The sequence below is a fragment of the Bos mutus genome, chromosome 17 (genome assembly GCF_027580195.1).
Source record: "Bos mutus isolate GX-2022 chromosome 17, NWIPB_WYAK_1.1, whole genome shotgun sequence".
Lineage (NCBI taxonomy): Eukaryota > Metazoa > Chordata > Mammalia > Artiodactyla > Bovidae > Bos > Bos mutus.
In genome coordinates, this window is record NC_091633.1 from 54,326,643 (window position 1) to 54,470,821 (window position 144,179).

At 43.2% G+C, this 144,179-nt stretch overlaps 2 protein-coding genes and 1 pseudogene across 4 annotated transcripts; 2 read left to right on the forward strand and 1 right to left on the reverse strand.

Moving 5' to 3' along the window:
• The first annotated feature begins 4,540 nt into the window (after window positions 1–4,540).
• Window positions 4,541–24,676, forward strand: RAB33B (RAB33B, member RAS oncogene family). 2 transcript variants are annotated; one of them, XM_070386555.1, is made up of 3 exons: window positions 4,541–4,673; window positions 4,919–5,186; window positions 21,880–24,676. In XM_070386555.1, the coding sequence occupies exons 2-3, from the start codon at window positions 4,938–4,940 to the stop codon at window positions 22,318–22,320; spliced, it is 690 nt and encodes a 229-aa protein (XP_070242656.1). In that variant the 5' UTR covers window positions 4,541–4,673; window positions 4,919–4,937; the 3' UTR covers window positions 22,321–24,676. The 2 variants fall into 2 exon arrangements, with proteins under 2 accessions (XP_070242656.1, XP_005895884.1); XM_005895822.3 differs by having other exon boundaries at window positions 4,550–5,186.
• On the forward strand, window positions 13,346–13,976 carry LOC102276913 (large ribosomal subunit protein eL33 pseudogene; annotated as a pseudogene).
• Window positions 24,677–57,306: 32,630 nt separating the features above from the next.
• On the reverse strand, window positions 57,307–114,583 carry SETD7 (SET domain containing 7, histone lysine methyltransferase). 2 transcript variants are annotated; one of them, XM_070386556.1, is made up of 9 exons: window positions 114,446–114,583; window positions 113,608–113,740; window positions 104,146–104,275; window positions 85,005–85,206; window positions 79,967–80,156; window positions 73,708–73,789; window positions 70,866–70,983; window positions 69,221–69,378; window positions 57,307–62,937 (listed from the first exon to the last, which is right to left on the reverse strand). In XM_070386556.1, the coding sequence occupies exons 1-9, from the start codon at window positions 114,473–114,475 to the stop codon at window positions 62,757–62,759; spliced, it is 1,224 nt and encodes a 407-aa protein (XP_070242657.1). In that variant the 5' UTR covers window positions 114,476–114,583; the 3' UTR covers window positions 57,307–62,756. The 2 variants fall into 2 exon arrangements, with proteins under 2 accessions (XP_070242657.1, XP_070242658.1); XM_070386557.1 differs by lacking the exon at window positions 114,446–114,583 and adding an exon at window positions 113,882–114,390.
• Window positions 114,584–144,179: the final 29,596 nt, after the last annotated feature.

Consider the following 144,179-nt stretch of genomic DNA (forward strand, 5'->3'; position numbering starts at 1 on the left):
TCAGGAAAACAGTAAACTCTCCGAGCCTCAGATTCTTTATTGATAAAAAAGGGAGAATGTTACTTGCTTCATATGAGTTAATTTTTATAGAACACAACAGTGTCTGACACATTAAGTACTATATAAGTGATAGGTAAACCATATTTTTACTATGATTTTTACTAATATTTACTAATATGATTTACTAATATTTTTCTATATTGGTTAGTATTAAAACATTGATCTGTGATTTTCCTTTATGTACTACTTCAGCTGAGTCCTTATGTTGTTTTATTGTTCTCATTGTTATTACTTTCTAAATAGTTTGTAAATCAGTGATTGTGATTTTTCTCCTGAACCAGAATTAGAGATTTTCCTCTTAGCTTCCATACTGTATAGTAGATAAATTTTCTTTTTTCCTTCTACTTAAAGAAAAAAGAAAAAGAATAGCCTGTTTTTATCGCTTTGGTATCAGACAGTATAACTTAAAATTGAGATTTTTCTGTGTTATTTAGAAATAAATGTTTATAAATATGGACATTAAAAAAGTACATCATCTTCAAGGTGGAAAGTTTAATTTTAAATCTCCTAGTTACTTAGATCATCTTCAGAATTATCAGTTGCCTTTGTTATATCAAATACAGGGAATGCTATATAATCAAACATTCTAAAGGTGAGGAGGGAGAAAGGGAATGAAATAAAGGAAACAGCAAAGACCACCATGACTGCATTTTGCACATATCAAATATTTGTAAGTCTTGCTTACTCATAATTTGAGTTTATTATAGAGAATGGCACTACCACAGGCACACTCACCTTTAACTTATTGTCCACTACAAGAAGGCCTTCCATCCTAGCTCCTTGACCACCTCCACACTTGAACACATCTAGAATTTCTACAGTCTTTGCCCCTGCCCCAACCACAAGAACAGTGGAGATACACAGAATAGTTAAATTTCATAAATCCTCAATGATCCAGCTTATAAAGATGTAACTTGAAGAACTCTGAAACGTAGAATTCTGAAATTTACCTATAAAATGTTGATGGTAATTTGCTACTTAGATGCTAAAACTAAAGCCCTTGTTATTTATAATGTAGTATCTCATAAAATATTTGGGGTTACTATTAACCAGTGATTTGGTAATCTGGTGGAGGCCAACAAGACCAAAGCTATACTTCTCTGGGGAACTGGAATTCTGTCTTTAAGGGAGAGATGATTCCTGCTGTCAAATGGGATGGACAGGAAACCAGAATTAGCAGAAAATCCCATATATAGGCCAGTAATTCTCAGTGAAAGTGAGAAAGGGACATAACACCCCTCAGGGGCATTTGGCCATGTCTAGAGTTGATTTGGGTTGTTCCAAGTAGGGGTGGGGTACTCCTGGCAGATAGTGGGTAGAAGCCATGTATGCCAGTAAACGTCTTATAATGCACAGGACAGCTGCCCACAACAAGGAATTGTCTGGCTTACTGACAAATACTGCTTGATATCACTTACATGTGGAATCTAACAAATAATACAACTGACTGTATATCCAAAACAGAAACAGACTCACAGATATAGGAAACAAACCTGTGGTCACCAAAAGATAGAGGGACAAGTTAGGGACAAACTACTATGTTCATAAAATAAACAGTAAGGATATACTGTACAGCACAGTGAATTATAGCCATTATCTTGTAATAACCTATAATGGAGTTTAATCTGCCAAAGTACTGAATCACTATGCTGTATACTTGAAACTAACATAAGTCAACCATACTTCAGATATTTACAAAAAAAGAATTATCTGGTGCAAAATGTCAGTAGTGCCAATAAAGGCAAGCAGGTAAACTCTATTTTGTCCTTTGTACTCAGGCCTGAACTTAAACAGTGAAGTTTTCTAGGAGCTACTCCTTGGTTAAGACCAGTTAAAAAATGGCTTCTGCCACAGGGTGGTGGCATCTCTTAATAAATAAAAGTTGACCGTAAGTAGTTGTATTTTGTACATAAGAGTACCCTTATTTTGTTAATATCCAGTTTCTATCTCCTATTAGAAAAATATTTTTTTTTTTAATTTCTAAACATTTTTATTTCAAATCTCTTTTCACCCCTTCCTCAAAAAGACATGGGTCAGTACAGCAATCATAAAAAGGAGATACAAACACAAGAGTCAAATGTCTCCCACACTGACACTTTACAAAAAACCGGGAATTGTGCATGAGTTTTCCAAACAGGACCTGCAGCAGCTACTAATGTCCCTTTTCAAGAGTCAAGATGCCTGTTAATACAGTATATACAGACACCCCATTCTGGAACTAATCTACAGGGACATCCCAACACCCCCCATCTTAGAAAAATACTTTTAAATAAGCCATCTTACTCTAAACTATGTAACATTCCAGTTGTACCACTAAAGGATCCAAATTCAGTCTCTTCTCAGCTGTGCAGTAAAATATGAAGGAAAGGAAGGGTTACATGCTTGTCTTTTGAGGCCAAGTGGTAGTGGCGGCAAGCAGTGAAAAACTCCAAGAACAAATGAATTCTCAGAAAACAGGGCTGCATAATCCATCCACTCTTCCCAACAGTAGCATCTTCTTCAAGAGTCAAACCCGGAGGTTCTGGGATTATTCAATAAAAAGTAACATACACTTTACTCACATTAGGAATCTCTCAAACTGCAGACTGAAAATACAAAACTCTTCGTAACAATGTCAGGGTCTTTTCCATCTAAGCGGTGCTGAACTGTGTATAACTGGTAAAGGGTGCAACCTGACAATGCTTACACAAGAAATTTCTCACTAAACTCACTTATTCATCATTTGTTGAGTAACAATGAGCTCTCCGTCAGTAGCCAAGAGCTGACATTCTAGTTGGAAGGCACAAGACATAACCATGAAACAAACAGCGAAGACAGTACTGCTGAGACCAAAGAGCTATACCCCAAAAGTGTACTAGATTTAGAATAAGTCAAGAACATTTTGAGCTGAAGCAATCAGGAGTAGCTTCTCAGAGATGAGACTTTTGAACAAGGATATGAAATGTGAATAGGATCTAAATAAACAGACAAGAAAAAGACTAAACCAAAAAAAAAAAAAATACAAAAAATAGAGCAAGGGTTTTGTGGTGTAGAAACAATGATGCTTTTTCACGATCCTTTAAAATTACCTGATTATCCAGCTTTGAATTCTTCAACTGTTTTTTGTTATTAAATCTTCAGATGCTATCCTTTAAATGGGATAAGTAGAGTAGATTAGAGGAATATTTCCAAGGCTCTCTAAAAGTCTCTGGGATGATTTATCTTTATGGAAATAAAGTCACAGGTAAACCATTAGGATTTTCCAGGCCATGTTCTGGTTTCTATAACAGGAAACTGACTAAATGTATTTTACTCACCTGGAACACACATTCAACCAGGTGCATAACCTTCTTTCCCCTGGCTAACATAACTTGGTATATCAGTAACTGTATAAAGTTTTTCTACCGCAACAGAAATGATTGTCTATTAAAGGCTTTTGCAAATTGCTGCAGCTCGGCATACTCAGCTTTTACTACTAATTTGCTCTGACCACATTTTCATTTTATGGACTGAAATGAGCAGTTTATTTCCTTTCCTAGGGCTTTTGGTTCTCTGTTGTTCCCCTCATACTATTTAAGGCATGCCATGTCTTCCTCGCCATAGTCCTTGAATTTGCAAACTATGCGCTCAAACAGAAAACAAAACACCCCCAAACTCCAGTCTTGTTATCAGAAAACAAAACTCCTCACAAAAAGCAATATTTTTGGACATTTTGGAACCATTCTATGACTCAGTGTATGGTAGGTTTCCTCGGAAAACTCTCAGTGATCCGGAGAATCCTCTTTAAGGCTGGGTGATCTCGTCTATTAATATTTTCCTGAGATATATGGCTAAAGACAAGTCTGTGTGCTCCGTAATATTCAACGGCTACATCATCGTCACCCAGACACGAGGACGTAACTTGGGCACAGTAGGTTATATACTCTCATGAGAGAGGCCATCTAGTACCAGCTCCTGGGTTCAATGCCACCAGGCGGCCCTCCTGTGATCTTCTGGACGCGGGCCTTGGGCACCTGAATCCCGCGGATATCGGAACATTGCTTCGGCGCCTAATGAAATTCTCCGCGCGAAGGCGGCAGGCGGCCTCGAACTCCCGCCTGCTCACTGACAGCCCTGCTCCTGCCAAGACCCAAGTTCCGCGCGGCCCGAGCTCGCCTCTAAGAGTTTCCCGCTCCCAAGGCGCGGGCTTCTGGCGGCGCCTAGCGCCCCTCAGCCCCGGTCGCTGTCTCATCTCCCGCGATCCCGAGAGTCCGGAGGGAGCAGGGAACGCGGAATCGGCCCCCAGCTGCAAGCCGAGGGGACCCGCCTCCACTTCCAAGTCCAGGGAGCCCAAACGGGAAGCCAAGGCCAGCGCCGGACCTTCCGGAGACCTCACACGTCCCCGTCGGGCCCACGCCAGCGTCGAAGCGGCTCTCCCGCCCTCTCGCGAGAGAGTGCCTGGTGGTACCTCCTTCCTTTCAGCTTTCTCTCCCCGCCCCCAGAGTGCTCGCGCGGCTTCCTCCCGGGGGCGGGAGCCTTGGACGTGGCGGGGCCGGGACAGCCAGGGTGCCGGGCCCGAGGCGGTCTGCTCGGCTTCTCAGCAGCCGGCCTTCCGCGCCACCGACAAGCCCCTGACAGGCCCAGTGCCTTCGCAGGTAGACGGGCCCCGGCCTGACGGACGCTGCGGTGGAGCCGTAGGCCGGGCGGAAGGGTCAGCGAGCCTGGGCTGGTGGGCACCACACCTGCGCGGGCGGAGGCCGGCAGGAAGGTGCGCACGCGCGCTGCCTGCGGGAGGGCGGTGGCTCCGGGGACGCCGAGCAGCGAAACCCACGGGCTGGGCGCGCTGGGTGGCGGTGGCGTAATCTCGCAGCCTCTTAGCGTCTCCTTCCCTCCGCCTCAGTTTGGGGCGGGTCAGGAGAATGGCTTCGGACATAGAGTCGTCGCTCGAGGCGAGCTTCTCATCCAGCGGTGTAGTGTCAGGGGGCTCAGGGTTTCTGCCACCGGCTCGCTCCCGCATCTTCAAGATAATCGTGATTGGCGACTCCAATGTGGGCAAGACGTGCCTGACCTACCGCTTCTGCGCCGGCCGCTTCCCCGACCGCACCGAGGCTACGATCGGGGTGGATTTCCGAGAACGAGCGGTGGAGATTGATGGGGAGCGAATCAAGGTGAGCGGATGGGAGACTGTCGGGAGGAAGGTTATCCCGGGATGACACGTGTGCCAACCCCTTCGTGGGTTAATTGCTGGGGCCCGGTATAGGGCGTGCGCTTCATCTTTTCTCACGCTGATGTGAAGATGGGAGTTGGAGATTGGAAGGATTTGTATATAGCAAACTTCTAAGGCAATGTTTCTCAAACTTTATTGTGCATGAGATTTACCTGGGTTTGTTTGTTTGTTTTTCCCCAAGTAAAGATTCTGATTTGGTCAGGTCTCCGGTGTTGCACATCCGCTAGTCAGTGGAGCACACACCGAGTAGCAAGCGTGTAGGACTGACTTATGGGCCGGGTTCTCACGTGTTGGGAGTTAGTGAAGTAAGGCCAGAGGAAATATAGTGAAATTTCTCAGGCATGGGAATTTCATTTAGTAAATATTATTTGTTAAACATTCATTTGAACACTGCCCTAGGTTTTGTGGAAGTAAAACCCCCGTTGTCTTTGAGGAAGTACCTAGGTATTCTCTTGCATGCAGTTTTGTTACAGTAGTTTCCAGATGACACTGAGTTGTTTAGAAAATTATGTTTTCTTGTTGAAACATTCTGTAGTTTGTACTTGGTTCCTCAGTGGGTTGCCACATTCTTGGTGCCACCCTCTTTTGAGTCTTAAGTCTTACTGGCGGCTCCTGAGACTGGAGAACACAGTAAAAGTGGAGAAGGTAGTAAGCTCAGAGCCAAGCCTGGGATTCTCAGGGATTGAAATGGAAACATTGGAGAATAAGGCATCAGTGACCAGACTGAGGCACCTTAGACACACTTCTTCACTCTGACTGATGTTCAGCCACCTGCTGATACAATCCCTTAAAACAGGTGGACTCGAGGAACTACTCTGCCTTCCTTATACTGTGTTTTTTAATTTATTTATTTTTTGCTTTAAATTAGGATGTTCATCTTTACCTCAGTCCACTGTGGGGGGAAAAATAGGCTCACTTCATTCCCACACCCACATTCTTCAGACATGAACAATTTAGTTTTTGGTTCTCCAATCTAGGGGCTTCCCTGGTGGTGCTAGTGGTAAAGAACCCACCTGCCAATGAAGGAGACATAATGAGAGTTGGGATCGATCCCTGTGTCAGGAAGAGCCCCTAGAGAAGGACATGGCAACCGACTCCAGTATTCATGCCTAGAGAATCCCATGGACTGAGCAGCCTGGTGGGCTACAGTCCATGGGGTCACAAAGAGTCTGACACGACTGAAGCGGTGTAGCATAGCATAGCAGAATCTCTGGCCCATCTCCCCACCCCCAAAGGGGTTTTACTGCCAATGATAGTAAAGGAGAAATAGGGCTGAAAAGGCATCAGTCCTCTGTAGGCCCTTTTGCCTTTTAATCTTAGCTTTAATTTTTCATTGTCCCATTCAAGCTGGGAATGGTGGTCTTTTGGATGCACTGTATTAGGGAGTTAAGAAAGATCTGCATACATTGCAAAGAAAAGGGTAGAATAAAAGGCTGACTATTTTCCATCAGAATTAAGTTAGGCCCAGGAACCTCTGGGGGAGGAAAATAATAGGATTTCTGAGGTTAGAGGGGGAGTTTGTTTGGCAGAAGGAGTTCTGAGAGAAATTGCCTGGGTTTTGAAGCCCAGCTGGCCTGGCTCAAATCTGAACCTATGAAAGGGCTAAGTGTCCTTCGTAGGGAAATCAGCATTACCTAGTTTTCAGTATAAAGTCTCACATTCCAGGAACCGTCTCAGTCTTAGGCGAATTGGTGTGGTTGGCTAGTCTGGTGGTTAGGCAGTTTCTTTAATCTTTCAGAGTCTGTTTTTCTCATCTGAAAAATTGGGACCATAGTACCCCATCAGGCTCACATGAGGGTTAGATGAGAACAGATAGAAGGTACTTGGCTCAGAGTCAGTGATCTTGAGAAGATTCTTCTCCCCTGGTGGTTTAACATCATGATTTCTCTTTGGCACCATCAATTCTATGATTGCACAACCAGAGTGAAGCAGAGATCAAGTAGGGCATAGGCAGACAGCTGAAGGGAAGGTGAAAGTGAAAGAAAGTGAAAATGAAGTCACTCAGTTGTGTCTGACTCTTTGCAATCCGTGGACTGTAGCCAACCAGGCTCCTCCATCCATGGTATTCTCCAGGCAAGAATACTGGAGTGGGTTGCCATTTCCTTCTCCAGGGGATCTTCCCAACCCAGGGATTGAACCCAGGTCTCCCACATTGCAGGCAGACGCTTTAACCTCTGAGCCACCAGGGAAGCCCAATGGAAGCAGGATAGTAACAAAGTAGAGGGACTGGAGGCAGGCGAGGAGTTGGGGTTCAGTGACCCTTTACCTGCCTCCAGGTTGCCATTTACACCTTAGATCACAGATGAATCAGGTGCAAATTTAAGAGAGACTTATAGCATATTAAACATATGAACTATGTCCAGTGTGTGACATCGAAGGCTTAGCTTTCAAGATTGGTGCTGGCGGTGATAAGTGAAGCAGAACCTCAGATGGGATGAATCTGGGAGCACAGAGTTGATCCTTCTGGTTGAGAGGAGCAAGGAGAAAACACTTTTCTCTGTGATTGTCCTTCCTGAGCTTTAGCCTGACCTCATATGTTGATAGGGCCCCTGAGTTGGTATCCTAGTTGGTAGAGAGGCTGGATTTCTTTTTCTTCTCTCTAAGGCCTTATCTGTTGACTTGTACTTCCAACTGTAAGACTTGAGAGGTTTTTATTGTGGTCAAAAAGATTACAGAGATTTCTGTAATAGAAAAAGATATGAGTATTTTGGTGGGGGAAAAGTTTAAGGTGTTTTTTTGGTGTCTTAAAAAAAATGAAGTGATATAGAATAGCTTTATTCCATATACTGCTGCTGCTTTTTTGTTAACCTATATTATGTTTTAAGTGCTGCTGAGATGTTCATATTATCTCTTTGGAGCATTGTAAGCCTAACCTGAAACGACATTTCTTCTAACTTTTCATCTTGAAGTGAAAGCTGGAAAGCTCTGTTACTTTATTATTTATTAGTAAGTAGACATTATTTTTACGTGTTTGGTAAAAGTGAGAGGTTGTGTTAAATGTTTTGTGGACTGTAAATTTTTCAGAAAGCGTATCTTATAGCAGTGCTGTTTCAGAATCACTTAAAATGTTTTATAAAATGTGATAAAGTCTGTTTGCTATTCTGTTCCTGAGTACTATATATGTATAATGGAAAGTGTAAAATCTTGTTTGGAGAATTTGGAAAGTTGGATAAAATTATATAGTTAATTCCTTAAATAAAAATACATTTGGTATTTAAATCAAGGTATTTAATCCTTATGCTCCTTCTGTCTCTGTGTATCCTCACCATGGAAGCTATTTTCCTTTCATATCAGCACGTGACAATGTCAGACACCAACAGAATCATTCTCTGTCTCTCACTAGGGATCCTCAGTTCCTATTTGAATATTGGGATAGCTTACCTGTCATTTGTAGTGAATGAGATTTTACATGTTAAATGCAAGATGTTAATATTAACTAGATAAAAATAATCAGGGCCTCTCTCTCCATAGGTAAAGCAAACATTTAATGAGTAAACGTTTAATGGAAAGAAGACATTTTGTTAGACAAAAATAATTATGATACAGTGCAGGAATCAGCAAACCATGCTTGAGGGCTAACTATGGCCTGCTGCCTGGTTTTTTAATTTATTTTTTTTTTTTTTTTTTTTAAGTGAAATATGGTTGATATACAATATTATGTTAGTTTCAAGGGTCCTACATTGTCATTTGCTATTTGCATACATTATGAAATGATCGCCACTGTAAGTCCAGAAACCGTCTGTGCCCTGCTGTCTGTTTCTCTGTGGCCTGCAAGCTGAGTTTTACATTTGCAGATGACTGGGGAAAAAAGAACCACAAGAATAAGATTTCATGACAAGTGAAAGTTACATGAAATTTAAATTTCAGTGTCCATAAATAATAAAGTTGTATTGAAACACAGCCTGGCTCATTTGTTTATATATTGTGCTTGCTTTTGCACCACAGTGGCTGAGTTGAGTAGTTGTGACAGAGACCGTTAGGACTGTGAAGCCTTAGATACTTAGTACTCTGACCCTTTACAGGAAAAGTTTGCTGACCCTGATACACTGCATAGATGATTTGCTGTCCTACACAGGAATAAAATTTATATACCTAAAAAGATGATTGAGGGCAGGAGGAGAAGGGGGCAACAGAGGATGAGATGATTGGATAGCATCATTGACTCACTGGACATGAGCAAACTCTGGGAGATAGCAAAGGACAGGGAAGCCTAGTGTGCTGCAGTCCATGGGGTCCCAAAGAGTTGGACACGACTGAGCGACTGAACAACAACCACAACAGAAAGATGACTAGCAAAACCAGGCAGTAGGTGACTGCCAAGTTATTTTTGGATGTTAGTGGAGGGCTCATTCTCACTGGAGGGATATTTTGATGAGTAACATTAGCAGGATGCTCCAGCAGGATTAAAGTTTCCTGTGGAAAAGTGGCAAGTGAGAAGAATTGCATAGGTGTTGGTAGCAACATTTCTGAAGAGTTTCTGAACAGCTAGAATCTAGATTTCATTTTGTATGTGTGCTAAAAAGTCCAAGTGTTTTAGGAAGATAAATGGGGCAGCGATTGAGGATGAATCCTGAGTGAGCCTGATTCTTCCCCTTGATGAACTGGTTTTCTGTCTGCATTCTCTCCTTTAGTAGACTCTTGACTTTGGGTATCACTTCTATGAAGGTAACTTCCAAAGCTTTGTTTGGCCCAGCCCTCACTCCTCATCTGTCCCTCTGTGTTCCCTATTGTTTTGTCTGCTAAGTCTGCTAGGTCGCTTCAGTCGTGTCAGACTCTGTGTGACCAGATAGACGGCAGCCTACCTGGGACTCTCCAGGCAAGAACACTGGAGTGGGTTGCCATTTCCTTCTCCAATGCATGAAAGTGAAAAGTCAAAGTGAAGTTGCTCAGTCGTGTCTGACCCTCAGCGACCCCATGGACTGCAGCCTTCCAGGCTCCTCCATCCATGGGATTTTCCAGGCAAGAGTACTGAAGTGGGGTGCCATCGCCTTCTCCGCTATTGTTTTGTAGACATGGCTATTTGGATAAGCCCTCCCTCACCTCAAAATTCTGGGGTGGGTTCGTCTTTCCTCTCAAATCTGCCTCTTCTGTTGCTCCTCTACGTGACCTACATGGTCCAGATGTTGTCCTCCTCATCCTGGAGGCCTCACCATTCTTTGCTCCCTAAATCCAGTTAGTTTTCTACATGGATGATTTCTCTCATCCATTCTTCTTTCAAAATCTTAGTTCATTTTTTTCACTCCCTATACAATGGGAGCCATAAAAAGGAACAAAATTGTGCCATTTGCTGAGACGTGGATGGACCTGAAGACTCTCATACAGTATGAAGTAAGTCAGAAAGAGAAAAACCAATAACATAAATTAACACATATATGTGGAATCCAGAAAAATGGTACAGATGAACCTATGTGCAAAGCAGATGGGGATTTATTATGCTCTGCTCTATTGTAGCAGTTCAGCTCATCTCCCAACCCTAGCCGTCAATTAATTTGTTGTATACATTGTTGCCAAAATGCCAGATTAATGTTGCTCTTTAGGGAGAGTAATCTCCCCTGCCTCAGATGCCCAGAGTAGTTCTCCATTGTATTGTAAAAAGTTCCAACTTTTAAAATTAACATAAGACCTTCCTTCTCTTGCTCCAGACTGCTTTTCTAACTTAACTCCCCCCACCATTAATTCCCTTTGGTTACTCTATAGTCCAGCCAGTTATTTGCTTATCCCTGTTTTCCTGTTGCATTTCCCACTCTTTGCCTGGAATAACCTCCCTTTCCATATTTCACCACGTGTAATTCTTCCTGATTCACCTCAGTGTGTCTCTGCCAGGAATCTCCCTACCTCTCATTCTCTTTTCTATTTCTTCTTTCTCTCAGCTTCCTTTAGCACCTTACCTGAGTCTTTAAATCTCTGCTGTTTGTACTATATGTGTGTCTGCCTCCTTTATTAGGTCTTACTCAGTTTTATTCAGGACAGAGTCCATGTCTGATAATTCCATAGACATCTTCCGGAGTCCAGCTCAGTTCTAAACTATATAGGGCTCAGATAAGTGTTGCATATATTGGAAACGGGAGATCAGTTGGTAGCCTGCTCTGGAAATCCAGAATTGGGGTGATGAGGGAAGCTAATGGAAGGAAACAGATGACATGAGATATTTTGATGATAAAGCCAAAAGGCTTCAGTAACTGGCTTTTTGTGAAGAGGAGGAGGAGGACTCAGATGGCTGAGGTTGTGGATCTGATTGACTGAAGGTAGATCGCACAGAGTCGGACACGACTGACGCGACTTAGCAGCAGCAGCAGCAGGTAGTATCTTTAGTAGGGATAAGGAGTATAGACTTCCCTGGTGGCTCAGATGGTAAAGCGTCTGCCTACAATGCGGGAGACCTGGGTTCAATCCCTGGGTCAGGAAGATCTCCTGGGGAAGGAAATGGCAACCCTCTCCAGTATTCTTGCCTGGAAAACCCCATGGACGGAGGAGCCTCATAGGCTACAGTCCATGGGGTCACAGAGTCGGACATGACTGAGTGACTTCACCTTCATGGAAGATTGATTTTTGAGAGGCTCTGTAAAAAAAATTTTGTGTTAATCATTTCTTTGTTGAGATGGTGTTATATTCAAATGGAAATGTTGGATTGGCAGCTAGAAGTGTGGAACTGGAGGAAATAATCATGACTATGACGGTGAAGTTGGGGAGCATAGGTAGATAAAGACAAAATGCCCAGTGTAGTTAACATGCTTAGAGAGTGGACTAGAACTTGGCTTCAGAGTGTAATGAAGAGGATATACCATGAATGCTGAACCCAAATAGAAATCAGATTATTTACCCTTCTCCATTGTTTTGTCTTAATCTTTATTAAAAGTAATCCAGTGTTTATAAGTCAAAGAGTATTTTATTTTATAAGACATCTTACACCTTACCTAACTAGAATTAAATTGAGAATTCTAAGAATTCATCTTAGAAGTGGTGATGGTGCAGTATTGTAATTAGCCTCCAATTAAAATTTAAAACAATTAAAAAAGTGGTGATGGTGGTTAGCAAGATACCAAATTGGTCCTCTTGATTTGATTTGCACTGGAATTCAGTGAATGGGAGTATTGACAGTTGGGGTACCCTAAAAAGGAATCTTAATCTATGACTCCTTAGCTCAGAAAACTGGGATATTTGAGTCTGGAGTGGTTTGGTCTTGAGTCCTGTATGGTATAAGCAGTCTCCATTTTCACAGACCCAAGCCATTCCACTATCTGAAGGATCCCTGGAACCAGGCCAGAGCTCCCATTGTTCTTCCAGCCTGATCAGAAGCCTGTGATTCTTATAGCTCTTCTTTGAAAAGTAGCAACATTGGTGTTTGTACTCAGATGTGAGATGTGATGGAATTATTAATTTTCCAGGGATCTTTCATCAGTAGTTAAGATCTTTTGTTTTAGAGTCTGTGTCAGATTTCTGTACTTAAATTAGCTTAAGCAAAATGAGATTTTTTTTTTCCCCCACATAGCTGAAAACTCAGAAGAAAGTACTTCTTTTTCTGTCAGTTCTAACACCAGTACTAAAATGGAGACTCAGAGATTCTGCTTGGGGACTGTGACATATGCCCATCCCCAAACTGTGGTGGTGACATAGGTGTGGGGATGGGTCACGTGCCTGGCTGGGGGTTCACGTGAGTTGAAGGCAGGGGAGGGGTGGTTCCCCAAGGAAAATGAGGTGCTATTAACAGTACCCGGTGAAGAGCCAACTCACTGGAAAAGACCCTGATGGTGGGAAAGGTTGAGGGCAGGAGGAGAAGAAGGCGAAGCAGGATGAGGTGGTTGGATGGCATCGCTGACTCAACAGACATGAGTTTGAGTAAAGATGGTGAAGAACAGGGAAGCCTGGTATACTACAGTCTACGGGTCGCAGAGAGTTGGACATAAAGACTGAAAAGCAAACAACAATAAACAGAATTGGGATTGTATGCTAGACTGGGAAAACCAACACTCATCTGTAATAGAGTCACTCAGCCCAGATTTAAATCCTGGCTGTAAGACCGTGGTAGTACAGCTCTTTCAACCGTCTTGGAACCTGTGGAGGCCTGCTGGGAACAGGACTTCTAGCACAGCTCTTAATAATATGTCTGGAAGACTATGATCCAAAGCCAGATTTGCCGGCTGTAAGCAGGGTCTCCGGACCCAGAGGGATCATACAGCCCTTTGTAAAATTGAAGATGTTTGTGCTCAAGATGAAACTGAAGTCTGTCTAGGCAAGAGATGTACTTATGTGTATAAAGCAAAAACAACATAACTTCTGGTGGAAAACCTAAGAAAAGCAGAGTTATGTGGGGAAAGGTAAGTGGCTCTTGTGGAAACAATGGCGTGGCTTGTATCAAATTCTGAAGCAACCTTCCTGTTAAGGTCATTGGATGCAGAATCCCTGTGATGCCATCAAGGATTTAAATTTATCGAACAGAAAGTAAAAGTGTGGATTTGTTTAAAAACAAAAAAAAAGGCTTTGTAGCATAACCGAATCACTGTGGTGTACACCTGAAACTAATTAAACTGTAAACTGTACTTCAATTAAAAAAAAAGGCTTCATAGTCTCTTTGTGTCCTCAGGTGAGTTACACAGCCTTAGTAAACCTCAAATTGCTCATCTGCAAGGTTGAGTAATTGTTACATTCAGTTCAGTTCAGTTCAGTTCAGTTGCTCAGTCGTGTCCGACTCTTTGCGACCCCATGAATCGAAGCACGCCAGGCCTCCCTGTCCATCACCATCTCCCGGAGTTCACTCAGACTCATGTCCATCGAGTCAGTGATGCCATCCAGCCATCTCATCCTCTGTCGTCCCCTTCTCCTCCTGCCCCCAATCCCTCCCAGCATCAGAGTCTTTTCCAATGAGTCAACTCTTTGCATGAGGTGGCCAAAGTACTGGAGTTTCAGCTTCAGGATCATTCCCTCCAAAGAAATCCCAGGACTGATCTCCTTCAGAATGGACTGGTTGACTCTCCTTGCAGTCCAAGGGACTCTCAAGAGTCTTCTTCAACAACAATTCAAAAGCATCAATTCTTCGGTGCTCAGCTTTCTTCACAGTACAACTCTTACATCCATACATGACCACAGGAAAAACCATAGCCTTGACTAGACGGACCTTTGTTGGCAAAGTAATGTCTCTGCTTGATTAAATAAGATAGTGCTTGTAAAGGACTTAGCATAGTACCTGGAACATGCTTGGGCTGTGCAAACCTCAAGTAAATATGAGTAGTTTAAGTTCAGTTCAGCTGCTCAGTCGTGTCTGACTCTTTGCAACCTCATGGACTCCAGCACGCCAGGCTTCCCTGTCAATCACCAACTGACGGCGCTTGCTCAGAATCATGTCTATTGAGTTGGTGATGCCATCCAACCATCCCATCCTCTGTTGTTCCCTTCTTCTCCTGCCTTCAGTCTTTCGCAGCATCAGGGTCTTTTCCAGTAAGTCAGTTCTTCGCATCAGGTGGCTAAAGTATTGGAGCTTCAGCTTCAGCATCAGTCCTTCCAGTGAATATTCAGGACTGATTTCCTTTAGGATTGACTGGTTTAATCTCATTGCGGTCCAAGGGACTCCCAAGAGTCTTCTCCAACACCACAGTTCAAAAGCATCAATTCTTTGAGTGAACACTAATACCTTCGGGAGAGATGGTAATAATGGAAAATGCATAAATAAGCAGAGAAAGAATAGGGAGGGAAGACAGCTAAGATTGCTGTTTCCAAATTATGTGTATTCTTTACTCTTAAGACCACAGCTAATGAAAAGAAGATGAGCTCATTATGTTATGTAAATTAGCCCTGATTTTAAGGTTAAAGCAGGCTTTTGAAAAGGTGAATGACTGGATCAAGGTCCCACAAATTGGTGGCTGGGCTGGAATTTACAGCCCAGCTCTTGCTTCCTTTCTCTCCTTGCTGACTTCCTATCTCTTGCATTATGCTATAATTAAATTCTTCCTTTAAAGTATTTCTAGTCACACAAAATGTGTCACTTCTCCTTGTTAGGGAAGCTAAAATTTATTTTTAAAATTTGCCATGTGGATCTATATGTCAGATGTACATATTACTACTCTGTACAGTGTGCTAAAAGGAAAAAGAGTTCTGTTACAGTGTTACTAATACTAGTTATGATGTTGATTTACATCATCAAGCTATTAATAGAAGCTTTTATGTAATCATCAGATGATCTCTCATATAGGCTGCTTAGAAGCAAAAATAATAAAAATGTGTTCTTTGAAAGAACAGTGCCATGCTTAGTCACTCAGTTGTGTCCTACTCTTTGCGACCCCATGGACTGTATAGCCTGCCAGGCTCCACTGTCCTTGGGGATTCTCCAGGCAAGAATACTGGAGAGGGTTGCCATGCCCTCCTCTGGGGGAATCTTCCTGCATTGCAGGCAGATTCTTTATCATCTGAGCCAAGACTGGGTAGCCTATCCCTTCTGCAGGGGATCTTCCTGACCCAGGAATCAAACTGGGGTCTCTTGCATTGCAGGCAGATTCTTTACTAGCTGAAAGTGAAAGTCACTCGGTCGTGTCCGATTTTGCGACCCCATGGACTATATAGTGCATGGAATCCCCCAGGCTAGAATACGGGAGCGGGTAGCCTTTCCCTTCTCCAGGGGATCTTCCCAACCCAGGTATCGAACCCAGGTCTCCCGCATTGTGGGCAGATTCTTTACCAGTTGAGCCCCAAGGGAAGCCCAAGAATACTGGAGTGGATAGCCTATCCCTTCTCCAGCAGATCTTCCCAAGTCAGGAATCAAACTGGGGTCTCCTGCATTGCAGGCGGATTCTTTACCAACCGAGCTGTTACCAGCTGAGCTACAATAAAAATGTGGTCTTTGAAAGAATAGGGGAAGAGGAAATTTGATAGCTGATCAAAGAAAGAAAGATCATTTGGGCTAATACTGTATCTTCTTTAGTCAAGCAAAAAAGTATTAAATCAGTTTGCCAGATCATTTCTCATTTTGGTAATAAAACTACTAAAAAGAGCTTTCACAAATAGTAAGAAACTTCTCTTAAGATTTAGCAAACAGATTTGTATTGGAACTTGATACTTGGATTTAAAGTAGGGATTCATGAAATATTTTTAAAGTATATTTTATGTTGTCTTTATAGTGTCTCAAACGGGAGAATATCGTGTAAAAGCACCTTTGAGCCATTCTCTTTCCTAAGATATTAAGTATTAAATTGGGAAAAATTGCTCTGAAAACACTTCCTAACTTAACATCTGCCAGACAAAAGCATGTCACTTGCTTAGTTTCCAAAGTGTCATTTTCTCTTCTTTTCTAAGCATTGTGAACCACTGCACTCAGAGCTAAACCTAGAGATTTTTCTAGGTTATCATAGGTTTGTTCCCCATTGGCCCACTGGGGAGCTGTATCTGCCTCTCTTTCAGTGATAGTTCTCTCTACCTTCGTGGCTGACGGTTTTTATCAGTTGTGCTGTCCTCTCTTTGCTGAGGCTCTTGGCCCTCACCTCAGTGCAGACCTGAGAGGCAGCAGACAGCGTAACAGTGTGTCCTAGGCTTTCACTTGTTCTAGTAATTCAGTGAGTGAAATTTTGAAGCTTCCTTTTAAATTCAGTTCACTCTCTGTATCTATGGGAGAATATTTGGGGAAAAAAAATTCCCCAAAGCAAAACTTGAATTTGCCCACTGCTGGCAACTGTTTACATAGCATTTACATTGCATTAGGTATTGTAAGTAATTTAGCGATGACTTAAAGTATACAGATGTAAGTTAAATGCAAATACGATGCCATTTTATATAAAGGACTTGAGCATCCGTGGATTTTGGTGTTAGATTTTGGTGGGGGTTCCTGGAACCAGTCCCCCATGGATACTGAGAAACAGTGGTATTTCTTTGTAAGTGACTCACGAACATAGTATATACTTTTAAGGCTCTCCGGTAAAGTGTGAGATGTTATCCCATACTTCTTGTTTCCTGGAAGTCTTGATATGGTCAGAATGTTTTGAGTAAGATTGATGGGAGGAGGCTTATTGTTGAGTCAATCCTAGCTTAAACAAACAGTTTTCTTAAGGCTGAATATCCTCATCATCACCACTTGCATTTATTGAGGATTTTCACAGGTCTAAATTTGAGACAGGTCTAAATTCTGCATGATTTTTTTTTTTTACTTTAGTTTGTTAAAACAAATGTATGTTTGTTACAGAAAACAGAAAAGTAGAAATAAAGGGGGAAATTTGCCTTAAATGCAACCATTTAAAAAATTACTTTTAATTGGAGGATAATTGTTTTACAGTATTGTGTTTTTTTCTGCCTTTTATCAGTATGAAACAGCCATAGGTAATATATATGCCCACTTCCTCTTGAACCTCCCTCCCACCACCCACCCCATCCCCCTCTCTAGGTTGTCACAGTGTACTGGGCTGAGCTCCCTGCACTGTACAGCGACTTCCCACCAGCTCTCTGTCTCACAGGTGGTAATGTGTATATTTCAGTATATTTCAGTCCTGCTCTCTCCATTCGTCCCACCCTGTCCTTCCCCTGCATGGTCTATTCTCTATGAAAGACAACCATTGTTCCTGTTTTGGTCTGTTACCTTCTTGTGTACTTTTAATTTTTTTAACTTAAATATGTCCTCTGCTTAAAACGTTATAAATCATTATTCTTCATCGATGAAATGAATTTTGAATACTTGAGCTGGGAAAACGTTATTAAAAGAGGAAGACGTCAGTTCCAGTTCTTTGGACGGCTTTTATGTAGACCATCCAAATTATTCCCAAAATATCTTTCTGAATGTTAAAGATACAGTTTGAAGTGGGATTTTTTTTTCATTCTAAAAAACTGAGATATTTAAGATTTGTGCTTTGAAAATAAACCATTCAGTGGTTTTTAGTGTATTCACAAGCCTATGTCACATCATCACTTATGAATTCCAGAACATCTCACCAGAAAGAAACCACTTACCTATTATCAGTCACTCCTCATTCTTCCCGTTCCCTCAGACCCTGGCAACCACGAATCTGTTTACTCTCTCTGGAGACTTGCCTTATAGTGGACGTTTCATACACATGGAATCTTATGACGTGTGGTCTTTTGTGTCTGGCTTCTTCATCCATGTTGTAGCATGTGTCAATATTTCACTCCTTTTTATGGCTGAATAATGTTCCATTATATGGATATATATTTTATTTACCCATTCATAAGTTGGTGGGTATTTGGATTGCTTCCACCTTTTGAAAGTTCAACATGTTGGTCGCTAAGAGTTGTGTCCGACTCTTAGCAACCCCATGGACTGAAACCTGCCAGGTTTCTCTGTCCATGGAATTCTCTAGGCAGGAATACTGGAGCAGGTTGCCATTCCCTTCTCCAGGGGATTTTTCCAACCCAGGGATTGAGCCAGGATCTCCTGCATTGCAGGTGGATTCTTTACCAGTATAGTGTAAACATAACTTTTATACGTGTAGGAATAAAAAATTCAGTAGGAAACCAAAAAATTAATGTGACTTGCTTTATTGTGATATTTGCTTTATTGCAGTGGTCTGGAACTGAATCTGCAATATCTCCAGGATATGCCTTGTATTATATTTCTACCTTGAACAAACTTAGACTTAGGAAGAAAGGGAGACTATTTCAAAAATGGATACATTTGGACTAAGAAGAGCTACCATAAAAAAAAAAAAGATGAAAAAAAATCAGAACTGAAAAATTAAGATAGCCTGGGAGTGGTGATCAATATTTCCATCTCTAACTACATGTTTAAAGTGTATTCATTAATTCATTACATTTTAATTAAGCAGTTACTGCCATGTTTCAGCACTTCCTCTTTTATATACTACTTACTTTGGGGGCCATCTACAGTATCCCCTCAGTTTTCCTCTCCTTTGGTATTGCTTTCAGTTCACTTACTCAATCATGTCTGACTCTTTGCCATTCCATGGACTGCAGAATGCTGGGCTTCCCTATCCATCACCAACTCCTGGAGCTTTCTCAAACTCATATCCATCGAGTCGGTGATGCCATCCAACCAGCTCATCCTCTGTCGTCCCCTTCTCCTTCTGCCCTCAATCTTTCCCAACATCAGGGTCTTTTCTAATGAGTCGGTTCTTCGCATCAGGTAGCCAAAGTATTGGAGTTTCGGCTTCAACATCAGTCCTTCCAATGAATATTCAGGACTGATTTCCTTTAGGATGGACTGGTTGGATCTCCTTGCAGTCCAAGGGACTCTCAAGAGTCTTCTCCGACACCACAGTTCAAAAGCATCAATTCTTCGGCCCTCAGCTTTCTTCACAGTCCAACTCTCACATCCATAGATGACCACTGGAAAAACCATAGCTTTGATTAGATGGAGCTTTGTTAATCTGCTTTTTAATCTTCTGTCTAGGTTGATCATACCTTTTCTTCTAAGGAGCAAGCATCTTTTAATTTCATGACTGCAGTCCCCATCTGCAGTGATTTTGGAGCCCGAGAAAATAAAGTCTGCCCATTTCCATTGTTTTCCCTATCTATTTCCCATGAAGTGATGGGACCAGATGCCATGATCTTAGTTTTTTGAATGTTGAGTTTTAAGCCAGCTTTTTCACTCTTTTCTTTCACTTTCATCAAGAGGCTCTTTAGTTCCGCTTTGCTTTCTGCCCTGAGGGTGGTGTCATCTGCATATCTGAGGTTATTGATATTCTCTACAGAAGTCATCTATTTAGGCTTCCATACTCAGAGTATCTATAAATAATACAAGTCTTTCAGTTAAAAATTATCTAGGGGACTTCTCTGGTGGCAGAGTGGATAAGAATCCTCCAGCCGATGCTGGAGACACAGGTTCGATCCCTGGTGCTGGAAGATCCTATGTGGGTCAGAGCAGCTAAGCCCATGTGCCACAATTACTGAAGCCCGCTTACCTAGAGCCCATGCTCCGCAACAAGAAGCCCCCACTTGCTGAAACTAGAGAAAGCCCATGTGTAATGATAACCCAGCACAACCAAAAATTAAAAAAAAAAAAAGCTATCTGAGCATCTCTGTCCCTGGTCTTTTCCATTGTGATTAGTACTCTCATCATTTAATGTTTCTCAGGAACTAAGCAGGGACACAATAAATTCCATGTTTTAAGAGAATCATAACACATGACTTGTATTTAGCTTTAGATATCATTCCCCCCCGCCACCCCGTATTTCCATTGGGAGGTATTGGAATATTTTTATTGGTAGAGATGTTTAGGTAGATGGTAGAGATGTTTAGAATAGATAAGTGATTTCCTAGTCATTTAAATTTTTTTAAAGGGGCCTGGATTTTGTCAGATGTATATATATGTTAGACAAGGCTGTGGTCCTAGTATGATCAGATTGGCTAGTTTTCTGTGATTATGGTTTCAGTGTGTCTGCCCTCTGATGCCCTCTTGCAACACCTACCGTCTTACTTGGGTTTCTCTTACCTTGGACGTGGAGTATCTCTTCACGGCTGCTCCAGCAAAGTGCAGCCGCTGCTCCTTACCTTGGACGAGGGGTATCTCCTCACCGCCACCCCTTCTGACCTTGAATGTGGAATAGCTGCTCTAGGCCCTTCTGCGCCCGCGAAGCCACCGCTCCTCGGGCGGGGGGTAGCTCCTCTCGGCTGCTCCTGCGCTGTCGAAGCCTGGTACTCTCGGCTGCCGACCCTGACCTCGGACGTGGGGTAACTCCTCTTGACCGCCGCCCCTCGGGCATGGGGTCCTCCCGGCTTCTGCCCCTGACCTCGGACATGGGGCAGCTCCTCTAGGCTGCGCTGTGTGCGCTGTCGCAGCCACCCACGCTATGTCTAGTCAAGGCTATGGTTTTTCCTGTGGTCATGTATGGATGTGAGAGTTGGACTGTGAAGAAAGCTGAGCACCGAAGAATTGATGCTTTTGAACTGTGGTGTTGGAGATGACTCTTGAGAGTCCCTTGGACTGCAAGGAGAGTCAACCAGTCCATTTTGAAGTTCAGCCCTGGGATTTCTTTGGAAGGAATGATGCTAAAGCTGAAACTCCAGTACTTTGGCCACCTCATGCGAAGAGTTGACTCATTGGAAAAGACTCTGATGCTGGGAGGGATTGGGGGCAGGAGGAGAAGGGGATGACAGAGGATGAGATGGCTGGATGCCATCACCGACTCGATGGACGTGAGTCTGAGTGAACTCCGGGAGTTGGTGATGGACAGGGAGGCCTGGCGTGCTACGATTCATAGGGTCGCAAAGAGTCAGACACGACTGAGCGACTGAACTGCACTGAACTGATATATATGTTCATGTGGGGGCTAGACCTCATGACTTTTCACATCTATCCTAATTCTACTATTTTAAATTACATGAATGAAAGGCAGGGAAGGGCATATTGAATTTGTGGAAATTAGACACTTAACATGTTTTTAAAATCTGATATCTGTTTCTTTTAGCATTTAAAATCAATTTTTGAGGTATAATTTTTCCAAACAAACTTGACTTACTGAATTAAAGTGCTAAATTGAAGTACTTGTTCTGCCACTTGTGTTAATCATGAAGTGACTGGACTAGTATCATGACATTTAAATCACATAAATAACACCAAAAGGGCACTTTAGAAGGGAGCAAAGTAGTATAAGTGAAGCAGCACAAAGGGCCGTGCGAAGGTAGTGAAATTTTCTGTGTGTGTAACTGGATGAAATTGTCAGTTTTTCTCTTCTTTTTCCCACTTCCAGATCCAGTTATGGGACACGGCGGGACAAGAGCGATTCAGAAAAAGCATGATCCAGCACTATTACAGAAACGTGCACGCCGTGGTCTTCGTGTATGACATGACCAACATGGCGAGCTTTCACAGCCTGCCGTCTTGGATAGAAGAATGCAAACAGCATTTGCTAGCCACCGATATACCACGGATTCTTGTTGGAAATAAATGTGACTTGAGAAGTGCCATTCAGGTACCCACAGACTTGGCACAAAAATTTGCTGACACACACAGTATGCCTTTGTTTGAAACCTCTGCTAAAAACCCCAATGATAATGACCATGTGGAAGCTATATTCATGACCTTGGCTCATAAGCTTAAGAGCCACAAACCCTTAATGCTTAGTCAACCCCCCGATAACGGAATTACCCTGAAGCCTGAACCAAAGCCTGCAATGACATGCTGGTGCTAAATCACAGTCTTTATTACAGTATCTAATATTGACTAAAGAAATACTTCTGAAGTATGACAGTGATAAGTCATAGAATTTAATCTCAGATACAATGGATCATCCTGACACGTTACTGTTTATCATTGTTATGCTTATTTTTGTATTTTGTGTCTACTTAATCAAGTTTGTCGCTGTGACACCACAAGGAAAAAGTTTTCAGGTGAGGTTGAAATGAAGCAATATTAGGATGAATCAGAACATCTTTGCGTTGAGAGCTCAAGGAGGAGGCTTCATATGAGAGCATAATGGGATTTTTAAGAGTCAGTGGTTGTTTGATCCTGTGTTCCTGAAATTGAAAAAAATATATTAAGGGTTTAGGACACTTACTGGTATGTCCTTTGAATAGGAAGTATTCTCAATAGGATAAAAACTGGTATTTGCCTCTCCATAGAGTTCTTTCTTTGTATTGTTAGTATATTAACTGCATTTTTATTGGTACATTTTAAGAGCCAAGACTTCAGATCTGGTGGCAGAAGACCTAGAATGTTTTCTGGTTCTCAGCCCAGAAAGAATGACTTTCCCAACAGTCCTAGATGTTTGATCTTTATAATCAGTGTCAGTCAGGCCTATAAAAATATCATTATTATTTTTAAAAAGAGTAATTCTAGAAAATATGCAGAAGTAAATCAGATTATAATGCAAATGAAATGACATCATAAGGTGCTTTATACTTTACTTTGATATATTTAAATAGTAAAAACTAACTGAAAGATTTGAGGTGTTATAGTTTAGGGGAAGTAAGTGGACATGGCTCCTGGCTGCCACCAGAGACTTTCCAATCCCTGGCTGTCAGTCATTTCAAGCTGTGTGTCTGACATAGGATCTCATGCTCCCCCCATCCCTAGTCAACTCAATGCCTAAATGCATTCATCCTCTCTTCCATTTGGATTGTAACTCTGAGGGCATACCTATAATTGCTGTGAGTCTACATTTATTTCTGTAATAGAATTGTGTCATAATCTATAATCTTTAAATTTTATGGTCACAACAAACTACTCCTCCTCAGTATGAAAAATAAATTAGGTATTAAAAAATATCTAGCCAATCCCTCAGTGATGGAAGGAATATTTTAGAAAGTATTTTACCCTAAATACTTTTGTTTTGAATGTAAGACTTTGCACGTAGGAAATAATAAGCTTGCATATGAAGCTATTATATGAATGGAATGTAAGCCATGAACTCTAACTGAAGTGTGCACATTCACTAATTCTAAAAGATTGCTGAATTTACCATTTTAGAGGAAATTAAGCTGAAAGGTGATTATACTTAAAATATTTTCAGAATGTGGGAAACCAATGAAATATGTGATCTAATCTAGAGTTTTTTCCTTAATCATCATGGTGGTCCTGGCTGAGTAATTTAGTTATAAAAACAAGATAATTCTATTACATAAACTAACTGAAGATAATAATTAGAGGAAATAGTTACTCTATTTTAAACACGAGACCTTAAGGAAAGAGAAATTGTCTTTGTTTTTAATGAGATTAATCCATTTTTCTTATCATGCTAGAATTAAAAGTGGTTTGACTTTATCTAAATTGATATTAATTTGTAACTATTTTTATAGCAAAACAATGACAGCTGTTACAATTGTTGTGGGTGTTAACAGTTTTTTAAAGAAGGGAATCTGTTTATTGCTTATCAAAACATTTTCTAAAGTGGGGGAAGAAAGTTTACAGACTTTCCAAGCACATTTATGTTTTTTCAGTGCTGTTTATTAATAATTTTTTAAAAAGTAATTTAACTTTATTTCTTTTTGTAAGGAGTTAGTAGTAAGTATCCTTTAAAGTTCTCTAAAAGGACCTATTTTTTCCACTTTAATATTTATTAATTTAAAAATATTTGTATCCCATTTGTGGTGATTTGTTGTTTTAATTTTCTCGATACATGTTTTCATTTTTAAAAAGAACATACTTACCAGTTGAATGGGGATGAAGCTTTTAGATATTTTCCAAAATATTTATAAAACACCAACTATTGACAAATCACTTCCAAAATGGTGGCTGTTATTAATTTTTAAAGCACAAGTCACAAGTTTTATAACTTCTGTGCGAGTTTATTTTAACTGTGTCCTTTAGTTGAAAACCTCAGATATGTTTTGGAAAAGTCATAGTTTGGGAGAACACCAAAGGAAGCTAATCCAGGCTGTAATATAGTTCTTAATGACAGTGCTTTATTGACAGTATGTTGCTAATACATTTCTTCATGAAATCTAAACCAGAGTTAAATAATTTTGTTGTGAAATAGCGTCACTGTAATTTTGCCCTCATGAAGTTCAATAAACCAGCTTTGACATAAGGAAATTGTAGCTTATTTTCTTTCTTTGGCTGAGTAGAAAATGAAACCAAAAAAAAGTTTCTTTTTTTCCCTTGGCTTCTAGGTAATGTGTAATATACTAAACAAACAAAAACACTCATTTGAAAATTTATTTGGAATACATTCGAGGTTAAAGAAGGTTTCAGGTAAAAACCCTAAATTTTAAAATGAGCTGATAGGGTAGCTTTTTTATTTGTGAGGTTGAGTAGTCCCCCTTGTTTAAGAACAAACACTTCAGTGCAATTGGCAGATACCACAAGAGTAATTGACATTTCTATTCTAGATTTAGAGGTCAAAGGATTTAGAAAAATGAATAACTATAAAATGTGTGAGAAAGAAGATGTGGCAAATGTAAAATTATAGTCTCTGTATTCAGATGACTGGTTTAGGAGAATGTGGACTGGGGCCTGGGGCCTCTGAAGTTCATACTGCTTTCCAGTTTATCTCGTATACGTTCCTCTTCTGTTCAAACACAAAATTGCGTTATTCATGAAAGACGGCTTTTTTAGTTGAATAATAAGACAATAGGTTGATCTTTTGGGGACAAACTTACTAGAGCCTGTGTATGTGCATGTCAGTCGCTCAGTCGTGTCCGACTCTTTGCGACCCGCTGGACTGTAGCCTGCCAAGCACCTCTGTCCATGGAATTTTCCAGGCAAGAATACTGGAGTGGGGTGCCATTTCCTCTTCTAGGGGATCAGTCTTCCCGACCAGGGATCAAACCTGAGTCTCCTGCCTCTCCTGCATTTCCAAGCGGATTCTTTACCACTGCGCCACCTGGGAAGCCTCTGTGGCAAATGCTAATTCACTGCGTTTGCTGAAATAACCTGATTTATCAAACATTTGTCAAGTACCTGCTATGCACTTTCCAGTTGTGTTGGGCGGTGAGCTGCAGAGATGAACAAGATTGTCCTTGAAGAACTTAGAAAATAGTACATAAACCAGTAGGAATTCTACAATGTCATGTGGTAGATGTAATTAAAGAGGCAGATACAAAGGACGATGAGCACACAAATGGCATGACCTTGTGGCTCTGATGCAGAGGAGTGAGTGTGTGGTGAAATGAAGGGGTGGTCAGAACACTGGGAAATGAAACCAGCAAGGCAGGGTGTGGTTGAACCTCCAGGTTGCCATATGTAGTGGAATTAGGACTGACTTGGTTTAGGTATCAGAAGCTCAGTTCACGTCAGCCTACAAGGGGGCATTTATTGCCAGAGTCTGACTTGTCTGACTTTGGATCAAGCTGCATCCTTGTCCTGGAGTCTAAAGAAGAGCTGGGATGGAGCAGTTTCCTACCTGTGGGCTCAACTCACTGCACACCTTCATTTTCTTTCTCTACACCTTCATTCATTCTCCTTTATTACTGGATTTCTCCACTTTTCTGGTTCACTTGGCAGAAAACATGGCCACTGACCGCTTCTGAGCATTTTTGCATGCTGCAGAAATCCAAAGAGAAACTGTCAGTCCCAGGTCAAAATGTCTAGGATGACTTGGCTAGATTAAGGTGCCCAGCGTAAGACCAATAGCTAAGAAAAGATTAGTTACCAAATATCCATGTTTGGGGAAGAAGGAATTTTGGGGAATGGAAGGGAAAAAGCCACACAAAATCATTTGAGCTTTACTATTTAGACAATGGGTTGTTCAGTTGCTAAGTCATGTCTGACTCCTTGTGACCCCATGGACTGTAGCATGCCAGGCTTCCCTGTCCTTCACTATCTCCCAGAGTTTGCTCAAACTCACGTCCATTGAGTTGGCAATGCTATGGCTAGAAAAAGCATTTAAACATGAAATGCTTAAGAAAGCATGCAAACATTTTAGCAAGGAAGTAAGTAAAATAGTCAGATTTATGCCTAAAGTTCCATTGGCAAGGGGAAGGTTGAGAATGGAGACATGGGGGCCAGTTTACTGTAATAGCCTAGAAGAAAGAACTTCCAACTGAGGTGTTGACAGAACAATATGCCATACAGCACTTGTCTTCCTCTGGCTGGCTTATCTCACTTAGCACGAGGCCCTCCAGATTTATCCATGTTGTCTCAAATGTCGGGATTTCCATCTTTCTAAGACAATAATATTCCTGCGTGGGGGGTATTTCCATACCTTGGCTATTGTGAATTAAGGATCCAATGAATATGGTAGTACAGATCCTTTTGAGATAGTGATTTTTTTGCTTTGTATACCCAGAAGTGGGATTGTTGGATCATATGGTAGGTCCATGTTTAATTTCTTGAGATAGCTCCATACTGTTGTCCATAGTAGCTGTACCAGTTTACATTCCCAGCAGCAGTACACAAAGGCTCTCTTTTCTCCACATCCTTCTTTTTGATGATAGTCATCCTAAGAGATGTGAGGTGATATCTCATTGTGGCTTTGGTTTGCATTTCCCTGATGATTAGCGATATTGAGCACCTTCTCAGGTACCTGCCAGCCTCTGGTATTTCTTCTTGGAAGCATGTTCAGGCTCTTCTACTTTTACACTATTTACTTACTTTTGCTATTGAGTTGCACGAGGTTCTTGTGTATTTTGGATATTAACTCCTTATGGGATATGTGATGTGTCAAGTTTCTGCCATTCCACAAGTTATCTTTTAATTTGTTGATGGTTTCCTTTGCTGTACAGAAGCTGTTTAGTTTCACGGAGTCCCACTTGCTTATTTTTGCATTTGTTGTCATGTAGTCATTTTGTTAAAGAAAAGGTCGACCAAAGTAAAATCCACCAAAAAGAAATCAGGTCTCCCCAAACCCGGATATTCATCTGAAGTGGTGTCTTCACTCTGCGGGGTGCTTGAGAACACACGAGTGGTTCATCAGTGTCCTGGCATTTATGTCTGCCAGTCCCTGTGCCTTCACCCGTGCTCTAGGCTTGGCTTACTGCCAGAGAGCCTCCAGTTGCTCAGGCCCGCAATTCACAAACTTCTTAAGCAAATAGAAAATTAGTAAATGGTATCTGCTTTGTGGAGTCTATTAGTTCGTTGTATATCCACAGACGCTGTATAGCACACATTTAAATGTTCTGAAAACTCTGGGAAATTAATCCCAGAAGGTCATGTGTATCATAAACTGGACAAGGAGGCACTCCCTAAGCCTTTGTCCTTCCACTTCTCTTCTAGCTGAACACCCTTTCCCTTTATGAGCTCATCTTCAGAAGGCTCTTGATTCCCCAACCCACTTCCAGGGCCTTGACTTGGCCCCTGAATTCCTGTGGGCCATCTTCCTTTTAGGGTACCAGTGACACACACAACTAGATATGTCAAAATCCAAACTTATAATTCTTTGCCCTAAACTTTTTTCCCCCCTATGTTTCCTCAAAACCCCTAGACTCTGTTTGAGGCTTCCCTTCCTGCACCTCCCATATCTGGTCTCCCATCAGGATCCATTGCTTCCACTGCTTCTGATCCTTGCATCTGTCCTCTTTCTGAGAGGCCGTGGACACTGCACATAGTCTCTGAGGTCTAGCTACAGGCGGACCGAATCTAACGCTAAAATCTCTCAGGGCTTCAATATCCTCTCATTTTGTTAAAGTCTTTATTGAATTTGTTATAGTATTGCTTCCATTTTATATTTTAGTTTTTTGACTGGGAGGCATGTGGGATCTTAGTTCCCTGATCCTGCTTTGGAAGGTGAAGTCTCAACCACTGGACCGCCGGGGACCTCTCCTTTTTAAAGGGGACTGACAATAATTCATAGGGTTATTGTGAGAATTAAATGAGTTAATATGCATGTTCTCCAGTGTTGCATAACAAATATTTCCACAACTTAATAGATAAAACCACACTCGTGTGTTACCTCTCACTGTTGCAGTGAGTTAGGAGTTGGGGAGCTGTCCAGCAAGGCAGTTCTGGCTTGGGTCTCTCATGAGGCTGTAGTCATCTAACAGCTGGGCCTGGAACAGCTGGCACTCCCCAGGCATCTCCTTCTGTCTGGTGTCCCCACATGGTGGCCTCGAGGTAGCCAGACTTCTGCTAGGATGGCTGGAGGTACCCTGAGCAACAGCCGCAGATACACCTGCAGATGCCCCAGGGTCTTTCCTCACTTAGCTCAGAAGTCCTGCTCTATTGTCTTGATCGAGGAAAACCTGCTGGGGAAAGAAGATCTAAAGAAAGAGAAAGAATGAAGATGGATTAGAATAAGCGCTGACTCATTGGAAGGGACCTTGATGCCAGGAAAGATTGAGGGCAAGAGGATGAGATGGCTGGATGGCATCACTGACTCTGTGAACATGAGTTTGAGCAAACTCCGGGAGACAGCGAAGGACAGGGAAGCCTGGCGTGCTACAGTCCATGGGGTCACAAAGAGTTGGACACGACTTAGTAACTGAACAACAACAAAGAGAATAAAAGGGGGGCTGGGAAGGGAATAATAGGAATCCTAAAGGACAAATATAGAGGATAAAATGATGAATCAAAGAAACAAAAACCCCACAAAAAACCTGCCAGGATTGAAAGTGGGGAGACATAAACTCTGCATGGAGGCCTGTCAGAACACTTGTGGATCTTTCTTAAAGCCATCACAGAGAGTCACCATGAGAATGTTTTGTACCAGTCAGCTGACTCACAGCTTATCTCACGGCGGTTTTATTGAAAGACTGGAACTAAGACGTGCTGCACGTTTTTCTTTCACAAAAAGATATGATTCAAATTACTGGCCATTTCTATAATGATGCATGTCTGGAGTGTGTGTCATACTAAAGAATATGCTACCTTAATAGTTATTTTTAGAAAAGCACTATTGCTTCCTGGTGGGCGTCTGAAAATGTTTTTATCTGACATGCTTTTATTTCTAAAGTCTGTGTCACCTATAAAAATTCTATCTGAGCATTCTGAAAGTTAGAATTTTCCATTCTGTTTAAAGTTCTTCCAAACTAAGACTTAACACTAGACTTTGGATCTGTTTGTTAAAATGAAACAATTAAAAAAAAATGAAACAGTTAGTTTGCAAGAATGAACTGGGGAGATGGAGCTCTAGCAAATGGTTTCCAGTAAAAACCTTTGCATATCTGGTAGGTGGAATTGAGAACTCAGCATCAAGGTTTAATTAGGCCTGTGAATGATGTTCTTCTATTTGGACCTAAGGATCTTTTTATTTTTTTCTTAACTTTGGTAGTAATTAAATGCTAGTATCAATGTAAACAGTTTATAAATAGACTTTTGCCATGCTTTATGTTGAAGTATTAAAGATTTTCAAAATAATGAAGCATATTTAATCCTACCACTTTCACTGAAAATTAATTTCAGCTAAATAGGGCTGTGTGAGAGAGAGAATAAAAAGGCTCTTTAAGACTATGTGAAAAATATAATAATTATTTAAAACTATACTTCATCTCATCTCTTAAATTTCTATTTTGTGTATGTTTCTTAATCTACTTAAGGTTGTCAGTAATATAATAATACTTATTTAAAACTATACTTCATCTCATCTCTTAAATTTCTATTTTGTGTATGTTTCTTAATCTACTTAAGGTTGTCAGTACAGATTGTAGTTATAGTTTTTTTATTAAATAGTTGCAAATTCCTTTTTTAAAATTTTTAACATTATTATTTATTATTTTTTGACCATGTGGTGTGAAGGATCTTTGTTCCCTGACCAGGAATTGAACCTGTACCCACAGCAGTGGGAGCATGGAGTTGTAACCGGCTGGACTGCCAGGGAAGTCTCTTGATCGTGGCTGTAGTTTTAGATGAACCAATGGATAGTCACTGGAAGTGTTACCAAACCAATCTTGAGTCTGCTTGCCCAAGTGCACAGTAAAGCCAATTTATCAATACAAGGCTGTGGTGAAGAAAATGCAGTGTTTAGTGCAGGGCACCAAGCGTGGAGTTCAGGGCAGCTAGTATTTGAAAGACTCAAACTCCCCAAAGGCTTTCAAGATTTTTAAAGACAGAGTGAGAGGGGATTGTGGGGTTTTGATCAACTTATGGACATCCTTCTGATTGGTGGTGAGAGAGACAATGTCATCAACCTTCTGGTTCCAACTGGTCTGGGATCTGTGTTCTTTTTCTGGGCTCAGTTGACTTCTTCCCCCTGGTGGGGGTTTCAGTATCTGCAAAACACCCCAAAGGACATGACTCAGAATATTGTTTATAACCCTTGAGGAGGAACTAAAAGTCCTTTGGCTTGGCTTATGGCTAAAAAAAATTTTTTTTTGCCTTCCTTGACTATTTTCCTTTTTTCCTCCCTGCATTTTCTTACTTCTCTGATGAAGTTTTCCTTTGACTAAAGTTTTTTTATACAGACAGAAGGTCAGCGGAGGACATGGAGGGGGATCTATTTTGGGAAGACCTATTTTCAGAGGGTCCTGCTTAGTTACAGAAGTGCTGGTCACACACTTTTTCTGATAAGAGTGTCTGGTCTGAAGAGTTTGAAGACCACTGAGGTGCACACTTCCATCAACGTCTGTGAAACACCCTGAGCTGTTGGCATGCATGTCCTCCTGCACTTTGTGGATTTGGGCTGTGTCTCTACGAAAGAAAGCTGAACACCGAGGAATTGAGGCTTTTGAATTGTGATGTGGAGAAAACTCTTGAAAGTCCCTTGGATAGCCAAGAGATCAAACCAGTCAATCCTAAAGGAAATCAACGCTGAATATTCATTGGATGGACTGATGCTGAAGCTCCGATCCTTTTTGGCCACCTGATGCAAAGAGATAATCATTGGGAAAAACCCTAATGCTGGGAAAGATCAGAGAAAGCAATGGCACCCCACTCCAGTACTCTTGCCTGGAAAATCCCATGGACGGAGGAGCCTGGTAGGCTGCAGTCCATGGGGTTACTAAGAGTCGGACATGACTGAGTGACTTCATTTTCACTTTTCACTTTCATGCATTGGAGAAGGAAATGGCAAACCACTCCAGTGTTCTTGCCTGGAGAATCCCATGGACAGGGGAAGCCAGATAGGCTGCTGTCTATGGGGTCACACAGAGTCAGACACGACTGAAGCAACTTAGCAGCAGCAGCAGCTGGGAAAGATTGAGGGCAGGGAGAGAAGGGGGCAACAGAGGATGAGATGTTTGGATGGCATCACGACTCAATGGACAAGAATTTGAGCAAACTCTGGAAGATAGTGGAGGACAGAGAAGCCTGGTGTGCTGCAGTTCATGGAGTCACAGAGTTGGACATGACTTAGTGACTGAACAACAGAAACTCTTAATGACGTGGGAAGAGGCAGGAGCCACTGCTTGGGGATTTGTGCTAGACATACTCCCCTTAATTGATCCCTCCCTAGGATATCACGGGGGAACGAGAAGGAACCACTTGCCTTAATTCTGCTGATGGTAGCCTTGATTATCTATAATAATCTCCATATTTTCACAGTCAGCATCTAGTCTTTGAATGTCATTTGTTTCCTCCACAGTCACCCACTTTCCCAAAGTGTTTGCCATTTGAAAATCACTCGTATTTAAGCAATTCTTGATTCGTTAATGATTTGACTCCAAGGGCTTTCAAAAGGAAAAAATATTCCTGATATGATAGTTGAGTCATGCTTGGTGAAATGAGCAGTTCAAGCCCTTCACGATGCTAGAGCAATACTGCATTCAGATTTTGGCGAGAACATGTGTCTTCTGGGAATTCTGTTACATGAAAGTAAAAATGAAGTCACTCTGCTTTTAACTCCTTTGCCAAGCTTAAAAAAAAATAAATAAATAAAATCAAAGCAGGCTTTCTTAATATTAATAAACTTAAAACACTGAGGTCATGTTTTTCTCTTGTATCGTGATGGCAAGTGAGATCAGGTTCTGCCAGCTGAACCTGGGCAAGACCCTACAAGCCGTGTTACATGTCCCTCAGCCTCAGTTTCCCCATCTGTAAAATGGGGCCAGTAACAGTCTGTAATAATACCTGCTCCCTTTTATGCCTTAACATAGTTATTATTAAATCAATTTATGCTAATGAAATCCTCTTAGAAGCGTAAGACTTCTTTCTTCTGCTGTTGACAAAGTTGTTTCTAATACAAACTTCTCTGCTTTGTATTGTATTTTGTCTGGTGGGAGCCATTGTCCCCACATTTCCTACAGCCAGAGTCTCTTTTAGCCTTATGAATTGAATTTAGATCAGATCCTCTTGATTTCTGCAATGGATATCCTCCACTGCAGAAATGAAATGAAACAAACAAAAAGCCATCAGACTCTTCCAAACTGGTTATGCCAGTCTGGAGTTCCTGACCAGCACAGAGCCTTGCTCAGATTATATCTGGTTACCGTTTTTTTTTTTTTTTTTTTAGTGTATATGGCATTTATTTTTTAATTAAAAAATTATTTATTTTTAATTGGAGGATAATTGCTTTACAATATTGTGTTGGTTTCTGCCACACATCATCATGAATCAGCCATAGATAATATATATGTCCCTTCCCTCTTGAACCTCCCTCCCACTTCCCACCCATCCCATCCCTCTAGGTTGTCACAGAGCACCAGATTTGAGCTTCCTGTGGCATACAGCAAACCACCACTGAAACACACATTACCACATGTGAAACTAGATAGCCAATGGGAATTTGCTCTATGGCTACTGTCTTACAGGCTGTTTTCCTCGGAGGTGGCCTGTTAACAAGGGACTGCATAGGCAGGAATCACTCACCCTTGCTGCCCTTGGAAACTCAGGGCTTCTTACTTCAGCCCAAGTTTTGGAACTTGTGCAATGGCAGCTGTCTCAGAAAGAGGGACTTCCCAGGGAGGCTTAAATGGATCTCTGTTTTGGAGGCCCTTCACTGAGTCACCCATTTCTAACTCCTGCCTCCTCAGGCTCTTTACTCTTTAGGCAGCCACTAAATGGAGCCTAGGACAAAGAGCTTTCTGAAGACCGATGACAATTTTTGAGACCTAGAAAAAAAAGGAATTGACCCCAAAATATGAAAATAAGACACAACTAAGAATCATTTAATTAAATGTCTACAAACTAATAATTAGGCTATTATTAGCAAAATGTTAATATTCAAAAACCATAATAATTTTTTAAAAAAGGAGGTTAAATTATTCCCCTTCAAAAGGATCATGTACCATGCTTGCTGAGAAATTGATTGCAAATGAAATGGCTGACTTGTAGCTAAATTGTTAAAACTTTTTTATTTCAGGAAAACAGTACTGTAGGTGCATTTTAATATATTTGATATGATGTAGAGGGCTTGGGAATTTGAATGAAGACTGTATATATATATACTAGATGGCATTACAGAATGATTGTTAATTTTCTTAGTTGTGATAATGATATTGAGATTAAGTGGAAGAATCTTAGGAGCTACTTATGGAAGTATATTTAGGGGTAAAGTACCTTGATCTTAGCAACTTGTCATCAAAGTGTACTGAAAAATAATAACTATAAGATGGAAAGAAGGAAGCACTAATTCCATTTCTTCTGCTTATGTCATTTGTTTCCTACACAGTCATCCTTTTCTCTTAAGTGTTTGTCATTTGAAAATTACTCAGCATGTCAGCCACCCGCTTTCAAAAGTTTCTGCAAATGATAATAGCAAGTATATGTGTGTTCATATACACACACATGTACAGGATAAATGCGGTGAAATGTTAACAAGTGTTCTGAAGACTAGTAAAGCAGGTTAGAGGAGTAAGAATGATGGAAGCCAAGGGGCATTGTTTGGATAGCATAATCAGGAAGCCTTTGGGAGGAGTAACATCTGAACTGGATCTGAGTCAGATATGAATGAGCAAGATATACGAAGATTTGAAGGAAGTATTTGTTGCTGCTGCTGCTGCTGCTGCTAAGTCACTTCAGTCATGTCCAACTCTGTGCGACCCCACAGACGGCAGCCCACCAGGCTCCCCCGTCCCTGGGATTCTCCAGGCAAGAACACTGGAGTGGGTTGCCATTTCCTTCTCCAATGCATGCAAGTGAAAAGTCAAAGTGAAGTTGCTCAGTCGTGTCTGACTCTTAGCAACCTCATGGACTGCAGCCTACCAGGCTCCTCCGTCCATGGGATTTCCCAGGCAAGAGTACTGGAGTGGGGTGCCATTGCCTCCTCCAGAAGTATTTGTTAGGCATATGCAAAGGCCCTGAGGCAGGACTTCAAAACACCTGATACTGTCCAACAAATTTTTTGCTGTTGTTAATCTAATGACAGTAAAACAGACTTTAATTATTTTAAATTTGTATTTCCCTGTTTACTAATATGAAATTTTTAGTATATTTATTTTTTATGTGTGCTTCATTTTTTGTGAAATTCTTATCTTTGTTTATTGTTCTATTGGCTTGTCTTTTTTTTATTGATCTATAGTCCTTATATTCTGGATAATGACTCCTTTGCCCATTATATGTTTGGCAATTATCTTCTTCCTATTTATGGATCCTCTTTTCTGTCTTTTTAGGGTGTCTTTCAAGGAATAGGTGCTATTAATTTTAATTCCATTGAGTTTATCAGTCATTTTATTTATGGTGTGCATTTTTGTGTCTTAAGACCATTTTTCTTACCCTGAAGTGAAAAAAGATGTCCCATTAAGCTACTCTAAATGTTTTATGATTGTTTTTCACACTGATGTCTTTAATCCGCCTAAAATTGATTTTTATGCAGTACAAGGTGAGAACCCACTTTTGTATTTTTTTTGAGATATATTGAGTATCTACTTTTTCTGGCACCATGTATCAAGTAGCCACTCTCTCCCTAATGATCTGTAGTGGTCACTCTTTGTCAATAAGGGCTCCATATATTCTTGGATCTGTTTCTGGGCTAATTTTATTCCATTCATCTATTTGGCTGTTACTGGACCAATACTTGGAGAAGGAAATGGAAACCCACTCCTGTGTTCTTGCCTGGAGAATCCCAGGGACGGGGGAGCCTGGTGGGCTGCCTTCTATGGGGTCGCACAGAGTCGGACACGACTGAAGCGACTTAGCAGCAGCAGCAGCAGCAGGACCAGTACTACCTGTCTTAATTTCTAGAGCTTTATGTCTTGATATTTGGTGAGGCAAGTCCCTCGCCTTTATGCAGAGTCTTGGTTATTTTTTGACCTTTGTTCTTCTACCTAAAATTTCCGTTCAACTTGCCAAGTTCTATGAAAAGCTCCGTTTGGGATTTTGATTGGAATACTCTGAACTTAAGGGAATTGACATCTTAACAGTGCTGAGTCTTCAGTATGGTACATCTTTCTATTTATTTAGGTTTTTGTTTTTTTTTTTAATTTATTCACTTATTTGGCTGCATTGAATCTGTGGTTGCTGCGTGGGGGCCCTTCCTTGCGGCTGGCAGGCTTCTCTCCAAGTGGTGGCCTGTGGGCTTAGTGTTGTGGCACGCCGGCATAGCTGCTCCAAGGCACGTGGGGTCTTAGTTCCCCGACCAGGGATTGAACTTGTGCCCCCTGCATTAGAAGGCAGATTCTTAACCACTGAACCACCAGGGAAGTCCCCAGATTTTTCTTTAGTCTTTCAATAATTTATAATTTTTTTCTTAAAGGACTTGACAGTTCTAAGAACTTCATTTTTTTGTTCTTTTTTGAAGGTTATCTTTACACAGCTTCTAATTGTTTTTTGCTATTGTATGAAAACGCAACTGATATCTGTGTATTGATTTTATCTAGGAACCAGGTAAAACAATAATTCTAATTATTGTAGATTCTTTTTGGTGTTTTACATAAATAATAACTTGCAAATGAGAACAATCTTTATCATTATTTCCAATTCTTATACATGTTTTGGAGAAGGCAATGGCACCCCACTCCAGTACTCTTGCCTGGAAAATCCTATGGATGGAGGAGCCTGGTGGGGTGCAGTCCATGGGGTCGCTAAGAGTCAAACACAATTGAATGACTTCACTTTCACTTTTCACTTTCATGCACTGGAGAAGGAAATGGCAACCCACTCCTGTGTTCTTGCCTGGAGAATCCCAGGGACGGGGGAGCCTGGTGGGCTGCCGTCTATGGGGTCTCACAGAGTCGGACACGACTGAAGCAACTTAGCAGTAGCAGCAGCATACATGTTTTACCTTTATCTTTTTTTATTGCACTGACCGAGATGTCCAACACAATATTAAAGAGGGAGGTGACAGCTGACATATATGTCTTATTCCTGATCTGAAAGAAAACGCTTCAGGCATTTCACAGAATATGAGGTCTGCTGTAGATTTTTCACGGAAACCTTTTCTAACGTGTGTTTTCCAACACAACCAAGCAATTCTCCAATTCTCGGCAGATACTGACAAGTTGTCCTACAAATTTAACTAAATTCTGACACTCTCAACCTGGAGATAGGTCTCACAGGTTAGGAGCTCAATCTCTGAAGACAGCCCCACTTCACATGCCAATCAGAAACAGGTCCAGGTTGTTATCTGTGCTTCTGACCAACTGGCGATAAGCTGGACGTCCCCGTGACCCTCCTCAGCTTCAATTAATTTGCTAGAGACACTCATAGAACTCAGGAAAACCATTTTACCTTCTAGATTACTTTCTAGTTTATGCCAGGATCTTAAAGGAATGAAGAGATACATGGGGTGAGGTCTGGAGTGTTCTTGAACACAGGAGCTTCTGTCCTGCGGAGTTTGAGATGGGCCACCCTCTGGTCACATGGATCCATTCTGATTCGCCAACCCTGAAGCTCCCTGAACCCCATAGTTTAGGAAATTTTAGGAAGGCCTAATTACATAAGCACGATTGATTAAATCGTGGATCATGGGTGATTGATGATGAATCAATCAGCCCCTGTCTCCTCCCTGGAGGTGAGGGAATGGGCCCGAAAGTTCCAACCCTCTAATCACCTGGCTGTTTCCACTGGGAACCAGCCTCCATCCTTAGATGACCTCCAGGTATCCAGAAGTCACCTTGCATTGATGTAAATATACATGTGGTTAAAAGAGACTTGTTATTAATAACAAGACACCAACTTTACCTTTGTTGTTTAGGAACTGAGGGCAAAAGATCAAATATTATAACAAAAGATGCTCCCTCTGTTTTTATCACTTAAGAAATCCCAAGAGTTTGGGGATCTGTGAGCCAGGAACTGGGAATGAAGACCGGATATACATTCCTTGTTATAAGTCAAACATCACACGTTTTCCCCCTTCTTTTCCTCATTAAATTGCCTCCAAACTCACCTGTTTATTTTCAGTTTATAACTTTATTACTCTGGTCCATCCTGGGCCAGGTGCTTTAAGTATTATTTCTTTCAATCTTGACAATAACCCTTATGAGGTAGGCATTATTGCTTCTCTTAGAGAAGTAACTTTCCTAAAACTATATGCTACAAGGGGATTGATCGAAGCTTGTCTAACTTTGCAGGCTCTTTTCGTCCTAGAAATCTTTGCTACCTTATTCTTGGGTTGAAATTTATTCAGTACAGGGAATCCTAAGGAGATGAATCAGAGCAGTTGGTTTGAACAAAGGAGGCCTATTAGGAGGGGAAGTAAAGAGGAATGGAAATTTAAACAGACAGTGAAAGACACCTCACAGGCATGTGATGCTGAGTTTGCCAGAAGCAGGCATTTCATTTTGACTGGCTGGGTCACCTTCACTTCCAAATGTCTCCTCCCAAGAACCCCTGCGGTGCTCAGAGCTGTGGCAATCCACACAGCTATTGGGCAACACTGTAAATCATCCATACTTCAATTTTTTACGAAAGTGAAAAACCAAAATCAAACAGCAATCAAAAAGCCCAAACAGCTACTGGGCAATGAGAGTAACACAGTGTTTTTTTTACTACATTCCATTCTTGGCCAATCACAGTTGTTCCCTTACAGTTTTGGGGTTTTTTGCTACCAAATTGGCTTCCCTGATTATCCGTTCCTGGAGTTCATCCAGTGGTTATACATGTTCTGTGTTAGGCACTTGTTATTCCCACTACGAATTGTTAATCCCACGACTCAATGGACATGAGTTTGAGCAAACACTGGAAGACAGTGAAAGTTAGGGAAGCCTGGCGTGCTGCAGTCCATGGGGTCACAAAGAGTCAGACACGACTTAGTGACTGAACACCAACAACAAATGAACAGAAGATGGAGATGTGTAGGCAAAACCCATTCACTTATTCAGCAAGTACTGAAGGAGTGTTTGCTATATTTCATGTACCAGGCTAGGAGCTAAAGACACAGCAATAAATGAGACAAAAGGCTGTACCTCAGGAATGCCTTTATTCTAGTGATAGAAGACAGACAACTAACCTAAGCAAAGAAACAACATAACTGGGTTGAGATACTAGTTAACAATGAAACAAATTGGGTCCAGAGATAGAGACGGTGAGTCGGGAGATAGGCTGAGTGGAGGACGGTCAGGAAGGTATCTCAAAGGCGGACTCATGAGTGAAGGGCTGACAGGTGACACCAGCCGCACAGAGACCTGGAGCAGAGCAACGGGCAGAGGAATCAGCAGGTGTCAAGGCCTCAAGCCAGGGCTACACTTGGCAAGTCTGAAGGACAGAAGGTCCGACTGGAGGATGGGGGCGGGGAATGGGCTGACTGATACTGGGGATGCAGAGGGAGCCAGGCCAGTGTGCATAGTTCAGATTTTATTCTAAATGCAATGGAAAGGGATTCAATAAGGCAATGGAATGACCCACATCACTACATGAAAAGCTCGTCTCTGGTTGCTGGGTGAAAAGTGGAGAATGTTGGGATTCCCTGGTGGCTCAGAGGGTAAAGAGTCTGCCTGCAATGTTGGAGGGCTGAGTTCAATCCCTGGGTCAGGATGATCCCCTGGAGAAGAAAATGGCAACCCACTCCAGTACTCTTGGCTGGAAAATCCCATGGACGGAGGAGCCTGGAGGGCTACAGTCCATGGGGTTGCAAAGAGTCAGACACAGTGAGCGACTTCACTTTCACCTTCAGGAGATGAAGGCAGCATGCCTGCTGGAGTCTCTCTCTTTCATATAGTTTCCCAGAGGCTTGACTCACTGACTCACCACTCGCCACCAGCATCTCTTGGGCCAGAACTGGGTCTTCTGGCCAGCCCTAGCTTCGAGGGATTCTTTTTTTTTTTTTAATTTATTTTAATTGAAATGTAGTTGATTTACAATATTGTGTTGGTTTCTGGTGTGCAGCAAAGTGAATTGTATATATATCTGCTGTATTCTAAGTATTGTTTAGTCACTAAGTTGTATCCAACTCTCTTGTGATCCCATGGGCTACAGCCCTCCAGGCTCCTCTGTTCATGGGATTTCCCAGGCAAGAATACTGGAGTGGGTTGCCATTCCCTTCTCCAGGGGATCTTCCTGACCCTGGGATCCAACCTGCATCTCCTGCATTAGCCCGTGGATTCTTTACCACTGAGCCACCTGGGAAACCCATATACATATCTATCTATCTATGTATTTTGTATTATTTTCCATCATGGTTTATTAGAGAATATTGAATACAGGTCCCTGTGCTACATAATAGGACCTTGTTGCTTTTCCATTTTATATATAATAGCTTACATCTGCTAATTCCAAACTCCCATTCCATTCCTCCCCGTTAGCAACCGTAAATCTGTTCTCTATGTCTTTGAAGGATTATTTCCTTTTTTCTTTTGGAATTGCCATAATAGAGCATTCTAATTTTTTAATTTTTGTTTTATTGAGGTATAGTTGATGTACAATATTATATGTTTCAAGTGTACAGCATAATAATGTTTAAAGGTTATGATAGCTTATGGTGAAAGGTGTCGGATTTGTGATCTCCAAAGAAGAAGATTTAGCTTCGGGACCAGGGACCAGTCTTGATCACTCAAGAGCTTTTGTGTAGCAGAGTTTTATCAAAGTATGAAAAGAGACAGAGAAAGCTTCTGACACCGACATCAGAAGGAGGACAGAGAGTGCCCCCCTTGCTGGTCTTAGAAAGGGAGCTATATACTTTTTCAATTGGTTATTACAGTAAATCAAAAGAATGCCTCAAGGTTGTAAAGGTCTTACCACACCCACTTCTACAATTTACATTTTAAGGTAATGGGATTAAAAATAACAATAGAAAGATCTTGGGCTTCCCTGGTGGCTCAGATGGTAAAGTATCTGCTGGCAATGTGGGAGACCCGGGTTTGATTCCTGGGTAGGGAAGATCCCCTGGAGAAGGAAATGGCAATCCACTCCATTACTCTTGCCTGGAAAATCCCATGGATAGAGGAACCTGATAGGCTACAGCCTATGGGGTCGAAAAGAGTCGGACACGACTGAGCGACTTCACTTTCACTTTCACCAGACCCACTCACGTAATATACATTTTAAGATGACAGGATTAGTCAGAAAGTTCTCAAGAAGGAGAAACATGTCCTCAAGCAGGATACATTGTTGTTATATAATCATTGGTACAGAGTTTAAGGAAAAACATATCTTTGAGCAAGATGAGTTGTTTTGTTGTGCAATCGTCAGCTCTGGGCTTTAAAAAAAAAAAAAAAATGTTTATCCTTTTCTCCTCCTTGAGACCTCCAGACCCCTGTGTCCCCCTTGAGAGCCCCAGAGCACTTTCTCCTCTTTGGGGACCCCCAGACTTCTTATCAATCTACCTAAGAATTGACTCAGTTACAAACATTTGAAGGTTATATTCCAACAAAATATTGGCTGTATTTTCTGTGCTGCATAGTATATCCTTATTATTTATTTTATACACAAGAGTTCCTACCTCTTAGGCCTCCTACCCCTGTTTTACCCCTCCCTCCTTCCTTCTCCCCACTGGTAACCACCTTTGTTCTCTGTATCTGTAAGTCTGTGTCTGTATTGTTATGATTGAGTGTTTTACTTTTAAGGTTCCAAATATAATTGATATTATACAGTATTTGTTTTTCTCTGACTTATTTCACTTAGCATAATACCCTCCAAGTTCATCCATGTTGTTGCAAATGGCAAACTTTCATTCTCTTTTTATGACTGAGTTGTATCCCATTGTTTATACATATACTACAAGTTCTTTATCCATTCATTGGCTTATGGACATTTAGCTTGCTTCCACATCTTGGCAATTGTAAATAGGGCTACTGTAAACATTAAGGTGCAAAGGAATTCTTAAAATATGAATATTTTAGGCACAGGAAGGCAAGAGGGAAATGGCTTGTAAATTACTTTTTTGGTAGCCATTCTAGTCTGTCACTAGGGTCATCTGTATTATTCCTAAAAAGAGCCTGAGAAATAGGTGGGGCAAATTTTTTTTTAATAAATGTGGTAGACATTCTTTCTTTATTTATCACACCACACCACACTCGGGATCTTAGTTCCCCAACCAGGGGCGGAACCTGTGTCTTCTGCTTCAAGACTCTTAGCCCCTGGGCCACCAGGGAAGTCTCTGCTGCTGCTGCTACGTCGCTTCAGTCATGTCCGACTCTGTGCGACCCCATAGATGGCAGCCCACCAGGCTCCCCCGTCCCTGGGATTCTCCAGGCAAGAACACTGGAGTGGGTTGCCATTTCCTTCTCCAATGCATGAAAGTGAAAAGTGAAAGTGAAGTCGCTCAGCCATGTCCGACTCTTAGCGACCCCATGGACTGCAGCCTACCAGGCTCCTCCGTCCATGGGATTTTCCAGGCAAGAGTACTGGAGTGGGATGCCATCGCCTTCTCTGAGGGAAGTCCCTAGGTAGGCCAATTTTTATTGGACTCATTTATAAAGGAAGACAGCATTAAAAAGCACAAAGTTCAAAAGGCTTGGATCTCGATCTTTTGACCTCAAATTGAATGTGTTGTTTTCACTACTTTTCATTTTTCTCATCCCCATAAATGACTGAACCTAGTCACCACATGTCCTGTTGCATCTCAATGTCCATTGTCCCTGAGCAATTATCATAGCTGAATGGACACTGGAGGGAGATCAGTTCAGCAAAACAAATTTTTGAAATGGAAAGAAGCCTTCTAAAAAAGAAGAAAGAAAAATAAAACAATAAATAATGTCTTCTGTTATAGTAGGAAAAATTGTCCCACCAAACAGAATGATCAGGTGGAAAGAGCACACACCCCGGGAGATGTGGGAGACAGTCCCCTGGAGTGTGGGACGGACACTGAGAATTTTGTGTTTGCATGGATGTAGACGATACAGCTATAGACATGGAAGCTCAGCATTGCTAATGTTTGTTTATTTTTATCAGGCTGCACTGGCTCTTACTTGCAACATGTGGCTCTAGCTCAGGGATTGAACCTGGGGCCCCTGCATTGGGAGCACAGAGTCTTAACCACTGGACTATCAGGGAAGTCCCAGCATCGCTAACATTTAATACATGGATTGACACTGGGTATCACACAGGCACATGCCCTACATATGTGGGATTCAAATCATATCCTTATCCTACAGTCTATACCATGGTGAGGTTAGCAGTACTCTCACTGTTTATTTATTCCCTCTCAATGGATTGTGGCAATAGGGGTTGCCAAGTGCCTGATTATGTGGATTTCCTAGTAACGTTATCTTAAATGGTAAACTCTTTATAATTTTTTTTATAATGAGATGGAGAGTTTCAGTGAAATTATACTTAGAAGAACAATGCTTAACAATCATTACATATATATACATATATATATATATAGTCATATATATGTATGTAGTCACATATAGCCAAACAATCATTATGGATTATATGCAGTAAGAATTCAACATAGGTATGTTATATACATAGATATGAATGTAATTACATACCACAGTGTTTTCTACTATGAAAATTAAGACAGCTAACAGAAAGCACCTAGTACAATGCCTGCTGTATGTATTTTCATAAACATTCAATTAATCAAGAAAAACAACCACAAACTGGCTAGAGTGTTATTCACTTGGCTGGCCTCTGAGTGGTTACATCAGAAGATATTCCTTGGGAAGTTTTCCTTGGCTTAATGCTTTTCCTGGGTTCAGACCCTGGATATTTTGTCAGCACATTATTAATAGCTTCACCTTTCAGGACAGATTCATTAATCAAACTTACAAGACCAGAATCAAACCCAGAATCTGAGTTTGCTTACATGCTCAGTCGCTAAGTCATGTCCAACTTTTTGCAACCCCATGAACTGTAGCCCTCCAGGCTCCTCTGTCCATGGGATTCTCGAGGCAAAGAATACTGGAGTGGTTTGCTATGACCTCCTCCAGGGGATCTCCCTGACCCAGGGATCGAACCTTGTGTTTCTTGCATCTCTTGAATCCGAGTTTAGTGATGGATAATATGACTGTCATACGGTTTGTGAAGTGATGCTAGCATGATCAGAATATGTTCTCCCTGAAGGTGGACTGGCAATCAGACAGTGCTTGGTGAAGAACAAGGGGAGCTTTCACTTATACACATGTCCTGTTTAATGCCCTCTGATAGATCCGTTTCACAATAGGGATTAATTTGCCAATACACTCAGGAAATTCAAGGCAGGCAATTCCTTGGACAGAATCAGGGCAGGTAATGTGTTTGCCTCTGTGGCACTTGATTTTGAAATTGTAGGAGAACAGGACATGCCACCCCCAAACGTGTCTCTTTGGTATATTCATTATATTAAATTGGTTATTTTCTAGGAAACATCAGACATAGGAAAAACTCTGAAAACCAAGTAGAAGTTACCCTTTGGTAAGAAACACTCTGATTTATAAGAGAAACCTCCATGTGTAAGGGTGTCTCCCTGGCTGTACCAGGAAGAGAATGACCAGATCTCTAGACACTTTGATGAATGGAGAAAACAACGACTTAAATCTGTGTAAGAACCTTACACTCGCTTACTGTGCTTTTCCAGTTAACTCTCCATAACCGACTCTTTCCACCCTCTAGTCTTTAGCAAGGATGATATTTAAGGTGAGGGGTTCAGCCACTTCTTTTGGTAAGTCACTCAGTCCCCCTGGGTCTCTCCCATGTACATGCCTGCTCAGTCATTCAGTTGTGTCTGACTCTTTGTGATCCCCTGAACTGTAGCCCACCAGGCACCTCTGCCCATGGAATTCTCCAGGCAAGAATACTGGAGTGGGTTGCCATGCCCTCCTCCAGGGGATCTTCCAGAGCCAGGGACGGAACCTGTGTCTCTTAACTCTCCTGCATTGGCAGGAGACACCTGGGAAGTCCCTGTGTATACATGCTATTAAACTTGTTTGATTGATTTTTCTCCTGTTACTGTCTCATGTCAATTTTATTCTTTAGACCAGCCAGAAGAACCTAGAAGGATAGAGGAAGATTTCTTCCTCCTTGACAATTTGTTTATGATTAATAACATTCTCTTTTTCAGTTCCTTTTTTCTCCTTTAACTCTTTATTATGGAGATTCTGAAACATACACAGTGTAAGTTAATGAGCCCCATGTACCCACCACCTGACTATAATCCCCATTCACACATGCTCAGTCAGTCTGGTTTTATTTACGTCCTCACCCACATCTCCTACCCTTCTGTACTGGAATTTGTAAACATCCTGATTAGTTTTAAAGATATGTTATTGAATCAAGTCCTGCTGGTTTGAGCACCATTTTTATTTTTTTTCTTTTTCTGGTGACTTTAGCTATCTCTGCTCCGATCTTAAAGTGCTTCCCAGAGAGTAAGTGTTTAGTTCTCAAGGGAAGCCTATGGTTCTGAAAATAATTACCATTATCATTAGGCAGGGTACATTCCACTTACTTTTATCTTTCCTTAATTACCCAGGGATATCACTCTGAGCATCATCTTTTAGGATCTGAAATAGCTCAACTGGAATTCCATCACCTCCACTAGCTTTGTTCCTTGTGATGCTTCCTAAGGCCCACTTGGCTTTGCACTCCAAGATGTCTGGCTCATGAAATTAAAAGACGCTTACTCCTTGGGAGGAAAGTAATGACCAACCTAGATAGCATGTTGAAAAGCAGAGACGTTACTTTGCCAGCAAAGGTCTGTCTAGTCAAGGCTATGGTTTTTCCTGTGGTCATGTATGGATGTGAGAGTTGGACTGTGAAGAAGGCTGAGCACTGAAGAATTGATGCTTTTGAACTGTGGTGTTGGAGAAGACTCTTGAGAGTCCCTTGGACTGCAAGGAGATCCAACCAGTCCATTCTAAAGGAGATCAGTCCTGGGTGTTCTTTGGAAGGAATGATGCTGAAGCTGAAACTCCAGTACTTTTGGCCACCTCATACGAAGAGTTGACTCATTGGAAAAGACTCTGATGCTGGGAGGGATTGGGGCAGGAGGAGAAGGGGATGACAGAGGATGAGATGGCTGGATGGCATCACTGACTCGATGGACGTGAGTCTGAGTGAACTCTGGGAGTTGGTGATGGACAGGGAGGCCTGGCGTGCTGCAATTCATGGGGTTGCAAAGAGTCGGACACGACTGAGCGACTGAACTGAAATGAACTGAACTGATGTCTGGCTCTAGGTGAGTGATCACACCATTGTGGTTATCTGGGTCATGAAGCTCTTTTTTATACAGTTCTTCTGTGTATTCTTGCCACCTCTTCTTAATATCTTCTGCTTCTGTTAGGTCCATACCATTTCTATCCTTTATTGTGCCCTTCTTTGCATGAAATGTTCCCGTGGTATCTCTAACTTTCTTGAAGCGATCCCTAGTCTTTCCCATTCTATTGTTTTCCTCTATTTCTTTGCATTGATCACTTAGGAATGCTTTCTTTTCTCTCCTTGCTATTCTTTGGAATTCTGCATTCAAATGGATTTATCTTTCCTTTTCTCCTTTGCCATTATCTTCTCTTCTTTTCTCAGCTATTTGTAAGGCCTTCTCAGACAACCATTCACCTTTTTGCATTTCTTTTTCTTAGGGATGGTCTTGATCACTGCCTCCTGTACAATGTCACGAACCTCTGTCCATAGTTCTTCAGGCACTGTCTATCAGATCTAATCCCTTGAATCTATTTGTCACTTCCGCTGTATAATCATAAGGGGTTTGATTTATATATACCTGAATGGCCTAGTGGTTTTCCCTACTTTCTTCAATTTAAGTCTGAATTTTGCAATAAGGAGTTCATGATCTGAACCACAGTCAGCTCCCGGTCTTGTTTTTGCTGATTGTATAGAGCTTCTCCATCGTTGGCTGGAAAGAATATAATCAATCTGATTTCAGCATTGACCATCTGGTGATGTCCATGTGTAGAGTCGTCTCTTGTGTAGTTGGAAGAGGGTGTTGGTGTTTGCTATGACTAGTACGTTCTCTTGGCAAAACTCTGTTAACCTTTTCCCTGCTTCGTTTTGTACTCCAAGGCCAAACTTGCCTGTTACTCCAGCTAGCTCTTGACTTCCTACTTTTGCATTCCAGTCCCCTATAATGAAAAGTGCATCTTTTCTTGGTATTAGTTCTAGAAGGTCTTGTAGGTCATCACAGAACTGTTCAACTTCAGCTTCTTTGGCATTAGTGGTTGGGGCATAGACTAGGATTACTGTGACATGGAATGGTTTGCCTTGGAAATGAACAGAGATCATTCTGTCGTTTTTGAGATTGCATCCAAGTACTGCATTTCAGAATCTTTTGTTGATTCTGAGGGCTACTCCATGTCTTCTAAAGGGTTCTTGCCCACAGTAGTAGATGTAATGGTCATCTGATTTAAATTTCCCCATTCTGGTCCATTTTAGTTCACTGATTCCTAAAATGTCTATGTTCACTCTTGCCGTCTCCTGTTTGACCATTTCCAATTTACCTTGATTCATGGACCTAACATTCCAGGATCTTATGCAAATCCTAAAAGATGATGCTGTTAAAGTGCTGCTTTCAATATGCCAGCAAATCTGGAAAACTCAGCAGTGGCCACAGGACTGGAAAAGGTAAATTTTCATTCCAATCCCAAAGAAAGGCAATGCCAAAGAATGTTCAAACTATCTCACAATTGTACTCGTCTCACGCGCTAGCAAAGTAATGCTCAAAATTCTCCAAGCTGGGCTTCAACAGTACGTGAACCATGAACTTCCAGATGTTCAAGCTGGATTTAGAAAAGGCAGAGGTACCAGAGATCAAATTGCCAACATCTGCTGGATTATAGAAAAAGCAAGACAGTTCCAGAAAAATGTCTACTTCTGCTTTATCGACTACACCGAAGTCTTTGTGTGGATCACAACAAGCTGTGGAAAATTCTTAAAGAGAAGGAAAAACCAGACCACTTTACCTGCCTCTTGAGAAATCTGTATGCAGGTCAAGAAGCAACAGTTAGAACCGGACATGGAAAAATGGACCGGTTCCAAATTGGGAAAGGAGTATGACAAGGCTGTATATTGTCACCCTGCTTATTTAACTTATATGCAGAGTACATTAGGTGAAATGCCGGGCTGGATGAAGCACAAGATGGAATCAAGATTTCAGGGAGAAATATCAATAACCTTAGATATGCACATGACAACACCCTTATGGCAGAAAGTGAAGAAGAAGTAAAGAGTCTCTTGATGAAAATGAAAGAGGAGAGTGAAAAAACCAGCTTAAAACTCAGCATTCAAAAAACTAAGATCATGGTGCCTGATCCCATCACTTTGTGGCAAATAGATGGGGAAACAATGGAAACAGTGACAGATTTTATTTTCTTGGGTTCCAAGATCACTGCAGATGGTGACTGCAGCCATGAAATTAAATGATGCTTGCTCCTTGGAAGAAAAGCTATGACCAACCTAGATAGCATATTAAACAGCAGAGACATTACTTTGCCGGCAAAGGTCCATTTAGTCAAAGCTATTGTTTTTTCCAGTAGTCATGTATGGATGTGAGAATTGGACCATAAAGAAAGCTGAAAGCAGAAGAATTGATGCTTTTGAACTGCGGTGCTGGAGAAGACTCTTGAGAGTTCCTTCAATTGCAAGGAGATCAAACCAGTCAATCCTAAAGGAAATCAGTCCTAAATATTAATTGAAAGGACTGATGCTGAAGCCGAAGCTCTGATCCTTTGGCCACCTGATGCAAAGAACTGACTCGTTGGAAAGATTTCCCAGACCCTGATGCTGGGAAAGATTAAAGGCAGAGGAGAAGGGGATGACAGAGGATGAGGTGGTTGGATGGCATCACCGACTCAATGGACATGAATTTGAGCAAGCTCTGGGAGTTGGTGATGGACAGGGAGGCCTGGCCTGCTGCAGTCCATGGGGTCACAAAGAGTTGGACATGACTGAGTGACTGAAGTGAACTGAACTGATCACTCTGAGCATCACTTACTGGACTGCATGGCAAAGCAGACATGCCAGACGTCTGTGCTCTGCCCAGGGGGACTTGATCCACATGCAGGGTCTCCGAGAGCTGGGTCCAAGAAACTGCATCAGTAACGAATTCCCAGGTGACTCTGCCCCTGAGGTTGGAGAATGTTGTCAGAGTTTGCTAGGGTTTCAAAGTACTTAGGTTTCCAGCCATGGTGCTGAAAAACTGAAAGAGACTTTTAGAAAACCAGCTGCATTTTTCTGGTGCTTCCTTCTTCCGTTTCACACCTCTTGGGTCAGAGGCCCTGAGTCTGGAACCTATTCCTTGGTGGCTGTGCCAAGGTAGTTCAGAGCAAAGTTCATGAACTTCGAAATAGCGATTGGCTGCTTAGAAGTCCGTTGATTTCAAGTTCCTGGCTGTGTCCTACATAGCTGTGGGTGCTGTAGGTCTTACCTAGGTAAATGGTGTTATTATGGACTTCACAGGTGGCAGTGGTGGTAAAGTATTGCCTGCCAATGCAAGAGACCCGGGTTCGATTCCTGGGTTGGGAAGATCTCCTGGAGGGGAAGCCCGTGGACAGAGGAACCTGGCACTCTACAGTCCATGGGGTCGCAAAGAGTCGGACATGACTGAGCAACTGAATACACACACAAACACACACAGGCTGAGTACTAGATTTGCTTTAAAAAAAATTGAAGTATTGTTGATTTAAAATGTTGAGTTAGTTTCAGGTGTACAGCAAAGTGATTCAGCTATATTCTTTTCCCTTTATTTTCCATTATAGTTTACTATAAGACATTGAAAGACACAAATCTATCTCCCTGTGCTATAGGTCCTTGTCGTTTATCTATTTTATATTTAGTAGTGTGTATCAGCTAATCCCACACTCCTAATTTATCTCTCCCTTCAGCCCCTCACCTTTCCCCTTTGATAATCCTAGGTTTGTTTTCTATGTCTGTGAGGCTGTTTGCATTTTGTAAATAAGTTCACGTGTATCATTTCTTAAGATCCCACCTAGAAGTGATATCATATGATATTTGCCTGTCTCTGTCTGATGTGCCTCACTGAGTATGAGAATCTCTAGCTCTATCCATGTTGCTGCAAGTGGAATCATCTTATTCTTTCTTATGGCTAAGTAACATTCTACTATACATGTACCATATCTTCTTATCCAGTCCTCTGTCAATGGACATCTTGGCTATTGTAAATAGTGTCACTATGAACATGGGGGTGCATTTATCTTTTCAAATTCAAGTCTTGCCCAGGAGTGGGATTTCTGGATCTTATGCTACTAGAGCATTATATTTTGAATGGTTCTCCTATATAGCACCATTTTGAGAAATTTCTTTAATATTTCAGATCTCCTGGGATAAATTTTCCTTTGAGTGACCAGGTTCAGTAGCATGGGATGAACACTCATACTCCCCGCAGTGTTCATCCCAGTCCTGACTCTGTTTTTTATTTCAAGCTGCTTAAGATTTCCTTGTTTTGGAGAAAATATATTCCTCTGAGGACTCCCTGGTGGCTCAGTGGTAAAGAATCTGCCTGAGTTGGAAAGATCCCCTTGAGGAGGAAATGACAACTCACTTCAGTAATCTTACCTGGGAAATCACATGGACAGAGGAGCCTGGTGGGCTACAGTCCATGGGATCTCAAAAACAGTGTAGTTTGTGCATATGGATGGCTGGGAGATAACTTCCCCTGCTGATCCATGACCCTCTCGTGACACCATGGGGTGACTCATTAAAAAAAATAAAGAGATATGTCAGGGAAGTACAAGATAAGATTGGTTTAGGACTAGAACTCACAACCCATATTTTGCAGAAAACGGTGCTTTTAAAGAGCTACCTGACCTTAAAATGCTTTTTAGATTTTGTTTTAGTTTGAAAGGAAAACAAGCTTTGTTCAACATAGTTTATTGCAAGTTCCAAAAGTGCTCTTCTGTGCTTAGTCCCTCAGTCACGTCCGACTCTTTGTGACCCCAAGGACTGTAGCTCGCCAGGCTCCTCTGTCCATGCGGATTTTCCAGGCAAGAATACTGGAGTGGGTTTCCATGATCAAACCCAAGACTCCAGCATTGCAGGAAGATTCTTTACCATCTGAGCCACCAGGGAAGCCCTTTTTTGTAATTTGGGTGTATTTAAAAAATAAAAAAAGCCCTGGAAATTGTGTCTTCATTTGTCTGTTCAAAGTTCAACCTGATAATGGGAATAAGTATCAGCTCAGTTTTCATGTTTGTTTTCAAAACGTATTAAATCATCTTCTTGCTTAAGTTCTTTTTGTTCTACAGCCTCATGTCAGAAACTGTATGAAAATAAATCCTTACCACAAGAGGGAGCTGGATCATGAAGAAACTAACGGGTTGTTTTGGAAATAGAAATAAAAACTGGGAGAGTGCTGGTGTTTCACGGCAAGACGGTCAGCATCAGCAGTGGTGACAGAAGCGATTTTCACAAGCGATTCTTTCTTTCTTGTAGTGGTTCAGACCAAGAGCAGAGTTGTCCTTGATTCCTTACTTCCCAAAGAGTTAAGCGTGTCTTTCTCTTCTGATGCGTTGACATCTGAGGCCTTGCTGAGCTGGGCCACCAATTTCTTTAGCAAACGATTTGTCCTTTCATATGCAAACCAACCCGTCCAGAGCCCATCCTGCAACCCGCTTCTTTGTCTTCTTTTTTAATCCATAAAGATGCTCATTGCAGTGTTATTTATGATTCCATAGTGCTAAGCAACTTGAATATTCAATAGGGGATAGGTTAAAGAAATCATGGTACTGTCATATAATATAGTACAGTGTAGCTTTTAAAAATTATGCCTGCGTGCTAAGCCACTTCAGTCGTATCTGACTCTTTGTGATCCCATGGACTGTAGCCCACCAGGCTCCTCTATCCATGGGATTCTCCACGCAAGAATACTGGAGTGGGTAGCCATGCCCTCCTCCAGGGGTTCTTCCCCACCCAGGGATCAAACCTGGGTCTCTTAAGTTTCTTGCACTGGGAGGTGTGTTGTTTAACTAGCACCATCTGGGAAGCCTAGAACCCAAATTTTTCAATGGAAATATATTTATGGTATATGTTATTTAAAAAATTTATTTAAATTAGTTTTTATTGGAGTATAGTTGCTTTACAAACCAGCTTTCTTTTTGGCTCTTACACTCCAGGCCTCCATCACCCCAGGGCCAGGTACTGAATAACTAAAAGCACCCCCTACACTCCAGAGCCTGTTGAAATTATTCAGACTTGTTTAGTTGCTAAGTTGTGTCTGACTGTTTGTGACCCCATGGACTGCGGCCCGCCAGGCTCCTCTGTCTGTGGGATTCTCCAGGCAAGAATACTGGAGTAGGTTGCCATTTCCTTCTCCAGGGGATCTTCCTGACCCAAGGATCGAACCCGGGTGTCCTGCATTGCAGGCAGATTCTTTATCAACTGAACCACCAGGGAAGCCCCGTTTATGGAATACTCTGTGACAGACACTATTCTAAGAGCTAAATCTCACAACCGTATAAGATAGGAAGCAGCCTTTTTTCAATGTCTCCACCTTTCTTACTCTGCTTCTCAGACTTTGAATATGCCATTCCCTGTCTAAAATACTCTCTCTTCTCTTGCTTTTTGTCCCCTCTCCCCATAATTCACTCTTATATGTAAAGTCTCAGCTTATTCAGCACTTCCTCCACGAAGCAGTCCTTGATCTTCTTAAATCTGGGTTACTTGTCCCACCCCATGTGTCTCTCGCATTGGCAGGCAGATTCTTTACTGCTGAGCCACACCCCAGAGCCCACTGAAATTATTCAAAATAATTAATTCTAAACCTTCCGTGCCTGTTCCTTCCCCCAGAAACCACAGTCCAGCCTCTAGTCTCCATTTCCCCCGTCCTCTCTGCCTCCTGATCCACCCCGGGTCCCCCAGCCACACACACACACCATGGCTTGGTACCCCTCCCCTTGGGAACTGTGAGTAATGAACTGCCTGGTTGACAGCACTGATCTGTTGGCCTTATCCCCTGAGTGATAATAAAACCAACACCTTAAAATCTCGAACCCACATCTCAGCAAGACCTACTGTCGCCGCCTTTACGGCATACCCCCAGGTCAACCCCTCCTCATCGCCAGCGCCCCTTCTGTGTCTTGTTCTTCCAGCTTCCACCTGGGTTCCCCGCCCCAGTCTGTTCCCCCCGCTGTGTGCAGTCAAGGTGAACCTGTTACACAGGTAAGGCCAGTCTTATCACTCTTCTCTTCGGAGCCCTCCAACTGAAGGGCTAACAGCAATTACAGTTTCAACAGCATTTTTGGAACTGTCAGCTACAAATGGGTGCGTGCCAAGATTGTTGCCAGAGGCTGAACAACAACAAGGGCACTTCCATCTGCCTCTGCAGAGACTGAGTCCTGTGCTGCTTTGCTTGCTGACCTTTGACCCCCTGGGGGATTCAGAGCGGAGAGCGAGGCACTCTGTGCTCGGGAAACGGATAGTTAGATACTTTCGGGAACTGATTTCATGATCCCAATCCTTGCATCTCCTCATATCTAGAAAATCAACGAAATCCCTTCTTGGTGACATCAGCTCCTTGTGACTAGCAGAAAACCTTTTGTAAAGTAAGCACTTGACTGCTTTGAACTCCTCTTTCTCAAAAACCTTATATATTGACCTTCCCCCACTGCCTCTTTGGAGCAGTCTCTCAGAGTCATCTGAAGTGCTGTCTCCCAGGCTGCAGTCCTCATCTTGCCCGGAGGAAAACTTAACTTGCAACTCTCAAGTTGCGAATTCTTTAACTGATAGAACATTCAGAAAACTAAGATTGGATAAAGCTGGTTTGTTTTTCTTAAAAAAACACACAGAAGTAGTTTATGTCATTGGTTGACTTTTCATGCATTCTGAGTTAAAAACCAAGTCCTTAAAATGGCTTTGGGGGCCCCTATAGAACTGGAAGACAGTGAGGGTGGCTGGAGAGGAAGCAAGAGGGTCAGAGAAAGAAGAGGGCTTGCAAAGGTTCAGTCTTCACAGCCCCCGAGCAACCCTGTGCCACAGGTGTTATCCACTTTTGCTAGACAGCAATCTAAAGTCCACTGTCCTATGGGCAGAGCTGATACAAACGAGTCTGACTCCAGAGCCAGGTCCCCCCCAACCTCATAACTCTCCCCGGTGCCAACACAGAGAGGCGGGAATAGTGAAATATCCCTAAGGGAGCTTCAGGTAGTGAAGGTGAGGAATGAGAAATAGGCTGGGGTGGAGAAGCTACGACTGGAATCCAGGCAGAGGATGTGGAAGTTCTGGATCAGGGCAGAAGGTGATGTGCGCAAAACTATGGGAAGTTGGTCCGGGTATTGATGCCAAAAGCTCAGCTTCTCTGCACACCAGTGCTGAATCAAATCAGAGACAAGAGTTTTAGGTGAAGCAAAAAAAGGATAGTTTTATTGCTTTGCCAGGTGAAGGGGGATACAGTGGATTCCTGTCTTTGAAAATCACATGTCCCAATCCAGGATGATATGTTGAGGAGTTTTACAGCAATAGTTCAAGGGTGGGGTTGCTGACAAGATTAGGGTGTGTGCAGGGTCTCAGGTGGTTGGTCTCCTAGTCTTGATGAGCTTCTCAGAGTCCTTTAATCTCTCCTCAAGTGGCAGCTTCTTCCTTGATTAGTAATGGTTCGAATCTGCCCTTTGGAACACAGGGGAGGTCATGGAGGCTGGAGTACTGCCTAAAAAAAAAGGCCACCATGCCTGGGAGCCCCATAGGGCCCCAACTTGGTTTCACTATTACATGAATTGGACCAAGTAGGGCCTGGGGCCTGGGACATCATTTCATCGGTGGGCTAAGTAAGTGATCAAGGGGATAGAAGCTGGCTTTACCCTGTGGAGAGCATGAAGTGAAGGGCAGATGGAGAGAGGAGCTCCCGTAAGTATGGTCTGGAAAGCAGCCTGGAGCCCAACCCTCTGGCTTCATGCTTTGCCTCTGCTTCTTTCTTGTTAGATCTGTGACTGGTTACTTAACTGCAGTTAAGTAATATCTCTTAACATAGAGATGTTAAGGTAACATCTCTTAACATAGAGATGTTAAGGTAACATCTCTATGCCTTGGTCTTTCCTTCTCTAAAATGGGGTGATGGCAGTACCTATACACATGGCTGTGTGAGAAATAAATGAATAACCTAAACATTAAAACTGCCTTATAAGCTTGACCTACATGTATCTTTGTAGAACCTCTCCAACACCAGTCACTGGAAAATTCTGAGTTGATTAGATTAATTAGAAAATCCATTTGGGGATTTCCCTACTGGTCCAGTGGCTAAGAAAACATGCTCCTAATGCAGGCAGCGTGGGTTTGATTTCTGGTCAGAGAACTAGTTCCCACATTCAAGTAAAGATCCCATGTGCTGCAACTAAGACCAGGTGCAGCCAAATAATTAAAAAAAAAAAAAAAAAGCAAAGAAAACCCATTTATTTATTTGAAGAGACTAACCTCTTTTCTTTTCAGAAGAAAATAAGACAAAATCTATGTTGCAAAAGAGACAGACACTGTGGGTGGTCAGCCCAACCCTTATTTCTCTTTCCTTCCTTGCTGGGAGAATCTCAGCTTTGTTCAGGCCCTGCTATCCTTCCCCTCACAGCTATATGCTTCCCTCAGATACTAATGGTGCTCCCAGGGTCCTCCCATGGAGGACCAAGGTTTCCTCCGTGGTAGAGACCGTACAAGAGACTTACCTTTTCACCCACTGTATATTGCAAAATCTGGCTGTGATGTCTGGAACTGTGACAGCCACTTTGTGACTGTGGGGTGAACTGGCCCCTAAAGGCAAACCTGACCTGCTAAGAATTGCAAAGCAGAAAGATAGAAAGAAATTTTGTTAGAATTAACCAACTCCAGGGTCACTCAACACTTCTTGTTATGTGAAAGAGTAAATCTTAGTTGCTTCAGCTATATTGAGGCAGGTTTTTATGTTTCTTGAAGCTAGAAACATTCTGATATTTGCAAAAGGAAAAATTTGGGAGCAATGTAGATGGAGCCATTCATCCTTTTGTATGTATAGTGTAAGAAGTGAAGCTCTAAATAAAAAGTCATGGCTTTTGGTTTCACACCAATACGCCGCAGGGGAGTTTGCATCATCTTTTTATATGGAAGGCAACTGTTGCTTTCTAAAACACTTGGGGCAAAACTTTCTAGTTGAACAACCCCAACCCCCAATCTTCTGAATGACTATTATCTAATTCTAATTCTAGAGATGACCCCTGAAATCATTTCAAATTGAGTATGAATTATCAGCCTAAGTGATCTGGAACATTAAAGCCCAAAGGCAGATATTTTATAAGCAGTATATGTGGGGCGATTACTGAGCATAAAACAATTTGGTCTCGATCTTCCTCACAATCCCATATTCTACAACCCTTTAGCCCACTCCATCTTAACCCACAAAAAATTGCCTGATCCTTCACTTTTGAGAGTTTAGCTTCTTAGATTTATTCCAGTTTTATTCATTTTAATCTCATACTCCTCTTCCTCACAAGCAGGAAGAATACTGTGCGTTGGTGAGTGAAACTCTTAAGGATCCAGGGTATGGATGTGTCTTCATCCGAGTGGTAAAGCTGGTCCACGGCTGGTTTGGACTGAGTCATCTCACTTGCTTCAATGGAAGGAAGTGTGATAAGAGCTAGGAATGGGCAGCCAAGGGGGCTAAGAGAAAGCAGGCGTGCTCATGGATTGCTCTAGTTTGACACCCAGCTGACTCACAGCTTGGCCCAACTCCCTGGAATTCACTGCTTCGGGACCCTGGGCAGATGGTGCAGTCGATAGCGAAGTACTATTTTTATCCCCTTTGTCACTGGCTTTTGTGCTTTGGAAATGTTGTAGGGGAGAATTTGGGGAAGTTGATTGTGATTAGGCAAAAATAAGGGGTTCCAACTGAGTGAAATAAGTCAGAGAGAAGGAGAACTATTGTATGACATCCCTCATATGCAGAATCTGAAAAGATATGATACAAATTTACAATATGTTCCTTATTTACAAACAGGAACAGATTCACAGATGCAGAAAATGATTTATGGTTGTTTCGGGGGGTGGGCAGGGAGAACAGTTAGGGAGCCTGAGATGGACATGTATACACTACATTTAAAATGGACAACCAGCAAGGGCCTGTGGTATAGCACAGGGAACTCTGCTCAATGTTACGTGGCAGCCTGGATGGGAGGGGAGTTTTGATACTTGTATATGTATGGCTGAATCCCTTTGCTGGTCACATGAAATTATCACAACAACATTGTTAATTGGCTATACTCCAATTTAAAATAAAACTTTTTTTTTTTTTAAAGCAATAAGGGGCTCCTGGCTTCCTTGGCTCAAAGCTATCCTAAGATCACCAATATCTATCATGACATCTAACAACGTTCCTGTATCTTAACCATGAGTTTCCCATTCTTCTTACCTTTTCCCTGATTTTTCTCTTTTCCGTTCAATACTCTTAACATTTATGGAGTCGATCAGATATATTTGGCTGATGTTGCTAATTTTTCTGGATTCATGGGTGTATGTGGTATTATGCCAAATATACAGGATGCTTCTAATCTTTCCATAGCCCTCTCTCAGTTCTTACTATAATGCTTTGAAAATGGTAAAAGGTGAATACCATTTTGAAACTAGTTCAAATGTAAAGTTTGCATAGTAATTTAAATATATAGATAGACATGGCATGAGAAATGTTACTGCTTTTCTGCAACCAAAGGAAGACAATGACAGGTGATTGTATATTTTGTTTAATACTTGCATTGTTTCTATAGCGCAATTATAGCAATCTTTAAATTGACTTCTCATTACAAATATTTGTCAAGTTTTGTTTCAGAAACATTTTTCCTACTCTCTTGCACATGCACCCAGACACACTACAAAAAACTCATTCATAACACAGTAAGGGCGAACATTATTCATGTAAACATCTTTCATTAATTTCCCATAATTTAAAAAAACCATAGAATTATAGATATTGAATAAGGCTCATAGATTTAGTTCAAATTCCACAAAAGACCAATCAAAGATGCTCATTAACTGTGATGAGGTTAACTTTTGGTTGCAATAAATGCTGAAAGCATTCCCTTGGCTTCCAATCCTTAAACATACCTCACAACCTAATTGATTTGTTTCAGGATAAAAAGAGAACACAGAAAACGCAGGAGAAAAAACTCTTGAAGTAGGGAGCTCGGAACCATGAACCCAACTTTCTTCTATGATAAGCAGACACGACGTAGTCCCTGTAGCTTCCCAATGCATGAATCGAGATGAGTGACAGTCATCCAAAATGTAACCAAGTCGTATATTAAGATACATCAGTACATGTGTACATATTGCTAGTATACACAGTGAAAATCTGTCATCATATTTATCATTTCATTTCATCCAGGACCAAAGTGGAAAAAAACAAAACCCACTCAAGTTGACTATCATTATAAAGGAGTGTTCTAGTAAGAGTCAGGGCAGTTGGGAGGTATGTCCTAGGGAGGTGACTGGTCTTGATGTTAAAACGACTTCTAACAACGGTGTGTCAAGTCACAGACAGAGGAAGCAATGATCTGCGTTATCCAAGGATGTCTCTCTCTGGTGGAAAGTTCGGTGCTTGGGTGCATAGTTGCCCAGAGCTGAGACAGGAAGTGGACTGTGCTGAGAAATGGGCCCTGCCTTGCCAGCAGGACCCTCCTCCATCCTCTCTCGAGGTGAAGGCCCGGAGGCAGGGACTGCTGGCAAAACCGAAGAAGCCCCACCCGGGGGATCTGAACCCCAACTCCACTCAGGGCAGCCTCCCTGACGTGTGTGACTAGGCAGTAAGGGTGACGGTGGATGGCGGCCAGAAAACCCGTTCCAAGGTTCCCATGGCCACGTCTGGCTTCTGATTCTGCTGCCCTGCAAAGAAATTGTGCTCCAGATAACTGCACCGGTGTCTCTAATGCCTCTGAGTCACTCCCGGCCCCTGAAGGCCTGGAGTGATGTCACTGAAGGGTGGACACAACTCCACGAGCACCTAACTTCCACCAGGAAGCGGCTGAGGCACTGGGAAGCCTACAAGCTGTCTCCACGTCGGGGGCAACAACGCGGGGAAGTTGCCACGCGGCAGAGTTATTTGTAGGCTTTTGATTCTTTAAAAATCAAAATTGATCTGCATTATATCTCAATAGACTCAGAGAATTCTCACCAAAAATTTTTGCAATTTGTTTAAATAGCACTGGAATAATTCAACTTCATTTAAATATATTCATTCTACCATGAAAATAGTTCATACAAACATCTATTTACATACAAACACATTAAAATTTGTGAAAAGGGTTTCCATCCCTGTGGTTGTATGGCTTGAAATAGTTTTCATTGCTTTGAATATGTCTGCACACATTTGGCAAAATAAAACCTTAACAATTTAGTATTTTTTAAATAAAAATAGACACCGAAGTTCCAAATTCCTGAAAAAACAGAAAAAAAAAAAAAAAACTATCAAGGTACCTCAAGTAGATGTAAAAATTTCATATATTTTGTGAACCTTTGATCTGCGGCAAATAAACATTACCACTATCAGTCTTGCAACATAGTTTTGCTTGTTTTTCTAAAACAGAAGATGTCTGGATTCTAAATCACTACTCTTAAGACAGAAACTTGAGGCAACTGTTTTAAAACAAAGCACAACAGAAAAACGATACCTTCCTGGAAGATCTTAAATGCAGTTTGCAGTGAGTGATTTAGAATTTCATAGATTAAAGGAAAGTTACTAAAGTGCCACATACGACTCACGGAGAAGACAACCCTTGAACTCACTGTTCACAGTTACTGCAATTTTATGGTTACAACTAAATATCGTCAATGGTTACACTTGGCCTTCAGGCTGGCCTTTTTCAGGTTGTTGGTGATGAGGAAACTGTTTTTCAAGTGTGAAGAACCCCCAGAGGGCAGATAAGTTTAAAGACAGCCTCAGACAGGTTCAAAGGGCTCTTCAACAACAAATTTTCTTCTCAGTGTCTCAGGCAGACCAGGGATGAAGCAGGTTAAAATAAGAATAGGTACTGCAAAACTCAAGTCTTCCATGCCAGTTGCTTTTTAATCTCATCATTCCTTTTTCAGAAATTCAATCCTTACGTTTGTTTTTTTCTGAGTCCATTCAAATGCCCGTTTGGGGACATACTCCTACAGATTAGTTCCTATTCCTAACTCTAACACAAGATAATATTTTGTCATAGAAAAGCTGCTAAGGAAAAAGCTAGTCATGCAGGGGTTGGACTGAGATGGCTCTGATTGAATCTCCTGGGGACCATGGCATCACATACCCATCTCAGCACTGGCCTTTTCTGGGGAGCCAGAAAGTTACTCCTGTATCCCCACTACACGGATTCTTCCACACTTCTGTGCCGTTGCTCATGAAACTACCTGCTTCCTGACACAGCTCCTTCCACAGCGGATATCAAGACTCAGTAGAAAAATACATCCCTCAGCTTTGGCTCAAACAGGGAAAAAACACCCTTATTCCCTCAGCAGTTCATTCCTCAGGGGACCCCGACCCCCTTGGCGGTTTTGTCTACCTACAGAACACAGTGAATCTTAAGGCGCCCTCTAACCCCACCCTGTGATGAAGTCTTACATTTAGGAGTGTCAGGAGGGCAGGGGATAGGACGAGCGGTAGATTCAGACATGGATGCAGAGTGATGGAGAGAGGTACTCCCAGAGGGAAAGACAGACAGGGCCCCAGGGGAGCACACAGAGGGAGTGGGAGCGGGGGATCAGCTGGTGGGAGGGGGGGATCAGCTGGTGGGAGGCGGGATCAGCTGGTAGGTTGCTATGTAGGCACACTGGGGCATTCTCACAGATGACAGAGAGAGAGAAGAAAGCGGAGGGCATGAGAAAGAAGAGCCCGGAGATGCAGAGAGGCTCGGGTTGCAGGCACTGCCTCCTCTGATGTGTCTGACTGTCACAGACACACTGCCGGGCTCTGAACTCAAAGTGTTGTCATTCACGATGTCATCTGAAAAATGGATTTGTGCTGGTTAATCACTACTATTTAATTCACTTCGATCGCTTTTATCAAAAGAAAAGAGAAATTCCATTTGAACGGGGTAGCCCATTGGTATAGAAATGACACCCCAGGGCAGCCTGAAGTCCTTGCTGTGGGGTTCTGTGCCAGTCTTCCCCCTGACCTCACTCCCAACGCCACCGACCAGGGTTAGTTCAAGCCATCTTTCTCTGGAGACAGTCACTCACTTTGGGACACGTTTGAAGGAAAGCACCTGTCGGAATACAAGTCCCAAGACTCCGTCGTCTGTCACAGTTCACTGAACGGTCTCTTTCTACAGAATAGAAGCGATCCTATCCTGGTGCCTTTTAATCTGAAAACTTCTCAGTTCCCTTCCTGGAAGATCTTTCTGGCAGCCCTCAGAACTTCTCACAAGCGAACCAGCAGCATATCTCCCTGAAACCAAGGCCACTTAGCCGCTCTGCCGGGGGGACACAGGGGCTCTGGGAAAGTCTAACCAAGGGAAAGGCTGAATCCTGTGCCTGGAGCCAATTGCCAGAACTGAAAGCTGTGAGCAGCCCTGGATCAAGCACTTCTGTGAAGTTCTTCCCACAGCACGTGTAACTGACACAAAATAGCCAACTTCCCCCTGCCTGTTTCTTTTCTCCTTTCTGAGCCTCCCCTAGTTACAGGAGCTACAGTGTGGAAGGCTTCAGCTTTCAAGACCAGACTGACTTGGTGACAGGTGCTCTGCTGACAGCTGCGACTTGGAACAAATGTTAATCTCTAGATGCCCAGCTCCAAGCGAGGCATCTAGGGAAGGCGTAGCTGTGGCATGTGGCAAGGGCACTTGCCATGACCCCCAAACTCTCAGAATTCATTCAGAGCAATCCCAGTTAAATTACATACCTAATTAGCTAAACTAAAAAACAGGGGGGTTTCTCTTTATTTCTGCAGTTGTGATTACACATGGCTAGCAAAATGACTGAAATGCTATCGATACGGTTGCTTTTAAACTATACAGGTGTTAATCTTAATTCACAAGGCTTTGAAGCAGGTAAATGATTTGAAATTACAATGATGAAGAGTTAGTTTTAGCAGTTAAGGTTTGATTTGTACCTAGTGATCAGTACATCTCTCTTAATAGTAGCGATTTAAAAAGAAACAAAACAAAGGACTTTCAAATTCTGGATTAGAATTCAAGTTTGCTATTTGACTTTTGAATTCAATGTACTGCGCCACAAGCCAGACTGCTCTATGTTATGTACATTTAATGTGTATCTAAGGAGAAAAAAAATGACTAGCACTATTGAAGATACTGCAAAATTGCCACAGTTACTGCTTAGAAATACTAATTTCCCTCTCTTCTTTCTTAAAGTATATATTACAACTCTTCCATAACTTAATGCAAACAAAGTAAATTCATCTCTTCTCACATCTTAAAGCAAAGATATCTTTGTTTACATGCGAGAATAATAATTCTATAATAATAGCCTGGCACTAGGAGCCAGGTCTTTATATTAGGACATAATAATGAAACAATGACAGATCGATAGAAAGAGCCAGAGAGACCTACACGCTGGCGAGGACACGAAATCTGTTTGGAAGTTTTCTCTTGTGAAAGATACCTAAGAGAGAGAAGAGGACTAAGGGGTGAACTGACTCAAAAAGTGGGGTTCTGTTCGCTAGGGGGCAAAAAACAAAGCCATTCTATTGCAAGAGACAGATCAAAGGTTAAAAGGCAAATTATACTACATTTACAGAATAAAAATGTAGTAATTCTCCCCTTCGTATGGCGCATATGCAAGTGTGACACCACAATTTGCATTGGCCATAGAAATAAATCTCATGGAAAAACCACTGACTAAAAATGACTGAAAAACCCCCTTATTTTCCCTTTTTTCAGTCTAATCATTTGGCATCTCTAAAGCGGTACAGATTTAGACTTGAACCACCCAAGAACATCATGCTGTCTTCTGTCAAGTGCTCGACAGTACCTCTCAGGAGGGCGTTGTTGCGAGGCTAGCTAATTTTAAATCTGGTATGAGTAATACAGTCAGACCTAGTTAGTATTCGAGAAAGTCGTAGCGAACGCAGAGAGGGTGTGATGTCACAGCATGAGCAGTCCCTGGTTGTCCCGTTGTCAGATAAACGTAGTGCATAGATCCAAGTTTCTATTCCAGGTCCCCTGAAGCCCGGAGCCAGGCCTTTCACTTCTGCTGGGTGGCCTGGAAGGCCTTCAGCTCCACCTGGTACCACTCGGGGGCTTCTGGCCCGCTCTTCCCTGGGGGGCTGTGGTCGTAGCCATAGGCAACGGTGAGTTCCTCGTTGGCCTCCACGGCTCGGAGGGTGCGGATGCATTTGATGGGCCCGAACCGGGGGTGGACAAACCTAGACATCAAGAGGCACACAGTCATTCCCAGGTGGACCAGAAGGTCAGATGCAAAGGCTAGAAGGGCTGAGACAGGGATCACCCACATGCTGTGGCCTAGACACCAGGGGCAGGTCCTCAGGGTGACGGTCACAGAGGAGCCAGCATCAGTGTTCCCTGGGAGCCTGGTGCTCACGGTGACACTTAGGCTACCCCACCCAGACGTGGCAGTAGAGTCTGCATTTGAACACCACTTCCCCTCCCCCAGGGGACTCATGTGTACACGCTCAGTCGCTCAGTCATGTCTGACTCTCTGTGGCCCCATGAACCATAGCCCGCCAGTGTCCTCTGTCCTTGGGCTTCTCCAGGCAAGAATACTGGAGTGGGTTGACATTTCTTCCTCCAGGGGATCTTCCTGATCCAGGGATCGAACCCTCATCTCCTGCCTCCTGCACTGCAGGCAGATTCTTTACCACTGCATTGCGGCTTAAAAAGCATGGCCCTGGGACTTCCCTGGTGGTCCAGTTGTTAAGACTCTCTGCTTCCAATGCAAGAGGCTGGACTGGACCCCTGGTTCCAGCTAAGAGCCCACCTGCCATTTGGGATGGCCAAAATAAGTAAGTAAGTAAATAAAAAGTATGGCCCTATCTTTCTTTTTGAGCATATTTGGCCCTCTGTATTTATAAATCAATAGCCAGATCTACCCCAAAAATCTGTCTTTAATGAGAAATCAGATTCAGTGTAGTCTGTCAGCATTTCAGCTCATCCGGCCTGTAGCATCAGATTACCTGACTGTGTCTCAGGGCAAGGGCACTTCTGGAGTTTTAAGAGAGAGCCCTGTGGATTTTCAAAAGCAAAAAATGCTGTATTCCATCCTGTACTTCTTGAGGAAGTGTTATTTTCTAGTTTTGAAAGTAAATGAAGATTTCTTTGCAAGAGGGAAGCCCTGCCACCCTGCTTCTTTCAGATTTCCCGCTGACCCACGCTGTGAAGGGAGAGGCTGGGCTCATGCTAGGATTGTGCTCATCTACTGAAGGCTCCCAGCCCGGCTCACCTGCACAGCTCCCTGCAGGAGAGCAGGGGCTAAATAAGTATTAATAGATTTGTCTCCTCTAACAAGGGATTCCCAAGTGGTGCTAGTGGTAAAGAACCTGCCTGCCAATGCAGGAGATGTAAGAGACCTGGGTTTGATTCCTGTGTTGGGAAGATCCCCTGGAGGAGGGCATGGCAGTCCAGTCCAGTATTCTTGCCTGGAGAATCCCATGGACAGACGAGCCTGGAGGGCTGCACATACGTGGAAGGCATGGCCAGAGAAAATCTTATATTTTTGTATGCATATGATTGAATCTGTCTGGTTCATTTACATTTTGAACAAAGGGCACTGAAACATTACAGAAGGTCCTAGATCCTAAGTTAGACGGCACATGGTGCGTGATGGCAAGCACTTGGGGGAAGAGGTGTGTCTGCGGCGTACAGACATACTTTGTGTGGGATGAAGAGGAACAGCCGCATCCTCACGTCAAGGGGCCTCAGTGTCTGCCCGTCCTGGGTGTCCTGCGCCCTGGCAAGCACACTTAATTTGGGGTTGAAGACTCTGGTGTGAGTCCTGGTTCCGCACGTTGTTACTGCCTCCTTCTGGAAACTCACCTGTGCAGCTCTGAATCTCACTTTCCTCCTCTGCAATCATGAGACTAGTGATTTTTATCCTCCAAGAGTTCCTGCGGTGACAAAGTGCTGTGCTGTGCTCAGTCACTTCAGTCATAGCTGTCTCTTTTCGACCCTATGTAACCCGCCAGGCTCCTCTGTCCATGGGATTCTCCAGGCAAGAACACTGGAGTGGGTTGCCATTTCCTTCTCCAGGGGATCTTCCTGACCCAGGGATTGAGCCTGCATCTCTTGTGTTTCTTGCACTGGCAGGCAGGTAGGTTCCTTACCACCACCGTGTCCCTGGGACAACTGAAGACTCTCATCAGTGACTAAGCATGTAAGCAAGCCTGTGGATGTGTGAGATTGTGCACATGCACAGAATTCTCAAATGCGCTCTGGCACAAAAGATATTCCTGGACCAGGGATTTGGGAATTACTTATGAAAATCACAACTCGTGGTCTCTAAAATATTTCACTAAAAAACAATACTCCTTACAGTAGAATATTACTCAGCCATAAAAAAGGAAGAAATATTGCCATTTGCAGCATGTAGACAGACCTAGAGATTATCATACTAAGTGAAGTAAGTCAGACAAAGATAAATATCATATGATATCGCTTATACATAGAATTGAAAAAAATGATACAAATGAACTTAATTTACAAAACACAGACTCACAGACATAAGAAAAACAAACTTATGGCCGCCAAAGGGAAAGGTGGGGAGGGAGGAGGGATAAATTAGGAGTATGGGATTAGTATTAATAGATACACAATACTATGTAGAAAATAAACAATAAGAACCTACTGTACACTACAGGGAACTATATTTAATATCTTATAACAACCTACAAAAGAAAAGCATCTGAAAAAGAAGATATATATATATATATATCTGAATCATTTTGTTGTACATCTGAATCTAACACAATATTATAAATCAGATACTTCAAAAAAAAAATCTTGAAATGGAGCTCTAGTTAACCTTGTGGTACACCACAAAAAACAAAAAAAAAAATCCCACAAGAAGCCTAAGATTTCTCTTATTATCCTCTTGCATTTTCATTTTCCTACTCATTTTCATTATTTTCAGAGGAGAAAATAGACAGACTGAAAAGAAAGAACTCAGTCTCAGGTGCCGATTCTTCAAGGCAGCCCTAAAGCACAGAGGTTTAGAGCACTTCACTTTGACAAGAGCCCTGTGTTTCCTGTCCCTGATCTAGGATACTGGTAATAATCACCAGTAATACTGGTGGCCCCACGAAGTTACTGGGAAGATTGAATGACATCGTGCACAGAAGCCTGTACCACAGTACTGGCCTGGAGAAAGCGCTCAGGAAACACTGGGCAAGATCAGCCCTCAGACCACACCTCTGAGCACGCAGTTCGGCTCCTTGTTGATGAGTAGCCTATATCTATAGCAAAGGAAGCAGTTCCTGTCTGTCATTTGGCACACTGTACTGGACTACAGTTAAAACAGCTTGCAGACGTTGTTGTTCTGTGTTAAAGTGTGCATAACAGTACCAATGATTTTAGAAACAAATGAATCCCATGGAATGGTATCTGAATGTTCTATCTGATTATTATTCAGATAGTCTCTCCTGGGGCTTCTCTGGTGCTTGTGGTAAAGAACCCACCTGCTAAGGCAGGAGACATAAGAGATGTGGGTTTGATCCCTGGGTCAGATCCCCTGCAGGAGGGCATGGCAACCCACTCCAGTGTTCTTGCCTGGAGAAGCCCATGGACAGAGGAGCCTGGCGGGCTATAGTCCATAGGGTCGCAGAGTTGGACACACCTGAAGTGACTTGGCACAGTCTCTCCATGACCCCAAGTAATTAATCATTCACACTGGGCTTGAAAAAAAAATTTCTGAGGAGGGACTTGATTTTGCACAAATGGTTTCTTCTCTTTTCCCCTGTGCTCTCTTACTTTTGATGAGAAAAATCATATCCTTGCCATTAAATCACAAAACTCATTCGTTTTAAGGGGCAGCCTAAGTAGCATTTATCGGAGAAGGCAATGGCAACCCACTCCAGTACTCTTGCCTGGAAAATCCCATGGACGGAGGAGCCTGGTGCGCTGAAGTCCATGGGGTTGTGAAGAATCGGACACGACTGAGTGACTTCACTTTCACTTTTCACTTTCATGCATTGGAGAAGGAAATGGCAACACACTCCAGTATTCTTGCCTGGAGAATCCCAGAGACTGGGGAGCCTGGTGGGCTGCCATCTATGGGGTCCCACAGACTCGGACATGACTGAAGCGACTTAGCAGCAGCAAGTAGCATTTATAATCCTTTGTTACCATGGGTTTAAATGGTTGTTGTTCAGCTGTGTGCAGCCTGGAACGATGCTTTGGCCTAATTTACATTGGCCACAAAAGCCTTGGAGTTAATAACAGTGTCAGTTTCATTTCACATGACACATGTCCTCTGCCATTTCTGCTCGCCCTTTAAACAGAAGTTGTAGCTTCAGTACTTGGTACTGGCTGCCAAGGAGAACAAGCGACTGCCAGAACAATTTTAAAGCCATCTCAGGGATGCAAGAAGGGACACGCGAATCCTGGCACTTCTCCTACAGATTAAACGCACACGATCTGATCCCGCTTATGTTCACAAGCAAGAGAACCAAGCAACAGCAAACTACAGCTGAGCAGAAAAGACTGCACCCGGCTCCTGGCTGCTAGGAGGAACTGTCATCCTCAGGCTGAGCTAAGGACAGCAGTGACATGGAATCTCAGCTATCCCTTTAAGGAACAGTCAGAGATGCTTGACTTTGGGAAGACAGTTTGGGAGTGCATGAAAACTACTATGATAGTGTAGGACTACTATGTGGAAGAGAGATTGACGTTGTACACAAGAAGAAAAGGGATAATTAGGGCCAAGGGCTGGAGAGTACAGGGAAACCTACTGGGGCTCAATAGAAAGAACTTTCTAGTCACCAGAGCCCAACAGCTAACTCCATAATATGTATTTGTTTGTCCAGACAGCTGCCTTTGTGGATAATGGTAAGGTTCTCATCCATGGATGTTTCCAAGAGGTTCAGTGTGCCATTGGAAGGGGAGGCTCAAACTGAAAGGGATTATTTGATTTTTTAAAACTAATGACTGTGCTGCTGCTGCTAAGTCGCTTCAGTTGTGTCCGACTCTGTGCGACCCCATAGACGGCAGCCCACCAGTCTCCCCCGTCCCTGGGATTCTCCAGGCAAGAACACTGGAGTGGGTTGCCATTTCCTTCTCCAATGCATGAAAGTGAAAAGGGAAAGTGAAGTCGCTCAGCTGTGTCTGACTCCCAGCAACCCCATGGACTGTAGCCCACCAGGCTCCTCCGTCCATGGGATTTTCCAGGCAAGAGTACTGGAGTGGGGTGCCACTGTCCTCTCCCAATGACTGGTGAGATGTAATTCAGGCTTCATAAAATGCACCCATTTAATGTGTACAATTCAGTGGTTTTCAGTTGTGCAACCACAGCCACTAACTTTGGAAGCCTCAAAAGGAACTTCCCACAACCTAAATATCTATCAACAGAGGGATGAATAAAGAAGATGCGGTACATATATACAATGGGCTGTTGAAAAAGAATAAGGTCATTTGTAGCAACATGGGTGGCCTAGAGATTGTCATAGTGAGTGAAGTAAGTCAGAGGAAGAGGAATATAATATGATATCACGTACACATGAAATCTAAACAGGTGATACAAACGAAAACTTATTTACAAAACAGAAATGGACTCCCAGACTTAGAGAATGAACTTACGGTTACCAGAGGGGAAAGGTGAGGGGAAGGGATAGTTAGGGAGGTGGAGATGGCCATGTACACACTGCTGTATTTTAAATGGATAACCAACAAGGACCTGCTGTATAGCACATGGAACTCTGCTCAAGGTTATGTGGCAGCCTGGATGGAGGGGACTTTGGGGGAGAATGGATACATGTGTATGTATGGCTGAGTCCCTTTGCTGCCCAATTGAAACTACCGCAACCTGTTCATCAGCGATACTCCAATATAAAATTATAAAAAGGAACTCCCACGCTCATTAGCCATCAACTTTCGCTCCCCCAAGCCCGGCCCCCAGCTCTAGGCAAGCACTGATGGGCATTCTGTGTCTGGGGCGATAGAGGACTGTTCATAGAAATGGAATCACACACCACACGGTCTTTAGTGACTGGCTCCTTGCGTGTTTTCACAGGCTCATCCGTGTTGTTGCCTGTGTCAGCATTTCGTTCCTCTTGGCTGTCAAATGATAGGGACTCTGACTTTATAGGTTGGTTTTTTTCTAATACCCAGACCTCACGCCCTAGGTGTAGGATTTTACAGTCCTCCTTCCTTTCACATCATAAAAGGATTCCCTAATCTCTGCAGTGCAGTTTCAATTTGTACTATTACTTCCAATGACACTAGCCTTAATTTTCCAGAATGAGAGTGCTGAAGAACAGAAAAAGCCACAATAAAACAGCAACCACAAAGCATAGTATTTCCACAGCATGTCTACTCTTTGAAGCCCTTTTCTGAGTTTCAAGTAATAAGCATGAGTAGTCCCCTGGCAGAGGACCCTCTGATATTCTAAGGGAGCCACCTTCCTGGGGGCAGGATATGCCTCTGAGGTGCCCTCTTCATTCCCGGGGCCCCGCGGCTCTGGCAGCTTGGTGTCCTACTCACATGTCATAGACACAGTTTGGAGTGAAGGAGTGATTTGCCTTGTGTCCCAAGGAGGCACAGTACTTGGATACATGGTTGTAGGGCTCAGGCACGTCAATGACCGTTTCCTCGTCAAGGGAGAGGGTGTTCCCATTGAGAGCCCAGTCCCTGCTGTCAACCTGCAGAAAACAAGAAAGTGAGTGTTGGAAATGAGCTTCCTCCCAGGAACTCAAAGGACACTGAAGATATTAACTCATTTATCCCTAACCTCATGGTTTGAGTGTCACATATACGGCAAAAGCCTAAGGCAGCGGTCCCCAACCTTTCTGGCAATGGGGACCAGTTTTGTGGAAGACAATCCTTCCATGGGTCACAGTGGGGGATGGTTTCAGGATGATTCAAGTGTATTGTGCACTTTATTTCTGTCATTGTTACATCAGCTCCACCGCAGATCATCAGGCAATAGACCCTGGAAGTTGGGGACTCCTGGCCTAAGGCATCCCTTGCACTTTGATGGTGCATACTCCACACACTGATGGTGGGAAGGGCATACATGAGCAGTGCAGGGCAGCTCAACTTACTATTTATTTTTCAAGTAATTTAATTGATTGATTGATTGATTGATTGATTTTTGGCTGTGCTGGGTCTTTGTTGCTGCATGGGCTTTTCTCTAGCTGCAGTGAGCAGGGGCTACTCTCCAGCTGTGGTGTGCAGGCTTCTCGTTGCGGTGGCTCCTCTTTTTGCTGAGCATAGGCTCTAAGGCAAGCGGACTTCAGCAGGTAGGCATATGGGCTCAGTAGTTGCGGCTCCTGCACTCTGGAGCACAGGCTCAGTGGTCGTGGCACCCAGGCTTAGTTATTCTGTGGCAAGTGGGATCTTCCCAGATCAGGGATAAAACTTATGTCTCCTGCATTGGCAGGTGGGTTCTTTACCCCTGAGCCACCAGAAAGTGAAAAGTGAAAGTGTTAGTTTCTCAGTTGTGTCTGACTCTTTGTGACTCCATGGACTGTAGCCCACCAGGCTCCTCTGTCCATGTGAATTTCCCAGGCCAGAATGCTGGAATGGGTTGCCAATCCCTTCTCCAGGGGATCTTCCCCACCCAGGGATCAAACCTGGATCTCCTGCATTGCAGGCAGATTCTTTACCATCTGAGCTACAGGGAAGCCCACGAGCCATCAGAGAAGCCTTCAACTTACTAATTAACTTTCCCCTACCTTATATAAAAAAAGAATTTGAAAGGTGTTTAGGCCATGGGGGCAGGTAGAGCCCTTATGAATAAGACCAGAGTTCTTATAAGAGACCCCTGAGACTCCCTCATCCCTCCTGCATTGTGTAGTTACAGCAAAAAAAGGGACATGAGTGAAGCAGGAAGCAGGCTCTCACCAGACACTGAATCTGTTGGCACCTTGATCTTTGACTTCCTGGCTTCTAGAACTGTGAGAAAGAAGTTTCTGTTGTTCATAAGCTATCTAATCTATATCTTTACTATAGCAGTCTGAGGTTGGCTGTAGAACGATATCTGAGCAATTCTGTAAAAAAGCCTAGTCTTTTGTTTCTTTATATTCTTAGTGAGCATTAAAGTAAAAGGACCAATGAGAAAATCAAGGGTGTCTGAAACAAAGCCCTTTCACCAATCAAACTGAGTTCCCACTTCTGCCCCACTCACCTCTTGATGTGTAATTCGGACTCCGTTGTAAAAAGACATAACAGTGTCGGGTCCCGCAGCTACCTTTGAAAACAGCCCTTCTCCAGCACTGGAAATGAGAGATTCAGCAACATAAACCCTAAAAAGAAAAAAAAAGGCAAATGCTTTGTTTTAGTTTGATATATCATCCCTTACTAACCACCCAAATACCGTCATGGCTACAGAATCCAAAATGTGAGTTCACAGTAATCCAATGACGAAGAAAGAAAAAGTGAAATACAGATTTTGGTCTTGAAAACTGGAGAACGGTGTATACTTACGATTCTCACTGCTCTCTAATAAAGAGACTATTGGTATATATTCACAAAGTAACTCAGTGCTTGATATGAGGTTTTTAAAAATTTGTATGTTTTAATTAATGACAATTTCCACTGTCTTCTTGGACTAGGCAAACACTTCCCAAAGCTAATTAAAGCTATACCCAAGGTTCTCAACCCTGAGATGAATCTTCTACATAAAAGAGTGACAAATAATTAATAAAAGATACTCAATAAGTACTTCCCAACAAAGGAGTTTATAACAAATTAGCTAACTCTGGCCCAAGGATCAAATCTGGTTGTTGTCTGTTTTTGTAAATAAAGTTTTATTGGGACACACCCACACCTATTTGTTCAGTATTATCTAATGACTGCTTTGGGGTTACAAAGGCTGACTTGAGTAGCTGCTGTAGAAACTCACAAAGCCTAAAATATTGACCACGTGGTCCTTTACAGAACAAGTTTGCCAAGTGCTGGTTTTAAGAAGATAGAACTCATGATTATAGAACAAGATTTATTAAGAGAGTGAGGGCGTGCACGTTAAGTCGCTCAGTTGTGTCTGACTCTTCATGACCCCAAGGACTGTAGCCTGCCAGGCTTCCCTGTCCACAGGATTTCCCAGGTAAGAATAGTGGACTGGGTTGCCATTTCCTTCTCTAGGGGATCTTCCCGATCCAGGAATCGAACTCACATCTCCTATGGCTCCTGCACTGGCAGGCAGATTCTCTACCCCTGTACTACCTGAAGTGAAGTGAAGAGGCTCAGTCGTGTCCAACTCTTTGCGACCCCATGGACTGTAGCCTACAGGCTCCTCTTTGCGACCCCATGGACTGTAGCCTACAGGCTCCTCTTTGCGACCCCATGGACTGTAGCCTACAGGCTCCTCCGTCCATGGGATTTTCCAAGCAAGAATACTGGAGTGGGTTGCCATTTCCTTCTCCAGGAGATCTTCCCAACCCAAGGATTGAACCTGGGTCTCCCGCATTGTAGGCAGATGCTTTAACCATCTGAGCCACCAGGGAAGTCCCTATTAGGAGAGTACATGCCCCAATCACATAATTTCAGTTATTCCAGCCCCTGTGGTGGATAAAAAGTCTGGTGGAAATGGTCATTTGGGATTTCTGTTATGTAGATCTTCTGCTTATTTGATGGGCTGGAAGGCTGAATTACTGCTTCCACCTCCTGACTCTCTCCCTGGGACAGAGTCATTCTGATTCTTGGTCATGTGACTGCCCTTCAGCTTGCATGGAGGATAACGTCCCTGCCCAACTGACTTGGTCCTGGCTGTGTGATCTGCTTTGCCACTAGGCAGAAGTGACTGCACAGCTAGGTTTCGGGTGTTAAGAAGCATGGCAAGTTTCTTTCAGCTTCCTTGAACTTCTATTCATCTCCACAAGGAGAATATGCCCCAGGGGGCTGTTGTTTGCTTAGCCTGAGTCTTGGAATGAAGGCATGTGAGACAGACCGGAACCCAACTTGAAACCTGGAGCACAGCCTAGTCCAGCTGGGCCGAGTGGAACCCAGTTGAAAGTGGCTGAGCCTCAGCCAATCTACAGACGTATGAGTGCAAAAGAAAATATTTGCTTTCATAAATCGCTGGTAGTCTGAGGCTACTGTTATGTGGCATTATCACAATGACAGTAACAAAAAAAAAGACAGATACATATGGTTAGGGGACTGTTGTGTTTGCGGGGCTAACAAAGACCAAATTTTTCTCTCTGCAAACAGGCCAAAGCCTCATCTCAAGAAAGGGGCCATTCGTTCATTGTGACATTGTAGTGTCAGCCCTGTCGGTTAAACCAGGGAAGAGGCCTTTTCTCAGATGCAGACAGAAAAGAAATGGAAGCCATGATTATAGAGTGAGGCCAAGAGAAAGTCAACTGCAGATGGCACTCTTACCCACAAACAGGCCAGTCGCTGGGGGATACGAACCCCAGTCAAGAGACCAGAGAAAGCCATTCCAGGAATCCAGAGCTAGAGTTTAGATAGCATGTCAAATGGAATGGGGCTTGACACTCTGGGATGGAGCTTATAGAATCAGGAAACTGTAATTTGTAAGCTGGAATGTTTTTATGCTTCTTACATTTTATTTACTTCTGTCTTCCCTTAGTGAATAAAGAAATTATCTTGTGCTCCAGACCCTCTCAGCTGGGCTAAGTAAAGCAGCAGACATCTGGTCCTGCCTCGACTAGAGGTTTCAAGAGTGTGAAATGCTCCCAAGGGGCTAATAGAGGCTGCCAGGACAAGAGCCCCAAGAAAGCGGACACCTGGGCAGGGCATAACGGGCTGCTGGACCCAACTGCTGTCCCTTTGTAGAAGCTTCACTCTGGGACCGACACACAGGCTATTCTGTGCTTTATGGGCGGAGAAACTCTCTTACAGGGACAGATGTATGACCATAAAAACGCTCTTTCTCAGAATATACATTTTTTTTCTGCTAGGGAACTCAGCCTGAGTAGAGGGCCACCAAGGAGCAATAATTCCCACCACAAGAGTTATTTAATCTTACATAAATGACGTCATTAAAACCACAAGGGAACAATTACCTCTCTGATTCATATGGGTCTGGAAGAAGAGCATTGGTAGAAATGCAAGATGAAGTTGACTTATCAAAGTGGTACACCGAATCTAAAAAGCAAACAAAAATTTCAGTACAGGCCCAGAGTTAGGGAAGTGCATCAAGAACATTTCTCTCATCAATGGGACAAGCATAAGTTAAATAATGCAAAATGTTACTCAAGTTAGACCAACTAGAATGAAATTCTTCAGTATAAATGGAGAGCTTTTTTTAATAATACTTTTTCATGATAAGAAAGTTTACTTATTCTGAGTGTGCAAACACAATAAAATTTTTAGCTTCATTCTCCATCATATTCATTATGCGTCTCTTGGTGACTATAATAACATTCATTATTTTTAAGAGAATTTATTAGTGAATACATAAATCCCAACCCATTTTGTCACCTAGTAAAAGATACACATATGGGGTTTCTTTCTTTTGCTGAATATCCAAGTGGAAAAAATACAGAGAGACACTTAAGAAAAAGTTAATCTAAAGTAACAATTTTTTATTACTCCTGAGATGCTTTCACTATGTTCAGGAATATAATAATGAAGTTGGATATCATGTTGCAAAGCATAATTTACTTTCACTCTTTCATTCTTTAAATATCTGGAATTACATGAGTGACCTACATCTAAGCATCATCCAACCCATTGGTAGAACTCACGTTATACTTCTAAGATCATTCCTGATTTGAGAATCGTTAAGTATAACAAATATCGTCATAACATCAAATATTCTTATACTAGGGGATTAAAATCTGATGGTTCATTTGTTGAACTTTGTGATGCTGAATTGAGTTGCTAAAAGATATTTTTAGGTTATTATTGAATACAGCAATTGGGTGCTTAGTAGAGGGCATGGGTACCAGGTGATAATGTTAATTTAATTAAACTACGTGATAGCATGAAATAGTTGCTGGTTGCCTAGATAACATGCTTCTTACAAGCAGGTTTACACCGGTAATTACAGACTGCTGTGCAAAATATAAATGGTTAGTTTTCTGATTTGCTCTGGAGTTTTGTTATCAGGTCTTCACAGCCATCAGGAATATCTCCTAAAATTCCATTTTTGCTTTTGATTCACATTTTTCTTTACTCACATGATTTAAAAGCTGCTTGTGTAACTAAAAATTTTAATCGAGAAAAGGCTTTGTCATGAAAACTTGAGATCTCTCTCTGGTTGGATAAGACTGGATAATAGTTTTAAATTTTCCTTGTGGTTTTTTTTCACACTAGACACAGTCTGTAGAATCCAACCACCCACCCTTGGCAATTGTCTTCTTCACTAAAAATAAACATTCAGCCTCACTAGAATTAAGGAGAACAGACTGCTTTTGATAAAGCATTAACAAAGTCATCTTATTTCTATTAAAGTGGTTCAGAAACCAGTTAGTAATTTATTTCAGAAATGAAGGCACACAGCCACTCTAGAATTAACATTGCTGCTAAGCTGCTAAGTTGCTTCAGTCGCGTCCGACTCTGTGCGACCCCATAGACGGCAGCCCACCAGGCTCCCCCGTCCCTGGGATTCTCCAGGCAAGAACACTGGAGTGGGTTGCCATTTCCTTCTCCAATGTATGAAAGTGAAAAGGGAAAGTGAAGTCGCTCAGTTGTGTCTGACCCTTAGCGACCCCATGGACTGCAGCCTACCAGGCTCCTCCGTCCATGGGATTTTCCAGGCAAGAGTACTGGAGTGGGGTCCCATTGCCTTCTTTGAGGATTAACATTACTTCTCTGCAAAAAATTAGCCTCCAAGAACCCTCACAGAGCAGGAGGAAGACATAAGGTGTTCCAAAGGCTAATAAGTAAAGAAACAAGTTTACTCCTGAAAAGTCAACATTTTAGGCACTAAGGCGTCATAAATTATCCATTAAGCAGTTCCTAAGCAGTTACCAATGGTTACCAGGTCCTCTTTCTTTCTTTCTTTTTAATACAATCAAAACCCAAATTAATGTTTCAGACTAAAAGTCTGAGATCAGTCCATGTCACAGGCCATTTGAGTATTTTCAAGAGAGAGAATTTAATACAGGGAATTGGTTACACAGAAGACAGAAGAGCTGAGAAGCCAAAGGCGGAAATGAAGAGCCCAGAAACTGTCAAGAGCAGAAAGCCATAACCCTGAGTCATAGGAGCAGTGTTAGTCACTCAGTCATGTTCGACACTTTGTGACCCCAGGGACTGTAGCCTGGCAGGCTCCTCTGTCCATGGAATTCTCCAGGCAAGAATACTGGAGTGGGTTGCCATGTCCTTCTTCAGGGGATCTTCCCCACCCAGGGATCGAACCCAGGTCTCCTGCATTGGCAGGCAGATTCTTCACCGTCTGAGCCACAGAGACATTCCTGGACCTCTGGAGCTGGGGGAGCCCAGGGAAGCTGGATCTGAGGGGAAGTGACCTGCTAGATAATGGAATCGGGAGACAAGCCCCTGCTGGGGACTCTACGGGACACACCGAGGGCTTCTCCCTGCTCCTGTCCCTGGTCTGTGGCCAAACGCAGACAGAAGCTGGAGGCACGGAGTCTGGGAAATGTAGGCAAGGGGCAGACACCCCCACCTGCAGTAAAGCAGGGCAGGGAAGGCTGAGAACCAGCTCACAAGCAATTAAAGGAAGTTCAAATAAGAAAAAAAAAACAAATCCCAGAAACCCCACATTCCCAAACCAAACATTTCTGTGGAATAGACATCCTATTGTGCACAAATTCTCCTAAGAGCTCCCATCTCCTTTCCTTAGACTAAAACTTTCCTCACAAATGTGCTAAGTGCCAACTACACATAAAACACCACGTTGGGGACTGTGCAGATACAAGCAGGAGTCATGTCATATCTCTTCCTGCTTTCAAGGAGTCAATGTGTCTTCTCCAACACTGACCGTCCCTCCCTCCACTCCCTTAGACAGGCTGAAGGCACCCTCTCCTCCCTCTATTCCTCTGTCATTGGTACTATGACCTGGGACTGCAATTCATCCATTCAGTTGACAAATGTTACTTCTAAGAGGAGAGCCAAGCCATAAGGATGGAACAGGCAAGGATTTCCCTTGCAGTCCAGTGGTTGGGACTCTGCACTTCCACTGCCGAGGGCCCAGGTTCAACCCCTGGTTGGGGATCTAAGATCCTGCAAGCTGCATGGCACAGCCAAAAAAATACTAATAAGGACCTATTGCATATCGCAGGGAACTCTACTCAATACTCGAATGGCCTATATGGCAAAACCATCTAAAAACGCGTGGATATGTGTGTGGGCATAACTGATTCGCTTTATCATACACCTGAAACTAACACAACATTGTAAATCAACTATACTCTGATAAACATTTAAAGAATTAAATTTAAAAAATGCAACTTCAATCTAATAGTCCTGAAGGGGGCCTGATAACCTGCATTTCTAGGAAACATTCAAGTGATGCTGATAATTGCACTAAAAAAGAGACGGAATAGGCATTAGCCGGGAATGGAATTGCTATGTAAAGAGGCGAAGAAGAAATGAGGAGAGAAGAAATTCCAGGCAGAGGCACAAGGAATCTCCGCAAGAAGCGTTTGTTGATCCAAGAGCACAGTCAGGAGAAGGCAGTCAGGAGGGTTTTAGGTGAGACCCGTGCGTTCTGTTTGCTCCTCCCCCAACCACTGGGCCAGAAGCCACATGACCCTGAAAGCCCTCACCTCTCAGCCAGTCAGTGGCTTGGTACTTGTAAATGGAAGAGGAAGGAGACAGAAACAAGAGGGGCGGAACACAGAGCAAAGACTGGGCCTGGTTCCTCCCACCCACCCAGAGCAACTATGCCTTCTGACCCCTTTGAGACCCAAATTGTTCAACCCAGCTTTAAAAGAACTGAGGCCTGCTGGAATCTTGCCAATAAACCCACCCCTCCTTTTCTGGTCTTAAGTGAGTTTGAAGAGGGTGCTTGCTATTTGCATCCAGGAGTTCTAAGAAAAACCATAATTCCCCTGAGACTGATTACTCTCACTTTCCAAAATGCGTTTCAGACTTATACCAAGAAGAGTGTAATAACCACAGTAACTTCCCTGATGGGGCTTTATGGTAGGTGCCAATATCTGTATTTTATAAGGAAGAAACAGGTTCTAAAAGGATAAGTAACCTGCCCCAAGCCACAATACAGTAAATGCTAGAGCCAAGACTCCAACGAGGTGACTCTCAAGTTCAAGACTCTTGCCACTAGAAGTGTTGCCACTTCTGAAGTTTTAAACTCTGCATCACCAACTGGGATCTCCCCCTGGCTGGAATCTCCTCGTTTCTAAACATTGTAACACTGTCTGCTATTGAAATGGACATGAAGAGTGCAGATATTAGAGTTTAAAGTTCAAAGATTACCTTTACACTTAAAAAAAAAATAAACACTTCATTGTGGAATGACTTTAAATTTACAGAAAAGTTGCAAACACGGTACAGAGAGCTCCTGATGCCCCTCACTGTTCTCCTGTTAATTTCTTATGTTACATGGTACATTTGTCCAAATTAAGAAACCAACATAGCGTTACTATTGAGTGAACTCCAGACTTTATTCAGACTTCACCAGTTTTTCCACGAATGTCCTTTTTCTGTTCCAGGATCCAATCCAGATTCCCATACTGCATTTAAAATGCCTCAGTTTTTAACTTAAAAAAACAAAAACGGAGACATTTATAACAACCCAAGTTGGAGCTAAATGTAAAGCGCTAGGTTTCCTATTTTTGGACAACCACCCTTTGGAGAATCTCCTTCCAATCCACAGAGCTAAATATTATCTAGGCCTAGCAGTGCCTAGATGCACTATCTTTTCTACTTTATTCTTCTTATACCTTAACTTAGATTAGAAATACATATATGTCGGGAACATCCCCTGGAGAAGGAAATAGCAACCCACTCCAGTATTCTTGCCTGGAAAACCCCATGGACAGAGGAGTCCAGTGGGCTACAGTCCATGGGGTCGCAGCGAATCAGACACGACTGAGCACTTGACTTTCACGTTCATACATTGTTTTCTCAGGAATCAGACCAATTTAGCTTTCTTAATATTGTGCCACTCAGAATATAAAAGCTTGATTTTTTCTTTGTAGGTTTTCCAGATTTTCTATAGTAAACAATTTCGTAATAAGAAAAAAGTTTGGTGCCATCCTGTACTTCTAAAAGGAAACGGGACTTTTTCTAACATGGAGACCAACAGGCTCATTTGTGTGTGGAGTATGTCTTCCAAGAAGATGCTAGACTTTCCCCTCCCACCACTTGCATAGTTCAGCATGTGAGATCTTAGCCAATCAGGGGCTGAACCCATGCTCGCTGCAGTGGAGGCACAGCGTCTTAACCACAGATCACCGGGAAAGTCTCAATGTTAGACTGTGAAGAGAGCCCAGGTGCCAACGTGCATTTATCTTCCCCAATCGGAACTCAGGTTGAGTCAGCGTTACAACTTGGAGATCTACCTAATTTGATTCTTTATCAATTAAATCATTAAACTGTAGGGTTTCTTTTTCCCCCTGAGATATATTTTAAACTGATTAAATTACTGCTGTCATTTCTTCACTCCTGTGCATTAGAATTATACAGCTATGCCCTTGCCAGGTGAGTCTCAGTATCTGCTACTAAAGTGCCTTTGCTTGGCCTGGCCGTGTGACTTGCTTTGACCAATGACAAGTGGGTGAAAGGGGCTTTGTGTCAGTTACACACCGAGGCTTCAAGAGGCATCGCAGGTGTCTGCTCATGCTCTGGCTTCCTGTGGACACCTGAGAAAACCAACTGACAGGGCCCAGAATTAAGACACAGCACAGGCTCTGAGCTGACCAGGGCTTCCCTAGCGTTAGAGAACGGTGGTTCCGTGTTAAAGAATCTGCCTGCCAATCAGTAGGAGACGCTGGTTTGATCCCTGGGTTGGGAAGATCCCCTGGAGAAGGGAATGGCTACTGACTCCAGTATTCTTGCCTGGGAAATCCCATGGACAGAAGGGCCTGGTTGGACTTCAGTCCATGGGGTCGCAAAGAGTCGGACATGCCTTAGCGACTAAACCACCATCGCCACCACCGAACTGACTAGAAGCCTCGAGTCCCACCTGGCCTGGCCATGCCCCACCCGGACCAGTGAATACAGCTGCTTATCAGACCTGTGTTTGCTGTTGTAAACCACTGAAGTGCTGAGGTGTCTCATAAGTGGCCAAGCTGATACACCAGACAAGACAAGGAAATTAACTTCTCCCCAATAAGCCCTGACAACCTGTTTTGGAATTAAAGCAACCCATCCGAAGAAGATTCAACTTACTTCCAGGCATCAGTTCAAAGTGAGGCCTGCCTTCTTCAGTGGACAGAAGAGTAGCCAGCTTCCCTTCTATCATCTCTCCATCGATGAATTTTCCATACAGGGCCGTCCTTTCATCAGGGTACACGTAGGCTATCTTCTCTCCTGTCATCTCCCCATCTTCATTTACTTCTCCTACAAGGCTGCCTCCATCCTGATGGGAGAAACCCAAAACCAGAAAATATTATATTATAGTATTTATCTATATGACACGACCAGTATTCTTGGGCTTCCCTGGTAGCTTAGCTGGTAAAGAATCTGCCTGCAATGCGGGAGACCTGAGTTTGATCCCTGGGTTAGGAAGGTCCCCTGGAGAGTGGCTACCCACTCCAGTATTCTGGCCTGGAGAATCCCAAGGACTGTATAAGCCATGGGGTCCCAAAGAGTCAGACACGACTGAGCGGCTCTTACTCACTCACTCATATGACACGAGTTCAAGGTATTTCTCTTGTGCACGCCCACTGTTAGTAGCACTAATATGGATCATAACAGTTTAAGAACTCAGCTTTTCACATGAGCATGAACAGCATGAGGCATATCATCCCTCCCCACCCAGTCTCCTATAGGCTATATGCACAGGGAGCGTATAAGCCTGATTTACAGAGTCAGAGATGGAGCTGTACTTTATAATCCTGGACAAGTTACTGATTCTAACTTGGTTTCTTACCTAAGAAACAAACATGCTGTATTTGTGTGAGCACGTGTATTCAGTCCCTTCAGTCGTGTCTGACTCTTTGCGACCCCATGGACTGTCGCCCACCAGGCTCCTCTGTCCCTGGGATTCTCCAGGCAAGAATACTGGACTGGGTTGCCATGCCCTCCTCCAGCTCTTTCCTGCCCAGGGACGGAACCTATGTCTCCTGCGTTGCAGGCGGATTCTTTACTCACTGAGCCACCCATTTGTAACATGTCATAAACACTGAAAGGAAATGTAACAAGGGTTACTATGGGCCAATATCAAATGTGATGAGGATCTGTAGCAAAACAGTCTTACTCACTATGCTTAGAAATTCGTTTTTCAAATATTGAATTCTGAATTTCTGGTCTATTAAGAAAATCTTTAGTCCAAAGATACTTAAGAATTAGTTCAGTGTACATGAGTAGAGAGTTGTGTTTTCTAAGGAATAAACAAAAGAACTTTGAGATACTGTCTTTCTGAGAGTCCTATACCATGGCTTTTTATTTTTTTGAGCTAGAATGCAAAGTGAAAAAAGAACAACTAAATTCTGCTCCTTTGCCCATCACTTCCCTCTTCCCACTCTTCTTTATTTACTGCTCCCTTCTGCCTCCTTCCAGGAGAGGAGCCAGCTGTGCTTCCTGTTTTACTGTCACTTGCTTCATTCCCAAGGGTCCTTAAATGCTTTAGGGCAGAGGCTATCGTAGAATTCTCTATCCTGGTACCAGTGCTAGGGACACAGGAGGTGATATAAATACTTTGTAAATTGCATTGGGACACTAAAAATAAACCAGTAGTTAATTATTATTAAATATTATTAAATTATATAAATAAATATTATTATATATTATTAAATAAAAAGAATTAATTTAAAAAATCGAATCTAGGGTATAAGATATGTTTCCTTTTTTTCCTTCCCATCTAGGAGGTCCTCATGGTATAAATAGAAATCTAGGACCTTTGTGGGTTTGACCTAAGACTAGTAAGGCCATGACATCTTCTAAAAGCTTGGCTATTTCCTCAACTGAAAGGTTCTAGAAGTAGCTACTCAGAGTCAGTGATGTGGGACGACTTCTGAGTGATTTCAAATGCTGTTTACTGAGAGAGAGCAGGAAGAAATAACCACCAGGTATAGGATCTCCACAGTTCACTGTAGTCTAATTGCTCTTTGGAGAAAAAAGAAGTTATAAATTTAAAAATGAATCACAGAACTTCCATAGAAAGCAAAACACTTGGAAGCATTTTTCCCAGATAGAGAGGACATTGCTACTGCTGCTAAGTCGCTTCAGTCACGTCCGACTCTGTGTGACCCCATAGACAGCAGCCCAACCAGGCTCCTCCGTCCATGGGATTTTCCAGGCAAGAGTACTGGAGTGGGGTGCCATTGCCTTCTCCGAGAGAGGACATTAGGGATGTATTACTGCTCTTCCTCCTCCCTGAGTTAATTCTTAATAACCCAGCCTGAACAGAGATGTATTTTCTGCAAGATCTGCCTTCAGACTTGCAGTGATGAAGACAGCTGAGTGGTGTTAGAGCACATGAGCTCCTCACACACTGTAACTAATTAAGCCATCAAGATTACTATTTATTCAGCATTCTGTCTTTCTAGGGTCTCAGGTTTTCTCCCCCCTTACGTGCTTTAAACTTCGTTTTGGGGGCAAGTGATTTTATTTGTCCAGAACAATAAAGCAGAGATTCTTTTATTTCAGAAAGGAGTTGGTGGTTTTAGTTGCTAAGTCGTGTCCGACTTCATGACCCCATGGACTGTAGCCCTCCAGGCTCCTCTGTCCATGGGATTCTCCAGGATACTGGAGTGGAATGCCATTTCCTTCTCCAGGGGATCTTCCTCACCCATGGATTGAACTCGGGTCTCCTGCATTGCTGCAGGCAGATTCTTTACCGACTGAGCTACCAGGGAAAGAAAAATGAGTTTTTAATGAAAACTCTCCATCACTGTACCAAGGTAAACTTTCAAAAGAAATAAACTACCCTTGGCAGCAGCAGCAGCACCCTTAGAATGAGATTACAAATCCTGTATGGAGGATCATTATTTTTTGCCTCGCTTTGTTCCTACTTTGACCTCAAGTCACAAAACACTTCCTTGTTGGCTGGGCCGGGGGAGCAGAGGGAAAGCTGCTCCCCTCTCTCCTCTGCTCAGTGGCTCCCCCTATGGGAAGAGGAATCCTTCACTTGATCGGTGAGAAGGCAGGATCTGACACCCATCTCTGCCAGGTTGGGGTTAACAGGATAAAGACTGCTGTCACATGTTCTGCATTTTTGCTCACCTGTTCTGAGAACTGGCAGCACCCATGGGCTGCACCTGCTCTCCTCTCACCCTCTCTTCTCCTTGGGGAAGCTCCCCCAGGCAGCCCTACTCCCCAAGGGAAACCTGCAGCTTTCTAGCTGCTCTGTGGGCACCTGGCCCATCTGTTTAGTTCAGAGGGGTAGAAGTAGAAACCCATGACACCTCTGCATTCTAACTCTGCCATAATGAAGTCCTGATCCCTGACACCTATGTCCATTTCTTAATTGCTCAGTTGAGTCTGACTCTTTGTGACCTTATGGACTGTAGCCCTTTGGGCTCCTCTGTCCATGGAATTCTCCAGGTAAGAATATTGCAGTGGGTTGCCATATCCAGGGACCGAATCCAGATCTCCTGCATTTCGGGCAGACCCTTTACTGTCTGACCCATCAGGGAGGCCCACTTCTTAATTGATTCTCAACCTGGAGATCAGAGCAGTGGGATGTGATCACCAGCCTCACGCCTGGCCCCAATGCCAACAGATACTATACACAAAATGTCATCAACCAAGTTAATTTTGACAGCTTGTAACTCCCCAGTGCTTCTTCCTTTCTAAGGTGGAGTCCTCTCTTGGTGTTTAAAAGGACACTAATTCAAGCTGAAAGCTAAAATGCAGCTGCACATTTTAGGTTTCAAACTGCAACTACATTGAGTGAGTCAGGTCCATTCACCTCAGTGCATCTTTGATCTCCTCTAGGGACTTAAATTGATCATAGTTACAAGTAAAATTACAAGTAGTGGGAGAATCTTGTAATCAACTGCATTTCCCTCATTTCAACCCCCAGGAGGAATGCCACTTTCCCTGACTTCAAGATTCACTGTGCTATGGGCAGCTCCCTAGCACGGGGCGGTAGGAAGCTTATTCTGCCTAGTGACGAACCAACAGAAGTTTCAGGCTTCCTAATCTGGTAAGTACCTCCACCTCTTCTCCCTCTGTAACAGAAACTTCTGAGCTACTGCAGATCCTACCAAGAGAATGTATAAATGCTTTAATAATTATTAAAAAGAATGTTTCACAATTTTTTTCTTTGGCTAGAGTATAACTTATTTTTCAGCAACAATAATGTGTAAGTAGATTTTCCTGGTATTACTTTTCCTGTTATACATATAATAGAGACTTTGTTTTTATTGATACTTTTAAATCATAAAAGGAAAGGATTAAGACTAAGAAAAAACATATTTTGACTTAAGCTCCGGACAAAATAAAATATTAGATAAAATATTTTTGCAGGTCTATTTTCTGAAACATTTTCTGGAAACTCACTAAGAACAGATGGGGTATTTGAAATGCAAACAAAAATTACAGCATTAATTCCCAGCCATGGGTTTTTGCTGCTTCTTTCTGCTCTAGTCAACTCCAGAAAGATCATAAAATGTTATCAAATATTCAAAGGCTAGTTAATTTTAATCACCTTGATTTAAGCAATATAAACCAAAAAATGGGGAGGGGGATTGGAAAGCCAAGTACCAATAGTGTAATAAGTCCAAAAAGATGTGAAATTGTTGGAATCATTCTTACATATGAGAGAGAATAAAATTAATTACAACAATGAAACATTCCAACATTCTTTCTATATCCCAAAGAAATATTTTTTAAAATCAATGTATTTTTGTTTTTATTGGTGATATAATCAAGCCAGTTTGTCTCAGTTTGGTTTTCTTTTAATTTTTTAAAAGATATTTACCGTAGGATCAAACCCAGGCCCCCTGAATTGGGAGCATGGAGTCTTGGCCACTTGACCACCAGGGAAGTCTCCTCCATTTTGTTTTAATTGTGACTAATCATTTCTTTCCAAAGCCACCCTGAAGAGGAATTTACAGCAGATCGGAGGACAATTTAAGTCAACTGTTTCACAGTGAGAGGACAACCCCCCTAAGTTGTTGGCTTCAGCTACTGGCTCTCAAGTTTTCACAGTCTCACGTTTTCTAACACAGAGAATACATTTTATTCTTCATTGGGAAGACTCAAAGCCTTGTCTTAAAACATGCTATTTTTCAGCAAAATGAGCAGTGACAAGACTTACTGGGTAGTATATCCAGCACACTCCATGCCGAATGTTATCTTTGTATTGTCCCTTGAAGATCAGCCTCCCGTCTGTGTCGTACTCCTGGGCCGGTCCATTCAGCTCTCCGTCTACATATGTGCCCTGGAGAACTCCTCCATCCTCGTAAGTGTAAACTCCCTGGCCCTGCAGGGCATCGTCCACATAATATCCCTCCAGGGTGCTGTGAGACAAGGGAGAACAAAAGAGGAGAGTGAGACCTCGACTCAACTCTCCTAAAAGAAAGGACCGTATCATGCCCACCTCTGTTCCAATGACCACCTGTACTCAGTACATCCTCCTGAGTTCTCTGAGACTGCTAGGGAAAAATACTCCAGAGATATGGGTAGGATTAGAAACAGAGGAAGATCTAATTCCTAATCTCCTAGCTCCTATTAAATCCAGTTTTTCTACTGAAAGAAGTACAAGAGAAAGAAACCACAAGTGGAAATAGAATAAGCCTCATCTAAGTTATGTTTCCTGGGTCTTCCCTGGGGGCTCAGATGGTAAAGAATCTGCCTGCAATGCAGGAGACATGGGTTTGATCCCTGGATTGGGAAGATCCGCTGGAGGAATGCATGGCAACCCACTCCAGTATTCTTGCCTGGAGAATCCCCTTGGACAGAGGAGCCTGGTGAGCTACAGTCCATGGGGTCACAAAGAATTGGATACAACTGAGTGACTAAGCACACTAAGTTTCCAAGGCTAGACGCTGACCAACACCAGGCAACAGAAATGCTGGTGTTACCCTTTCCACACATAAACCACTCCTGCTTAACTTCCCTCATGAGTGGTCCAGAACTCACTGGGAGTTCTCAAGGGTCTTTAGATGGCTTGTATAGAGTGGTCTCCAATAATACAAACATGGTTTAGAACATGTAGATGTCTACCTATCTGTCTTACACTATTAATGCATTATTTATGGTGACAACCACAGTTAGTATCCATTCAAAAGTATCCCCTTCCATCTCTTTGGAAGCTATCTGGGGAGGTACTTGTGTGTGTGTCTATGTGTGACGTGTGTGTAATCATGGGCAATGGGGGTAAAGTATGGAAGACGGCAGGCTAACCCTGACTAACACCAATTGCTGTTGTTTAGTCACTTTAGTCATGTCCAGCTCTTTTGTGACCCCGTAGACTGTAGCTTGCCAGGCTCCTCGGTCCATGGGAGTCTCAAAGCAAGAATACTGGAGTGGGTTGACGTTTCGTTCTCCAGGGGATCTTCCTAATCCAGAGATCAAATCCAGTTATTTGAGTCTCCTGCATTGTAGGCAGATTCATTAGTAGCCTGATAGAAAGTTTGAGACCCATAGTCCCAAAACTGAAGAAAGCTCACAGGGGTGGTTTATGGTGATTTTATAAGAACCTTTTTTTCTCTCCTCATAAAGCACTTTTTGGATTTCATAACATATTTTGAGTGTCAGCCTTGCAAAGGCCATTATGCAACAAAGCTAACTTTATCCAAAAATTCCTTCATGAACTGAAATTTGGAATAAAGGGAAAGACCAACTCAAATTATTATTTTTTTTACAATTAAAACATAAGATGCTTAGCAACAAACAGTTTGATTATTTTAACATGCACAGATAACACTCATTCATTAATTCAACTAACATATTTATAGGATGGCTTCAAGTAGTGAGTACAGTTGTATGAGGATCTAGGAAGCATTATGAACAAGACAGCCATAAAACCAGGAGACAGGGACTGGGGACAGGAGGGAGCCATGGGGATGGATGTGGCTGCACCTGACTCTGCCTGGAACAGTCTTATCTTGCTGTTAATGAATGATAGAACGATCTGTAATTATTAAAGAAAAGCACAGTTGAAATAACGATACCCTCTGATTACAATGTAATTAGACTATCTGTAGTCTCCCAAAGAGATCAATCATTCTCTTTCAGTTTTGTTTGTATGATCGATGATAAATAGGCCTAGTAAATTCATGTAGAGATGAAGGTGTACTTCAGCAAAGCCCTTGCATCAATAATCAAAAGTCTAAATTAGGGAGGTTGGAATTAATGAGATTACACTGTCATTAGATTTCAACCACGAAAAAAAAAAGAAAAGAACAATCTTGGTGAAGGGTAACCAATCAACCGATATAATGATACAACAGACAGGACAAAAAACTATTTAATTATCCATTTTGACTTGGGGAATTACCAGATAAAATACAGGATGCTCAGTGGAGTTTCAGATAAATAACAAATAACTTTTTTAGCATAATTATGTCCCAAATATTGAACAGGACATAGTTATACTAAAACATTTTTTGTTGCTTATGTGTGTGTGTGTGTGTGTGTGTGTGCGCTCAGTCATGTCTGACTCTTTGCGACCCCATGGACTGTAGCCTGCCAGGCTCCTCTGTCCATGGAATTTTCCAGGCAAGAATTTTGGGATGGGTCACCACTTCCTATTCCAAGGGGATCTTCCCAACCCAGAGGATTGAACCCAGGTCTCCTGTCTTGCAGGCAGATTCTTTACCAGTGAGCCACTTGGAATACCATTTTAACTGGGTGGCCTGGATTTTTATTTGTTAAACCTAGCAACCCTATTGACTGAATTCTCAGTGGCATTCAAAATGTTACTGTGTGTGTTTGGGCAGAATTATCCCCTGACAGACTAGACTGCCAATATTTCTTAGGTTTATGATGAAATCTACAAGGCATGGGTCTCAAGAATCAGTTAAACGATCATGTGGATTTGCACATATTTCCCCCTGGTCATGTCCAGTAGCTTGTCTCCCCCTCCCTTCCAGCAGAGCCCACCCTTATTAGTATCATAATCCTAAGAACAAACTGCTATTTCCTATAGCTCAATAAACCTAAGATTCCCAAATGCAAAGTCATAAGACTTTGGAGAGCAAAACTTACTGCATTGTTTTCCAGCCCCTGCCTGAGGAAACAGCTTAGCTTCCTTGGTAAATTGTTTTGGTAACTTGGGTGGAATCTGATAACAAAAAAGGGACATGTTATCATAGGAACTGTGATCTCCAAGGCAATAAAAAATGATAAGGCTCTGAAATCTTCTGTCACTTAGGAAATAAAATAAAAAAACCTTCTTAGTCTGATGTTAAAGGCACCACTTCTTTCTCTAACTTTTTCCTCCCGAAGAGGCTGGCAAACCATAGCTGGCTGCCTGTTTTTGTAAATACAGTTTTACTGGAACACGGCCACGAACATTCCTTTCCGTATCCTCTGTGGCTGCTTTCATATCACAACAGCAGAGTTGAATAATTGCAACAGAGGCCATACGTGGCCCCCAAAGCCTAAAATATTTATTATCTCCCCCTGGGCAGAAAAGGTTTGTCCGACTTCTGCTCTAGAAGCCCCTGCTTACATTATTCACTGGCCTCAAGCACACCTCTATGTATCTTAGCTTCTATACTCTGTTTTCCCTGCTTCTTCCCTTAAAACATGTGTAACTAAACTTTTTAAATTCCTGAGGATGCCTTCAGGAAAAAAAAAAAAAAAGTTATGGGTTACATTTGCCTTTTTATCATTCAAAACAAAAATAACTTTGGGAAAAGAATGAATATTCTCCAACCTCTGGTCTTTTTCTATTTAAAAAAGAAATCAACTATGAGAAAATGGCATTATGTTGCACTTAATTGTTAGTATCCAGTCATATTTGAGAAGTAGCTATGGAGGGAAAACTTTCTAATCTTTTTCTTGCTGAAATGGCACAGGGAGTTATGCTATAAAGGGTGCTCATCATCGGCCTCCCTGGAGCCTACCCTTCCCCCACATGGAGCCCTGCTTCCAAAGGAGGCTACCTTGACCTCTGTGACCACAGTCGCTGGAGACTAGTCATGGACGGGTACAGGAAGTGCCACGTCTTTATCCATGATCAGCTTATGGGCCCCGTTTCTCTAAATAGATTGTAAGCCCTTTACAGGAACAAATCGGGCATTATGTATTTCTCCCCTCACATATAAACACAGCATATCTTCAAGCGCTATTTCCTAAATGAAAGAGTGAAACTGGGATAATCTTGCTCTGAGAAGAGGCAATTGAGAGGGAACATGAGCATGTTAAGAGTATTTCTCAAGCGCAGGGAGAATTTTTTATATGAAGTGTATGTGCATTTAAAAAAGAAATCAACTGTGAGAAAATGGCATTATCTTGTAGCCACTCAATTGCAAGTGAGGAAAGTTTCTTAAACTCTGTGCTTTATTTCTCCATTTGTGAACGGCAGCTACTAATGAGGCTATTCAGGATTACAAGGTTTAATACACAGCAAGTGCTCAGAAGATGTGAGGACATAACGACGGCTCGAATAACAACTGTTATTATTATTTTTTTTTTTTGCTTTTTATGCTGGAATGGAAAATTTTATTTTATTTTATTTTTTTAATTATTTTTTTATTTTTAAACTTTACATATTTGTATTAGTTTTGCCAAATATCAAAATGAATCTGCCATAGGTATACATGTGTTCCCCATCCCAAACCCTCCTCCCTCCTCCCTCCCCATACCATCCCTCTGGGCCGTCCTAGTGTTATTATTAAAATAGCACGCACTTTCATGTATATGACGGTGAGCTTTTTACTGAGAAACTTAGCTTAAAACAGCAGCACTAGGGAACTGGTTATGAGACCCTGGAGTAGACAAAGAAATGAACAACACTGCTCTAGATTTACTTTTAAAAAACCCAGCTAGAAAGATTCCTCTCTGAGGGAAGGATGAAATAAATGCTTAAGTGAAAAAAGTAAAACATATTCATTGTAAAACGAACAAACAAACATAAAGCAAATCAAACACTACAAAGATGTGGAAAGCAGAAACCCCTGTACACTCTTACTCAGTTTGGCATATATCATTTAAGACTTTTTTTTTCCATTAATACATTATGCATTTTCCAACCTTGCGTGGTGGCTGTTTTAACAAAAATGGGATCATACCACACCCAATGTTCTTGACTTGTATTTTCTTAAAATTTCTTTCAACACTTGGCAGATATTTTAGTATGTTAAGAAGCTACAAAAAATGGTTTGATTTTTCCAGTACCAGCACTTGAATCAAATAACTTGAAAACATGGAGAAAATTTAAAAATCAGTTTTAATTAGATTTCCTTCTTCCCATATACACACAGACCATTTTTATCTGTTTTATCAAAGCTCTTGTACTTAATTTTCCAGTATTAAGTTAAATGAGAAAACCTAACTTACAAAGAAATGAAAAAATTTTATAGTTGTTTACCTAGGCAGATACATCTGCAATCTATTCAACTATTTTCACTGAAGAATTCTCTTTAATATCTAAATACACAAAAGTGTTCTTAGGAGACTAAACAGCTTTGGCTTTTCCTTCACATTTTGGGCTCTAGAAGGTTTGGGGCTTTCCAGCTCCTGAGGCATAAGCTGTGCTCCCTCCAGCACCGTGTTGCCTTCCTTCTGTCTGGTACAGAACCTAGAGGGAAATTTTATTTAAAAATTATTTATTTATTTATTGGTCATGCTAGGTCCTAGTTGCAGCACATGGGCTCTTCAGTTGCAGAATGTGGGATCCAGTTCCCTAACTCGGGACCAAATCTAGGACCCCTGCATTGGGCAACCACTGCACACCCAGGGAAGATGAAAGATATTTTAAATGAAGGGTAATTCTACTTTAAACTCCTATCTCTAGCCAAATTAACTTTTGACTAAGTTTAAAACATTGTTCAGTTCACTTCAGTCACTCAGTAGTGTCCGACTCTTTGTGACCCCATGAATTGCAGCACGCCAGGCCTCCCTGTCCATCACCATCTCCCGGAGTTCACTCAGACTCATGTCCATTGAGTTGGTGATGCCATCCAGCCATCTCATCCTCTGTCCTCCCCTTCTCCTCCTGCCCCCAATCCCTCCCAGCATCAGAGTCTTTTCCAATGAGACAACTCTTCGCATGAGGTGGCCAAAGTACAGGAGTTTCAGCTTTAGCATCATTCCTTCCAAAGAACACCCAGGACTGATCTCCTTTAGGTTGGATTGGTTGGATTTCCTTGCAGTCCAAGGGACTCTCAAGAGTCTTCTCCAACACCACAGTTCAAAAGCATCAATTCTTCAGTGCTCAGCCTTCTTCACAGTCCAACTCTCGCATCCATACATGACCACAGGAAAAACCACAGCCTTGACTAGATGGACCTTTGTTGGCAAAGTAATGTCTCTGCTTTTCAGTATGCTATCTAGGTTGGTCATAACTTTCCTTCCAAGGAGTAAGCATCTTTTAATTTCATGGCTGCAATCACCATCTGCAGTGATTTTCGAGTCAAAAAAAAAAAAAGTCTGACACTGTTTCCACTGTTTCCCCATCTATTTCCCATGAAGTGATGGGACCAGATGCCATGATCTTCATTTTCTGAATGTTGAGCTTTAAGCCAACTTTTTCACTCTCCTCTTTCACTTTCATCAAAAGGCTTTTTAGTTCCTCTTCACTTTCTGCCATAAGGGTGGTGTCTTCTGCATATTTGAGGTTATTGCTATTTCTCCCGGCAATCTTGATTCCAGCTTGTGCTTCTTCCAGCCCAGCGTTTCTCATGATGTACTCTGCATTTAAGTTAAATAAGCAGGGTGACAATATACAGCCTTGATGTACTCCTTTTCCTATTTGGAATCAGTCTGTTGTTCCATGTCCAGTTCTAACTGTTGCTTCCTGACCTGCATACAAATTTCTCAAGAGGCAGATCAGGTGGTCTGGTATTCCCATCTCTTTCAGAATTTTCCACAGTTTATTGTGATCCACACAGTCAAAGGCTTTGGTTTAGTCAATAAAGCAGAAATAGATGTTTTTCTGGAACTCTCTTGCTTTTTCAACGATCTGGTGGATGTTGGCAATTTGATCTCTGGTTCCTCTGCCTTCTAAAACCAGCTTGAACATCAGGAAGTTCCCGGTTCACGTACTACTGAAGCCTGGCTTGCGGAATTTTGAGCATTCCTTTACTAGCGTGTGAGATGAGTGCAATTGTGCAGTAGTTTGAGCATTCTTTGGCATTGCCTTTCTTTGGGATTGGAATAAAAACTGACCTTTTCTAGTGCTGTGGCCACTGCTGAGTTTTCCAAATTTGCTGGCATATTGAGTGCAGCATTTTCACAGCATCATCTTTCAGGATTTGGAATAGCTCCACTGGAATTCCATCACCTCCACTAGCTTTGTTCATAGTGATGCTTTCTAAGGCCCACTTGACTTCACATTCCAGGATGTCTGGCTCTAGGTCAGTGATCACACCATCGTGATTATCTTGGTCGTGAAGATCTTTTTTGTACAGTTCTTCTGTGTATTCTTGCCATCTCTTCTTAATATCTTCTGCTTCTGTTAGGTCCATACCATTTCTGTCCTTTATCAATCGAGCCCATCTTTGCATGAAATGTTCCCTTGGTATCTCTAATTTTCTTGAAGAGATCACTAGTCTTTCCCATTCTGTTGTTTTCCTCTATTTGTTTGCATTGATTGCTGAGGAAGGCTTTCTTCTCTCTCCTTGCTATTCTTTGGAACTCTGCAGTCAGATGCTTATATCTTTCCTTTTCTCCTTTGCTTTTCGCTTCTCTTCTTTTCACCCCTATTTTAAGGCCTCCCCAGACAGCCATTTTGCTTTTTTGCATTTCTTTTCCATGGGGATGGTCTTGATGCCTGTCTCCTGTACAATGTCACGAACCTCATGCCATAGCTCATCAGGCACTCTATCTATCAGATCTAGTCCCTTAAATCTATTTCTCACTTCCACTGTATAATCATAGGGGATTTGATTTAGGTCATACCTGAATGGTCTAGTGGTTTTCCCTACTTTCTTCAATTTAAGTCTGAATTTGGCAATAAGGAGTTCATGATCTGAGCCACAGTCAACTCCTGGTCTTGTTTTTGCTGATGGTATAGAGCTTCTCCATCTTTGGCTGCAAAGAATATAATCAATCTGATTTCAGTGTTGACCATCTGGTGATGTCCATGCGTAGAGTCTTCTCTTGTGTTGTTGTAAGAGGGTGTTTGCTATGACCAGTGTGTTCTCTTGGCAAAACTCTCTCAGCCTTTGCCCTGCTTCATTCTATATTCCAAGGCCAAATTTGCTACATGACAATATATATTTTTTAAATGCTCTTTTTTAAAAAATTGAGATATCACCAGCATACAACAGTATATTACATATTATCTCTTAAAATATTGAGAACTAAGTAAAGAAGAACAGCAATAAAAAACCCAAGTCATCTGCTAGGGCTCTATCCAACCAGAAATGCCAACTTCCTCCAGGATGTGACAAGCAAACTGAATGGAGCTCTGTCATGCAACCATGTAATCCTGTGTTCTATCTTCAAAATTTCTTACCTTTTAATAGATCTATGAGTCTGTAGCTTCTGATTGTTATAAAGTTTCAAGATAACAGCAGGATATGTGAAGAGCAATCAGTGAAATTGAGTTTTGCTCTGTAAAAATAAGCCCTGGGAAAACCCTGCTGGCCACTGTTAACTGATAATAGTAATATCAGTAATAAAATATAATAGTAAAAAATCATAACAATAATAATCCATCCTTGCTCTTGTGGGCATTGTGTTAAGTCAAGTAAGTCAGACAAAGACAAATACTCTATGTCCCCACTCATATGTGGAACCTAAAAAAGCTTAACTTGGGATTTCCCGAGCAGTCCAGGGGTTACAACCCCTCACTTCCAAGGCAGGGGGTGAGGGTTCAATCCCTGGTTGGGGAGTTAGGATCCCACATGCCTTTTGGCATGGCCAAAAAATTTGAAATAAAAAATAAATAAAAACAGAAAAGTCTAACTCCTCGAAACAGACTAGTAAAGAGTAGTGGACGCCAAGGGCTGGAGGGTGGGGAAATGCGGATATGTTGGTCAAAGGGTACAAACTTCCAGTTATAAGATGAGTAAGTTCTGAGGATATACAGCATCCGATTAGATCAGATCAGTCACTCAGTCGTGTCCGACTCTTTTCGACCCCATGAATCGCAGCACGCCAGGCCTCCCTGTCCATCACCAACTCCTGGAGTTCACTGAGACTCACGCCCATTGAGTCAGTGATGCCATCCAGCCATCTCATCCTCCGTCATCCCCTTCTCCTGCCCCCAATCCCTCCCAGCATCAGGGTCTTTTCCAATGAATCAACTCTTCGCATGAGGTGGCCAAAGTACTGGAGTTTCAGCTTTAGCATCATTCCTTCCAAAGAAATCCCAGGGCTGATCTCCTTCAGAACGGACTGGTGGGATCTCCTTGCAGTCCAAGGGACTCTCAAGAGTCTTCTCCAACACCACAGTTCAAAAGCATCAATTCTTTGGCGCTCAGCCTTCTTCACAGTCCAACTCTCATATCCATACATGACCATAGGAAAAACCTTAGCCTTGACTAGACGAACCTTTGTTGGCAAAGTAATGTCTCTGCTGTTCAGTATGCTATCTAGGTTAGTCATAACTTTCCTTCCAAGGAGTAAGCGTCTTTTAATTTCATGGCTGCAGTCATCATCTGTAGTGATTTTGGAGCCCAGAAAAATAAAGTCTGACACTGTTTCCACTGTTTCCCCATCCATTTCCCATGAAGTGGTGGGACCGGATGCCATGATCTTCGTTTTCTGAATGTTGAGCTTTAAGCCAACTTTTTCACTCTCCTCTTTCACTTTCATCAAGAGGCTTTTTAGTTCTTCTTCACTTTCTGCCATAAGGGTGGTGTCATCTGCATATCTGAGGTTATTGCTATTTCTCCCGGCAATCTTGATTCCAGCTTGTGTTTCTTCCAGCCCAGCGTTTCTCATGATGTACTCTGCATTTAAGTTAAATAAGCAGGGTGACAATATACAGCCTTGACGAACTGCTTTTCCTATTTGGAACCAGTCTGTTGTTCCATGTCCAGTTCTAACTGTTGCTTCCTGACCTGCATACAAATTTCTCAAGAGGCAGATCAGGTGGTCTGGTATACCCATCTCTTTCAGAATTTTCCACAGTTTATTGTGATCCACACAGTCAAAGGCTTTGGCATAGTCAATAAAGCAGAAATAGATGTTTTTCTGGAACTCTCTTGCTTTTTCCACGATCCAGCAGATGTTGGCAGTTTGATCTCTGGTTCCTCTGCCTTTTCTAAAACCAGCTTGAACATCAGAAGTTCACGGTTCACATATTGCTGAAGCCTGGCTTGGAGAATTTTGAGCATTACTTTACTAGCGTGTGAGATGACTGCAATTGTGTGGTAGTTTGAGCATTCTTTGGCATTGCCTTTCTTTGGGATTGGAATGAAAACGGACCTTTTCCGGTCCTGTGGCCACTGCTGAGTTTTCCAAATTTGCTGGCATATTGAATGCAGCACTTTCACAGCATCATCTTTCAGGATTTGGAATAGCTCAACTGGAATTCCATCACCTCCACTAGCTTTGTTCGTAGTGATGCTTTCTAAGGCCCTATACAGCATAGTGACTATAATTCACAATACTTTTATACTCGAAAGTTGCTAAGAGAGTCGATCTTTTTTCTTCCCTATTCCACATAGCTGTGGGATCTCAGTTCCCTGACCAGGGATTGAACCTGGGTCTTGACAGTGAAAGTCTGAAATCTTAACCACTAGGCCACCAGGGAACTCCCAAGAGAGTTAGATCTTAAGTATCATCACCACACACACATACACAAAAGGCAATGATGTGGGGAAATGGAGGTGTTATCTGATTGTGTGGGAAAAAGTGCAGACAGAGTAATAGGAAAAAAGTAGGGAGCTTCTGGGTTGGTGAACTTGTGAAGACGCTGGGGGAGTGATGCCCTTGGAGGGGGTCTGGGAGCCACATGCTCCTTCCTCTTACTTTGCTCAGTGCATCTCTTCCATCTGGCTGCTCCTGAGTTTGATTGCTAATTCGTGTCTGACTCTTCGTGACCCCATGGACTGTTGCCCGCCAGGCTCGTCTGTCCATGGAATTTTCCAGGCAAGAATATTGGAGTGGATTGCCATTTCCTGCTCCAGGGGATCTTCCCGACCCAGGGACTGAACCCAGATCTCCTGCATTGCTGGTGGATTCTTTACCGACTGAGCCACCAGGGAAACCCATTATAAAGGGTTATATCCTAAACTGAGTTATATCCTTTTTTAAATGGACTGGTGATCTAGTTTTTAAAAAATTACTAGTAGAGCTCCTTCTAGGTACCCTCCACTCTAAGGTCTTTACAGGCTTTTTCACTCAGTCTTGACAACTAGGAGAAGTTGATAATAATTATCCCCATTTTTCAAATGAGGAAACAAGTTTAGGGAGGCCAACTTGCTAGGGCAGGGCTCTTCTGAACTGATTCCTCTGGAAAATCTCCCGTCAATGTGCCAAGCTCCCAAGTTGTTTAAGCTCCTACAAGAAAGTAACTGAATTCACCCCAGGATGCCTTTGAATTTTCCACAATTAAAGCTAATGAGTAACCTCAAGTAAAATGAAGGCATGAAACAGAAGGTCAGGATCAGAGCTTTTTTTTTTTTTTCCCTTGGCATGTGGGATCTTAGTTCCCTGACCAGGGATTGAACCTGGGCTCCCTGCAGTGGAAGTGCGAAGCCTTAATCACTGGACTGCCAGGGAAGTTTGGAGCTATATCCTTGCTTCCTGTGAGAGGAAGGGAGCAGATTCAGGGAGAAGAGGGGTGGCTTTGGAATTGAACTCACCTTGGCTCGACTCTCAGCTCCAGCTTCTACCGGTGAGGTCATGTGGGGCAGGTCACTTCACCTCTCTGTGCCTTAGTTTCTTCACAAGTAAAAAAGGACTATGAAACCCACTTCACAGATTGCTGTGAAGGCTGTATGCCCAGTGCTGAACAAATGGTGGGTATTCAAAGTTCTCCATCTCATTTCCTCTCCCTTTCTTCTCATCCATCACAAAACTCTGCCTCAGCCAGAACTGTTCCTTAGGATACAGATGAATGTATTTGTTGAGCCTGGTTCCAACAAAACCAACATAGAAGGGACTTTTGCCTTGTGTGGGAGGTTGGGATACATGACTTCAGAAGTCTGTTCCAACTCCAGTTTTCTGAAATGCAACCAAGTGCTTTCTAAAAACCCAACAAAAGAACTCCTCTGTGGACCTGTCACCTGGAAAATATCACCCTTCTCCATGGCTCATCAGATGGGCAGCTTCTCTTAAGTTATCTGGTCAGTGATTAACTACAAGGAGCCCTCTTAACCAGATTCATTAGGAACAAATCAACATCAGAAAATGTCTTGGGCAGAGGAGGATGAAGTCATGGAGTAACAAATAATACTTTGAAATCTAATTGGCAGGTCAGGAGGAAGCATCAATAACATTAAAAAAACAAAACAAAACTGAATGAATTCACTTATCTCTATTTCATAATCAGGCTAAAAACCACATGATGCCCTAATATCACACAGCCCAAAGCCACTCTACATTGAAATATCTTTTTCTTGTTCCGTTCTAAGATTTCGAGAAGTCCTGCTAAATTGTCTTTACATCCACAAATCTTGGCAGAGATGAGGACAATTGGGACAATTAACATGTCCCAGAATCTGGGATTATTACTGTATAAAAATCAGAGATGTGTATATTGAAGCATTTTGCATACTAAACATTTTTTAATCCCCTACAGTACTCCAGCGAATTACTGGTGCCAGAGAGACTCCAGAACCACACCAACAAAGCCTCAAGATTCCTCTCTCATCACACAAATACCATTATATCAGGACCAGAGCAGATGTTAGGAGTCCCAATTACCTAATCTTAGGACAATCCTCTTCTTTGCATTAGAAAGGGGGGGAAATGGGGAACTGCTTGGTAGCCCAGTGGTTAGGACTTGGCGCTTTCACGGCAGGGCTTAAGTTTAATCCCTGGTCAGGGAAGTACATCCCTGCAAGTAGCATGATGTGGCCAAAAAAAAAAAAAAGGCTGGGGCGGGGGTGGGTGCGGGAGGGGCAGACTGGAAAACAACAGCTGCTTGAAAAGACAATTTAAAAAATGAGGTCAATTTTCCCATTCATTCCTCATTTGTGGGATAAACTATCTGGTTGGTCAGACTTTACGTTTCTGACATAATAAGCCAGATTTAACTTAAGAAAAGACAGGTCAACTGTTAAGATCTCAAAACTGGTGACAATTCTGAAGCCTCTGAAGCTAAGACAGCAGTAAAAATGTACATGTTGGCTATTTATACTGATTTAGAAACAGATAACTAGTTCCTAATGGCTCAGACGGTAAAGAATCTGCCTGCAATGTGGTAGACCTGGGTTCGATCCCTGAGGTGGGAAGATTCCCTGGAGAAGGGAATGGCAACCCACTCCAGTATTCCTGCCTGGGAATTCCCATGGGCAGAGGAGCCTGGCAGGCTACAGTCCATAGGGTCAGCATGACTGAAGCACTGAGCATATTCACTTTTTACATTTCTGTATTTCTTGAAATTCTTTTTTCTATCAAGTATTTGCTACCTATGTAATTTAAAATCAAAATAAAATATTCTGCTTCTATTTTTCCAGGCCATCTTCCCTGGCGACCTGCATATTTAAAATTCTTATTCAGATTTATCATATTCTGCGCACAGAGTCGGACACGACTGAAGCGACTTAGCAGCAGCAGCAGCAGTGTAAGGGAAAAACTGATTCCGGACCTTTCTTGATATAAGTTTTTATTTGTTTGAAACCTTCTCATAAATCACACACCCAGTCTATGGCACAGATTGTGGTGATGGTTTCATGGATGCAGACTACGCCAAATTCAAGTTGTGTACGTTAAACATGTACAGATTTTTGTATATGAATCATGCCTCAAGTTAAAAAAAAATCATACACTCAAGTTCAGGTTTTATATAAGATTAAAAATGCATCAAGCCAAGTCTTCTGTCACTACCCTGGAATTTTCCAAACACAGGCTCCTGTAACTGCAAACAAAGCCTTTGATGGCAACATAAGCTAGTGCTACAGGTTTGCACAACTTTAAAAAACTTTATCAGAAACCTTTTGTTTCCTCAACGGTTATTTCAAAACCTTAATTTCACCCTTTTTGGAGGAATTTTTCCAGACTAAAGCCTCCTGACTGCTAATAAAAAACCATGAATGCCCGCTTTATTTTACTCAATACATTAGACCCCCCCAAAATTGGAAGCAGTAATAGGGAGAAAAATTAATAAAGCAATGTAAACTAAGGTGCTGCTTCATGTAGAAACTGACTTCTCTATGACCACTTCCTGCACCTCCCGGTTAGATCTAACAGATTACACAGCATTTTATTTCAGTCATAAGAGTCACTAATTTTTCCACAAATTCTTTTTTTTAAATTTTACTTTTAACTCAATTAGTACAATTTTGGGATGGTATCCGCCACCTCCCCGTTAGATCTAACAGATTACATAGCATTTTATTTCAGTCATAAGAGTCACTAATTTTTCCACAAATTCTTTTTTTTTAATTTTACTTTTAACTCTATTAGTACAATTTTGGGATGGTATCCGCCACCTCCCTGTTAGATCTAACAGATTACATAGCATTTTATTTCAGTCATAAGAGTCACTAATTTTTCCACAAATTCTTTTTTTTTAATTTTACTTTTTACTCTATTAGTACAATATTGGGATGGTATCCACCATACATTAACATGAATCAGTCATAGGATACATACGCCCCTCCAGCCCGTCTCCTAAAGCACCCTCCCACCTCTCTCCCCATCGCCCGCTCCAAGTCACCAGCTTTCAGTTCCCTGGATCATACAGCAAATTCCCACTGACTGTCCACTTCACATATGGTAATGTATGTTGCAGGACTACTCTCTCAAGTCATCCCACCCTTTCCCTCCCCAACCATGACCATAAATCTACTCTTTCACAAATCCTTCTAATAGATGTCTCACAACATGATCGTTATTGGGCTTAAGAGAGAAGGTGATTGCGACCTTTTGAGAACCTGTCACCACACGACTTCATCCCATGTCACAAAAGCAGTGAGACTGATCTTTTCCCCTCAAGGGATTACCTGCCATGCGCACAAGGCTAACAAGGGTGAGCTTTTCAGGTCCCTGCTAATTCCATCATTCCTTGAGGCTCCCACAGGACCTAAGTCTCTTCAGGTGTTTGAGTGGTAGGTATAAAAACCAGTGAATTTGTGCCCCCAAAAGAAAAAAAGTGAATTTCTTTCTATTCCTGAGATAGTTACTGACCTAATGCTTCAGCCTTACCTGGTGCTCCAGTCTGCGCTGGTCTTGACCCATAGGCAGATCACTGCATTAGTAAGGCACACTGGAGGAACTGGATGAAGCTGGTCAGAGCTGGACGTGACTAGCTTGGCAGAAGGAGGGATGCATTTGGAAGTCTCAAGGTCCCACTCAGCACCCCAGGCCTCATTCCTGGCACACTGGTTGGGAAGCTTAGCCCAACTCTTGAGTACAGAGGAAGCCCATATGCTCAGTCACTCTGTCATGTCAGACTCTTTGTGACCCCATGGACTGTAGCCCATCAAGCTCTTCTGTCTGTGGAATTCTCCAGGCAAAAATACTGAAGCAGGGTGCCATTGTCAAGAAGATCCCCTGGATCCCCAGGGATCAAAGCCAAGTCTCCTGTGTTGGCAGGTGGATTCTTTACCACTGAGCCACCTGGGAAGCCCAAAGCAAGCCCACAACCAACACTAAATTCAACCAAACCTGCTGGACTGCTTTCCCAGAGTCAATCAATTAATTAGGTATGACCTTCAAAGTAAGAGATGTAGGGTGCTCTTTAAATACTTGTGTGTGTGTGTCTATGTGTGTGAGAATTCTACCCTCTTTTTCATCTCCTATCCTCATTCAGCAAGAACTTTTTTTTTAGTACCAAATTAAGAGAAAGTGCTATTAAGCATAGAAGATGAAACAGACACAGATTTTGCCCTCAAGGAAAGCTCACTTCTGTAGGGCAAATAAGACTCATTTTTGGCTGCACTTGTTGCTTGTGGGATCTCAGTCCCCAACCAGGGACTGAATCTGCACGCCGTGCATTGGAATGCACGTGAGGAGTCTCAACCCCTGGACTGCCAGGGAAGTCCTTGGAAATAAGACATTCCTATAAATATATATTTGTTGAATGAGTAAAAGAATAACTGCATGAGGTAAATAGTGACACTTTCCAAAAAAGAGTTATAAACTCTTTTATTTATATTTATTTTATTTTTAAATAAACGAGGCAGGAAAAATCTCCCTCTGGATGGCTTAAAGGGGTTGTGAGAGAGAAAAGCGCTGATATCAAATCCAGTAAGAGGCCACTACAGGCCTTGGGTATCCACCAGGGCAGAAAAAAGGAAGTAGAATACTGATGAACATGAATAGTTTGGAAGCCAGTTTCTGCTAAAATGAGGTTGAGTGTGGGCTTGGGAACAATGGGAAAGAGAAGGTTGGAGTTAAAAGTTTACAAAAGTTCTCTGAGGCTTTTATTGCTTTCCTCACCCCTCCTTATTTCAGATAATTGAGAGCCTGAAGACGTATTAATATTTTTTTTTAAAAGCAACTCACTCCACCTACAGAAAAGGGATGGGATGCTGGGTCACAAGCCAGTGTCTATGATCACCCTTCAGCTATCAGCTTAGACAATCTCTCTCCTGAAGAAATTTCAAGGTTTGTGGAAGCTTCAGTTTATTACCAGTGTCAAGAATTTAGCAAGTGGTGCTATGCCTGATACTGAGCAGGACCCTGTGGGGCTCCTGGGCAGAAGGCCTTTCTGTGCTCCCATTTCTTTGATTATAAGCGACAAACTTCATTCAGTCTCCATGACCTCTCCTGAGTTTCAAGGGGCAGATTCAAGCAGTTGTTAATTAGGGAAGGGAGGAGATGCAAGACCAGGGAGAAACAGTCCAGAGCAGCCTTGGGGCAAACTCCTATTTTCCCATCAACAGATACAGGTGACAGACAATATCTTTGAGCCATTCTGCAGAGACTGAAACCCCCTCCAGGTGGGAGAAGTTAGTGATTAATGACAGTATGCTGCCCACAAGCAATGTAGACCCCAGACCAGTTGGACCTGAAGGTTGACCATATGGACTCCTACTTATCTCACTGCCAAGCCATGAATATTCATGAGTTGGTCATGCCCTATGTGAACAATTACTATAAAACTTATCACTGTCTTTCCCAAGATGGGACACTTGGTTTTGAGGGCATTAGCCTGCTGTGTTCCCCTCTGCCTGGCAAAGCAATAAAGCTACTCTTTTCTAGTTCACCCAAAACTATGTCTCCAAGATTTGATTCAGCACTGGTGTACAGAAAAGCTGAGCTTTCAGCATCCTGTCCCACAGAATTCTATAATCTGCTTTTAGCTAAATCCATTTCTGGGGTCTTCCCTGGAAGTCCAGTGGTTAGGACTCTGTGCTTCCACTCAGGGGGACGTGGGTTGGATCCCTGTTCAGGGAACTAAGGTCGTACATACAGCCCAAAAAAATCCATTTCTGTATTACTCAGTCAAGTGGTATGAAAAGAACCGGTTCTTCTGTGCCTCTGAATTCCTCTAATTGCTGGAGAAATTCACCCAGCCACTCCTCATTTCTGAAGACGACATGGCTTAAAAGTCACTACTGGCAAGCTGGGCCTGTGTAACCCATCTCTTTTGAAAGAGACTAGTCCTAGCTATCGGAGAAGGCAATGGCACCCCACTCCAGTACTCTTGCCTGGAAAATCCCATGGATGGAGGGGGTGGGCTGCAGTCCATGGGGTCGCTAGGAGTCGGACACGACTGAGCGACTGCATTTCCACTTTTCACTTTCATACATTGGAGAAGGAAATGCAACCTACTCCAGTGTTCTTGCCTGGAGAATCCCAGGGACAGGTGCCTGATGGGCTGCCATCTATGGGGTCGCACAGAGTTGGACACGACTGAAGTGACTTAGCAGCAGCAGCAGCAGTCCTAGCTATTCCCACCTATCTCAAGAGGGTGAAGAACTTCTGCCTTATGGTGTTCTCATAAAGGAGGTGAAAGCAAAGTAAAAGAATCCTGCTGTGAAAAATATTTTAACTAGAGGGAGAACATAGGAAACACTATTACAGCATCAGCACTGAGGTATCACATGCAGCGTCTGGTCACCCCAAAGACAAGCGTTTACAACACTGGGCCTGGAGCTGGCCCCGCCTATGTTCACCCATCTTACTGCGTGAACCGTGATGACGGGCTTGGAGGACCTCTGCTAAATATTCTCTTGGCTAATCTCAGGAGGAGAGAGAATACGCTGAGAAAATGATGAAGCTGCAGGAACAATGGGGTGGCTGAAGCTTCTTTCAGGAAATCAAGAAACTGGACCATGATGTCTGAGAATGGGCTGAATGCAATGGAGTAAGTGCGCATTACACTCAAAAAAGAGCGTGGATCAGTCACTACTGGGATTGCACACACTGGTCCCTGACGAAGAACGATCCCCACTTGTGTAACTTTATGGAGACGCATTACCTGAACAAGCAGGTGAAATCCATCAAAGACCCACCAACTTGTGCAAGATGAGGGCCCCTGAATCTGGCACGGCAGAGGGTGTCTTTGACAAGTACACCCTCAGAGGTGATGATGGCAGAGCTGAGTCTCAGGCCATAGCCATGGTGGTGGGGGGTAACCGAGCAGGACCCTATGGGATCATCCCAGGACAGACCCCTCCCCCATATCTTCTGCGGTAGCTCCCCTCTGAAGTACCTAGATAACAGTACTGATGCACATTTCCCAAGTTGACTTACAGATGCTAAATCCCTCGCCAAATGGAAGAAATTGACCCCTTGACGACCATGAGCGAGTAGCCCCCAGACTTACTGGCGCCTCTGGGTTGGTAAAGCTAACCCCCATGACACCGCCCTGTTACCTCACCGTCAATCAGAGAATTGTACACAAGCTCATTACATATCCTGGGATGCCTCGCCCTTACGTTGTCTTTAAAAATGCTTTCTTGAAACCCGTGCAGGAGTGTAACAGGCAGCACTGGGTGCCCTGGATTCCTTGCTTGGGGCTCTGCACTGAACACTTTCCCTCCCCACCACCTGGTGTCAGCAGACTGGCTTCCCTGTGTGCGGGCCACTTGAGTTCTGTAACAGGGGCCGAATTCCCTGGGTCCCAAAGCAGTATATGCATGTTGGGCTTACCCTGACCTTTTCTATACATTGTATTAAAATACTGAAATTCTCTCATTCATATCATTCTTCCAAATAGTTTGGTACCTACCTCCTACCCCCAGAACGAAACAAAACCAAACCGTGAGTGCTACCTGCCATCAAAGAAGAAGAACTTGCCCCGTCCATTCTTTTCTCCGTGAATGAAGTTGCCCTCGAATCTGTCCGTGGAGGAGTAGGTGACTGTGCAGAAGCCGTGCGGCAATCCATCATCGTCCAGGTGCCCTGGGGAAAGGGAAACACAAGGCAAACCTTAACATCTTCCACGCTCCCCCACCCTCAGATCTGTGCTTAGATGCTGCCAGCAAGTGCCCTGAGCAGCCTGGGGGTCCCTTCCTTGCTCAGGGAAGGGCGAATGCCAAGCTTTTTCTGCCTGCATCAGCACCATCAGTTCCACTCAGATACGCTTTCAAAAGGACGGGTCCACGATAGAGCACCTTAGACACATGTAAGAACAGGAACCCAAGCCACAATCATATTTTGCTAGGGACTGAAAGTTATTCTCAATAATAACATCTGCAGTGTGAGTTTCAATTGACTTAGTACCAAACCACATGGTAGTCCTCAGGTTTGGAATTAATGCTCCTGAAAGGTCACGCTTAACCTAAATGTGGTTGAGATGGCACACTGTCTTGGCAATATGTGATGTGGTTGTAGAACCAAGCACAATACAATTTTATACATCATTATATGGCTATGGTTTTTCCAGTGGTCATGTATGGATGTGACAGTTGGACCATAAAGAAAGCTGAGTGCTGAAGAATTGATGCTTTTGAACTGTGGTATTGGAGAAGACTCTTGAGAGTCCCTTGGACTGCAAGGAGATCAGACCAGTCCATCCTAAAGGAGATCAGGCCTGGGTGTTCATTGGAAGGACTGATGTTGAAGCTGAAACTCTAATGCTTTGGCCACCTGATGCAAAGAGTTGACTCACTGGAAAAGACTCTGATGCTGGGAGGGATTAGGGGCAGGAGGAGAAGGGGACGACAGAGGATGAGATGGTTGGATGGCATCACCAACTCAGTGGACATGGGTTTGGGTGGACTCCGGGAATTGGTGATGGACAGGGAGGCCTGGCGTGCTGCAGTTCATGGGGTTGCAAAGAGTCAGACACGACTGAGCGACTGAACTGAACTGATACGGTCTGATGTGGAGCTCTGCTGGCCAGGCACCCTCTGAAAACCCTCCTGCTCTTTGTTACCTTCTGACAACAAGAGCTCGAGTCACCCCTCTACAACTGCCCTAACGTCTGCACCTCATTGTACAAACACACAAACTCAGAGTCCTTCTAAGCTTGAACTTAAGCTTGAACTTACTGCTTTACTTTACAAAAACCTTTCAGCTTTCAATGTTCAGTAATAACCTTGTCATATACCTTCTGCCCATTGGGTTCAGAGGGTTTGTGCTTTAAATGTAGCCAGAAGTATCCATATGACCATTTAAGCAGTGATTTTGAACATCAGTAGCCATGATTACACTGTGATCTTTAAATTGCTGGTTCTTCTCGCATCACCAACTGGTATATTTTAATATTTATGTTTCCAGTCAACATTTAGGTTTCTTATTATTATCCACATATTTCACAAAACCCAGGAGTCACCTCCTTGGTGTCTCCCCAGTCATTTTGCTGAGCTAATTTTGCAGAGGTGGGTTGAAAATAAAGGCAGCAGTTAATCTGCTGACTTTTTCCTGGGTTAATGACCTGAGTCATGGATGAAAAGGTATAAAATAATTAAATACTGTGCAATGCAGGGACATTAAACACTTAAATATGGCTTCCAGATGGCTCACAGACATAAAAAAAAAAAGGAACACAGACCATAACACCACAATGAATGCTTTACTCTCCTAAAATAATTTCTTCTAAAGTGGTAAAACAGTATCATCCCTTAGAAGGGATAGTAAGCAAGCACTCTTATGAAGAGCAAAAAACCTGTTTATTTGTATTATTGATTACATAAACATAAAATACAAACGAACAAAGACTGTTTTATTGCTATATCGCATTCTGTATAGAATGAATTACCTAGAATATATCACAAGAAAACATGGCTACTTAAATAAATCACAGTCAATAAGGATCCTTTTCTCTTAACACAATTTTTTTTTCACCAAGGGCCAGGAAGTTAATGGTTAGGAGGGAACTAGACCACATTTGCTTCCTTGCTCTAAAACCAAAAACTGTATGTGACATGATTCAATGACACTTGAATCATATGAAATAATTTGGACAATTATTTTCTAAATATCTACTGATGACATTTTTCTCATTGAAATAAATTAAGTCTTTTTCTTTTTTCATAAAAAACCCACTCAGTGTATAGTTAAAAGCTTTTTCTAATGAAATGTTGCTCAGATCAAATTAAATTTAGCTGTTAGCATTCCTATGAATGTAGCATCCCACTTTTGATTCAGGTATAACTATCAGGATAACCATTTTAGCCTTATATTGAAGTACTTACTAATCTGTTGAAAATGCTTTCTCCATAGAAAACAGTTCACATATTTCAGACTTTATAAAACTAATATTTGATGAAATTAGTGATTTTGCCTCATTTTTTTTTAATATATTTAAAAATTTTATTTGGCCATGCGGGGTCTTAGCTGTAGCATGTGGGATCTAGTAATAGTTCCCTGACCAAGGATCAAACCTGGGCCCCTGTATTGGGAGCACAGAGTCACCGGACCACTGGGGAAGTCCCTATTCTACTTTGGATCAAGAGAAGTATTATGATAAATATGAACCCTAAGGGGAAAAAAAACCCAATGTAAATTCATTTCCACCTTTCCTCAGTTGCAATGGTCCTGTCCTATTTCTGAGCAAAACAGGTGCACCCTCAGCAGCGGCATTTAGATACTGCAGAAAATTGGAAGCATCACAGAACACAATAAAAACACTTGAGGGACAGTCCTGAATCCTACCGAGATGAGAGCGGTAATACCAACCCCGCTCCATGAAGGATGCGGCCTCTGTACCGGCCAGTGGGGAGAAGTCCCAGCACCCTCTTAGTCTCTAGGGAGAAAGGAACAGAGGGGCTGCTGAATGTTGGCCGTTTTTCTGGTGACACCACCTGTCTAGGAAGAAGGCTGGGACGGGTGACCCTTTACTGCCTTTCCACAGGTGTTCAGGTTGTATGCTGTGAGAAATCTCTGAAATCGCCTTCTATCAGATCACAGCAGGGTCCTCTGGTTGGCTTGTCTGTTCTCTTCTCATCCTTCCAAAAGCAGGATGATGTGATCAATGACCAGGATGTGATCAATGACCAGGATGTGATCAATGACCAGGATCAATGAAAAGGAGCTAAAAGTTAATACGGCTTATCATCATTCAAGACTTCCATCCTGAATATTTAATAGCCTGGGGTGGTGTTTCTGGCAGCAGAACTTTATATTTAAAACAACACCCACAACCAAAACAATAACAGCTAAGAGACTTTCCAAGAAAAGAAATGTCAGGAAGAGAAGAGACTGGGTTGCTATGACCTCACATCTCCTACCAACTAGTGCTATAGGAGCTTCTGGTACAACTCTTGTTCCAAAGCCATTTGGACAATAAGATCATGTAATATTTATTTTGCCAGTAAGTGAATTTAATGGAGAGGGAGACTGAACCACAGAGAAGAAAAAAACATCTGTCTACCTACTATGCATCAGGCACTGAGTTATGTAATTTCCTATTATCTAAATTAAACCTCACAGCCATCCCTCAAATTCCAGGCTTACAGCTGAGAAAGTCATCCCTATTGCCCAAGAAACACATTAACAGCTACCCTGAATGAGCTAATGGATGTTAAGAACACCTTCCCCCACTCTTTCAATCCTGGGATAAGAGCGAACTGGCAGGGTATCCTTTCCTGCCGATGGCAGGAGAAGTGACCTCTAAAGAGAGGTGATCTCAGGTCCCAGACAGAGAAATGGGAGAGGCCTTCAGAGCTAAGAGAGTTCCCACAGCACCAGCATATCCTGACGGCAAACGCCTGCCTCTTCCACGTGTTACCAACGCAAAGAGCAACACTAGTCCTGCCTGCTCGGATCGAGGTCAGCCTGTGCAACGTGCCAAGTCAGCCAACAGCCTTCCAGGCCAGTTCCCACTCCACAGAGGTTGAGGGCCAGACCCAAACAAGGAAAACCCACTAGAATGACGGTCGTGTGTTGGGAGAGCTGCCCCGGCTCTTGTGTCGTACATCTGTCTGTAGCACGGCGTTCAAATATTGACAGAAGTTAGAGAAAGGGGAAAAAAAAGAACCGTCTCACAAATCTACTTTTTCACTTTGCTCTCAAGATCATTATCTACTGAACAGACAGAAGTTCAATTTTTTTCCCCCTCGGGTTCCCTCAGAGTTTTTTTCATGAACCTGATGAGAGCGAGGGCTGTATTTTGTGCAGTGATGGTTCCTCTCAGCACAGGAAATTCCCTCTGGATCAGACACTCTGCTGCGTACAGCCTCAGGCTTACTCACAGGAGATCTGAGTGTATGTGTGTGTGTGTGTCTGAGAGAGTGTGTGTGTGTTCCTCTCAGAACCAGAGACCCTTACATGCATTGTTGGTTTTGTTGAACAGAATTATTTTTAAAAAGGTAATAATCATAAAAAAGGCAAACTTATTCTGTTTAGTGCAAGAATGTGCCTTCATGATGAAGCACTTACGCTTGTGGTTAAAAACACAATTAGATTTTTGAAAGTCATCCTTTGCAAGAGCTCAGTTATTAGTTGTGAGGGTCATAGTTTTAACGTGAGGCCCACATACAAAGCGTGTTACCAGACACCTCGCCTGTATTCTTCCTAAGTTCAGAGCATCAGCAGTCTTATTAGAGATAGGTAGGATAAGTGATTAGGAGGACAGTTAAAAATACTCTTACTATTTGAGAGAGAGCAGCATGGAAGCATGGGGCTTCCCATGGTGGCTCAGACGGTAAAGAATCCACCAGTAATGTGGAAGACCTGGGTTCAATCCCTGGATCGGGAAGATCCCCTGAAAGAGGGCATGGCAACCCACTGCAATATTCTTGCCTGGAGAATTCCATGGACAGAGGAGCCTGGCGGGCTACAAGTCCATGACACGACCGAGTGACTAAGCACACACACAGCATGGAAGCATATACATTAACATATGTAAGATAGACAGCAAATAGAAATTCGCTGTATGACTCAGGGAATTCAAACCTGGGCTCTGTCATGACCTAGACGGGTGCGAAAGGGTGGGAGGTGGGAGGGAGGTTTAAGATGGAAGGGATATGTGTACACCTATGGCTAATTCATTTTGATGTATGGCATAAATCAAACCAATATTGTAAGGCAATGATCAATCAATTAAAAATAAATAAATATATTTTAAGGGGGAAAAAAAAATCCTCTTACTATTTGAGGGGACTGGGGCAGTGAAACACAGAGATTCTTATTTTCATTCTGGCTTCTTTGTTCTAGTGATGCTGCTCTTTCCCCTTTTTTTCTTCCTCCATGTGGCCTTTATGTTTCCAGGCCTGTCTGATTTTTCCTGCCCTCATAACTGCTACTTCAAAGAGCCTTCTAGATGATCGCTTCACCTGCTCCCCACTGCCTGTTCATTCTCCCAGAGCAGAGCCCCCATCCTTCCACTCTGAACTCCAAAGAGCCTCTAGGACACTTCACGGTCTGGGCCTGTGACAAGACTCCGTTCCCTGTGTTACCCTCCACTTTTCTCCTCCTCGACCCTCTGTTATAGTAGAAGCCAGCAGTTCGTCTCTGAATGTGCCTGCAATAATTCCACTCTCCCCCTCTTTTTCCTTTTCCTTTTTTATGTTTTGATGTACCTGGGTTAACCTTTGATTAGCTGAAATTCCTTGATGATACTAATGAATCATATGTAAGAATGTCCCCTTCTTTGCAGGATGATATTAGTCTTATTGAATTTTGCCAACCTAATTAGAGAAAACCTTTATCTCAGCATTTGCATTTGTATTTATTTAGTGAAGTTGTTTCTTTTCAAATGCTTATTGGTCATTTGTTTTCTTTTTCCCTGTGAATTGTTGTTTCATTCCACACCTCTCTTTTCTCGAAAAGTGCCTCTCTCAACTGGACTCAATTCCACGCCAACTCTTCCAGGAATTCCTTCCCCAACTACTTCCACAGGCTGTATGCAATTTCCACTTCCTCTCAACCACCATCACTCATCTGATTAGATACGATATATTTATTTCAAATTACATTAGGGAAAACCTTGTATTCATCTTTGTGTCTACTGGTAGGCAAAGAAATAGATGTAATAAAAACTTCTATTCCCAAAGTTAAACATCACCCTTCCCCGAACCAATGAGCCTCAAAGAAAAAAAACCACAGCAAGGGGACTTCTTTGGCCATCCAGTGGTTGAGACTCTGTGCTTCCAATGCCAAGGGCATGGATTATCCCTTGTAGGAACTAAGATTCCCATATGCTGTGCAGGGCAGCCAAGAAAACCTTTAAAATAATAATAATATAAAAGAATAAAAACCACAGCGGGAGCTCAGGTGATGTTTGCAGGCCCGCTGAGCCCCAGGGCTGCCCTCCCAAGGAAGCCCAGCCAACATCATAAACAGAAACTCCCTCCCCTCCACCCACCTGCCCTCAGGGATTCCTCCACCAGAGCTTAGAACACCAACCAAGCTGCAGTTCCACCCTAACAGAGAGGTAACCAAAAGATACATGATGTGACAATCAACACTCAAACTTAAGTCCTGAAGAGACCAGTTTCTTCCCCAGAGTAAATTTCTAAGGAGAAAGAAAAAGGATGTCGGTAGCAGAGGCTATAAGTTAAATTCTCTTTCCCCAAATATATTTTTTTCTGAGAGTCACTGAACTCTTTCAGAACCAGCCTCTAAAGAGTGACACTGATAAAGAATGACACCGACACAACATTTAACGGTTGCTTTCAAACTCAGCTACCAACTGTTTCCTATATGTGACTGGCTCATTAAATAAAAAATAAGAAGGGTGTAGAGAGACTACTAGAGAAGCGAATGGCAATCCACTCCAGTGTTCTTGCCTGGAGAACTCCACGGACAGAGGAGCCTGGCAGGCTACAGTTGTGGGGGTTGCCAAGAGTCAGACATGATTGAGCAATTCACACACACACACAGGGAGACGATGTCGTATGGTGGAGCTGGGTTCTGGGGTCCAAGCCTGTCCCCTGCATGGCTGAGGGTCCTTGGGTCAGTTCTTAACTTCTCTAAGCCTCGGCTTCCTCCTCTGTAAAATTAGGATAATAGGAGTACTCACATCATGAGTGTGTGTGTGAAATACTTAGCACAGAGCCTGCACATAGTAAGAACTAAATAATTACAGCAATAATGATAGCTAAGACAACGAAACTGCAGAGAACACACGCTCTGTATATGGACAGAAGTAGGTTAGCCGGTACTTCCACACCAAGATGCTCAGACTAGCCTTTTACGAGTCCCCCATGCGTGTGTTAGATCTTGACACTATTACAGACAGCACTTTAAAAGGCCAAGAATGGCTGGGAAAAAGCCTGCTTTTACACATGCGTGCTCTAGACACTGTGTGAGTCTACGCCTTGTGTGCCTCTAAGGACTTAAAGACTCTGTGTTACTTTGTTTACTGTTGGTATTACTGAGTAACCATGTGTCCTGGATTCCTCCAGACATTCAAGGTTTAAGCCAGTTGTGCCAGCATAAGAATTAAATAGTGACCCTTCTCAAGTACATTCTGACTTTGGGTAATAATGTATATGAACATACCCTCACACTCTATATAACAGAAACTTCCTTGCTTATATAAAGAAGTTTCTCTGCTTCCACCCATTAAGCAATCTCAAAAGCATCGATGTATTTCTAAAGCTGCTTGTTCACATTCTGCAAGGAGCCTGGGACTGTGGACAACTGAGCCTTAGGTTTCCAAACAGCTTCAAAGGGTAAGGTAGTTTAACCTTGGGAGCACTGTCTGGGATCAAGGGTTTGCATTATTTTTACAAGTCTAAGTAAACTTTGAAGAATGAGAGCAAGTCCTAACAATCTGAGAGTAGCATTTTTCAATTATCTTTCATAACATGAAGGCACACGTAGTCAATAATTTAAGTTTAAAGAAGATTACCAATCACCGTCTTTGGGCCCCAGGAAGTCCCAGCATTGGCTTTACTTAGGGAGAAATAGTTCAGGGCATTGTGAATTTAAAACAAAACCAAGACTCCTTGAAGCACGATAAAGAAATAAGTTTCAACAGTTACATGAAGACAGATTTTAGAGAATTAAAAAATATTATTCAACTTAATCTCTCCCTAAGACCTTGGGAGCATCGCAAACGGAGTCAATTATGTTGATATAAAAATTGATTTTTTTTCCTCCCAAAGTAGCAGTAACTGCATTCTCATGCATCTGTAAGCCTTGTCACTTTGTCTTTCTTTACCATTTCTAAGAACTTGTTAATACAAATTAGATAGAAAGCAGATTCAACCAAAAGCTAAAAAATGTTTACTTAGCTGTTTGGTTAAAATATTCTGGAATAATACCACGAAGCACTGCAAAACATCACGACGTACCGTCCAGGGTAGAATCATAGAAATAAATAACGCTAACGTGTATTTTCCAGTATTCACTGTTACAAAATCATAACGTCTCATGATACAAACAACTAGATTGTATAACGTCCCCACCTCGTTTTTTTAGAACTAGCCAAAAAAAAAAAAAAAGAGGTGGAGAAACTCAGCAAAACAAAGTGGCGAGAAAAGTCGGGGGAGGGGCGCTGGAAGCGAAGGGGCGGAGAAACACGACACAGAGGCGGTGATATCACCCACAGCCAACTGCATGGAATTCAGAAAGTTAAGTGTCACCCAGCAATTTGGGTCCGGGCTTGCCGGGCGCCTGCACAGCGTGGCGGCGGCGGCACCCGCCGGGAAGCAGGAAGGGGGAGGGGCGGTTTGGCCGATGCGCTCCGGGGCAGCGGAGGCCAGGTCGGCGTGCGTTCAAGCCCCGGGTTGGGAGCCTTATCCCCGGCCCTGCAATGATTTCATCTTTTCGGAGGAGCGACCGCGCGAGCCGCGGGTGCCACGTGCCTGGTCCAGCCCTGTGCGCTGCGCCGGGGGACCGACCCGGACGCGACCGCGGTCACCGCGGGTCGCAGCGGCAAGCCGAACGAAAGGGCTGGCGCCGGGAGAGGAGCTCGGGATTGCTCCGCCGAGATCGCCAGTGGCGGCGGGGGAGGGGGGGCGGGGGGGTGGTCTATCCTCCTGCGCACCTCCATCTCCCATCCCCGAAAAGGGGAAGGCCGGAGTGCGGGGCAGGTTTTGCAACTCCGAAGGCGGATGCAGGCGGTGGCCGGGCAGGATGGAGCAGCCGTGCCCCTCTCCTGACCCCCCGGAGACCCCGACCCAGCTGAGCCCCGTTCCCGGCCTGCGCCCTGCCGCGCACTGCGCGCTCCCAGTGGCGTGGCCGTGGCCGTCCGGCCCCTGCGCGAACCCGGCCACCCGCCTAGGGGACAGTGGCGGCCGCTGGGGGCCCGGAGCCGCGCCGGTCGCAGCCCGCCACTCCTTCCGCGTCCCGTGCCCCCTCCGGCGCCTCCTCCCAGGGCCCCACAGAGATGCTTGTACCTTCCACCGCCTCCTCCACCATCTCATCGTCGCTATCCATGGCGGCTGGGGACCCTGCCCAGCTCGGGGCCGCGCGGCTGCCTCGCGTCCCTCCGGGTGCTCGCGGCGGCTGAGCGAGCGCTGGGGCTGAACCCTGCGAGTTTGGAGGAGGAGGAAGAGGAGGAGCAGTCGGGGCTGGCTCACACTGCCTCCCCCTACAGCCCTTTCAATTCCTTGGCCTTAAGCTGCTCCGTCGGCAGCCGTCCCTCCTCCCTTCGCCCACTTGCCCCCTTGCCTCCCAGGCTCCGGGGTGCTGCCGTGGCCGCCGCCGCCGCCGCTGCAACTTTCTCCTGTAATACCCCCTCTTTGTTATCGAGCAGCTGATCCGCTGACATCACCCAGCGCCGGTGCGCTCCCTCCCTCGCTGATTGACAGTTCCCTGTCCCTTCCCAGAAGTAAGGCTCCTTAAAACGAAAGGCGCTCCCGGTCCGCGCTGGCTCTGCGCCCCACCCTGCCAGTCCCCCGGCCCATCACGGGTTTAGCTTTTGCTTCTGCGAGGCTGGGTGCGCTCCGAGAGCGCTCCTCGCGGCACTTGGGACCTCCGGGTAGCCACCCTTGGGGGTGGGGAGGGCTCAGAACGCTCGACCTCCAACTATGCCAGGGACCCCTTGGAAGTCCGCGTTCAGTGTTCGCCAGCCGCAGCAGCCCTCCCCTCCCCGCCCCGGCTCCTCGGGACAGCCTCCAAAGAGCCGGGCAAGCTAAGGCAGCGTTCCTGATACTCCAGCGCCTCAACTTCCTCTCGCCCTCGCCCCCACTTCATCCCGTTTGCCACCCGGAGCTGCACGAGTGCGGCACGCACGGGAGCGCAGGTGTCCCCGCGTTGCCGCATCACATCCGCGAGCAGGTTTCCCAGGCGCCAGGGGGTGACATCCAGCCCGGATGCCGCCGGACTGCGGCTCCCACCCTAGCGCGCTGCGTCCCCACCCTCCTCGGGACCATCAGGCGTCTCGTCTCGAGTGATTCAGAGCTTCAGCAAATCCAAATGGCAGCGGGCTCTTTATCAGGCAGGAAATAAGCCGCGCGGAAGGCCCGGCAGGTCCCTCCTCGCGGTGGTGGTAACGGAAAAGGAGCCAACGACTGGAGCTCCCGAGGAAGGACCCTCCGTCTGGCGCGCCTCCTCCTGTCGCCTCCCGCCCAGTACGTGTGATGTCCCCAGCCGTCTCCTGGTTTCTCCAAGTGCCAGCCCTTCACAAATTCCTGCTCTTGAAGTGTAGAACATCACGGGGCCCCCGCTTCCCGGCCCCGCCACTTAGTGTCATTACGGCGTTGCTTCTTACAGGTGGCGGTAAAGGGCGGCTGTAAATAGCTGGTTAAATGGATGCAAATGTACACAATGTACCGTGGAATTACCGGGTGCCGCTTTGGGCATCTGCCAAGAACAGCTACTGCACGGAGCGAGCGGGTGAGGGCGGGGAGAGGAGAGGAGGGAGCAGAGAAAGTTGTTCTATTCTGTTTTCTGAACCACGAATGAGACTTTGCGGATTTCGGAGTACTTCCAGTACCCGGGAGACCACGCCTTGTTTTGGGGCTTTGTGCTTAAATGCCAGGTATTTTTTTTTTTTAATCGAGTACTGTGTTTCTTCTTAAACTCAGTTTTTATTCTGTGAAAAAGAGCACAATGTTAGGGACATGTGTCTCAGCACTGCCAGAAATTTCAGTCCGTTTTGACTGAGAAAGAGCGGGAAGGCCCCTGAGCCAGGGGTTAAGAAGGTTGTGTCCTGGTGATGCTCACCTGCAGAAGGGCCTGGGCAGGCCACCTTTTCACAGCTTGAATTCCTCCCCTAGGAGATAAGAGGCTTAGGCTACACTGGTATCAGTTCTGCCAGCTCAGGCTAGACTGCTCAGAGGTCCTCCAGCCTAGTCTATACTTTTCCAAAGTCTTCTGGCTTAAATATAACCTCCTTAAAGTCCTCCAGGGCAGACACCTGGGCTCCAAAGCTACAAAAAGAACCAGTTCCTGCAGTGGAAGATGAAAGAGCCACTTTGGATTACACCATTTTCAGACATGAACTGCAGAAATAGAATTTTATTTCAGATATTAAAAAAATAAAACCATCAGATACTGAGCTTGGTCAAGCACTAAGTTTTAAGTTGTATGATATTTTTTTCTTATTTCCCCTTTTAAAACATATCATCTCCTCTCTTACATATTAAACACTGATGCACAAAAACACACAGATACTCATCTTCTTCAGTTTCCAGTTTATTTTACAGGGCAAAAAAAAAAAAAACAGATGCTGAAAGCTAAACGAAACACAAATAATTTATTTCTTTACTCAAAGGGGGTTGAAACAGGGGCATAGTAGGTTAAATCTTCCCTCAAAACACACATGGGGAGTCAACTGAGACCCAAGTTCGAGGTGGGTGGGGGTGTGTGTGAGGGGAGGGAAAGGAATCATGTCACAAGTGTCCACAACTTGAGGCTTATAAGGAGGATGTCTAACTGCCCCTTGGTGCTGGGAGGTTTTCCCAGCTCCCATAACTTCAGCAGACCTCCTCTGGATGTAACAGGGGTGGGGGTGCGGGGGGAAGCAACCAGGGTCTTCCTGCTAGAACCTTCCTCAGGTTTGCACAGGAGGCAGGCAGCACCCAGGGCGCAGTCCCAGGCCCTCCCTGCCCCACTCCTGCCTGCTGGCTCTGGGCCCAAAGTTTAGGCAAAACGTTTTGATGACTCCCTTAAGAGCCATTTGCATTTTTAACACCTCATTCCCTGTGTTTTCAATCCCCTTCTCTAGACTGACTGATTCTTCTTTCTAGCCTCAGAACCCAGCACAGTGCCCAGTACAGAAGGGAGGTTAAGCCTTGTCCGTGATGGTTGTGCAGAGAGGAATAGTCTATTTTATATAAACAGTGCTGAGCCTTTCTCACATACCAGATCCTTCCTGTGTTTGGCAAAATGCTGTGTTTTTAGTTCGAGTTTGAAGAGCATTTTTGAGTTGTTCTGCTTTCCCACATCTACTGGCCCCAGATCTGCTCCCATCGCATTCTTTCCCACAGTTTTCTTCATTGAGAGCTCATTTCATAAACCCTCTTTCCACTTGGCTTCCCGCCAGCCTCCTCTGCCATACTCTGTCCCCACCAATGTGGTCATGGGCTAGAAAATCAATCATTGAGCTCTTAATCACAGTGTTGGGCGGCAGCGGCAGCAGCCAGGCTCAGTGCCTCACTCAGCAGATCCCAACGGGGCGGAACAAGCCCGACCCGGGAGGAATGGCTGGCTGGGAACGACCATCAGCCAGGCCTGGGGGTTGGGGTGGGGACTTGCCCCCATGCTCACACCAAGGAGTGACTTTTCTACGGTATTCCGCCTTGTTTCTAGGCATCCAAGGATAAATCCCTCTCTTCCCACTCAGCTTGAGAAACAGAAGTCCCTCTTCCACTGCAGCAAACAGTCAAAATACTAAGTTATTTTATTCATTTTCCCACCCATGCCTTTTCCCAGAGAAGGCTGGTGCTTTCTTACAAGACTGATATAACTTTTGCAATAAATATATTTTCACAGGCATCATGTATTTTATGCATCTTCCTACACTGAGGGGGAAATTTTCTGTCAATTTACCACTGTGTGTGCTGGCTAATAGTGAAAAGCCTAGTGGATGTGGGACTTGAGCGGAGTTCATTAGCCTGGCTGTCTCTGAACCCTCCTCTTGTCCCGCTGATCTGGGCTGGAGGGGCCCAGGCCGTCTTCAGGGTCTCCAAGCTCCTAGGAGGCGGAGCCTCCCCAGGTGTCCTGGTGGATCTATGACTGGTATGCATGCTCTGCTTTGATCTTTTGCTTACACTGCTGGCAGGGAGACAAGAGCAGAATGAGTGAAGGAACTCTTAGGTAATCATCAAGTCTGGTCTTGGCACTGCTCACCCCTTAATAAGATTTTTTTTCCGCACCAAATCTGCCACTGTACTTGAGTTTTCATCCCATATGTTTTGGTTCCTCCAAGGGTTAGCCATGCAGCTGCTCAGTTAAACTCTCTGGACCTTGGTTTTCCCATCTGTAAATGAGGAGGTTGGTCGTCCATCGAAATCCTAAACTTAAACCTTCTCTGTCCACCTTTCCTGGGGAAAAGTTAAATAGAGCATGAAGAGCTCCAGGGACACACACAGAAGAAGAAAAGGGAAGAAGTAGGGGGTGGGGGCTAAACTTGGCAAATGGAATATTCAAGGCCCCCGGACTTCTATACTGAATGGTACAGAGATCTGGGGGTGATGGACTTGATCTGACTCTGAAAAGAGAAGCAGGGGCCTTTGCGGAGGGCTAAGGTTCTTGGCTTCTGAATCACTGAGTTGCTAATCAAGTGGCTAACTGTGTTAGTGACAACTGCAGAAGCTGGAGGGAGGGGCAGAGAGCAGCGCTGGGGGAAGGGTGTGGGGGAGGAGATGTGGATGAAAGGGAAGCATTTACAGCGTGTGGAGCTCAGCGAAGAGCAACTGGGAACATCAAGGGCACCAAAATAAAGGTCTGGGAGCAAAGGAAGAGATGGAGAAAATTCATTCTGCTGGAAATAGACATGACTGCAGTCGTGAGGAGGACTCACAGATTCAGGGTGACCTGATTTGATCACTGCAACAGGAAGTGCAGGGGAGAGAAGGCAGGATAACCTGACCCGAGGAAGTGAATTAAATAATGGAGAAGACATCATTGTTGCCATGGCATTTAAATATCTCGCACCACATTATGCTTCTTCTTCTCTCTTTGGCTTGATTCTTGTTCTTGCAACATGTTAATGTCATTGCAGTAGATACAGTAAACTAAATTTAGACCTTTTGGAGCATGGAGGAAGGGAAGATGAAGCCCAGGTCTCCCTGTCTGGGTCCACTCTGAACACATGTTCTTCCTATGCCGTGTGCCTGGTTCTTTTGGCCTTTGCATTATGGGTTATGAAAACCCTTGTCAGTCTTGGGTTCTGTGAAGCTGCTGAATGACATAATTAAAAAAAAAAATTGGAAACGATTTCAAAGAGGTGACTGCTTTAGAAAATAGAAAAATCAATAAGGTGCAGGAATTTGAAAAATTACGACCATCAAAACCAAATGTGTTTTCTTAAGTATCATGTTATTGTGTTGCTTTTTAAAAAATATTTTAGTGGGCTGCAGTTAAGGTTATTGGGTCCTGTAATCAGTCATGTACAAATGCTAACATTGCAGGGGGTGGGTACCTTGTGTATCTTTTGACATTACTGTCCACAGAGTGAATGGAACGGCATTTCCAGTTGTCTTATTTACCACAAATGTAACAACATTCATCAAGGCCCAGATTCTGAAATTCCTCAAATAAGACCCCCAGAGACTGATGTACAGACCTGAATTATGATCAATGGACCAGAATACTCATGCTGCCATGGCAAGCACAGTCTCTATAAATAAAGGTACTTGAGAACACAAATTTTATCCAGATGTTTGCTTAAACTACCTTTAGAATAAATGAAATTAGTTGTATGGTCCATAGAGAAATACCCCTGACACAAGTCCCTGAAAGCCTGAGGCAGCCCACACACCCCACCCGTACTTGCTTAGATGGGCCTGCCAGCTTCTGAGAGTTTCATCTTCCTTTCCATATCCACGTGTCTCTTCAAACCAGTTTCTCCCACACAAGGTCCTATATGGCCAACTAGGCGGAGTTACACTTTTAAAGTCATAATCACATTCCGTGTCTCAGTTCAGTTCAGTTCAGTCACTCAGTCGTGTCCGACTCTTTGCGACCCCATGAATCGCAGCACGCCAGGCCTCCCTGTCCATCACCAACTCCTGGAGTTCACTCAGACTCACGTCCATCGAGTTGGTGATGCCATCCAGCCATCTCATCCTCTGTCATCCCCTTCTCCTCCTGCCCTCAATCCCTCCCAGCATCAGAGTCTTTTCCAATGAGTCAACTCTTCGCATGAGGTGGTCAAAGTATTGGAGTTTCAGCTTCAGCATCATTCCTTCCAAAGAAATCCCAGGGCTGATCTCCTTCAGAATGGACTGGTGGGATCTCCTTGCAGTCCAAGGGACTCTCAAGAGTCTTCTCCAACACCACAGTTCAAAAGCATCAATTCTTTGACGCTCAGCTTTCTTCACAGTCCAACTCTCACATCCATATGTGACCACTGGAAAAACCATAGCCTTGACTAGACAGACGTTTGTTAGCAAAGTAATGTCTCTGCTTTTGAATATGCTATCTAGGTTGGTCATAACTTTCCTTCCAAGGAGTAAGCATCTTTTACTTTCATGGCTGCAGTCACCATCTGCAGTGATTTTGGAGCCCAGAAAAATAAAGTCTGACACTGTTTCCACTGTTTCCCCATCTATTTCCCATGAAGTGATGGGACTGGATGCCATGATCTTCATTTTCTGAATGTTGAGCTTTAAGCCAACTTTTTCACTCTCCTCTTTCACTTTCATCAAAAGGCTTTTTAGTTCCTCTTCACTTTCTGCCATAAGGGTGTCATCTGCATATCTGAGGTGATGGATATTTCTCCCGGCAATCTTGATTCCAGCTTGTGCTTCTTCCAGCCCAGTGTTTCTCATGATGTACTCTGCATAGAAGTTAAATAAGCAGGCTGACAATATATAGCCTTGACGTACTCCTTTTCCTATTTGGAACCAGTCTGTTGTTCCATGTCCAGTTCTAACTGTTGCTTCCTAACCTGCATATAGGTTTCTCAAAAAGCAGGTCAGGTGGTCTGATATTCCCATCTCTTTCAGAATTTTCCACAGTTTCTTGTGATCCACACAGTCAAAGGCTTTGGCATAGTCAATAAAGCAGAAATAGATGTTTTTCTGGAACTCTCTTGCTTTTTCGATGATCCAGCAGATGTTGGCAATTTGATCTCTGGTTCCTCTGCCTTTTTTAAAACCAGCTTGAACATCTGGAAGTTCACAGTTCATGTATTGCTGAAGCCTGGCTTGGAGAATTTTGAGCATTCCTTTACTAGCATGTGAGATGAGTGCAATTGTGCGGTAGTTTGAGCATTCTTTGACATTGTCTTTCTTTGGGATTGGAATGAAAACTGACATTCTCCAGTCCTGTGGCCACTGCTGAGTTTTCCAAATATGCTGGCGTATTGAGTGCAGCACTTTCACAGTATCATCTTTCAGGATTTGAAATAGCTCCACTGGAATTCCATCACCTCCACTAGCTTTGTTCACAGTGATGCTTTCTAAGGCCCACTTGACTTCACATTCCAGGATGTCTGGCTCTAGGTCAGTGATCACACCATCGTGATTATCTGGGTTGTGAAGCTTTTTTTTGTATAGTTCTTCTGTGTATTCCTGCCATCTCTTCTTAAATCTTCTGCTTCTATTAGGTCCATACCATTTCTGTCCTTTATCGAGCCCATCTTTGCATGAAATGTTCCCTTGGTATCTCTAATTTTCTTGGAGAGATCTCTAGTCTTTCCCATTCTGTTGTTTCCCTCTATTTCTTTGTACTGATCACTGAGGAAGGCTTTCTTCTCTCTTCTTGCTATTCTTTGGAACTCTGCATTCAGATGCTTATATCTTTCCTTTTCTCCTTTGGTTTTCACTTCTCTTCTTTTGACAGCTATTTGTAAGGCCTCCCCAGACAGCCATTTTGCTTTTTTGCATTTCTTTTCCATGGGGATGGTCTTGATCCCTGTCTCCTGTACAATGTCACGAACCTCCGTCCATAGTTCATCAGGCACTCTATCTATCAGATTTAGTCCCTTAAATTTATTTCTACTTCCACTGTATAATCATAGGGGATTTGATTTAGGTCATACCTGAATGGTCTAGTGGTTTTCCCTACTTTCTTCAGTTTAAGTCTGAATTTGGCAATAGCGAGTTCATGATCTGAGCCACAGTCAGCTCCCAGTCTTGTTTTCACTGACTGTATAGAGCTTCTCCATCTTTGGCTGCAAAGAATATAATCAATCTGATTTCAGTGTTGACCATCTGGTGATGTCCATGTGTAGAGTCTTCTCTTGTGTTGTTGGAAGAGGGTGTTTGCTATGACCAGTGAGTTCTCTTGGCAAAACTCTATTAGCTTTTGCCCTGCTTCATTCCGTATTCCAAAGCCAAATTTGCCTGTTACCCCAGGTGTTTCTTGACTTCCTACTTTTGCATTCCAGTCCCCTATAATGAAAAAGATATCTTTTTTGGGTGTTAGTTCTAAAAGGTCTTGTAGGTCTTCAGAGAACCGTTTAACTTCAGCTTCTTAGGCATTACTGGTTGGGGCATAGGCTTGGATTACTGTGATATTGAATGGTTTGCCTTGGAAACGAAGAGATCATTCTGTCGTTTTTGAGACTGCATCCAAGTACTGCATTTTGGACTCTTTTGTCTAGGAATCAGCAACTGAAATGGAGTGGAATGGGTGGATTTAACTCAGATGACCATTCCGTGTCTACCTTCCTGATATTACGGTCAAGTCACTTCGATGGGAATTTGGGCCACAAATTCTTCAGTCACAAATTCAGTCAGTGTCTTGGTTTACTCTGGCTTAATTCTAGTCAAATCCACCATATATGTAGATTTTGCTAGTCTGACTTTCTGAGGGTGACCTGGTTTACAAGTTCTTGGAGAAGCAGCTCATTTTTGCTTCATGGGGTACTGACAGTGACCTAACCTTCTTTTGGTTAACTTTCAATAAAGGTATCAGGCTTATTAAGGTCCAGAGGTCCTGGGATGTGATAGAGTTGTCCATCTTGGAACAACAGACTGGTTCCAAATAGGAAAATGAGTACGTCAAGGCTGTATATTGTCAGCCTGCTTATTTAACTTCTATGCAGAGTACATCCTGAGAAACGCTGGACTGGAAGAAACACAAGCTGGAATCAAGATTGCCGGGAGAAATAGCAATAACCTCAGATATGCAGATGACACCACCCTTATGGCAGAAAGTGAAGAGGAACTAAAAAGCCTCTTGATGAAAGTGAAAGTGGAGAGTGAAAAAGTTGGCTTAAAGCTCAACATTAAGAAAACGAAGATCATGGCATCCAGTCCCATCACTTCATGGGAAATAGATGGGGAAACAGTGGAAACAGTGCCAGACTTTATTTTTCTGGGCTCCAAAATCACTGCAGATGGTGACTGCAGCCATGAAAGTAAAAGATGCTTACTCCTTGGAAGGAAAGTTATGACCAACCTAGATAGCATATTCAAAAGCAGAGACATTACTTTGCCAACAAAGGTCTGTCTAGTCAAGGCTAAGGTTTTTCCTGTGGTCATGTATGGAAGTGAGAGTTGGGCTGTGAAGAAGGCTGAGAGCCGAAGAATTGATGCTTTTGAACTGTGGTGTTGGAGAAGACTCTTGAGAGTTCCTTGGACTGCAAGGAGATCCCACCAGTCCATTCTGAAGGAGATCAGCCCTGGGATTTCTTTGGAAGGAATGATGCTAAAGCTGAAACTCCAGTATTTTGGCCACCTCATGCAAAGAGTTGACTCATTGGAAAAGACTCTGATGCTGGGAGGGATTGAGGGCAGGAGGAGAAGGGGATGACAGAGAATGAGATGGCTAGATGGCATCACTGACTCGATGGACGTGAGTCTGAGTGAACTCTGGGAGTTGGTGATGAACAGGGAGGCCTGGCGTGCTGTGATTCATGGGGTCGCAAAGAGTCGGACACGACTGAGTGACTGATCTGATCTGATATGATCCTGGGCACCCAACTGAAGGCTATTTTTCCTCTTCTGTGTGGGAGTGGAGAGACTAGCCTTTTCCATGATGACTTAGGCTGCAGAATTCCACCTTGAGGGTGCAGGTTTTATCTACTCTAGCATAGATGGAGAGCAAACAGGACTCTGATTCTTGAGCTCGGTATTCAGAGATGAAAATATTCACGTGGCCTCACTAACTCAAGTTACAAACAAGGGCAGATTGACAAAGTGTTTCTGAAATCTGGCATTGAAATGACATCCTTGACCCATAAGTGTCCACCCAGAGGAGCTAGATGCTAAGCCATCCATTGTTGAGATGGACTCTACTGCTACCTGCCTTGCAGTCCTTTTGAATGTAGAGTGTCCCTTCAGGTCACTTAAGGTCCTGTTGATCCTCCTTGCTGAGCCCATAAATCAAGTCCCAGGAAAAGATGCTGTGGCCAAATTTTGAAATGTATTTTGGTCCAACTTAAAGAGCCCAGCTCAAATACTCTTGTGCTCAAGATAGAGGAACACAGAGAAGAAGCCCAGTGGCAGGCCCTGTACTGTCCCTTTGGAGAGCAATGCTAGCTGAGCAGCTGTGTGGTGGGGGCCGGTCTTCTATAAGCTTTTCCCAACCTGGCATCTGGGTGGTGCCTCACGCCTGGGCTGGGCATCAGTTCACTATGGAGGTGGGCTGTCTAGTTATTATTGTTCAGCTAGGAAGCCAGGGACGGAGAAGGCAATGGCACCCCACTCCAGTACTCTTGCCTGGAAAATCCCATGGACGGAGGAGCCTGGTAGGCTGCAGTCCATGGGCTTGCTAAGAGTCGGGCACAACTGAGCGACTTCACTTTCACTTTTCACTTTCATGCATTGGAGAAGGAAATGGCAACCCACTCCAGTGTTCTTGCCTGGAGAATCCCAGGGACGGGGGAGCCTGGTGGGCTGCCGTCTATGGGGTCGCACAGAGTCGGACACGACTGAAGTGACTCAGCAGCAGCAGCAGGAAGCCAGGGCATGTCCTCCACATTGCCTATGCTCCCAGTCTCTGGACTGGCTTCTCCTGGGCTTCTCTACCCATTCAGGAGTGACAAAAGATTGTGATATAAAGCAGGCTAGTTTCTTTGTAAGTTGTATATAAGAGAGATGGGGAAGTCAATTTTCTTTTCCCTCCCACCAATCCTATATAATTTGGGCATTTTGTAATTAACTTTCCTATTTCAAAAGAATCCTTCTGAAAATACTTACTGAAAAATTTGGGGTTATAAAATGGATGTATCTCATTTATAGATTCGTTTTTTTTTTTTTTTTTTTTTTTTAAATTTTATTTTATTTTTAAACTTTACAATATTGTATTAGTTTTGCCAAATATCGAAATGAATCCGCCACAGGTATACCTGTGTTCCCCATCCTGAACCCTCCTCCCTCCTCCCTCCCCATACCCTCCCTCTGGGTCGTCCCAGTGCACCAGCCCCAAGCATCCAGTATCGTGCATCGAACCTGGACTGGTGACTCATTTCATACATGATATTATACATGTTTCAATGCCATTCTCCCAAATCTCCCCACCCTCTCCCTCTCCCACAGAGTCCACAAGACTGATCTATACATCAGTGTCTCTTTTGCTGTCTCGTACACAGGGTTATTGTTACCATCTTTCTAAATTCCATATAGATTCGTTTTTCTAAGGGCCTATCTCTCTTGTTACCATGTTGTTGTCGTTGCTTAATCAATAAGTTGTGACTGACTCGTTGCGACCCCGTGGATTATGGCCCACCAGGCTCCTCAGTCCATGGGGTTTCCCAGGCAAGAATACTGGAGTGTGTTGCCATTTCCTCCTCCAGGGGATCTTCCCAACCCAGGGACTGAACCCACATCTCCTGTGTCTTCTGCTTGGCAGGCGGATTCTTTACCACTGGGAAGCCCTTTTGTTACCATACTCTTCTAGTATATGGAGAATTTTATGTTGAATAGAAAGCAATTTGTTATCTATGATCTCATTAGTATCTCAAAGAAAGAAAATGAAACTCGCTCAGTCATGTCTGACTCTTTATGACCCCATGGACTATACAGTCCATGGAATTCTCCAGGCCAATTCCATTCTCCAGGGAATCTTCCCAACCCAAGGATCAAACCCAGGTCTCCTGCATAGTAGGCAGATTCTTTACCAACTGAGCCATCAGGGAAGCCCAGTATCTCAAAATAATCCTCAAGACCATGATGATAAAGACTTGCCCAGGATCCCACAACAAAAGCATGGCTTAATGGAGCTCAAATCAAGGTCCATTGGGCCTTCAATCATGCCACACATCTCATGCAGAGTGGTGAGACCCTTCAGAGGACAGGCATAGGAGGGCAGGAGACGAGTGAGAAGAGAACAGTCCTTAGAGACAGTCTGCTATGTCCCAGGACCTTGACCCATGTAACTTCATTTAATCCTGAAACGACCTTATGGAATATTATCTCCATATAGAGATGAGGAAACCCGAAACTCTAAATAACTTGTGTACAGTCATATCTGTAGCGGTTTGGGGGCTGAAGTCCAAGATATCCAAACCGTGAAGAGCCACAAACAGAGGAAAGGGAAGTGACAGGATAGGGGTGGAGAAACAATTCTAGAAGCTGACTGAGTAAAGGAAAAGTACATCAGTTTTCAGGGTGTCTTGCAAGGTGGATTTACGGGAATAAAGCCACAGGAGTATATACATGGTTGACCTTGGATAGCAGAGGAAAGCTTTCACTTTATCTCTGAAGGCATGTGCACCCTTCCGAGTTTTATTGAGACATAACTGACGTACATCACTGTATAAGTTTAAAGTGTACAGCATAGTGGTTTGACTTAGATATATTATGAAATGATTACCATAGTATGGCTAGTTAGTGTCTGTCATCTCATATAGATACAATAAAAAAAAGCAAAAAAAGTTTTTCTTGTGACGATGACTCTTAGGTTTTACTCTCTTAACAATATTTCTGTATGTCATACAGCAGTGTTAACCGTAGTCATCATGTCCATGGCATCTTTAGTCCTTACTTACCTTATAACTGAGGGTTTGTACCTTTCCACCACCTTTGGAGGTATGCTTTTATGGAGGTGGCCGAGGTGACCTTCATCTATTTGAGATGGCCTACTACTTGGGCCCACATTACTCAGTTTGTCTTTCTGGTGATGGTGGCTGAGATGGATGGCAGAAATGATGTCTGCTGCTGCTGCTGCGCTAGGCTGCGTGGTGCCTCATACAGTTCGGACATGTAGGCGTTGAGATGTGTGCTTGTTGCCCGGAGGTGCTCTCTGCCATTGAGGGACCAATTCTAACAAGCCCACCAAGAGCCTGTTGCTGGGAATGGCCATCTTGGGAGCAACTTACATCGGACAGATGACTTTTGAGCCAGGGATGTGGCAGAAGACTGAAAAATGTTTTTTGGAGAACTTCATCAAGTTAAAAACCATCTAGTCTGTCTTTTTTTGGCTGTGTCATGTGGGATCTTAGTTCCCCAACCAGGAATCAAACCTGGGGCTCCAGCAATGAGAGTGCCAAGTCCTAACCACTGGACAGCCAGGGAATTCCCAAAGATAAACCAATCTTAATCTATAATTTTAGATCACCATTTACTTTATTACTTTTAGAAGCAAAACACTCATTGTAGAGATATTAGAAAAGTAAAATATCAAAAAGAAGAAAGTGAAACTCACTTGAAATCCTAACAACCAATAAAAAAACTCACTTGAAATTCTAACAACCAATAACAAACAATAAGTAACTTGTAAAAAAACAGGGTGGTATATGGCGGCTCAAACAGTAAAGAATCTGCCTGCAGTGTGGGAGACCTGGGTTCCATCCCTGAGTTGGGAAGATCCTCTGGAGGAGGAAATGGCAACTTACTCCAGTATTCTTGCCTGGAGAATCTCATGGACAGAGGAGCCTGGAGGGCTACAGTCCAGGAGGTTGCAAAGAGTCAGACACGACTGAGTGACTAAACACGTATACTCTTTCAGACACTTTCTAAAAATATAGAAGCACAGTTGGCTTCCCCAGTGGCTCAGCAGTAAAGAATCCACCTGTAACGCAGGAGATGCAGGAGACTTAGGTTCGAGACTTGGGATCTTCCCAAACCAAGGAAGATCCCCTGGAGGCGGATCTTCTTGTATTGTTGCCCAGAGAATCCTGTGGACCGAGCCTGGTGAGCTACAGTCCATGGGGCTGCCAAGAGTCATATGCGATTGAGCTACTGAGCAGGTCATAGTTAATTTACAATGTTATTTTAGTTTCAGCTGTAGAGCAAAGTGACTCAGTTACACATATACATACATACATTTACATATATACTTTTTCAAATTCTTTTCTGTTACAGGTTATTATAAGATATTGAATATAGTTCACTGTGATATACATACGTCTTTGTTATCTATTTTATATATAGTAGCGTGTACATGTTAATCCCAAACTCTTAACATATCCTTCCCCCAATTAACACTATTCTTAATTAATATTTCATAATAGTTGACTATCCAATAGTATACTTGATTCTGTTTATTATAATTTCACATTTTTTCATACTGTCACTCAAAATGGATTTGTGGACAGTAATCTTAAAAGTAGTAATAAAAATGTTTTTAAAAAACTCTGTAATCTAGGAATTATGTCCTGTATAGAAGTAAGCAGTTTTATGCTTTTGAGAGCAGCAGACAATGTGTTTGGGGCTTCCCTGGTAGTTCAGTGGTAAAGAATCTGCTTGCCAAACAGGAGACATGAGTGTGATCCCTAGGTGGGGGAGATCCGCTAGAGGAAGGCATGGCAACCCACTCCAGTATTCTTGCCTGGGAAAATCCCATGGACAGAGGAGCCCAGTAGGCTACAATCCATGGGACCGCAAAGAGCTGACGGAGAAGGCAATGGCATCCCACTCCAGTACTCTTGCCTGGACTTGCCTTGCCAGGACTGAAGCGACTTAGCAGCAGCAAAGAGCTGGACGTGATTTCAACTAAACCACTACCACCACCACCAGACAATGTATTTGCACAGCACAACGACTGGAAAAACATAAGCTAAAATGTTAACAGCAGTTATCTCAGGGCTATGTGTCTCAAGTGTTTTAGTTTTTTTTCTTTTTGCTGACTTAAAATAATTTCCTTGTAGTGACTATTATTAACTTATATAATTATAAAAGGAGGGTATTAAAAAAAAACTACTAGCTGGAGGCAAGTTTCTTTACTTTTTTAGGCTTTATGTATCATATGGAAATTCTAATAATTTCTAATAATTTCCATTCCACAGAGTGGATTCATCAAAGTAATGCAGGTAAAGCACTTGTAAAGAGTCCAGGCACGTGGTGAGTACACTGTACCTGTTGGCCACGACCGTCCCGACTGTCACTGTATGAGTTGAAGCTTCAGCTTCTTCTATTCTTGTCTTCTCATGGAGTAGGAGGGAGACCCTTCAAGTCAGTTCACATTCACCATCGCCCTGCTTACAGCCTCCCAGTGTTGCCTGTGTACTTGAGATCAGATCTAAACAGCTTACCCTGGTTGCAAGGCCCTGCAGGATGTGGTTCCTGATCAGATCTGCAAACAACTCCCACATCCTTCTTCCTTCCCTGACTCTCTTGTTCCTGGGATAAAAATCAAGTTCCCTCCTGCCTCAGGGCCTTTGCACTCACTGTTCCCTTTACTTGGAATTCTCTTCCCTATAGCCTCTCACAGCTGGTTTTCATTTTGTTTTTTTTTTTTTAATTGGAGTAAAATTGCTTTACAATATTGTGTTAATTTCTGCTGTACCACAAAGTGAATCAGCTACATGTATACATATATCCCCTCTCTCTTGGATCTCCCTCCCAACCCCGCTTCCCATTGTACTCCTCTAGGTCATCGCAGAACACCAAGCTGATTTCCCTGTGATATACAGCAGGTTCCCACTAGCTATCTATTTTACACATGGTAGAATATATAGGTCAATTCTCATTCGTAGCTGGGTTTTGGTGTTAGTATAATAGTCCCTCTTCAGGGACGCCTTCCTGGCCACTCAACCAAAAGGAGCTGCCTGGGCACACCTCTCCTGTTTAATTCTTCCTCTGTTTCCTTTTCCTCTTAGCATTTGCAACAACACGTTCTTGCTTATTTGTGTTACTCAGTTCAGGTCAGTCGCTCAGTCGTGTCCGACTCTTTGCGACCCCATTACTCTGTTACACTATTACTCCTAGTGTAGGTCTACCCATAGATGTTCTTCTTTATGTCAGAATTTCCTCTAGAACACCTACCACAGTGTCCACTCAATATATAGTTGCTGGATGATTTAATTAACTACGTAAATCATCCTTGTTAAGTGAAAATTATCTTTGAGCAGTTCAATCACGTCCCACCACCTTCTCTTCAGATGGCTGGTGTTTTCCTAAAGAGGAAGAAGGCAGTGGCAGACATATCACTTTATTTTTTTTTCGTATTTGTTTTGGCCAAGTCACATGGCACAGAGACTGAGCCTGCGCCCCCTGCATTGAAAGCATGGAGTCTCAACCACTGGATCACCAGGGAAGTGATCCATTTTATTTCTAACCCCGTTTTATTTCTAACCCCTTCTCCCAGTTAGAAAACAGGTGATACAAACATCAAAACCATTTATTTTTTAGGGTCTCCCACATGTGGCTAGATTCATGCTTTCCAACCTAGAGTGAGATTTAAAAAAAAAAAAAGAGCTGTCCAGGTTTGAAAAGAGAACCCCTTAGAGGCTTTGGCTCTGATACATGAGACCGGACAGGCAGTCCCCACTCTACAAAAGAGGTCGTGTTCCCAACATTTCTCTGTGTATGTTGTTTGTTTCCAACACAGAATGCATTTTTCACTGAAAACAATGTTCCCAGACTAGCCCACAAAAGCCTATTTAACCTACCATGCTCAGTAGGGGAAAAAAAAATACGTTTAAAATCTAGGAAACAAAGCAAGGGAAATGAATAAGAAATACAGTTTAGACGTTTCTCTTGAGTACTAGAGCCTGCAGAGGAGCCGCGTCCAGCAAAGCAGAATCGGCTGTAAGTGAAGGTTGTAGAGGACTCGGATACCACAGTCCTGGGTCTGATGGACCCAGGATGTTGACAAAAGCCACGTCTCCTAGGAGCGGACAGGTCCGAGCCTGTCTGAGGGAACATTCCTGCAGGCCTGGGTGCCAACAGAGGGCTGGCGAGGCTGACACCTACTCTGTCTTCCACACACTGAATTCTAGAGGCTACAGTCAACATGTGAGAGTTCTCCCATAAGACCAAGTTCCCATAAAGCTGTTGTTCCGGTGGTCCATGAGCTTTCTCAGAAAATTTCTGCCTGAGTTACATGACAATACAGCTTAAAAAAGAGTAAGTTCAGTGTTGGTTTCATCACCGAAGATCACCATTTCATCATTGAAAGTACCACAAGGTAATTTCAAGCATGCTTTTCCCTGTATCTGATCTTTGTGCTGCCACTTAAGGCCAAAGCTTTTATTGCCTGAAAATTAAGCCCCAGAAAGCAGGGGGGCTCCTTTGATGGCAGTTCTTCTGAAACGTTGTGTATTATTTTGCATAAGAAAGTGTTCCATTTGGGGAAGACCTATTAAGCTGAAACAACTTCAATCAACTCTAATTCTGAAAGTTTGTAGACAGAGCCTCTCAGAGATCAAAGCTTCACTCTCTGAAGTAGCTGTTTCATTGACTACAAAATAAAAACAGTCACACTTCTTACATCACTATTTTTTGTCCCTTTTCTTATAAATATGTAGATTTAATCATTGATTAATTTATACTAATAGAAGCAGGATCTTTATCCCTGTTTATTTGATTTAAATTTCGGATGATTTAATTTAAAGCCATTTTCAGTTCAGTTCAGTTCAGTCACTCAGTCGTGTCTGACTCTTTGTGACCCCATAGACCGCAGCACGCCAGGATTCCCTGTCCATCACCAACTCCTGGAGTTTACCCAAACTCATGTCCATTGAGTCGGTGATTCCATCCAACCATCTCATCCTCTGTTGTCCCCTTCTCCTGCCTTCAATCTTTCCTATCATCAGGGTCTTTTCAAATGAGTCAGCTCTTCACATGAGATGGCCAAAGTATTGGAGTTTCAGCTTCAACATCAGTCCTTCCAATGAACACGCAGGACTTTTACTTAATGTGCTTTGGTATTTACCTAATTGTAGGTATCTGGCCTGGCATTTTACTTTAAACAAAACAATGACACTAGATCCTAAGTATTAGCATCGGTAGTTGAGGAACTGCTTAGGCTTTCTTTTCTAGGTTTAGCCCTTCCACAGAGGCTACTGAAGGGTCAGCAGCAGTATAATGTGGAAGGCTTTGGGGTCAGATAGTCTGAGATCAAGTTCAAGTCCCATTCTTTTATAGAGCCATCTGATCTTCAGCAAAAGTCTTAATCTTACTTGGTCACACCTGTCCTTTATTTTTTTAAAATGGAGATGAGAATAAAATAAAAGTAGGGATGACTCTGGGCTTCCCAGGTGGTGCTAGTGGTAAAGAACCTGCCTGTCAATGCAGGTTAGACATTAGAGACTTGTGTTCGATCCCTGGGTTGGGAAGATCCCCTGGAGGAGGGCATGGCGACACACTCCAGTATTCTTGCCTGGAGAATCCCATGGACAGAAGAGCCTAGTGGGCTACAGTCCATGGGGTGGCAAAGAGTCGGACATGACTGAAGTGACTTAGCACGCAGGCAGGGATGAATCTACTTCATTGGTTATTGAGAGAATTAAATGAGATCATGAATGTAAAACCCAGCAATAGATGGTGGCCATTATTGTTATGTTATTATTATTTTAAAATATAGGCTGGTAATTGTATTAATCTTCAAGGGTTGCTGTAACAAAACACCATACACTGAGTGGCTTAAAATAACAGAAATATATTGTCTCACAATTCTCGAGACTTAGAAGTTTGAAATCAGGTTGTCAGCAGGGGCCTGCTCCCTCTGAAACGAGTAGGAGAATCCTTTATCTCTTCCTGGCTTCTAGTGCTTTGGCTTCTACGTATATCACTCCAGGCACGAGGCATTTTCTCCATATGTGCTTTACATGGCCTTCCCAGAACGCATGTCTATCTCTGTGTGTAAATTTCTCCCTTTTGTAAGGACCCTGGCCCACATTCATGACCTCATTTTAATTTGACTTCTGCAAAGATCTTGTTTCTAAATGATGTTACATTCTGAGGTCCTGGAATTCAGACTTCAGCATATCTTTTTCTTTGGTGGAGGTCGGAGAGGTGGAGACATAATTCAACTCATAACAGTAATGTAAGTTAAAAAAAAAAAATTCTCCAGAGTAAGAAGTAATGTCTCACATGTCTAAAATCTTTCCTCACAAGATTTTATTATCACTGAGATTTTGCTCATCAGGGAGGTTTAGATATAAAGACATAAACTCTTAAGTTGGTTCTGTTGGCCAATCAGTTTGAAAGTAAGGAATTTGCTTTGTTTAAAGAGGGAGGTATTCTTTCCTGCAGAATTCTGTTTAGTACACGTCACTAGTACCCTATTTACTGCCTTCCATCCAGACAGGCAAGAACCCAAGCCCATTCTCTCTTGGCTGGTCGCCAAGCCCCTCCCTAGGTCTTGATTTCAAATGGTCATCCAAATCCATCCTCGCAGACTCTGGTCTGCAACAGAGACTGGTGTCCCTGTTTCGTGTGACATTTGGAACGTACTTGGCAGTGCCAGGACTGTGGGTGTGTTATCAAGTTGCCCTTGGTGGAGTAAGGGAAACTATCATAAGTTCTTAGAGTTGGAAGATCTCTCAGAGATCATCTTGTTTAGTTGTTCCCAAATCTGGCTGGGTGAGAGTTGGACTCTAAAGAAAGCTGAGTGCAGAAGAATTGATGCTTTTGAACAATGGTGTTGGAGAAGACTCTTGAGAGTCCCTTGGACTGCAAGGAGATCAAACCAGTCCATCTAAAGGAAATCAGTCCTGGGTGTTCATTGGAAGGACTGATGTTGAAGCTGAAACTCCAATATTTTGGCCACCTGATGCAAAGAGCTGACTCATTGGAAAAGACCCTGATGCTGGGAAAGATTGAGGGCAGGAGGAGATGGGGACGACAGAGGATGAGATGGTTGGATGGCATCACCCACTCAATGGACATGAATTTGGGTAAACTCCGGGAGTTGGTGATGGACAGGGAGGCCTGGTGTGCTGTGGTTCATGGGGTTGCAAAGAGTCAGACACGACTGAGCGACTGAACTGAACTGAACTGAAGGGTCACTCAGGGAAATTTAAAAATATGGCAGTTCCGAAGCCTCATCTGAGAGATATTCAATCAGAATGGTAGGGGAGAGAGGAACCTTAAAAAAGCTCTCTAAATGAGGCCCAAAGAGGCTGCATGACTCCTCATGCTTGGTTGTCATTAAATAGTTGACTGACTCCTAGTTAAGGGCTGGTTCCATGCTCCAACTTTCTTCTCCTATGATGCCAGGACCTTTTTTTTTTTTTTTCTTCCCTGGCTGTGCATGTGAGATCTTAGTTCCCCAACCAAGTATTGAACCCACAGCCCCTGCACTGGAAGCTCAGAGTCTCAGCCACTGGACTGCCAGGGAAGTTCCAGAGCCAGGGCTTTAATTCTGGTGATGTTTGCAAGGTGAACGCAAAGATTCTCTCACTGCTGCTTGTTCCAGAGAGTATTTCCAGGGCACAGAAGGTCTTGGAGCATTTGTGATTTTTTTTTATATGTAAAATAGCTTTGCAACAGGTTGTACAGGCTGGTAGGTCTCCTTCTGAAGGTCCTGTCTTTTATGTTATTTGTTCCAACATAATTTTTTACACCACTGAGCCATATTTTCTCATTTTAAGATATGAATGTGTGTGGTTTTTTAAAGGAGAACTTAAAGGATAGTTATAAAGAGTTTTCAATACCTTTTCATCAGAAACCACCCATGAACGGTAGAGAGCTTAAAGGGAGTGGGGGCAGGGTGGAGAGAAAAACTGCAGGGAATCCGCTTCCCCTAGGGGTGAGAGTTTGGGATGCAGACAAGGAGGACAAGAGAAGCATGACCCAGCTCTGCATGTTAGGACACTGTCTGGCTATCAGTGCAGCTTGGTATGAGTCAGCCGTCTCAGGGTCAAGCTGAATGTGGAAGAACGTAGAAATCAGGAAGCCAAGCTTTTAAGTCAAGCAGACCTGGGTTCAGATTCAAGCTCTCTCACCACTGATCCATTTACTAATGTCTCTGAGCCTTAGTTTTCACATCTGTAACACTGAGGTAGTAGCACCTTATAGGGTCGGGGTGAGATTTGGGATGTCTGATACCTGGTAGAGAGTGTTCAAATGTAGATGCTATGATCATTGAAGAGTTACACTTGGGGGACTTGCAGGGACATTTTTCTGTTCCTTGCTTGAGGCCTTCTGCATATATCTTTCCAAGGGAAAACATGCCACTTTAGCAAAGTACATGGGGCATGATTTGAATGTGGCCCCACCTTGCAATCAGAGGAAGGAGGCGCTGTCTCTGGCCATCTGTCCACTTTCTGGTCTACTGTTGCTGGATCTGAACTAGCAATCTTTTACATTGCAAAAATGAGTCCATGAAGAAGAAGCAAGTTTTCTCTGGGAGTGGAGACCACAGGAAAGACCTTGTGTAGAAAAATATAGTTGGTTCTGGAGAGGACGTGGACTCAGGCAAGAGAGGGTAAACCCCAGACACTGGGGTGTTGGGCAGGCTTGAGGCTGAGGAGACAACATCTACAAAGAAAGTAAGACAACAAGAGGGAGCATAGAGAGGGGAGATGACAAAGATGGGACAGGCTTCTGAATCTTAGGATTCCACCCAGGCTCACCATCCTGGGTGGACTTTATTTTAAGCTTTGAATTCCTCCCCTGATTGTGACTAGTCCACCTGGGCAGGATGCTTGTCTCCATGCCCCAACTTTTTCATCTCTAAGATGGACAAAACCCAAGGCCTCCCTCATGCATTGATTAGAATGTAAGGAGAGATCAGAACAGCTTAAAAAGTCTTGATTATATTCCTTAAGGGATACATTTAAAGAGACCCTTGAGGGAACCCCTCCTACACTGTTAGTGGGAATGTAAATTGGTGCAGCCGCTATGAAAAACGGTGTGGAGTTTCCTTAAAAAAACTAAAACTAAAATTGACATATGATCCAACAAGCCTACTCTTGGGTATATATCCAGAGATAACTCTCATCTGAAAGATATGTGCACCCTCAAGTTCATAGCAGCACCACTTACAATAGCCAAGACATGGAAGCAACCCCAGTATTCATCAACAGATGAACGGATAAAGATGTTTTACACACACACGATGGAGTACTACTTGGCCATGAAAAAGAATGAAATAATGCCATCTGAAGCAACATGGACGGACCTAGAGATTATTATCCTGAGTGAAGTCAAAGACAAATACCAGACGATATTACTTGTATGTGGAACCTAAAATATAACACAAATGAGTTTATCAACAAAACAGAAACCAATTCAGAGACACAGAGAACAAACTTATGGTTACCAAAGAGGGAAGGAGATGAGGGAGGGATACATTAGGAGTTTGGGATTAGCAGTTGCAAACTACTATATATAGAGTAAACAACAAGGACCTGCTGCATAATAGGGAATTATATTCAATGTATTATAATAAACCATAGTGAAGAGAATATGAACGAGAATTTATATATAGTATATCTATCTGAATTACTTTGTTGTACATCTGAAACTAACACAACACTGTAAATCAGCTGTATTTCAATTAAAAAAAAAGAGAGAGACTCTTTAGGGCACCTTTCTTCTCCGCTAGGACTTTGGAAAGGGCAGTCTCTAACCCTTGAAGGGATTCAGACAAATTTGTATGAGCCAAAAGGCATCGACTCTATTTTCCCGACTGCAGGGGCAGAGGTTGTCCAGGTGGTGACAGGGGCTATAATCTTGACCTTCTGATTTAGGAAATCCCACCTGATTTCCCATAGGTTCCCTTCATTTGTGAGGCATGTACCCCTATTTGGGGCTCAAAATATTTGATCAGGGTAGCCATGGGGTAAGAGAGAATTATGAAAAAGCACCCTCCACAAATGTCATCTGATAGCACTTATATGTGGAATTTAAAAAGAATGATACAAATGAACTTACAAAACAGAAATAGACTCACAGACACAGAAAATAAATTGATGGTTACCAAAGGGGAAAGAGTGGGGGAGGGATAAATTATAATTTGGGGATTAACATATATGCCATTACTATATATAAAACAGACAACAAGGACCTACTGAATAGCTCAGGGAACCATATCCGATATCTTGTAGTAAACCATAGTGGAAAAGAATCTGAAAAAAGAATATATTCATGTATATATACATATCTGTCTATCTACCTGAAAAACAAAACATTGTAAATCAACTGTACTTCAGGGAAAGAAAAAGGCACCCTGGCAGCCCGTGCTCAGTAGTCTGTGGGTCAGCACAGCACAAAAAGACACACACATCCTTGCTAAGGACTTCCCACCCCTGAAGTCTGCCTTTTACCTGGATGGAAGAGAAGATCTGCAGATATTTTACTGAACAAAACACCTACTTACTTCTACCCCTTGAGAGAAATCCCTGATTAATTTGTATCCCCTCCCCAGTGCCAAGGGCCAGGAACTGGGCACCCACACCAAGATCAGCATATAGCAGACTTCAGTATGGAGGAAGTGGAAGACATCTCTGTGGATAATTTCCCAGCCATTTTCACCTTGGTCAAAGTCACCACCAGAACCTCCAGACGCTGCCTCTTCAGTCAAGTTGTACAGAGGCAGGTCATTTTGAAGCACACGTGTGAGAATGACAGCTATGAAACCCACCAGAAAGAGCACAAGCACCGTGGGATTGATGATGGACAACCAGTGGATTTCCCGTAACCCAGGAAAGCAACAGCCATCATCACCATGGCGCCTGTCCCTCTAAGGCACAACTGAAGTCTCAGACGAGCGCACACTGTAGGTGAGGGTGAGGTCGAGGAACTCATGGGGTTGTAACTCATTTAAATTGTGGCGCTTGACACCCCCAACCGAGACTTGGGCAAATATAATCCAGTCTCCATGGAATTCTAGGTGGAAGTGCAAATGGATCCAGAGCCCTATCTTGTGGCCATGAGGCAGGAAGTCACTCTCCTCGCTGCAAAGCCACAGATTGGCAAGTTGTCCACACAAACTCAAAGTAGTAAAGTTCCTCAGTGGCCTGGCGCAGCTATTCCATCTACAAAGAGCAAGTCAGGGGACTTCCCTAGCGCTCCAGCGGTTAAGGCTCCGAGCTTCCACTGCGGGGGGCACAGGCTTGATCCCTGGTTGGAGAATGAAGACCCCATGTGCAACATGGCATAGTCAAAAATAAAATAATAATAAAAAATAAAACAAAATATTAAAAAAACAAAAATAAGCAAGCAAACAGAACACCCTCTACCTCTCCCCACCCTCTTCAGCAGAGGGACAAGCCAAGGTTCTGAAGTGGCCCAGTCCGCCTGGTTGGGGGTGTTGGTGCTGAGTTAGAAGCTCAGGGTATTCCTGTGCATGAGCTAGGGGATCTTTAAAATCCTAGTTCTTCCCCATCACTCCCTGCGTTTGGGAGGAGGTGGGTGAGATGGGACTGTGGTACCTTAGGATCAACTCTGCCTATGGTTCTTTTCTCTTAAAAATGTCTTTTCTAGATGTTGGAAGGAATCTCCCCATCAGTCTGTGATGGGGTATTGAGGGGTTATTATCTCTCATATTTCACAGACAGGAATAGTAAAGAGTGAAATGCGCAAGTCATGCTCCCAAGGTCATGTGGTGAGTTAGTAACCGAGACAGGGCAAGGATTCGGGTTTCTGGTTCTTCCGGTTTTATTGCCTCAGCATTAGACCTCGATGTCTCTTTATATTTCACACGTAGTTAGGATTAGGGTCTGTAGCTGTGTATTCATTGTTGTTTTAGTTGCTAAGTCGTGTCTGACTCTTTTGTGACCCGATGGACTGTAGCCCGCCAGTCTGCTCTGTCCGTGGCATTCGCCAGGTGAGAACACTGGAGTGGGAAGCCATTCTCTTCTCCAGGGGCTCTTCCCAGCTCAGAGACTGAACCTGTGTCTCCTGAAATGACAGGCAGATTATTTCCCACTGAGCCACGAGGGAAGCTATCAGTTCCGCCTTAACCTTGTTCATTAAAAAAGAAAAAGTGGGGCAACTCTTGCTTTCCAGGCCTCAAAACTGCGTTGTGACTTTATTGGGCAAGACCTAAAAGACAGTCGAATTTCCCCCAGCACGGCTGAGTATCCTTGTGCTTTTGGCTACTGGCATTCTGCAGCAGCTGTCTGAAGGAGATGGAGAGCTCCAACAGGGATGGGCCGGAACTCCAGCTGCTGGTGAGCAAGTGTTCCCTATTTATAGCAATAGAGGGGCTGCGAAGGAATGGAATTTTTTTTCCTTTGGAGTCATTTGTGACGCAACCAACAGGAAGTGGGCTCTAATAGATGCTAAATTGGATGACATGAATGAGATCTACTACAGCGCTTCTCCAGCCTGACGATGCATCAGAATCACCCAGAGGGCTTGTTGGAACCCGGGTTTGTTGGGCACCACCCCTAGAGTCTGTGACTCAGTAGCTTCTGGGGTGGGGCTCCAGAAAGTACATTTCTAACATATTCTCTGAACGGTGCTGATGCTGGGGGTTGGTGCAGCAAGTGGGGCTGCTCTTCCTTGCGGTGCTGGGCTTCTCATCACGATGGCTTCTTTTGCTGCGGAGCACAGGCTCTAAGCCCAGTTGCGACATACAGGCTTTAGTCGCTCCACAGCATGCGGAAGCTTCGTGGACCAGGGATTGAACCCGTGTCCCCTGCGCTGGCAGGTAGATTCTTAACCCCTCTACCACCAGGGAAGTACCATATTTATTCTTAAGCTTAAAAGGTTTTAAGATTATGACTTTTCCTCTGAATAAATTTTTGACTACATCTCATAGATGTTAATAAGCAGTGTTCTCTTGATCATTATTTGCTAAATTATCTAACTTCTCTTTCTTTGAATAAAATGAAGCAAACATCTTTGGCTCTGCTGCTGTCAGTGTACTCGGGGAGCTGCTGTCTTTTCCTAAACCTTTGTAGATTAAAGCCATAAAATCGTTTTTAATGACATCTCTGTGACTTGTGTGATAAACAAGGTTACATTGTACTTTATTGCAATTTAAGAGGAAATGGGATTTGGAAGATGAAAATCCAAGCCTGACTCTGCCACTTTGTACTGGTAACCCAATAAATGCCCATTTTGAATCTCACTTTTGTCTGCCAGTGTTGGATTGAATTACATTATCTCTCCTGTCCTTTTCAATTTATGACTCTAAGAGATTTGGAATTAGTTTCAATTAAACTGGTTGGATGATTTCTAGGCTGACTTGTTAGCAGATGTAACACGGCCAAGTGGAAAGATCCCTGGCCTTGGAAACTGGAAAAGCTGAGTTCAACCCTTGCCATGGGCAGCAAAATGCTTGTTTCCTCGCATGTTTTCTTGTGTGACACTCTCAGAGGAAAGAAAATCTCATGGCCCTCACAGCTTATTTCCTCCCCTTTTGTGACAAGAAGCCAGCCTGGTCAGAGTTAGCTCAGAGAGGAAGAGTCTGATCCTGGAGGATGAGCCCGGGAGCCTCCTCACGCTAGCAAGGCTGGCTGGTGACTCAGGAAGCTCCATGACTACGAAATTACCTAGATGTTCCCGTGCGTCTTTCTCTAACTGTGTATAGAGCACTGAAGACACAGCCCTCCTCTCCTGGGATCTTTCTGTGATGTTCTTATCTCCTATGCTGAGTCCCACACACCTTTCTAGGTTATAATGGGACCTCAGAATCTCATGACCACACGTTATTTCTATGCTTGTAAGTTTCCCCCTGATAAATCCTATTTTTAATTTGCATCATGTGTGTTATTAATGTGTGCTCCTGTCCTTTTTGTACAACCCACACTATTTGATGAGCATCATAATAAGTGCTTTACACACAGCATTTTATTTAATTCCTATGAGGAGTTTGTGAGGTATATTACCCCCATTTTACAAATGGGGGAAACCCAGTGCCCAGAAAAGTTCAGCAATTTTCTGGAAGAGGCAGAGCTAGAGTTTGAATCCAAATAGTTTGTTTTTCAGGCCTGGCTTTTAACTCTAAAAGGATGCCATTCACATCCTAGACATCACAGGCAATTTTCCTGCAGCTGGTGAGAAATGGTCTTATTTTTTAAAAAATCAGTATGTTAAGCCAATTTAGTTTTAAAATGTTTATTTTGCTGTGGCACATGGGATCTTTAGTTGTGGCTTGTGAACTCTTAGTCCCAGTGTGTGGGGTCTAGTTCCCTCACCAGGGATCAAACCTGGGCCCCCTGCACTGGAACCACGGAGTCTTAGCCATTGGACCACCAGGGAACTTCCCAGACGATTTCAAAAAATAGATTAAGATAAAGTGTAAATGTCCAAAAGCATTTCTAATTTGTCCAAATTTCTAATTTGTCTAAATTTCTAATTTGTCCAAAAGCACCATGTGGACAAGCAGCAGCTGTGATGTAACCTGACTATGTCCTAGGAGGGAACATGGGAATGAATTTTTTTTTTTTTAAAGAAAGGTTCAATTCAAGATGCATTCAGCATTCCTGAGAATGCAAAGCCCAGTCTCAGAGAGAGGAGAGAGGGAGGGCAAGGCCAGAAGTGGTGTTTCAGGAAACCCAATACATTGACCTCTGTGGTCCTGAGGCCAGACATTCAGGGTCACAGCCCCTGCTTTCCTTTTGCTGCTCTGTTGATGATTTTGAAGATCTTATAGTAAAATTACTCAACGCTCTAGTGGCTATGACAGTTCCAAGGCACTGCTGCTTAAAAAACCTAATTTGTTGTCCTACTGGTGACATGAAAGAGTGTATCTAGGAACATTCGTTTTATAAAGGCAGATGGGGGGAAACCTTCATTTTTAGGAAATTAACTTTATTATGTTTCATGAGCTAGAAGTGACCCTTTGAATCCACAGCCCTGCAGACCCCCGTGGTTCTGTGTAGATCCCCCACCTTCCTAACAGCATTTTGTTATAGAATATCCTTTAATTCTTTTCCATGAGGCTCAAATGTCCTACTTCCACGTGCTATTTTCAGTTTTTGTGAGCAAAATCCTCTTCTGAGACTTGCCAGCGCTCATGTTAACTCATTCCCTTCTCTTCTTCGTGGTTCAGCGAATGACAGCTTCTCTGGGGTCCGAGCAGGGCCCAGTCTTCTAGATTCTCCCTTGACTCACCTGTCATTTGGTTTAAGCAGAGCCAGCAGTCTTCAAATGCCCCTTAGGGACTTCTGATAGCAAATATGTGTCTACCCTCTCAATACCCAGATATACACGTGTATGCTTCCTTTCTGGGTGATGTGCTGAAACTGTGAGGGGAATGGTCTCACTGGGCTTGTGAAGTAAAGCACAAGACTTTGCTGTTACACCTGAATGGAGGTGCACAGACAGTCACACAGAAACACTGCACTTATCCATACAGACAGAGGTACACTACCCGGAGAGAGCAGATGGATGCATGGAGGACTTCCTGTAAGAGGTATATGTTGGGAAGGAAGAAATTTTCCTCTACTCTGCTAGGTTCTTCTGGCTGGTCTAAGAATTAAATTGATGTGAGACAGATGAGGTGGCTCTAGTGGTAAAGAACCCACCTGCCAATGCAGGAGATGTAAGAGACTCGGGTTTGATCCCTGGGTGGGGAAGATCCCCTGGAGGAGGGTGTGGCAACCCACTCCAGGATTCTTGCCTGGAAAATCCCATGGACAGAGAAGCCTGGTGGGCTACAGTCCACAGGGTCACAAAGAATTGGACATGACTGAAGTGACTTTGCACACTTACATGAGACAGATGAACAGAAGAAAATCAAACAAAAGTTTGTTAACATGCATACACAGGGAGAGACCCAGAAGTGAGTAACTCTCCAAAACGGCGAAAACCCTCACGTTAAAGACCATCTTCAAAGACAAAAGAGGATGTTGGGAGAAGTTGGTTTGGAATGTTAAGGGGGAGGAAACAATTGACATGGAGATAGAAAAGCAAATGTTTGGTGAACAAATGTTTGCTGGGCCACTCAGAGACAGTGTGATGAGAGGAATTTAAACAAACTTTGCTAGGTTTCTTCTTGTCTACACGCCTAGTTCATTCTAGAGTTACCTGCAATGAAACGCCTTTCCTGGAACTGTCCTCTGTCTACAATCTTTAGGCAGATAGACGGAAGGTCAAAGGTTCTTCACGAGTCTTTGAGGCTTTGATTGTTTTCAGTTTGATGTAATCCACATACCAAAGAGACATTTTGCGGGTGGTGAATTTGCTCCTCTACACAAGCAAGTACCTTCATAGACCCTTGATTTTAAAGGATGCCAAGAACTAGGAGATGGCACCCCACTCCAGTACTCTTGCCTGGAAAATCCCATGGATGGAGGAGCCCGGTGGGCTGCAGTCCATGGGGTCGCTGAGGGTCAGACACGACTGAGTGACTTCACTTTCACTTTTCACTTTCATGCATTGGAGAAGGAAATGGCAACCCACTCCAGTGTTCTTGCCTGGAGAATCCCAGGGACGGGGGAGCCTGTTGGGCTGCGGTCTATGGGGTTACACAGAGTCGGACACGACTGAAGCGACTTAGCAGCAGCAGGAACTAGGAGGAAGGTCACACTGGCGTAAGCTCGAGAAGACAGCTGCCTTGATGAGACTAGGTTCACCGACGACTCCAAGCAGAAGAACGGGCCCTGGAATTTCATATCAGTCTGGCTCCTAGCTTGAAATCTAGGAAAAGGAGTAATTCTAACAATGTGATTTGCTATGATTCCTAAGCACCTCCAAGAAAGGAAGAATGTGATGTACACAGGAGTGTTCCTGGTAGGAAAGTGGTTTTATGTAAGTTGTATGGGTGATTTGAGTGAATGTCCCTTAAATCTGGGTGGTTTCCATTTTACTGATTCCAGGTCCTTCTATATTAGCTTTCTGATAATTAATGTGGCTCCCCTGGAGGTCTCTAACTACTGCTTAACACAGCAGAATTATAGTAAAACCAAAGACAGTTCCCTTTGGAGTTTTTTGGGTGCTTCCTAGGGAAATACTAAATCAGATATGTCTCCCACTACGAAAATAATAAGAATATTCTGGTGCATAAATTAGTCTCTTGAGAATTGGGTTAATACAAATTCATTCAGTAGAAATCGAACTAAGAAAATGGAGTTTATCTTTAACACCAGCCAAAATAGCACTTCCTATAAGGATTTACACTAGCCCTTCAAGAAGTAATCTCATAGATCTCATTCATTCATGCACTCATTCATTCAACAAGTATTTACTTAGCACTTGATCTGTGCCAGGCCACCTTCTAGGTGATAGAGATCCATCAGAGAACAAAGTATGCAAAACCCTCATGGAGCTTATATTCTGGTGGAATTCACCCTTGGAGTCTCCTTTTATGGAGCTTCACACAATGTGTTGTTATTCATTTGTGTGATCATTTGATTTGGTTTTTTCCTCTTCTGCAAGATCCATGAGGACTGGGTCAATTTGGCTAAGCATTGCACATCTAGGATTCACACAGTGCTGACTCATAAAAGGCACTCGATACATATTTGTTGAATGAATAGATTAGTAACTTCTCAAGGCTTCATAGCTGGTCTCTGGGCCTCAAGCAATTGCTCCTGAACCCTCAGAACCATCAATAGGTTTGCATGTTTGGAAATTACTAATGGGCATTGCTTTCTTGATAGGAAGTTACAGAGCCAGGATTCAAACTCAGTCTCTCTAACTCAAAAGTCAATGTTTTATTCACTACACCAGTAGTCTCAAACTGGGAAACCCATCCTGAAGGTATTCAGAGACATTTCAAAGGGAATGTAGGTTCAGGTGCTTTTAAGGGTATGACTGATTTTATTTTTCAAGATTAGCTGAAACAATATTTCCCATCCATATTTTCTGGAACCTTGCCACACCCTCACCAGAAGGAGGAG

Bases quoted from the DNA above. Each gene is read 5' to 3' on its own strand.
- RAB33B (XM_070386555.1), top strand. From the start codon at position 4,938: ATGGCTTCGGACATAGAGTCGTCGCTCGAGGCGAGCTTCTCATCCAGC. The intron at 5,187-21,879 runs GTGAGCGGATGG...TCCCACTTCCAG, and splicing joins TTGATGGGGAGCGAATCAAG to ATCCAGTTATGGGACACGGC.
- SETD7 (XM_070386556.1), bottom strand. From the start codon at position 114,475: ATGCGGCAACGCGGGGACACCTGCGCTCCC. The intron at 69,379-70,865 runs GTGAGTGGGGCA...TGTTTTCTGCAG, and splicing joins TCCGAATTACACATCAAGAG to GTTGACAGCAGGGACTGGGC. The intron at 62,938-69,220 runs GTGAGTAGGACA...CTTGATGTCTAG, and splicing joins CCAAACTGTGTCTATGACAT to GTTTGTCCACCCCCGGTTCG.